This window comes from Hypomesus transpacificus, chromosome 23, assembly GCF_021917145.1.
Source record: "Hypomesus transpacificus isolate Combined female chromosome 23, fHypTra1, whole genome shotgun sequence".
NCBI classification, from domain to species: domain Eukaryota; kingdom Metazoa; phylum Chordata; class Actinopteri; order Osmeriformes; family Osmeridae; genus Hypomesus; species Hypomesus transpacificus.
The window spans coordinates 863,314-1,005,296 of record NC_061082.1 but is presented as its reverse complement, the minus strand read 5'-3'; the positions used below and the strand labels follow the sequence as shown (position 1 = coordinate 1,005,296).

Here is a 141,983-nt window from a genome sequence, read left to right as displayed (position 1 = left end):
CCCCACTCTCTATCTCTATTCCTCTCTCTATCTCTATTCCTCTCTCTTTCTCTCTCTTTCTCAGAGCCCATACCTGTTTTAACCGTCTGGACCTCCCTCCGTATCCCTCTTTCTCCATGCTCTATGAGAAGATGCTCACTGCCGTGGAGGAAACAAGCACCTTCGGATTGGAATAACCTCCCCAAAATGTCTGCCCACCCTCCCCAAAAAGGCTGACCACCCTGGGTTGGCCTCATTGCAAAAAGAGAAAATGCAACATCTTAGACAGTGACAGTATACAAACTGTCTGCACTTTCATCACACATCAAACAGCACGGCTTCATTCTCTCTCTCTTTCTCTCTCTCTCTCTCTCTCTCTCTCTCTCTCTCTCTCTCTCTCTCTCTCTCTCTCTCTCTCTCTCCCCTCTCTCGCTCTCTCTGTCTCTCTCTCTAAAGATCAATGGACAGTCTTGAGATCCCCTCTAACTTTTAGATCCACAAATAGCCTTTAGGTCCGAGGTGCATGTCTGTTTTATATATTGAGTGGTGTAAAATCGGAATCAAGCAACTAGACTGTATCCTTCCCCACACACGACACCCTCTCATCCAGCAACTAGACTGTATCCTTCCCCACACACGACACCCTCTCATCCAGCAACTAGACTGTATCCTTTCCCACACACGACACCCTCTCATCCAGCCACATGTGTGCTTTACCTCTTCAGTTATGATGGCCTTCGCTCCTGGTGCCCCCTCCCTCTCTCCGGGTGCTCAGTGCGCCCCTCTGCCCCAGAGACCAGCCCTTCTAACTCCCCTGGGCTCCTCCCTCCCTCCCTCTTTTCTCTGGACCTCTGAACTGTGTCATTTTTACTGTGGGGCTGCAGCATATATACAGACTATTGCCTTGGCTTTCGAACACAAGACTGAACCCATTTTTACCTGGCACTTCAGCAGACACACTGGGTTGACACAAACACACACACACACAAACTAATGATAGTAATATAGTAGCAGTATTATGATGGAAATACATCACCGGTCCTCCTTCAGTGTAGACAGAGAAGAGTCCATGGAGGATTGTTTGGTGTTAGTATCTTGTCGTTATGTGGACGGGAAGAGATCTTAATGTTTAAGACTGTTATCTTTGTATGGATTTGAAAATGATACATTAGAACCTTTAAGGACTGTCAGAAACCTTGTCACATCCCTAAACACAGTATTCTCTTTCTAGGGCAACTACACACTTCACAACACACACACACACAGATAAATACAAAGTAAGGATACTCACACAAAACATTAGCTCACCAACGATGCACTTTCTCTCGCCCTGAAAGCGGGAACACTGCGTAGACTCAGTCTGAGGGGAACTCATCATCCTTCAAATGACCACATTTTCACACACACCACAGACAGAATATGCTGATCAATTAGCTCAATCTCACTCTCACTGACATTCTCGCCTCTTCTACAGTAAACTGATGAATGTATCAAATCAATGACTGAATGTATGACCTCTTCAGAATTGCCAGCTTTCCTGGTGGATGATTGAAAAGCCTTTTTGGTCCTTTGGCTGAAGAGGAAATGGAATTATCATCAGGAAGTGGGGAATTAAAAATAAACTACAAACATGGCGGCTGAACAAGAGATAGGGAGGAGTAGACTCATTGTGGCACCGGCCTCGTGCCTTGATGTGAGAGGATATAACTTACATCCCTCCATGGGTCACAACAATAAACCAAGTTTGATAGGTCAGGAAAAAAACATGAATGGCTTTAGATGTGTTGCAATGCAAAAACTAAAAACTATGAAAACGAACCACTGCTGCAGCTCTGTCTGAAGACAGTTCTATGATATTTCCACACGAGGGCAGTGCAGGATAAAGTGGGGGTAGTCAGGTACCCAGGAAGGAGGACTGGTGTTGGTTGGTTGGTTTCTGACCTTCTGACCTGAAGTTTCCTTGGTTACACAGAGATCAGGAACAAATCAAGTTCTTACCTATGTATATTGTGCACGACAACAATGTCCTTTCAGCTTTGGGTATACAAGCCCATGTAGAAGAAGTAATTAATGTCTTGAAAGCATGTGTTTAAACTGGTCTTTTTAGTGCATTTCCCCCTTACCCAAAGGCTCATTCACACTCTCACCCACACACATACAGTACATTTTCTATGGGTTGCATGTACGATTACAATTAATGTACAGAGTCTTGTTTGAGCTGGACAACCCAGAACCTAAATAGTCCTAGACACTCCACAGCTATGGTGTTGTGGAGGCAGCTCTAGTCCCTCTCCCAGTCCCACCCCATCCTGCATGCAGGGGTTCCTAGTCCCTCTCCCAGTCCCACCCCATCCTGCATGCAGGGGTTCCTAGTCCCTCTCCCAGTCCCACCCCATCCTGCATGCAGGGGTCCATCAGGCAGCTCTGTGAGCAGTACTGAAGGCCACCCCTAGATGGCGTTGTGTTATAGCTCGATATTGCATGTTGAAATAGTGCAACACTCTGTCCTTTCTAGCTTTTTTGCATGAGGATATTGCTATCGATTTGAAGAGTGGGGTGGGGGAGCTGGATACTTTTATGTCACTTTGGTTAGCACTTTACTTGAAGGGTGAGGATGTAGGTTTTTCACCACGCTGTTCCAGCGGTATAGTTACGAAGAGGTGACTAGGCAAAGGCAGTTAGATGTACTTGTGTGTGTTGTAACATGGCTTGGTAAGTTGCGAGAAGCAAAAAGTGCATCTCCATGGCGGTATTATGAAAAGTGTCATGGCCGCATGCTTCAAGTGAAGTGTTACTGTTACTTTCACACCTGTCCACCTGTCTCAGAGATAGGTTGGAGGTCAAGGGGTCATTGAGAACCTGGATACACAGGGAATCAATAGTGCTGTGTTGATCATGTGAAAGCGAGAGCACCTGTTTGTGTATCATGTGTGTGGCCCTGTATGTCTCTCTCTTTATGTAATTGTACATGTATGTCCTGTTCTGTGTACAAATATATATATTTTGCACCGAATGTACCAAAGGTTTGGGGCTTGCATAGACAACCATTTCTCTCTATTTCAGTCAAACAACATATCCTCAACCTCTGTCACATCCGTGGATCTTTCACCTCAAGTTTAGAGGGCAGCTTTGTGGCATGAGCACCGACTCTTCGCGTCAGGGTAAAAATGATTCGGCTTTTCGGCCAATTTGACATTTTCCATTCTGAGGCTTTTACTCAAACTGCTACCAAGACTTGTCCAGTAATACGGAGATCCACAGGCCCCTTTGTGAGGTCACAGCTCATTACTTCTACTCCCACTTCACTAGTTGCAGGACGTGGGCATACCCATATCAGAATCTCCACTCTATGCAAAGCTCCTGTATGTATGTCTCCATTTCACCCCAATGATTGTATTAAAAAGACATCAACAAACAGCAAGTTTTAATTGATGAAACATGACTGTATACTTTTTTTGACACATATCAAAGACTGTTCTGTTACATTTTGGTTTCCGGTGGATCACGGTTTTGAAGCCATTTGAATGTTTAGATTATCTCGTTTGTGATTTCAGATCTCCAGAAATGGGAAGTGTACTACTCACGCATTTCACGTGTACTTTCTCACGCTCTTTCTCACGCTCTCACGCAAATATTTTTCAAATATTTTTGGAAAAAAGTTTGGGAAATGTGTAGGAAGTTTTTTTTTCAAGTTTAGAAAGGTTGAACAAATGTTTTCTCAAAAAGGTTTTGAACAAATATTTTCCCCAAAAAGTTTTGGAAAGAAAAAATGTCCATCATTGATGAGTAGTTGATGAGAACTCTGCTTTTATACTCTACTTAAAGTTTTGAAAGGTTGAAACAATATTTTCGAGAAAAAAAATTGAAATGTCGATAAAACATTTTATTTTTTACTCGAAAGGTGTGTATACGTTTGCCATCTCTGCAGATCTCTAAATCAAAGGACTTTGGCACTAGAATGATAAGCGTACTGAGATCGACAAACATTATTTGCTGGAAAACCACTGCACATGCGCACTGACTGTTGGCATTGTATGCTGTCAGTTCAAACTGTGCTGCTCTGGTCGGCGGAGCTGCTGTTGGCTAGCTAAAGAACTTGTGAAGGTTTGGTCATGTTGGTTCACTCGCAGCACATATGAGATTTGGATGTTACAGCTGCTTTATTCCAGATTCTAACTCTAAACAGGATTCTTTTCGACAACCTCGTCTACAATTTCCATGATTTCGTCTAACGCGCTAGCTAATTAGCTCGTGCTAATTTAGCTAGCTAGCTACGTGTGTAGTTGTTAACTAGACCGACGTCACCGGATGCTTAACTTCCGCGAATGGTAAAAGTATCAGACTGAAATTTATCGAGTAAATTTAAATCGTACTACAATAATGTCTCGGAGGCGGCTTGACAGTCGAAGTGGATCCACAGGACTGTTGGGGGAAACGCAAACCCCGATCAGTACGGAGCCTTTGGAGGGTGTCTACGAAATAACCGGCGAGTTGGGGAGGTGAGTCAACTAAACAACAGTTCTTATCTGGCTGGAGCTAGCTCCAGTACGGTTCCATGTGTCCTACAATAGTACAGTACAAGTACGTTCGGCATATATCAAACGTCTAGATGTGCTAGTCTATTTTGAAACATACTTTAAACTTTTTCCAAAGTCAAGGGAACGATTTATACGTTGTTGAGACATTGTCAGTAGGAATCATTGTTAACAAGGAGTTAGTGCTCTTATTAAGAATAGTTTGGTTCCATGTTTGTTGAGTGGCGACATCTGTGGTCACATAGTTGCTTATTACAGACAGCAACCCCTGGTTTGCTAGTGTTGTGCTGGAGGGAGGAAGGAAGGAGGATTTGCAAACAGCTCAGCTACTGAGAATAAGGAAACAGCACTGTGTTTAGAGCATATTGGTCACTGTGAATAGTCAAAATCACTTGAGACATTGGCTAAGTTTACGATTGCTAAAACAGGATGTTGCAAAGTGTTTTAAGGATGCCATGGTGACAAGATACATTTAGGAAGTGGACTGTTAACACGTTTTCAGTCAATATTTTCTATAAACGGAGAATAGACTGTCAGCTGCCAAGTGTGACGTTTGCTGCCAGTGTACCGCTCAGACAAGTCAATGTGTATAGACATGTATTCTGTTGGAGATTGTGTAAACATGTTAAATAAGGGTGTGTTTGCTCACCAGCTTATGCATTTAATTATCAAGTAATTTACTTGCAGTAAACCTTCCATCAACTGTTAACTCTTTAAATATAGTCAATTTGGAGTCTGGTTTGAATAGGATATTCAACTCTTAGTTTGACATTTTCAGTGCATCTGTCCCTTTCTACCACCAAGTATCATCAGACAGCATCTGACTAGCATCAGCTGGGTTGAGGAGACCAGACTTACTTATTCTATGCTGTGTCGGATCCGAAATGGGGGGGGGGGGGGGGGGGGGGGGGGGGGGGGCGGGGGGGGGGGAGAATTCAGGTGGAACTGGCTGTGGAGCAACTCAGCCTTTCCGTCCGCTGACAGCCCGTCCCGTGTGTCCTGTCTCAGGGGGAAGTTTGCGGTGGTGAAGCGCTGCGTGGAGAAGGCCACGGGGAAGGTGTTTGCGGCCAAGTTCCTGCGGAAGCGGCGGAGGGGGCGTGACTGCCGGGCGGAGGTGGTGCACGAGATGGCTGTGCTGGAGGCAGCTCGCCACAACCCCCGAGTGGTCAACCTCCACGCTGCCTACGAGATGGACCACGACATCGTGCTACTGCTGGAGTAGTGAGTCATCTGGGGGGGGGGGGGGGGGGGGGGATGGGGATCACTTCTGCTGCATGAATACATCATCAGCCTGTTTGTTGTGACCAGTTCAACGTCAAAGAAACCTCCAGTCTAGCAGTCATAACTGTCCATCCAGCATCTGGTCCTTGGTTGACTCCATAGCCCATACCTGCAGCTCTGCCTGTAATCAGCTCCTTATCTGAGAGGAATCCTTATCGAATTATCTGTTACTATATAACTATATTATGATCTTTCCGCTAAAGCCTCACCTATTCCATTTTCGTAGTTGAAAGTAGCCCCCACGACAGTCATTTTTCTGTGAAGTTGAATTATGTAATGCGGTTGTCTGACCTGTTTCAGAGTTGAATCTTAAGTATGGCAAACAGCTTGTATTGTTGACCTGAAGAATTCAGTTTCTCTGGAACTTAATTGTGTTGATCTTAACAGAACTGAAACCAAACAAACAATGCTGATCTCAGAGTCATCCTGAAACACACATTTGGTTCTCAAAGTTACACTGTTGTTTTGCAACCCCACCCCTAGCACACTTGTGTATTCAGAGAGCCAGCGCTCTAAAGAAATATTGACACCCTCCCTGTCTTTGTCTATTGAGTTTTCAGGATGGCATAATCCCTCCCTGGAAGCTTAGAGTCTTGGCTTTGAAAGAGCTGGTATTGATCTAGATATGCTACGCTACATGATGTCATGAGGAACTGATTCATATAATCTCACTGCGCTGAGAAGAAATGAAAATATGTTATGCATGCCCTGAGGTATGAGAGCTGAGGGAGAATACTAATATTGTTGCAATAATGACGTGTGGGATGTGTGTGTGTTCCCAGCGCGGCGGGGGGAGAGATATTTGACCACTGTGTGTCTGATGAGCTGCTCCCAGAGGGACAGATCACCCGGCTCATCAGACAGACCCTGGAGGGTGTCCACCACCTGCACCAGAGGAGCCTAGTGCACCTGGACCTCAAGGTCTGCTAACACACACACACACAGACGCATACACATACACACAGGTATGTGCACCCACAAAAGATTGCTTAATTGTTCAACTTTATGTTCATTGATTGACCACATTTAGCTCAATGATGAAAGCACAAACGCCACTCACGTTAAATTATTGTATGGCAGAGCCACAGCATAAATAGGCACCATATCACACCACCGGGCTAAGATAGCTGCTAACTGTGGAAGCAGCGGTTACCTAACCCTTACTTAGCTCAGGGCTATAGTTGAACAATGCCAGAAAACCTGTTTACCGCACAATGTGCATGAGACCCTTTCTGACCTAGTTTCACCCCAGAGACGGGCACATGAGTTTGTAAGCTTTTTGGGGGGTACTTTTTTTATTAAAACATTTGTCAACCTTTTGAAAAGGAAAAACATTGTAAACACAGCAAAACTTTTTTACTCAACTTTATTTTTCGAAAACATTGTTTCAACCTTTTAAAACTTTTATTAGAGTAAGTTGGTAGAGTCCTCATCAAGTACTCATCAATGATGGCTCCTTTTTTTCCCCTTTTTTTTTTCCTTTTTTCAACCATTCAAAACTTGTGGACGACTGTGACTCATATCTGAAGGTTGTACGTTCTCTGCTCTCCCTCGTTCACCCTCTCCTCCTCTGGTGTGTGTCTCCCAGCCCCAGAACATCCTGCTGACCAGCCTGTCTCCTCTGGGGGATATCAAGATTGTGGACTTCGGCCTGGCTCGCAGGCTGGGCATGGTAGGAGAACTCAGAGAGATCCTGGGCACGCCTGAATACGTGGGTAAGACATGGCAACAAACACTTCCTGTTTCTTATACAGTGCAGTGCTTTAATAAGACTTGTTACAGGAAGTTGAGAACTTCCTGAGGCAGGTGATGTTATGATAACCGGTCTCTTCCTCTCTCGGATCTGTCGCCATAGCACCAGAGATCCTGAATTATGAACCCATCACCACGGCAACGGATCTATGGTAAGTCCTCCGTTGTATCAGATAACGGCATCATTTTCACACTGCCTGATATGTTACAACCCATTAATGTTCTATAAAAGGGAATAGAATAGCATAGGTTTAACAGAATAAATAGGAGGGTTTAGGCACAGTTGTTTCGGAGTACATGAAGCCCTCGGTTATGCTGCTTGTTAAAAGGGCCGTACAAATATGATGTGAATGTGAGATGAGTGTGTGTTTCCAGGAGTGTGGGGGTTATCGCTGAGATGAGTGTGGGGGTTATCGCTGAGATGAGTGTGTGTTTCCAGGAGTGTGGGGGTTATCGCTGAGATGAGTGTGTGTTTCCAGGAGTGTGGGGGTTATCGCTGAAATGAGTGTGTGTTTCCAGGAGTGTGGGGGTTATCGCTGAGATGAGTCTGTGTTTCCAGGAGTGTGGGGGTTATCGCTGAGATGAGTCTGTGTTTCCAGGAGTGTGGGGGTTATCGCTGAGATGAGTCTGTGTTTCCAGGAGTGTGGGGGTTATCGCTGAGATGAGTCTGTGTTTCCAGGAGTGTGAGGGTTATCGCTGAGATGAGTCTGTGTTTCCATGAGTGTGGGGGTTATTGCTGAGATGAGTCTGTGTTTCCAGGAGTGTGGGGGTTATCGCTGAGATGAGTCTGTGTTTCCAGGAGTGTGGGGGTTATCGCTGAGATGAGTCTGTGTTTCCAGGAGTGTGGGGGTTATCGCCTTCATGCTGGTGACGGGCGAGTCACCGTTTGCGGGGGACGACAAGCAGGAGACGTATCTCAACGTGTCCCAGGTCAACGTAGACTACAGCAAGGACAGCTTCTCCAGGGTGTCGGAGCTGGCTGTGGACTTCATACGGCAGCTGCTGGTTAAGACCCCCGAGTGAGTCTGGAAACACACACACACATACACACACACACACACACACTCTCCCAGCTCAGATCTCACTGGTAGGGCATTGGTTTGGTCGTGGGTTCAAACCCGCCCCATGTACGTCTCTTTGGATGAAAGCGTCCAGTGTGACTGTGGTGGTGTTGCTGACGGGTGTCTCCTCCAGGGACCGTCCCAGCGCGGCAGACTGCATGGCCCACCCCTGGCTGTGGCAGCAGCAGTACATGGGCCCTGAGCTTCCTGTCACGCCCAGAGCATTCCGCGAGCGCAGCTCCGGGGTCAAGTGGGCAGCCCCGCCTGAGGACCGCGAGGACAAGGAGAACTTCCTGGACTCGCCGTTCGCACACGCCAAGAAGTTCCGCTTCGACGAGGAAACGTCCGCCGCAGGCGGGGAAGGGGATTTCTGAGAGAGGGGGGGATGGGGGGGGGGGGGGGGGGGGAGAGGGGACGTGGGAGGGTGCCTCGTTCTACCCTTCACACTTTTAATGGTTTTACGTCCACAGAAACCAGTTGGCCACAGCTTACCCACCCAACAGCACTTCAGGCCTGTTCTCAACCCTACCCTCAATTGTCCAGAAGGAGAGAGAGAGAGAGAGAAAAAGTGCCCAGCCAAACCAAAGATAACCAGCTAAAACTGAGATCTAACATTGATCTAACACTGCTTAAGTGTTTCTGGTATTTATGTTTTCAAATAATGCTGTGTTTAAGATAAGTAAGCGTGTATTTTTAGTGTCTTTCTATTTCCAGTGCATTGTTTTCCCTGCTTTGTGGGATTTTCTTTTGTCCCTCTAAAAATGACAGATATTTATATAACTCAAGGGAAATCTATGCAATACCACTCTTCCACTGAAAGGCATTTTAAAGTAAACTTAAAAAACTAAGAAACAGATTTTACCCTTCACCTATTGGTTAGTGAAATGTCACAGTATGTGTTCCTTAGTCCCAGAATAGTGTTAAGGGCTTAACTTGCAATAAGCTCAACAGAATTTTAGGAGAAATAGAAATAAAAATGTAGCTGAGTCATTTTAAGGATGTGAAAGTATGTCCTCATAGTATTTAATTAATGTTTGTGTTTCCAGTGCTGGGCTTTCTACTAAAGCACATTTCAGGCTTGAGGCAAAGCCAACACAAAGCCTATTACATTCCGTCCATGGTGTTTTCTTCCACAGATCTCACACCACAATTTGAAAGTGAAATTACATCATGAATATTTCTGATGGCTTTACATAAGTAAACTGCCTAGATATACTGGTATATATTACATTCCTTGTTTACCAAACACTCCTCTGGTTTAGGGTTCCATAGCTGTAAACCAGGGATCATAAGAGCTGTTCAAATGACTCACCTTGCCATGCACACACACCCAAACCATTCTTACGCAAAAGGACATGTTTGGTCCTCCCCCTAAATGTTGGTTCACTTCCTCTCCCTCAGTTGCAGGGAGGGCTGTGACTTCAGCACCTAACTATTTACTTTACCCTCCATGTCTTTCACTGATCTTCTAGTGGGATCTTTGGGGGTTTTAGATTACATCTGCTACCAAGTCTCTGGGGTAGTACACATGATTATCTTTTTCTGTCATTCACCAAAGCCATGTGATTAGGGTTCTGTCAAACGGCATTAAGACCTACTGTATCGCTCCAAGGGGCCAGTGGTCGTTGAGATATGTGGAAGTTTTGTGGTATAATTTGGGAATATAGTGTTTCTGTGGTTCAGCTGTGCAACCTTTTCCCTTCACTGTTTTCAACTCAGGGCAAATTGTCTCACTCTAGTCTTTATGTGCCTCTTTCTATTTACTTTTTACATATTTTGTATTCTAATATGATTCTCAATATATTTATATAATGGAATGATTTTTGTTTATATTGATGTAAACAATGTGTGTATGTTTGTGTATAACAGGTTTAAGTAATGGGTAGGTTATGATCACCTCAACAGAGTTAAGCCCTGTTCACAACTAAATCTTATTTAAATGTTGGTATTGAGATGCAAGGAAATGTATGGTGAGGAATAATCACAAAATGGTTTTTGGAAAGTGTTTAATGGTGAGTTTAGGAGCGAAGAGATGTTTTGGATGTTGATATGAAGATGTTTGAAGTTGGTATTGAGTTTGAACAGGTTTTATTATGGAGGTGAAATGTGTTAGTGAGGACATGAAATGTGGAAGTGTTATGGAGATGGATCTGAACAGAACCAACATAAGGTTCGGTTAGTTGTTTTGAGATAAATACTGGTGGTCTTAGTGACGAACAAGCACAAACGTTTAAATAGAGGTGCTCTTAGTAACACCCTTTTTTGAGTATGAGAGAATGAAATCCCACTCTTAAAAAAAGAAAAAGAAAGAAAAGCCTTGGAAAACATTTAGAACCAAACTAGAAGGCTCTTCGCCGGCATGGAGCCCAACATCCTTTAGTTCAGAGGTGCCAAAACCAAAGACCACATTGTTCCTGTTAGTTGTGGTCATCTTCAAGGTTCCCCAGAGATGTCACCGCCTGGCACAAACAACGGCCTTTGTCTCAGAGCCGGGCGTCCCTGGTCACGACCAGAATCTCCACCATGCCGTCACTCTGAGGGCATCAGGAGCAGCGATGCGTCGACCCAGAAGGGACGCTTCACCCCTCTGTTGACAGACGCACTGTTCTCCAGTCCGTGCCACACGTGAGCGTCGCCGGAGCGAGTGCTGGGACTCTACTTGAACAACGCTTCATTATGCTGGAGGTGTTTGAGCTGCAGGGTGGGCAGCGGACCAACCCACTGAAAGGGCCTCTAGTGGGTTCGTTTTTTTGTGAGGTGCTGGGATTTGCACTCTTACGTTCCTGTAGTGAGGAGGCTGAAGGATAACGCTTGAGGTTAACTTATACCAGGCAGAAGCACAAGCAGATAACTGTTAGAAAGAGATGTTTATTTCCTGTTTTTTGTTTGTTTTTTAGACCCTTTTAATGTATATATGGTTTGATTTGCATTTGAAAAGATTTCATGATTTATTGAAAAAAAAAAAAAAAAAAAAATTCTTGTATTCTGATCAACTACAAGCTAATATTTAGGAGTCCTTTACAGAAAACTGGAACGCTCATTAAAGATTATAGAACACATGTTTTTTGAGTTGTGTGGTCATTGCGATTCAGCATTATGTACTGGTATTCATTTTTGGGTCTAATTTTTATAACCATAATTTGTGCAGTTCTTCCCAGGCACAGAACAGCACCCCCTGGTGTCCAGAGGAGACCCTCCATAACTCACCTTGCTTGGGTAAGCTAGATTCCCTGCAATCCATTCTCAGTATGCTTTTGATGGCAACACAGTAATGAGCTGTAGTATTTACAACTCATCAGTCATGTTAGGCATTTATTGTCAAATTCTTGAAACTTTGTTATAATTGCGTCAAGTCGACTGTTGACTAAACACAACAGCAGACTCACATAAACAGTTGATCACGCACAAGCAAATGCTTTTAATGTTGTGCTACCGTAGACAAACAACTGTTGAAACAGCAGAAGTTTCTTTTAATCAAAACGTACACAATATGGAGTGGATATGAAGTCAGAAGCAGCTACATTCATTGGAATGCTTATCCTCATTGTAGTGCAACAGCCGCCCTGGAAGCCTGGCTGAGCAGGAATGCACACATCTCTAGCCTGCATGTGTGCCAACTCTTGTTAACCAAAGCCAATAGGGATGTAATTACATGAACATGAATATACATTCAAAAGCAAAAGCAGAAGGACCTGAGTTTTGTACTCCTAACAAAAGCATGAAGCATCCCTTCTAAGAAATGAATCATGGATATTATGAGATGTTAGGCTCATGAGAAAATGGAACATGTGACCTCAGAAGAGTAAAGTGGAACCACCACCGTTCCTGGGACCGGCCCCTTCAGGCCTCTGGGACAACAGCTATGTATTTACCATGCACATTCCCACCATGTAGACTGTTGACAAAGCCGGATCTGGGTCAAACTACATATGAGCCTTGTGAATGCCCACAAGCATTTTATAGTGCAAGTCTACAGGCCCTTTTGCAACATTACAGCCATCAAACCCAATGCATCCAATTATTTTCCTTCTGAATGTACACATTGAAACCTACTGTCTGAGATCGAAGGACGAAAAACATTCAGCAACTTTAAATACTGTAGGCCTCAAGCACGCTCCAGCCAGACCCTGCCCCTGGGCAGTATCTAGGTCTGATATGATCTGAGGGCTGGTGTTGATATTACCCCAAATAATACACACTGAGGTAAAACATTTGAATATCATAACAATGTGCAAGTAATATTCAGCATTGCCATTAGTAAGGACAGATTGCAAAAGGTGCATATCTAAAAGACTTGGACGAAGGAAGTTCTTGACTAAAAGATAAACTCCACATGAAACATCAATAACCCTTCCTCACGCTCCTGCCTATACAGTTACTCTTATAAAGTCAGATCAACAAAAATCAGTCATGGGAGGCAGCAGAAGCACAAGCTTTCGATATGCAAAACATTTTTTGATTTGTGAAGATCTAACTAGGATTAGGATTAAAGATGAGTGTTCCATGACTTGGAGTTTCCTGGCAGTCCGTCTCAGAGGGAAGTGTCTCTAGAACTAAGTGCTACAAGAAAGCCAGTCCTGTGACAGCATTTCTCCACATCCTGCATCTTTGAGCCCTTAGCGAAAAATGAGGTAAGATAATATCTTATGGATACGAGCGATAGAGTTGCACTATTCTGCGCCGAGATCGATTTCCTCTTCATCCTTCGATAGGTGAAATTGGAGAGGCAGGCGCGACAGGTTGAACGATCCACGAGCTGAAGCCCTGACAAGTGCTGCGTTGGCATCCAGAATCCCCCCTCGCTGACCACGCCCACGATACCCTCTCCAGCCAACCAGCAGCGTCCGTTCAGAACTCCTGGATGACCCGGAAGTGGTTCTCGATGGAGGGGGGCTCGTCCTCAAAGTGCAGCTTCTGCTCAAGCCGTGCTCCCAGTTCCTCCAGGGTCCTGATGAACCTGAGGTGCTCGCGGCCCACCCAGGCCCTCATGGGGTCCCTCACCTCGTAGGGCGTCACGTGGGCGTGGACGGCCACTCCGCTGGCCGCCAGCTCCCTCAGTGCCCGCTGCTCCGTCACCCAGGTCTCGCTGCCCCCGGGGTGCCCCCCGTCCAGCCAGTACATGTCGGAGATGCGCTCCACGAACGCAGCCAGCCCCGGCTGGGCGCGGGCCCCCGCCAGCTCGTACAGCAGCTGGTTGAGCACCACGCAGCCTTTGCTGAAGCCCACCAGCTCCAGGTGGAAACCCTGGGGCACGGGGCCCCCTAGAGGGGGGAGCGGGTTAGGCAGGCCAGCCTGCTCCATGCCGTGGCCCAGCAGTGCCCTGTCATTAGCCCACGGACAACGCCATGTAAGTAAAGTACAAGCAAGATACAAGCACATACCTGAATCATATAAAGGATGAACGGTGATCTATTTCTACTAACTATGTTTATTGTTATGGATGAAACCTACCAAAGCGAATTCCGTGTGTGTGTAATCTTGGTTTACTTGGCTATTCTGATTCTGATCGAGTGTTCAGTGTACGTCTTGGGTCTCCTGGACACACCTGAGGTGCTGGAAGGCTCCGTAGTCTGAGGAGTGCTCCGGCGCTCCGAACAGGTTGCTCTCCACAAAGTTGGGGTAGCTGCTGAACTTGTGCAGGTACATGCGCGAAGCCCGGACCACCCAGACGTAGCGGTTGGGGAAGCGGCGCCCCAGAGTGAGGGCCACCCGCTCCAGGCTCCAGCTCTGCCACGGAGCAGCCTCCGCCTGGAGGAGCATCTCCTGGTGGAAGTCCTGGACGAGAGAGAGAGACACAGACACAGACACAGAGAGAGAGACAGAGAGAGAGAGAGAGAGAGAGAGAGAGAGAGGGGGGGGGGCAGAGGCGGAAAGGGTAGAAATATCTTACTAAAGATGTTATGTTTTTTGATTATTGGGGCTGTTGAGGGATGGGGGTCTAGCCTAGCTTCTGCAGAGTGTGTTACTAAGTATGGGTTGTACCTGTGCCAGCCAACATGCAGCTTAGCCAAACACTGATAATGGACAAAATCTGACTAAAAATAGGCCTTTGGAAGGATGGCCTACTTAATTCGTTTCACCAGCATCAGTACCCTCTTATCGCCACTTAATACAGTCAGGTGACGGGGGGCGCCCGAAAGGAGCTGGGGATGAAGACAAGGACTCCATTCATTTACAACGTAAATGTCACGCTGAGACGATCTCAAGCATTCTAACAGGCCCTGGGAAATACTAAGACACCATGGGAATATTAACGCTTCCTTGCAAAGTAGACTGTTGGGATGGAAATTGAAAGATGTGATCTATTTTGGAAAACTTGTGGGGGGGACTTTATAGTAACAACACTTGAGGCCCATGTCAATGGCCTCATTTTACGGCTTAATAAACACCGTGTTTTGAATTAGGCTCGGTTGGATGTTTGCCACCAGGATTACATCATCTTGTTTTAGCGACCTTCAGTCCAAAGTAACATGCTTGTGACATGGTGTTTGAAGAAAGTTTCAAAACACTGCCAAGAGATTGTACAGTACGGGTGTAATAACTCACCTGTATATCCCCATGGAAAAACACAACATGTGAATTTCCATCCTCGTAGGCCTCTGCGTCAGCGCTACACGCCGCCAGTCCCTCTAGAGGCCTGAGGAGGAGAAGGTCGTTGACTCTGTCCGGTTTGTGCCCGGGCACATCAGCCAGGCGCCGGAGTTGGGGCGGGCTCCCTGGATGAGCATCCAGGGATCCGTTTAGCCACATCCCCGCTGGCTCTGAAGATGAGGATCCAGCCACGGAGCTCATTGTATTGGCCACAGCTAACAGAGAAAGACCCGCTGCAACTCTACGGACAGCTATCATGGGTATTAAACGCGGATTAGCTCGTCTAGACGCTGAATTACATTTCCGCAACACACCATCATCGCGGAGGAAATTAAAATACACAAAAACCAACCGATCTCTTGTTCCTTATCGTTCTCCTCCTTACTCGGCGTTTCAGTATAAATCTTAGCATTAGCTAATTTCACACGCTTGCTGTCAGCTCCCCTGTAAGGTGCGCTGTGTTGTGACTGTGACATTTTAATCCGCCAGGTGGCGCTCTTCATCCAGGAACAGTGCAGTCAGCTGACAGCCGCACTGCGCATGTCCTGTTACATACCCAGGTCTACAGTAGCAGATCTTAACAAGTTCTTCTGTTCTTCAGAGCGTCACTACAATAGTTATTGAAGTAAATCTGACTGATATTGGTTAAACACACATTGCACTGCGTTGACGTGCTCTGACTTTTCTTGCAGTTTTTGTGCAACATGAGCAAGTGAATACGGGACCCGAGGGCTCACTTATCAAGTTGTTTCATTTATTGTTCGATTACTTGCTACAAGGCAAGTATTGTATATTCATGGCACACACTTTCTAACAAGAAATGTGATGTGAAATCCTCGTCAAAATATATGTGTCATTGACATTAATCGAGAAGTTAACTTACTGCTACAGTGTGTTTACATCAGCCCTTAACCGAGTTTGAACTTTGGACTTAGCTAATTGTACGTTTGCATAATGGCTTATTCAGCCTGACAAATGTCACATAAAATAGAAGTACACTAGAGTCATTAAAACAGATTGTAATTTTGATAACAGCTGATGACATTTGACTGTCAGCTGTCCAGAATGTCCACATGTAGCCTACTAGTGGTCGAGCAAGCATGACGGCATATGCATTAGTGGCTGTATGCATTAAAACAGTTGTGTAACAATCACTTATCCTATATTAGGCATGGGAACAGCAACGGCATGGTAGCATCCAAACCCTGCTGAAATGATGCAAAACAATTCATATGTGCGTCATACAATAGCACCCTTTTCGTTGTAATCTACTTTGTGTCTAAAATATACACCCAACCAGCCCCTACCAGTCCGGTGGGAAACCTCTTCCCACCACAGGCCTGGCCGGCAAGCTGTCCAGACTTCAGTGTAAAAACACGTCATTTAAACCAAATATGGTCACTCCTGAGTGAGTGAAAAGCCCTCTGATCCTCCTTCTCCAGCCCATGTCCGGTTTCTTGCTTGTCTGTCGCAGGGCTATGGCTCCCAGTGCCTTAGGGAAACATCTGGTCGCATGTCTTCTCAACGTGTCCGAGGCACGCAGGAAAGACTTGGTCGAAACCGTCGCCCGGGCGGCCATCTTTGATTGCCAGGGTGAGGGGATGACATTACCATGACAACAGCTTTAATAACGGGGGTTCACGCCACTAACTTGATGTTGGTCACTTGATATGTTCTACAAACCCAGTTTGGCAGTTAAGTTTTGATATACGTTTTAGAAATCACCTATTGCTAAACCGATGTTATAAGTCATTTTTGTTATTAAGATACTCAGTTATGTTTATTAAGATGAGTGTGTTTAATGCACTGTAGGGTCATGAATATCTTCATGTGTTTGTGTCATGTTAGGTGTGAGGAGAGAGGGAACCACCGTCTTAAACATCTTCAACGATCACGACTATAACCGATCTGTCATCACTATCGTGGCCACCATCGACACCATCAGTGAGTCTGAGTCCTCTGTTTGCAGGGAAGGAAACTCAATAATGACTTTGATTTCAATCAGGCTTTTCTTAAGACCATACCTTTGTTTGGACCCTTACCTGTGAAACGCTGCATGCGGTCGTTTATTATCCTCAGATGGATATTCACTCGTGAGTGACCTTATTTAGTTTAAATTAAGTGGTTTTACACTGACTAATGCAGATAGTAAACAGAACAACATGCGCGCCATACATTTCCCATGTCCAGTGATGCTATAGTGTAGACTTGTAGGTTTGAAACGTGACTTGTTGTGACGTGACGTGTGTGTGAGCCTCAGGAGAGTCGGTCCTGTCAGCGTGCGAGCGAGCATGCGGCCTGATCGACGTGAGCGCCCACATCGGCTCACACCCGTGCATGGGGGCCGTGGACCTGGTGCCCCTCTACCCCCTGGGAGAGGACGTGGGGCTGGAGCGCTGTGCCAAGGAGGCAAGAGGTGTGTGAGTGTGTGTGTGTGTGTGTGTGTGTGTGTGTGTGTGTGCACGCGTACTAATGCCGTGTTTTCTGTCTGCATGTGTTTGTATTAAACTGGAGGATCAAGTGAAGATTAACTCACATGTTTTGTACATGTGCACAAAAACATCTGGCAGATGTTTGTGAACGTTTGAGAATGCTCCAATCTGCCTAATTAATGCCAGTACGGAACACGTGCTGTTGGAGGTGTATTCCTGCTCTCCCCTGCCAGGGATTCACTCTTGTACTAACCAGCATACACACTGTATACATGGGGCTCTGGTGTGTGGGATTCAAATGGGAAATATCTCAGAGGTAGAGCATTTGACAGCAGATCAAGAAGTCGCAGGTTCAAATCTCCCCCTGTGTGTGTGTGTGTGAAGATACACTCTTAACCCTCCTTCTCTGATTGGTCGTCTGACCAGCGGTGGCTGAGAGTCTGACGATGCGGGTCACAGGGACCAGTGTGTTCCTGTTTGGCTGGGCCGACGCGCCCCAGAACCGGGGCCTGGCCCAGAGGCGCAGGGAGATGGGCTGGTTCAAGAGGAGCGCTGACACGGCTGCTGTCAGACCGGACCTGGGACCCAGCCCTCAGACACGCTACGGAATCACAGGTCAGCATGCAGGCTCGACGCTGCAGCACTCAGCCCAGAGTACTGGTCCTTACTGGAAATGAGAACAAAGTTTGAGGACTTTTTGTTAGTTTTCTGGTTTATGTGGCTACCCTGGTTTGGTTTGACTATTCTTGTTGTGGGAGCCACATTCTGAAAACGCTAAATTCCTGTTAGAGACCTTCTTTATTTACGTGACCTTTGACCTCGCTACTGCCCTCCAGGGGTCGGCAGCAGCCCGTACGTCATGAACTGCAACGTCACCATCGACACCCAGGACCTGGCTCTGGGGCGCGCCGTCGCCGCGGCGATAAGGGAGTCCACCCCTGGTGGGATCCCCGGGGTGCAGGTCCTGGCCCTGCCTCACGAGGGCGCCGTGGAGATCGCCTGCAACGTGGAGAGTGTCCGGGGCAGCCCTCCCTGCCCCAGCGGAGCCCAGGGTGACCCCTGGCCCTCCTTCTGCCTGGGGGGCCAGCCGTACTGCCACGCCCCGGCCTCGCTCATCACCTCCAGGGTGGCAGAGCTGGCTGGCCAGCGTGGGGTGGGCACCAGGGGCACGGCCCTGGTGGGGTTCACCCCCCGAGAGTGCAGGGACCTGGCTGAGACGGCTCTGGCACTGGGTGTCGCTGAATTCTGGAAAGAACCGCACAGGATACGCATGTAACGGTTTGGAAAATACTTGAAATGGTTCAGTGTTATTCCAGCTTGTGGTATTGGGGTTTGGAGGATAGACGTTTTGGGCGGAGTTTGTTCTCCTGCTGGTGTGCATGGTGTGATTGCCAAAGCTAATCTTCATCATTCAGCTTTATTAGATAAGTGGGATGTGGATTTTATGATTGAGAGTCTCTAGACCGTTAAATGGAATAATGCAGCTGACTTCATCGACAAGTTAGCATGAAGAATGTACAGTAGTTAGAATTACTTTTCAAAGTAAATGAAAATATAGAAAAAAAGATGTAACAGTAATTGTTTACAGTGCCATGAAGGAGTCTACCTTCAGTATTAGCAGGAGCCTCCTCTTTAGAATGAACTGATATTAATGATATTTAGATTTTTTTAATTTCTGTATACTTACATTCGTAATAACAATAAATGTATTAAAACACACAAATTCAATTCTCTAACTGGGTGAACCGTTGTGTTCACACAGTGGTGCAATTTATTCCTCTGACCACATTAAGCTGTTCTCAAACTCAACTCAGTCATGACCCCAAACTCCTTTTTACTGGAGAGGATTTCCATGTCACTTCAGTAAAGAAACAGGCTTAAACAGATCATCACTAATGGCAAAGATTACGCATTACGCAAAGATTACATGGTATTCAAACAACAAAAAATAATTCCCTCTTTATTTCCATTCTATCAGCAGCAGACTAATGAAAGGTACGATAAGAGGAGATAAGGTATGATCTCCTCTTTGGAGATGAAAGGGCCGAGTTTAAATGACTCATAGGACACGCAAACGTCCACACAGTGAGATTTTATGTAAAGATTTTTCCAGACATTTCCTGTTGGAGGGTAAATTGGTCAGTGTTTAGAGATTGCTTCTCTGTAATTTCCCATCAACATCCTTACACAGTCTGTAGTCTGTCACCATCTGAAAGTCCTCATCTAATTTTTGTTTCTCGGGATGCAGATGTCATCATATCTAGATAATGTGTGTTTTCATATTGGAAACCTTTAGGAGAAGATGGGTCCGTGCCCAATTATGTTTTAACTTGATATTCGAAGTATAACCCATCACATCTCTGCGGTTCATCATCACGAGACAGATGGCTGAAGCACACAAAACCTAAAGCCTACCTACTTAATTTCAGACAGCTGTTTTTTGTAATTTTTTTGTGTGTTTATTTTCTCTGCTCTCTGAGCTAAAACGGTCAACAGCACAGCATCGTGACACGACGTTGCCATGGCGCTTGACTCATTACGTCTCCGCATCTCATCCTGTTTTAATGAAAGCGTTTTGTTCGAGTCCTTTCCGTAACACAGGGGACTGTCTGGAGTGAACGCCGTCCTGCCCAGGTCTGACTCACAGGCTTAACCATTTGATGGCATGCCAGGGAATTTGGCCAGAGGACAACAAATGCAACTGGGACGAGATGATTCCACTCATTGGTTACATAAGGGCTGTATAATAACCGCATAAAGGAACACATATTGTAAGGATGACTCACTTAAGAGGCAATGCTGTTTGTTAGTTTAAACCGATGTATACGCAGGGGAGAGGAGGATGGCTGAGTGGGCCCGATAAGGAATTAGGCATGGTTTACTAGGTTTGGTTACTTAAAGGGAATATTGACCACACAGCCAAAAAGCACTCTCCCTTCCTGCCTCATCTCATTACAATCTGCAGCCCCTCTACAAGTTACTAGTCAGCATCACTCTCCTGGATGCCTTGTCCCCCAGCTCTCTTGAGCCAAAGGCATATTGGCAGCATCTATTCATTGTCCCAATCTTATTTCTTTCCATGCTACAAACCAAAAACACATCGTCTCACTAAACGCAATGCGACGTTATTTGTGTATTGTGTGATTGAATAGGTCCACCGAAATAGGATCCCATATCAGCATAATCCGTGCTAGTTAGTCTGGATTCTGCTTTTACCACAGCTTTCATGAAGTCATCTCCTGTTCTGGTTCTGGAGTGTTTGCTCCATCAGTCTGTGTGTGTGTGTGTGTGTGTGTGTGTGTGTGTGCTCTCCTGCCGTGAACACGGTCATCTCCTCTGGTCCTGCTGAAGCTCTCAGTCAGACAGATAAGGCACCCATGCAGCTTCATCACATCAGCTCTGCCCTCTCACTTCCCTCCACACATGCTCTCTCTCTTTCTCTCTCTCTATCTCTCCCTCTCTCTCCCTTTTGCTCTGTGTCCCTCACTTTCTCTCTCTTTTTTCCGTCTTTCTACCTCTCTCTCACAGTTTTTTTCTCTCACAATCTCTTTTTCTATCTATGTCTCTCTCCCTCCCTCTCTCTTTCTCTCTGTCTCTCCCTCTTTGTCTCTTGCTTTGCTCTATATAATTTTTTCGTCTCTTTTTGTCTTTCTTTCAAACAAACACATACACACACACAGACACACACACACACACACACATAGCCTGCCGGGCTGGGGAGCATCAGGGCCTAATCTAGGTCACGGCCCAGGGGTGTCCTGGTCCCAGTACTGACACACACCCACGCACACACACACACCCACGCACACACACACACACACACACACACTCGTACACACACACAGGGCACCTACAGTCCATATCATATGCACAGATATAAATCCATCGCATGTAACTCATATCATTTTCTTCAGCCAATCTGGCCATCCTTAAAGGAGGTGATATGGTTGGTGTCTTCAAGTATGTCCTCAATACTGTAGCTTTAGATTCCTGTCATTCCCCTTACTACATGTTACCATCTCTTCCTCCCTCTCTCCCTTTCTCTCCCCCTCATTTTCCCATCCACCTCTTCTCCCAGCATCCCTCCCTCTCAATTTACCTCAAGTGACCAGTCACAGCCGATAGCCAATCAGGAGTGCCATTATCTGAAATGTGTCACCAAGTCTCTCCTGAAAGGATTTATAGGAAGGGCCTTTTGTTTCTCCTGTGTTCTCTAGATTGGCTACGTTTTAGAAGAATTTAATTATCGTTCAGTGTCTTATTGTCTGCATTATTTCTTTTCACGCACACAAAACAAGATCTATTTTGTTGAGATGGAAGATCAAAAGAGGGTCTGATCTTCCCTTGAATAAACACGTTTTTTTTTCTGCGCCAGTGGCATATTTTAGGGATTTTTCACATCCAACAATAATAGAAGCGACACAGGATCCTTTTGATTTGACTATGGCTGACAGCGAATCATCTGAGAGGAGTCATGTGACATGGCACGGAAATAGCAGAGCTTATTTCTTTACATCAGTCTCTAAGCGTCTATAAATATCTTCTGAGATATTGCTCCCAGTGTCAAACGCGTAGATAAATGCGTCAGCACATCTTCTATTAAATCACAGTCCTTCACTGTGATGATGGAAAAATGCATTCTCTAGTAAGGTAAAATGTGTATCTTTAGCATACTTAGGCGCTTCATCAGAGCTACTTATCAGCACACTTTAAGTGACGTGTTCTTAATGTATATTTCTGCCGTGGGCTATTGAGGTCTATAGAGGTGATGGGAAGTCCTGTCAGATTGTTCCATGTGCCACCGTTATTTTTATTCCTCTCTCCTTTCGTGTTTCCTAATAATAACCCCACTGTCCTTTAATTACGCGTCACTTTAATTACGCTCACTCGTCTCTAACAGGAAATCTGATTGCCAAGTCGCTGTCTGATGCGCGCCACTTAAGTGATTGCTGATCTTACGATCTGCATTTAAAGTAGCTGGGGAATGTCGGTTCTCATCTTCGGTCTTTAAAATACAAGCTCCTCGTTCCGCGGGCGTACAGGAACGCAGTGTGCCACCTATGCAGTCAGCGGTCCCCCACCCCCCACCCTGAACACATGTTCAACATCCCCTGGGCATGGGCCAAGCACAACACCGAGGCACAGCTGAGAACAAGGGAGAGAGGGAGGGAGAGAGAGAGAGGGCACTGATGTGGAAGTATGAGTGAGCATCAGAGAGAAAGACAGAAATAGAGCGATAAAGCAGTGAATTACTGTGTTACAGTGCAGAGAGAGAGAGAGATAGTTGGTGGTGGTGGGGATGGTGCACACAGGCTTGGATGTTATAGGGACTGGAAATATCTCTAGTTATTTTGGGATGTATCACTACAAACCCCATGGATTAATTCTGGATTAATGGATGAATTAATTCTGATTCCCAAGGGAATTCTCCAGATCTGCAAGTGGATACTCTACTGCTGCTGAAGACCAAACCATGCCTTGTCCTGGTTCCTGATCCCTAGTGGGCCCGTGAGAGCAGTCCTTAGACTGGCTACGCTTCCGACAGCGATGGCTTCAGCTTTCAGTCCCGCAGAGGAGAAGTCCGTGTGTGTCAAGATCTGAGGAAAGTTCTGAGGTTAAAGAGCACTTCATCCATGTGTCAACTCTACTGGCATCACTCAGTCTCCTGGACGCGCTGACGAAGGTGAGATCACATGATGGCTGCTTTTACTAGTTCAACACTCTGAACACTGTGTGTAGGTGTAATTACTTATATTGATATACTGTAATATAGCAATTATCCTCTTTTCATTCAATTCATGTAGTATGCATGTTATGCCTCAGAGGATACATGGATAACATATTTAGTTTGTGTAACTGATGGCATGAGAATTGTCAAGATTGACAAGCAACATTTCAGACATATTGATGACTTTCAAACTGGGCTGGACACAGAGGAATATAGAAGCTGTGTAGGTTAACAGTAGATCTATGTTCTTTAGGTTAACAGTAGATCTATGCTGTTAAGGTTAACAGTGGATCAATGCTGTTAAGGTTAACAGTGAATTGATGGACTCACTATGTAGCTAGCAGTTTAACAGTTCATGATGTGTGACGGCAAGTTATGAAAGTGAGGATGTAATAAGCTTGGTGCCAGTTGTCAGTTTTACTTTTGTCTGGCTCTCCTCTCTTCCTCCTCTCCTCTCCGCTCCTCTCCTCTCCTCTCCTCTCCTCTCCTCTCCTCTCCTCTCCTCTCCTCTCCTCTCCTCTCCTCTCCTCTCCTCTCCTCTCCTCTCCTCTCCTCTCCTCTCCTCTCCTCTCCCCTCCCCTCCCCTCCCCTCCTCTCCTCTCCTCTCTTCTTCCTCTCTTCTCCTCTCTTCTTCCTCTCCTCTCCTCTCTCTCTTCCTGACTCGAACTGTGTTTTGTACCTTGTACACCTGCTCCTCCACATCTCCATTTGCCTGGTGAAGCTTCCTCATCCAGTCAGAAAACAGAACGCATGGTAGCAGCATGGCTAGCCCCGTCTCCATTACAGAGACCTCTCTAGAGGTGCAAACACATGGAACCGGGAGGCCACAGCACTACAGAGAGTCAGAGGTCATTTGATTTGGTATGAATACGATCACACGAGGAGAACGTGAGGGTGCTGCTGTTAAGGATATGACGTCATAGATTTACCTAGGATGGTTTACAGAATGGCGTCAAATGCAGTGGCAGTGGTTAGAACTGACAGTTTCAACATCCCCTGATGACGGTGTGTGGCTCAGGGTGGCGGTCTTGCCGCCTGATGGACAGTGTATGTGTTAATGTGTTAGGAATGTTCCTGCAAGCATTAGGACGGTTGTCCGTACGCTGACTATTTGGAATGACACGAATTCCATTAAGGAGTAGAGTGCCAATAAAGGTCTCAGCTTTGAAATCAAACTGCTTTGGCCATTTTCCAAACAAGACTTTTAAAGTTTCAATTATCCGGCTATTTGTGGTGACAGGATGTGATTTGCTGGAGAAGTATGTATCCAGGCCCGTGGGGCCTGTCCAAGGCCTTGTCCTTATTCATTCCATCAACACGGCCAAAGGCAGAGCTTCCCTAATTATACCAATTTGCCCCCCACCCAAAAGGAAGACGTTTAATCACTGTTTACTTTACCATGCAACATCTTTCTACTGACAAACACAAACCGCTCCTGTAGGGCTGTGCAGCAAAGATACAGTTTTACTTTAGTCCCTGTGCGTCCTGTTTGTCAACCTTATAAATGAAATGTAAGAAGGCAATTTCTATTACATTCTATTTTTGTATTAATATGAGATTGAAGCCTCTGTGATCGTATTCAGAAGGTCCTGTGTTTAGCTGATAGATCATGGGTCATCTGATGTTGATTTGTCATTTGAAATGGCTTTGTAATACCATTGACTTGTATCATGTTATAGGAGAATGAACAGTCTGGCTTGGTCGTTTAATTAAGTGCGGACCAAATCACAGCCCTGTAATGTGATCGTGTGACAGCCCTATTTAGGTCACTTGTGCTGAATCGCAGAGATTCACACTAAATTCAGCGAACCCACAAATTGATTACATATCCTCTCTTCTGTGAGGTCAAATTAACTTGCTGGAAGCAAAGCTTTTAACAGGACCCTCATGTACAGTGCCCTCCAAAAGTATTGGAACAGTGAGGCGAATTCCTTTATTTTTGCTGTAGACTGAAAACATTTGGGCTTGACATCAAATAATGAACGTGAGACCAGAGATCAACGTTTCAGCTTTTATTTCCAGGTATTTACATCAGGATCTGATGCACAACTAAGAAAATATCACATTTTGTTTGAATCCACCCATTTGTCATGTGAGCAAAAGTATTGGAACAGATATACTTAAAACATATTTAAGTGAATAAGACTTAATATTTAGTTGCAAATCCTTTGCTTTCAATAACTGCAGCAAGTCTGTGACCCATTGACGTCACCAAACTTTTGCATTCTTCCTTTTTGATGCTTTCCCAGGCTTTCACTGCAGCCTCTTTCAGTTGTTGTTTGTTTTGTGGGGTTCCTCCCTTCAGTCTCCTCTTAAGCAGGTAAAATGCATGCTCTATAGGGTTTAAGTCTGGAGATTGACTTGGCCAGTCTAATACCTTCCATTTCTTGCCCCTGATGAACTCCTTTGTTGTTTTGGCAGTGTGTTTTGGGTCGTTATCTTGCTGCATGATGAAGGCTCTGCCAATCAGTTTGGTTGCATCTTTCCTTAAATTGGCAGACAAAATGTTTCTGTAGACTTCCGAGGTCATTTTGCTGCTGCCATCATGTGTTACATCCTCAATGAAGATTAATGAGCCCGTCCCAGAAGAAGCCATGCAAGCCCAAGCCATGACATTACCTCCACCGTGTTTCACAGATGAGCTTGTGTGTTTGGGATCATGAGCAGTTCCTTTCTTTCTCCAAACTTTAGCCTTTCCATCACTTTGGTAAAAGTTAATCTTTGTCTCATCAGTCCATAAAACTTTGTCCCAGAATTTTTGAGGTTCATCTCTGTACTTTTTGGCAATTTCCAGCCTGGCCTTCCTATTCTTCTTGCTAATGAGTGGTTTGCATCTTCTGGTGTAGCCCTTGTACTTTTGTTCATGAAGTCTTCTGCGAACAGTAGATAGTGATACCTTCACTCCTGCCATCTGGAGGTTGTTGCTGATCTCACTAACAGTTGTTTTAGGGTCTTTCTTTACAGCTCTCACAATGTTTCTGTCATCAACTGCTGATGTTTTCCTTGGTCTACCTGTTCGACGTCTGTTACTTAGTACACCAGTAGTTTTCTTCTTCTTCAGGACATTCCAAATGGTTGTACTGGCTATGGCCAATGTTTCTGCAATGGCTCTGATTGATTTTCCATCTTCTCTAAGACTCACAATTGCTTGTTTTTCACCCAAAGACAGCGCTCTGGTTTTCATGTTGTTTTCACCTCTGAATACAGTCTGCATAGACAAAACCTATCTAACCCAATCTGAACCTGAGTGTAGACATTCAGTGGTATTTATTGATTGAATAATGTATGTAATAGGACACACCTGGGCAACAAAACACACCTGTCAGTCACATGTTCCAATACTTTTGCTCACGTGACAAATGGGTGGGTTCGAACAAAAAGGTGATATTTTCTAATTTGTGCATCAGATCCTGATGTAAATACCTGGAAATAAAAGCTGAAACGTTGATCTCTGGTTTCACATTCATCGTTTGATGTCAAGCCCAAATGTTTTCAGTCTACAGCAAAAATAAAGGAATTGGCCTCACTGTTCCAACACTTTTGGAGGGCACTGTATATACAGGATGGACGATGTATGTGATGTGTCTTTTCACCATGGTTCGTTTAAGCTCAGAATAAATAATATTTAGAGTATTTCTGTTTCCTGCTAGATATACCGCATCGTTTCACCTCTCGCATTCGAACGTTTCACATTTCTCTGTCTACCTATATGTTGTTTCAAACCATATATTCCCAGTAACCCAAGAATTCACAAGTCATTGCTAAGATAACGTATCCATGATATAGAGGATGATTAGACAATGATTCATAAACTACTTGGATGTGCTGTGTGCTGCATAATAAGAGCCATGCGCTCCAACGCTCAGTGCGCCACCTGCAGGACATGTGAGTCATATCCTAGGTTACACTGCCCAATGTGTTCCTAACGGGCAAGGAGACGCCAGGACATGATTACGTTTGAGTTCGATGTTGTCTGTAGGTGAATGTAGAGAATGCTTTATTTGTAGTCTATTGGCTGGGAGTGATTGTAAATTAGTGATTGTGTAGGTGTGTTTGTGGATATGGCTGTGTTGATGTGATTGATCTGTAGGCCGATAGTTATACAACATCGTTTATTACCAAATCATTCAAGCAATGGTGCTGCTATCAGACACATTTATTGGCCCAGCCAAACTACCCACAACCAGAGCCATAGAAAAAGAGAGTTGCGACACGCTTTGATCTCGCCGACACGTGATCACGTGGTTCAAGTAGCTCGCTGTAGTTCCAAAAAGCCCCACTGCTGTCAACTTTTTTGAATGGTTTTCAATGGAGCTGGCCAACGGAAGTCGCTTTCTCAGGCAAATTACGAATGAAACAGGCTCAGTTGAAGAAATCCGATATTCTGGCTATCTTCAGCTGACTCTTATCTACATTAGGTAGTCCTCGCTGACGTTTTTGGTGAACAATGGAGTGAACTACAACATGTGTGAACACTCACTGCCAGTGAAACGCAGGAAAAAAGCTAGAGCTTTTTTGTCACGTGGTTCCGGTAGCTCGCTGTAGTTAAATGAAAACCCACTGCTGTCAACGTGTTTGAATGGTTTTCGGCGGGACCGACAGCAGCACCATCTCGATTCACGGATATTTTCGGTATATTAACACAATATCAATTGGTTACTGGTGTGTTGTATCATGTATGTATGCTACTTTATTAACATGTATGTATAACATTAACTTATAATGCATAACGCAATATTGTGAAGCTGAGCTGGAAATGGCTATGCTAGCCTACATTGTTCCACTTAACGTTTAACCTTCGACTGTTGAAGTAAATGGGATTTGTTCAACTTTTTTTTTCTTCATCAGCCCACTTACAATTTACCACATTAACAACACGTTTGTACTTGATGCAAGTTGAATCTAACCATGATCACCGGCAACTGTTCAATAGAAAAAAATTGAACAGAATATACAAGGCAACCAACTGCAATTCAATAAAACATTTTATTGTACAATATGTCCAGTGTTCTTCCACTCCTTTGTTTTGTAGTGAGCAGGTGATCTTAATGTCTGCTTTTCACAAAACTTAGACCGCAGTAGTAGATGCATCTAGTTGAGCTAACTAACTAGCTAGCTATTGAGTGGACCTGAAATTCCTGCCGAGCGTTGCTGGACGATAGGGGACCCAAGGCTTTAATCTGCAATTCATTGTTGCTAGCTATAATCAGATGTACTATAGGCTAATAAGAGCAGATTCTGTAAACTGTGTATGCCAAAGAACACCAATAACTTGAACTAATTTGACAGACTATAAACCAACGAACTTCTGGTTGATACACATGCTCTTTAGCTAGCTACAGTAAAAGTGTTGCATAGCTCTACTATAGTCTAGCGCAAACTGCATTTAGAATCTAACAAACTATAATCTAACAAGCCATAATCTTACAATACATTTTCTCTACAGCTGGCTATATGAAATACTACTAATAACAATTGATATGTGGTGGTTGAAATATGAAAAAATGCAGGATTTTCATCAATTTACCAGCTCACTTGCTTCGGACCCCATAAGCCATATATGGCTCTAACAGCTCTAACTGCATTTAGAATCTAACAAGCTATAATCTTACGAAAATGTTTATCTTAAATTGGCCATATGAAATACTACTCATAACAATTGATATGTGGTGGTTGAAATATAAAAAAATGCATGATTTTCATCAATTTACCAGCTAACTTACTTCGTAGACACTGAAAATGAATGGGGTTCAACGGTGGAAAATACAATGTTTGGAACTATAGGTTGCATGAGACACGCTTAACTTCCGCATTCCTCGATAACAATGGGAGTCTATGGAAGTGTCGCAACTCTCTTTTTCTATGGCTCTGCCCACAACCTTTCGACTTAATAGTGATGGATTTGTTATCAATAGCACAAGCCTGCCACTAGATGGGGGTAGGCTACTTCCTCAGGGAAGATCCAGCAGTCACCGTTTTCACCCATATCTAGGGTGTTCCAGCATCTTTCACATGGCTCTAAAATACATAAACAAATGCATGAAAGGTGTAATTGGCAGGTGTTGTGCAGGAGTATGCTAGTTAAGTAGACACATCTTTGAGAGCCCTAATCTACCCAAGATGGTAAGATTGACCTCTGAGAGGTTTATGATCCTTGTTAAGATTGATGACATACTCCATTATTACTACGAGCAATAACGGCGGTCACTTTTCAGCCTTGCACACTCACCAGCAGAATGACAACAACCTTACCTTGTAGCCTGCTGAAGGCTACTGTAGTTACTGAGCTGAAGGACTGAAGCACCACTGTTTTACGGAGAAAACGTCTGTAATAAGAATGAACTATGACATACGGCGCATGTAATTACTGTGTGTCTCCAGTGATGTATATTTGCTAATATGACATTGTTACAGGTTAGCCTTGTAGCTATATAATTGCATGTGTTACACATATCACAAACAATGTAATACCCATCTTATAATGTAAGAATTGTATTATGAACTGCTGCAGAGGCAGTACAATTGCACACTGCCCCATTATGTTTGAAAACAGTGATATATGTTTTTTCATGAATTCATCCCTGTTTAGACTGGATTTACCCGGACATTGTTGTTCATTGCTTCATGACCACTAGCACACAGAACTGACATTGTGAGGAACACAGAATCACAATATGACTCTCTTGTTTTGTCAACAGCCTAACTGGAAAGTGTGAGTGAAAGCTTCTAGTTCTTATTCCAGTTCTGATGACTGAGTCCAGACCTCCCCTGTATTCTTTCCATCTCTAAGCAGAGATCCTGGATATTATGAAAATGTGGATATAGATGTAACTCTATAGAGAGCAGAACCTGCATGTGTTAAATATCTAAATACTTTTTTCTAATTCTTAGTTTCTTTATGATGGTTACTGCCTTCTGACTGGGTCATTCAGCTGCCTTGCACAATTAAACAAAATGTCATGACAGTTGTTAATTGAATGACCTTTCTTAATTACAATGCAGCCTATTCTGGCAGCAGGTCTAATTGAAGAAGGGATGGCAAAGGGTCTGCTGTTCATCCAAACTGCTTGTGCTGTGGCTAGTGTTATTGAATATTAGGATGAATAGAAGCACACAAGCTAAATAAAGTAAATAAGCTGAATAGTGGAGTAGAAAGAACCTTCCGAAATCATTCAAGACCACAATGCAAAAATTATATTTGTCAAGAGATGTTTTTGTATTAGTGTTTATTTAGCTTTGAATGTTGTGTTGACATGGTTTAGTGTTCTTTAGAATAGTCAAGAGGAGCTAACGAAAATATATTTAAAGGCTCTATTCACTGGTGAAACCAGACACAAATCACAACTTTCAAGGTATTGAAAGAGGTTAATTGAAAGTTTCAAGCATTCAATCTAGAATGAAAACTTCTTTTCAGTGATCAAATTAAATAAAGTTGAAAAGACTAGTTTATCTTTAGTTAGCAAGTGACAATCCCTGTATGTAGGAGCCTTGCCTCAGACCATAGCTCATACTTATCCTTCGATGCATGAACACCTGAGGACAAGCCCTGGGCTGTAACTCAGGCCACGGGCAGGGAGGAAACACAGCCAGACTCATCTCACTTGTACAACTCTGATTCCAGGCCAAATACGGATAGAAACCTTCTGATTGCCCCCCGAGGCGTTTCATCAAATGTCATGACATGGAAGTTAGACAGGCCGACCTGTCAAACGTAAGGGTCCGCCCCAGCCCCAGCACGATGTGAGAGTGTGTGTGTGTTTGAGTGAATAAGTGAGTGTGTGTGTGTGTGTGCATGCATGTGTCCACAGATGCTAACAGTAGACAGATGCATTGTTGCATTCATTTACCAGGATTATGATGCTAGACAGAAATGTGAAGTTTGTCTGCTGTTCCAGCAGCCTGGGAGAGCGAGTGGTGAAGTCCAGCCAGAGAACAGCAGGCTGGGAGAGCGAGTGGTGAAGTCCAGCCAGAGAACAGCAGGCTGGGAGAGCGAGTGGTGAAGCCCAGCCAGAGAGCAGCAGGCTGGGAGAGCGAGTGGTGAAGCCCAGCCAGAGAGCAGCAACATCTGGGGGTGGAGAGAAGGGAGCGAGGTGCCTCAGTCGGGTCATTGGCAGATGGTGTCACTGCAGCACAACTTCTCCAGGTACCCACCACACAACACTTCAACACCATTGGTGGACGAGGACGGGACACACACACACTGCAACACCCCCTCCTACTCACAACAACCCGCTTAGTGTGAAGGCAACTCACAGCATGCTAACTACCACGCCATATGTTCGGTGACTTTTCAGATGGAGTAATGAATGTGAACTCGGCTCTATGTGTACACTGTTGCGCAAATGTGTGCAAAGCAGGTGCTCTGATTATCTGTTCATGATTAGCCCACACTTAGTCTAGGCAACCTTCACTGTCATATGACAACACGGTCATTTGAAATTTGAAACACCGCAGACATTAACTACTTGGCTTTTGCTGCTACAGTGCAGCCTTGGTACCATAACCATACATAGGTTAGCTGTACTGTATGTGTGTACAATACAGTCATGATATAAAATGTACATTAGCATATAATGTGTAATACAAACACGGTAGATTCTCTACATACATATTATATATATATATATATATATAGGGAGAAAGAGAGAGGGACAGCGTGAGAGGGACAGAGAGAGAAAGAGAGGGAGAGAGAGAGAGAGGGAGAAAGAGAGAGAGGGAGAGAGAGAAAGAGAGAGAGGGAGAGAGAGAGAGGGAGAGAGAATAAAGAGAAGAATGGATAGAAATACAGTATGTAGATATGGATCTGACTGCGAGTGAATACTTCCTTCTGAACTTCTTCAGAAAAGAATCCCTGAACCCCACAGTATTTAGCTGGTATTGATCACCCTCTCCTGGAGATAAGGGCGACCGAGGAGGGGTGATTATTCGCTGGCAGCTGCAAGCCCCGTGATAGCCACTCAAGTCAGACAGCGATCCCATCTGCATGTGCTCAGCGAGGTGTGAGATTAGGCCCAAATGATTTGTGTCTGTGAGTCAACTCTGCCCTGCAGTGCTGGAGATATTAAACAGGGCGTTTTGAGAGATCCGGCTGAACAAACCAAAAGGAATTAGGGAGCACTCTCCTCGTTACTTCTCCCTACATATGTTGAGGATGAGAGTGTTAGTGCTCGAGTGTTTGCTCAATGGTGGCTGACTTATCTCTCAGACATTATGGAGATTTGAAAGCCTGCCGTTTTTCAAGAACACGCTTCAACAGTCTGCAACATACTCTAAACATAATTATATGTTTTGGACATGTCAAAGATGTGCCAGTGGTGCTTCGAACATGCTACATATGTTGATGTGTGACAAACATTTACTGGATGCTAAGTTATTGTGATGTGTGTGTTCAAAGAGATTTGTGTCTCTTATCTTAAATCTTTATACATAACTACTTTAGTTTGGGGATTTGATAGAACAGGGTAAAAAAATGAATATTATTTAAAGTGATTTGATGTTGTGTTTTTATGAGCTTGGGGCCATATGTTGGTTGTCAAACAGAAAGTGAGATTCAGAAGCTGTGAACAGGGGAGGAGAGTCTGTGCTTTAGAGATACCTACTCCAGAACATTCTAATTAAGCAGCGGCGCTGTGATAGTCATTTCTGTCACTTCTGTTCTTCCTGTCACACTCTGACACGGGCTCCCTAGCACTCATGTGTACTTTGAATCGAACAGAAGTTGACAATCTCCATTATCTCCTTCATCTCCTTTGTAAGTTAACTTTATTTGCGACTTGAATCCTTTTTCTGTTACCCGCATCTAACCCAGATGAATGAAGACTGTGGGAAATGAGTGTCATGTGTGAGAGCCTGTAGATACAGACTGCACTATGTCAAACAGACAGGACATGGACCACATGGACGACAGAACACATTTGTTGCTTTACATGCTGAACAACATTTCTGTTCTCGAATCCCATACAATTAACCACCAGGACGCTTTCTCTGTGACCATGAGGAGATTTACACAAGGCTACTTATTATTAACCACAGTAATGCCTGCCACAGAATACTCCACCACAGCCCCCATTAGCAGGAGGTGCCCCATGCCTCCTCCTATTGACTGTGGCTGAGCTTCACTCGGGAATGAGCGCTGCAACACTTGTCTGCGAGTCTTTGCGTGGAGACACACCTCGATGCATTAGCAAGCTGTTGCTGCACAGTAATGAAAGCCCAGGAGAGGCTGGGGCGGGTTTGTGGAGCGAGGGGCTCGGAGGTGCTCTCTGTCTGGGATTAACTGGGCTAGTTAGGCTCGGCCTCTGGAGCGGGGGAAGGGGTCAGGATGCAGGCTGAGGGTAAAACTAGGCCATCCTTTGACGTCCTGGCGCTCTGAGAGCAGGGCGGGAGGGAGAAGCGTGGCCCGTGGCAGAGAGCAGAAACCCTCTGGTGATGTGGAGCCTGTGTCCCTGGCTCCAGTGAAGCAAAGGTGGACACACACACACACACAACAGAGTAGTATCCATGCATGGGTGTTTACACTGACAGACAGGCACACACATGCAGACATACACACATACACATACAAGCATACACCCACCCACACACACACACACACACATACACACACACACACTAAGTGACTAGCCATTGACTGTGTTTAATCCTCGAGCAAAGTAGTAAAGTCCTACATACCTAAAATCCCTTCCAGAGGCAACATGTCTGCTTGTTCTCTGTGTGTGCATGCAACTCGCTGTCAATTTAAATGGAACACCAGCGTTCCACTTGCTTCCTTTTGACTTTTAATAGGGGTAGAAAAGCAGCATATCAACAGCACTAAAGCATGAAGTAGTCTCTTGGGTGTTGTCTGTGTGTCAGTGGAGGACTGTGATGGCTGGTCCTTATTTTCAGTTGTGTCTCCATTTGAGTGGAAATTCTGACCTCACAGGACATGTCTTGAGAGATTAATTATCTTGTCTTGGTTATTTCTCTGGAGTGTGACGGCTTTGTTCCTCTCACGGAGACGTTATAGATAAGCTGCATAATGACAATCTACACAGGCCATGCATGTCTGACATCAGGGTCGTCGGTTATGTTCAACATTTACTGAACTTGCGGTGGAATACGATCCGCTTCCACGTGCTTCCAGCATGAGGAGCAGAAGATCAGTTGGTGGCATTTCCTCCATTCCTCTTCAGAGGAGTTTCCCATCATGCCCCTGTGTCCCGTCTTGTGATGTCTCTACGGGCCAATGGGAAAGATCAAGCGGCAGATGACAGAGTTCAGCAGAAGGGCTCATGCTCAGACTGCTGAGTCATCAGACCTGGTTTTGGATCCTGAAGATAAGAGGTCAGAGGTCATCCATGTTATGACAGAACCATGATGTCTCTATCGTTTTTTTTCCATCTGAATGTTGAAGCTGTTGGAAAGGCGATAGTTTACCTATAATAGTTTTTTGTTCCATGTTTTGAAAAACGTTGTAAAGCATGATGCTCCCATCACATGTGGCATCACCAGTTCTCCCAGTACAATAGGAACTGGCTCTGAAGGTTGTGTGCAATCGCATTTTCTTCCCACAAGAATGACCAGGGCTGTTTCTAAACAACATAATAGCCAAAAGTCTACAAGGCTTCAGAAAAAAAGCAACACATTATAATATCAGTTTGAGACATTTGTGTTTTTTATTCACATTTCTTTTTTGTGTGCAAGTTTTCTCTTTCCCAGAGGAAAGCATGTACATTGTTGCGATACACAGAGGAGCTGTTATATATCCACTGCCTGCGGGCCAACAGCTCTAATAATCTACGTCTCAGTGTGTGGTAAGTTAAATGCCCCTGTATAATCATTAAAAGCATTTAAAGGGAACAATAGCATCTTTATGCTAAAACTCCAAATTCCATCCACACTGCCACACTGAGCCAAGTGCTATTACTGATTAACCAATTAAGAGCAGAGACGGCCAACGCAGCTCTAAGCCTGGAATGTGGCGGTACTCAGAGAGAGAGAGAGAGGCCAGAAGGACGAGGCCTGCTCTCCCAACCTTTATCCCCCCAGTCCGGAGTCATGGGATGGGATCGCCTCAGAGACAGGGCCCTCCTTGTTAGGGAATAGCTGGCCGGAGCGTGGAACATGTCCCTTGTTCGATCCTGGGAGCATTCAGGCTCACATTATTTCTCTGTGGCCTACATACAGACCGCCAGACCCACTTCCCCCCGATGTCCACTTAAACACACGGAATGACCGACTCCACGCGATGGACCTGAGGAGAATGTGCACCATGTTAGTAGCCTTGTTTAAGGGGAATGACTGCTCAGATTTTGGATGGAAAAAAAGCATGGGGTGAGTTGTTGATTTTTGTGTGGGAGAAAGAGAATCAACACTTTTGATGAGATGATAATTGTGTTCATCGTCGTGTTGTTACGCATGCGTTTCGAAACAGGAACGCGTCTAAACTGATTAAAGTGCGGTGAATTAGAGGTTGTTGGTATGCTAGGATATAATGGGATGTGATATTCATAGTTGTTGCAGAAAGTGAAATGTAACATTAAGTTTTACAAATTTGTACAATCCCTACGTCGTTTTTCGGGGGGATTTATTAAAGTAGTGAAAACAATATCTTTTATAAATGTTCTAGCAAAGTGTGTAGACCCTGACGAAGCGTCCTGTTCATTTGCTGAGTCTGTTTTCGGGTCGTTGCCAGTGGTTCCCTCAGAATGCCGATGGCGTGGTCACAGTCAACTGGCTTGTGCTAATGGCCCTGCCTCACGCGTCGGGCAGAGGAAATCTGATTTGGAAACGGCGGGGCAAAATGTCACTGGGTCTGGCATAATGAGGACCATGGTCAGTGTTTCTCAAGCATGCATCGCTCAAAGCAAAGACGATTACCAAACAGCCAACATGGATGCGTCCGTTAAATGAGGACTATGAGCACAAATGTCAGCTGGCATGACTGCTGTTTGGAAAGGTTACTGACAGGAATATTATCAAAATGTGGGAAATAATGGACAAGCAAAGGACCAAGGATCAGACTTTTGATTTAATTCGTGATTTAGTAAACTGAGTCTTCCTCAGCGAGGATTTGTGATGGTTGTGTGCGATAATGCCACGTTTGTGTATCTTAGATCCAATCTTGAAATAGTTTTTTTTTTCAGAGCGACAAGTGTTCCTGATTGAAGTGCTGTATTCGGAAAAAAACTACAACATAATAACAATTCGATAGAAAGAGAACTGTAGATATAACAGGTTCACTTTAACTTTATGATTGCTATTAGAACACAATGTATTGTTAATAACTACCTTTCTAAGGTTGTGAAAGGCAGTATGTATTGACTGTGTTGTGACCTGTCCTGTCATGTGCAGCATGGAGGAGACTGTGAGAATCCTGCTGCAGAACCAGGACCCCCTTGAGGGCGCGGTGGTGGACCCTCTGGACCTCATGAAGGCCTACAAGGTACCGGAACTGAACTACCTGAAGCCCCCTGTCTATGGGCCTGTATCCATCACTGCCTGTAGCTATCACTGCCTGTATCTATCACTGCCTGTAGCTGTCACTGCTTGTATCTATCACTGCCTGTATCCATCACTGCCTGTAGCTATCACTGCCTGTATCCATAACTGCCTGTAGCTATCACTGCCTGTATCCATCACTGCCTGTATCTATCACTGTCTGTACCTATCACTGCCTGTATCTATCACTGCCTGTATCTATCACTGCCTGTAGCTGTCACTGACTGTATCTATCACTGCCTGTAGCTGTATCTATTACACCTTGGACTAGACCTTTCCTACACTACAAAATATTTTGAAGGGTAAATTTGCAATCATAGATTTCCAGTTGACCTTGGTGTTCAATTCAGGACTACAGTACATGAAAGAATGTCTGGGAAATTCATTGTTTTTGTTGAGCCTACAGGCAAGTTTATGGAAACCAATTTCTTCTAGTAAAAGATCAAAATAAGATGAAAACTTAACCTTGATAGTAAACATATCCCCATGCATAGTGAGTGATTATTATCAGGTAAAAAAGTATTAAGATACACACAAGTGCAAAGATAACATCTCAACGACCAGGCATAGTTCAAATGGCAGTACAGTGGAACAAAAAACGCTTCCTCTTTTAAGTGCAGCATCTTCAACAGTTATGTGTGTGCAGGCTTTTATGAGACTGTGCCACTGGTCAAAAACATCTGAAAAACAACAGTTTCAATTAGCGCTAACTGCAGTGTGGCAGCGTTGTCTTTGAGAGCTCTTAGGCCGGCCAGTATAGAGCCCAGTTGGAGCTTGAAGACTCCTGTTAGAAGAGGGTTACCAGTGTTTACTGGTTGGAATTGTTTTGTTGTTCAATTATTGTTCAGTATTTCCTCATAAGGGAAGCCACTTTCCCTGCCTGTTTCCCGTTGTTTCTGCTGAGAGGTTGTTGGGTTGTTAGAAAAGCAGCTGCACATTGATCTATCTGTGCCCCCATCTCCACCACTGACTTGTTCACTCAATAACACTCTCACTCCTTCTCCCTCCCTCTCTGTGTCTCTCTGTTTCTCCCTCTCTTTCCCTCTGTCTCTCTGTGTTGTTCTCTCTCTCTTTCTCTCCGTGTCTGTCTCTCTTCTTCACTTAAACACACACACACGCGTGCCCGCACAAGCGCACACACGGGCCCCCGCACGCACGCACACACGGGCCACACACATACGCACTTGGGCTCAGGACTTATGAAGTGCAGTTAATGCTTTGCCCTGTGTGGGCAAAGTGCTCAATGTAAAAGCTAATGAACCTTATAACTGATGCAAATAGGCCTCATTATTAACAATGTGCTTTTAATTAGTAGGGATTTTATGCAAATTTCAAACAATCTCATGGGTCTGTCTGCATAAGAGGCTTGTAAATGCTGGATGTTTTGTAACATCCGAAATTGAATTATACTATGAGAAAAGAAAAGTAATGAATACTTGTTTACAACTAAATGGGTGTATAGCAAGGCAAGGTCTAAAAAACGTGTAGAACCAGAAGGATTCTAAAAAGTGGGTAATTGATTAATTGATCATGGTGGTCTGTTTGTGTGGCTGATTGTTTTTGGTTGTAAATGAGGGTTTGAAGTTTCTGTGGTTGGGAATTTTGTCTTGTCATGTTTAATTAGTGTTCCCACCGGTTGCTTTGGTTTATAGGGCAAGACATGTTGTTTAAATGTGTTTAAAATTGTTATATTGTACGTGAAGTCATTCAAAAGCGAGCAGGTTAACATCCAAGTTAATCTTGATTGTATCTTGATGAAAATGCCCTCATTACAATGTTTGGATAAACAAGTCAAGGTGGTGTCTGATTTCAGCCTAACTGTATGCTGTCTGAAGCGTTGATGTGATCTGCATTTATAGCATCAGCTCTCAAAACGGTTTGGGATCTACTTAATACACTTTAGTGGTAATCTGTATTCTGTCATTACCATTTATTTTGAACTCGGTTCCAGATGACAAGATTGGATATCATCAAATCCGATATTTAATATTTTTAGGGGTGTTGGAATCAATTGATTTACGGTGGAACCATTCAAATCTGTGTCGTACAAATCTCATAATCACATAACCAGACTGCGCTCATCTGGTGCTGTGGGCAGCCTCACACGCACACTGCAGAGAATCATATTATTGTGGACCGGTCGCTCGGTCCAGGAGTGTGCAGCTGGTGACCATTGACCCCGCTGTGCTGCAGGACAAGCTCCTGGAGGAGATGTGGAAGCAACAGGACAGTCTGGAGGGTCCGCCCCTGCCCCCCCTGGCCCCCCTGGCCCCCGGCCGGCTCAGGCCCCCCGGCGCCGGCAGCAGGCCCAAGGACGAGGCGGACGACCACAGCCCCCTCCTGGAGCGACTCAGAGCCCTGGAGGTCAGTCTGCCTCACACCCCCTGCCTCACCCCCCCTGCTCACCCCCCCTGCCTCACCCCACCTGCTCATGCTCCCAGCCTCACCCCCCCAGCCTCACCCCCCCAGCCTCACCCCCCCAGCCTCACCCCCCCAGCCTCACCCCCCCCCAGCCTCACCCCCCCAGCCTCACACCACAGGAAGGGTCAAGCCAGGGGATTTATGCTGCATCCACAGCTTGTGTATCTGTTTGGTGTTATTACTAATGTCGACTGCATGTGGGCTGGGTTGATCTTGTTCTAGGTTGTGGTTCGTCTGTGTTTGTGTACAGGAGGGATCATCCTACTTCTTATTCTAGTGGTTTTCCAAGTGTTGGGATTCTATTAGCTTTGGTGTCTCAAGTTCAGTTGAAAACAACTGAGAAAAGCCCGTCAGAAACTGACAAATAACCCCCAGTCAGTCGCTGGATATAGCTCCATCCCTTCAATATAGTAATTAATCCAGTAATCAATATAGTAAATTAATCCAGTTATCAATATAGTTTCCAATGTGGACAGCTAGTGTGTTCAGTCTCCCACCAGAAACGTCATGAAAAGATTAGAACGGTGACAATTTCCGGACAGTTTTATGAATGTCTGATACTGTATTTACAGTATTTAACAAAACTGAAGGCAGATAGGGACAACAAATAGTTAATAGAGTTTGACTTCTCATCAAGCACTTTACTGTGGGTGATAATTAAAATGATGACAGGGTAGTCAACATTTTGGATCAGTGTTCCAGTGAATTTATTCCAAATGTCCACCTTGCATGCAGAAAGCTAAATGAGTTACCATCTGTCAACAGAGCTGGCATTATTGATCAGATCATTACCTTGACTTAATTACATACCAGAGAACTAGTCATCCACGAAGAGAGCCTAAATCAGTTTTTAATTTTAAGTTCTGAATCATGGATTTCATTATTTTACTTTTATTAAGCCATTCTTGAGCCGTCTTTAATAAACAACCTGCCTGGAAAGGCAAAACAAAGTAGAAATTAAAATAGAAGAGACTGTTTGACTCTCTAGTTTAACTATCTGGACAACATGCAGGACTGTCCAGGAAATATGGGCTGACCCACCAGCCGCCCTCCAGATACAACGAAGTGAGATACTCCGAGGGAATGGATGATATCGATTTGCATGTTTCGATGTTATTATCAGGCTTAGTGAGAACCTTTTTGCTTTTCATGTAATTGTGGAAGCGACAGCTGAGTGCCCCATATGGAGTGGGATTGTATTTAAGGTGGCACGCATGGACAACCAGATACATCCTCGTTAGCGATAACGCCATTAGATGAACTACTGCAATTAAATTAATTGATTACGTTGTCTAACGCTATAGATCACGTGCTGAATGGATATTCACGTATTTAAGTGTTTCGGATATCCCGGTGCTTACCATTTATATATGACGACTGCCATTTCTTTAAATTACACTTGTGATTAAACTTTCCATCGGAAACAAGAAAACCTTATGACATTTCCATTTTAGCTTTTCCGGTCATAAGACAGGCTCAGGAGGGTTCGTCGTAATCCTCCATGAACAATTTGCTTGGAGTTGTGAATGAAAAAATGAAAGGGGGGGCATAAATAAACACCCCCCCACATCACACTGTGCCCACTGGGGGAGCCGCTCATCTGATTCTCTAAACCTCCTCAACTGAAAAGCCATTTGTTTCTCATTTGCTGGGGAGTCAGGCAAGTGAGACAGAGACTCACGTTGATACCGTGCGCTCCGCATGTCAATCAAACCATCTGGAAAATGGGGGCGATCTGGGAAAACGAAGTTGGTGCTGATAACTGGCAAAAGTGTTCCGCTTGTAAATCAATACTCCTCATTTGTAAAGGTGAAGTAATATCACATCGATAGTGGATGAAGGCCCACCTAGGCCATCTTTTATAAGGCCTGATTGCTTAAAGTTCAGGCTCGTAACTTTGATTTCCCTGACCTTTAAAATGGATAGTCTTAATGGCGGTATACCTTCAGGGTGACTCCTGGCCTTTTAAACTGTTAGTGTCCTGTGGACTTCCTGTGCTCGGAGAATCTCAAAGTCTTGAGAAAAGGTATTTTGCACTGAAGTGAAGTCACAGTGTATAGAAGACCTCTTATAGGCCACATACCTACAAGGTATTGCAGGTTACTTTGACTCAAGGAATTTCGAAAATGTTTCTGTATTATATCAATAACAGTTGCGGTGTTGTTTATTTAATTTTTTAATGGAAGCACAATACATACTGTAGATGTTTTAACAGACTGCTGTATGAATGGACTAATGCACTAATGGACTAATTAAGGGGCATCTCTGGCCTAAAATGTGTCTCACCTACTGGTGAACCAGGCAATGTTGCTGTGGCAAAGCGCTGCACGCCTCAAATTGACAGTGAAAGTGTGACACAAACAGTAAGCACAGTACAGAAATACTCACTCCTATTTTTGTATCTGCCACCCATTTGTGATTCAGATGGAGCTCCTTTTTGTCTGCAGGACTTAGATGTAGTTTATTGAACACATCCTGTATGGGATTCACCCTCCTTCTCTTAGTGTTTCTGTAAGCTTTCAACTCAAGCTGAGCTGGTGGGCTGTCCACTCACACCCAAAGGAGATGATGTCTGTCGTGAACTCTGCCGCTCCACATTCTCACTGCTCCCTTCCTGTCCTCGAGCAACTCTTTTGTACCCTCTCCTAAGATGTTTTGGCAAACATGTACTCATCATCATTAGTTATGAGTCTTCTGGCTAGTATTTCTGTTGGATGACCTTTGATAGATTAACAGAATCAATCATCTGGATGGGAAGTCCCCTCGGTGCTCCAGGAGTGAAACAGTTCTGGATTGGTACAGTCTGGATTGGTACAGACTGGATTGGTACAGTCTGGATTGGTGCAGACTCGATTGGTAAAGTATCGATCTTAAATTGAATTCCACCTGGAATATCGTGCTGCTAAACAACAAACACCAGAATGGCCACGAGGCTCTTTAAGAAATTATTTGGACACTTTGGAGATTTTCATTGTGATCCGTGTTCTCAGGCAATAGACACTGAGAAAATATTGATGCATATAGTAAGGGTAAGACACCTTGAAATTGATCAAATGAAATAGGGACAAACCTTTGGCGGTTTCTAAACTGTGTTGAAAGTCGCAAACTTGAACTGTATAACACTTGGAATCCATGTTTTAGGAAGCATGTCATGCATCACTGAACTTGAAGCTACATTTCACATTCATCTCTGAAGCTGTCGCAGTGTATTGATTATCATTAATGTAATTCATGGTCTGGTATGTCATTACCTAAGAGATACAGAGAGACAAGAGATGACCTGTCATTTGCCAACAAAACCCTTGATTTTCATATTAACTTATACGTAAATCTGCTGCTGGCAGGTATTTCCACAGAAGTTCAAGTCTGGGACATGTTTCTCATCACGGAATGATGTTAGCTCCTTCATGTAACGCATCCCCACACAGCGGTAATGAGATCAGGGCTAAACCAGTATGGGAGAATCAGAATCTCATGGTGCTGTTGTCAACATGACCACCGTGAGAAGTGCTCCAGAGGGGAGTCCTGTGTCTGCTGGTGTGGGCAAGCCGCTCCTCCACCCTGCACTCACACACGGATGGAGAACTTCTGCTCTTTGTGCGGTAATTACACGCGGTTTAGCTGTTGGTGTTTTGCCGTGACAGGAGGAAAACTCGGCCCTGTCCATGGAGAACGACAACCAGAGGAGGCAGTATGAACGCTGTCTGGATGAAGTGAGTGAGATTCCTTTTTTACTCCCTTTTCTTTCTCCTCTCTTGCTCGCTCACAGAAAAGCACACAAACACACACACACACCTACATGCCAATTGGTCGCCATGTCGTGAGTGACTTGACAGCTTGTCACCAAGCTGATCGTGGATCTTGCTCTGTCAGAGTTGTGTCAGGTTTCAGATAGCAGTCTGACACACAAACTCACACGCTCCTGAGCCCAGGGAACTCAAAGCAGACATTTTGAGTGTAGCCCGTGGAAGAAATTATGAGGACTAATTAAAGCGGTCTCATCAAATCCTGATTATTAATCCTTGGATTGTCACCAGGGCTTTAGCAGGAACAGTGGTCCCGGTGCCCAGGGTAAGTGCCCGGGGTTAGGGTTAGCCCGGGGGAGTCAGATGGCTGAGCGGTGAGGGAGTCGGGCTAGTAATCAGAAGGTTGCCGGATCGATTCCCCACTGTGCCAAATGACGTTGTGTCCTTGGGCAAGGCACTTCACCCTACTTGCCTCGGGGGAGAATGTCCCTGTACTTACTGTAAGTCGCTCGGGATAAGAGCGTCTGCTAAATGACTAAATGTAGGTGTGGAGAGTGTGAGTTGAATGAAGTATTTTCGGTCCTCCCTCACAACAGTCTCTCCATTCTGCTGTGAGCCCGCTATCCTCTAACTGAGAATGCTTCCATAATGAGGCTGTTACCATGGAGATAACTGCCTTCTCGAATTTGAAGTGTTCAGGTAGAAAGCTCAACTTTTTAAGCAACCAACGCCAAATTAATATTCCTGGCTGGCTTTGAGACGTAGTTTGAGCATTTATTTTGTACTCGCTGAACTCTCAACACGCACTTTGTCGTGACTTGTGTCATCTACGGCGAGTCTTCACATTTTTGTGACAAGAAAGTTACATGGAAGATGAATCAACAGAATGGAGATGAGTTGTTCAGACTGTCAGTCACTTACAATAGCCTGTCTCTCACACACATTTCCATATCCAAGGCTCAATCTCAATTCTCTCGAGTGCCTCTCTCTCCTCTCGTTCTCATCAGCAGCCAGCCACGCACTGTGAGATGGATGAAAGCCTTAGCTCACCACACACAGTTGAGCGACAAGATGAAGAACAAGTCGTGCTGAGCTGCTCTTGCCCAAGTGCAGCGTTGTGTCCAGCCTACTACGGACTTGATTTAATTTCAGACAGTACACCCAGTACTTAAGAACATCAGATCCGTTGATCAAAGTCGGTTGAGGTCATTACAGTTAAACCATGTGACGCTTGGGACCTGTGGACTGTGATGTAACTCTTGGCTGCTTCAACTGAAAACCTTCAGCTCCCCTCCAAGCAGATTAGTAGGATGTGATTCCTCAAGATCGTCAGCCTGAATTTACCCTCAGCCAAACCAGCATTTGACAGCAAATTAAGAGGGCACAGGTTCAAATTTCCCCCTGTATGTTGCTTTGGATAAAAGCTACTTCTAAATTAATACAGTATTATTATAATTGACCTATAATATAGCAGGGTCATGCCCTACAGTTACTATATTACAATCCTGATATTTTGCTCTACCAGCTCAAGTATGATTATTGATATCTAACTTTGCTTTCTTCTGTAAACTGTAACAAGTAAGCATGGAAATACAATATGCTAAAGACTGTTGGCCTGACAAGTGATCTCTGTGTTAATCTCTCTCTCTTTCTCTTTCTCTTTCTCTTTCTCTTTCTCTTTCTCTTTCTCTTTCTCTTTCTCTTTCTCTTTCTCTTTCTCTTTCTCTTTCTCTTTCTCTTTCTCTTTCTCTTTCTCTTTCTCTTTCTCTTTCTCTTTCTCTTTTCATTCTCCCTCTCTCTCTCTCTCTCTCTCTCTCTCTCTCTCTCTCTCTCTCTCTCTCTCTCTCTCTCTCTCTCACTCTCTCATTTTGTCTCTCTCGTTCTCTATCTTTTTATCATTCTCTCTCATACCACTCTCTGTTTTTCTTTTTTTATTCCCAAGGTGGCTAATCAGGTGGTCCAAGCACTCCTTACTCAAAAGGTTTGTGTTGTTTGATTGAAGCATCATTAGCTGATACAATCATGTCTGAAAGAGGCCATCAGTGATGTAATGACCTGCTGTCAGAATGGTGAATAGCCTTGTCCTCATCACGTATGAAGAAGCTATGAGAGGATCATGTCTGCGAGGAGCCATCTGCAATCACAAGTCTTTTTTTCATGAATAGTTAAATGCTGACCATGTGTTTGATGGTTAACAATGCCAGTCATCTATCTGTACACAATGCATTATGAATGCTTTTAGGAAGAATATGTTTTTATAAAAGGCCGTTGATTGGAGCTGTGATCTGTCTACCTGCGTAATGCCCTTTATATTATCTCCTGGCCAATAGAAGGCTGTCATTTGATTTTGTGAAGGATATGATGTGAGTTTGTAATAGTGTGTTTCCTGTTGGCTTCCAGGACCTGAGGGAGGAGTGTGTGAAGCTGCGGACGAGGGTGTTTGACCTGGAGCAGCACAACCGAATACTCAACGTGCTCTTCCAGCAGCGCGTCAAAACCTCCTCCAGTCCTGTCGCACAGGTAGGCTGACACAGACCTGTCACCTGTCACCAGGTAGACTAGCCCAGACCTGTCACCAGGTAGGCTAGCCCAGACCTGTCACCTGTCACCAGGTAGACTAGCCCAGACCTGTCACCTGTCGCACAGGTAGACTAGCCCAGACCTGTCACCTGTCGCACAGGTAGACTAGCCCAGACCTGTCACCTGTCGCACAGGTAGACTAGCCCAGACCTGTCACCAGGTAGACTAGCCCAGACCTGTCACCAGGTAGACTAGCCCAGACCTGTCACCTGTCGCACAGGTAGACTAGCCCAGACCTGTCACCTGTCGCACAGGTAGACTAGCCCAGACCTGTCACCTGTCGCACAGGTAGGCTCAATGGCTTGAGTTTAATGTTAACAGGTAATTAGTGAAGAAGACTAATTACATAATTGAATGAAGTCTATAAGGCATACAGTAGGAGACTATTCTTTAGTATTTGTATTTTACGAGGGCAAAAATGGCATTTAGCTCTCAGACTAATCGTAATATGACTGCTTTTAATGCAAATTTACTGTGAGAAAAATATCATGAATTAACATAGCCACAAATAGTCTGCTAATGATCTCATTTGTCATTTATTATGGCCCGATTTTCAACAGTCAAAGCCATAAAGTTCGTTCACTGTCAGCCCCCTTCATTGGTTCTCTGAGACTGTCAAAACAGATCCATGGGTAGATTGTGAATTATTTTTAAAGTGCACTGGGAAGATCATTTTATATTTTATATTTATGTATATTTGATGTCCCTGACTAGTGGAGGCACCAAACCCAGCAGGATAGATGAATCCTCATGGTTTGGTTGAGGAGTTATTATCCAAGAGCAAAGCTTTTGTCTTTCCACCAAAAACAAACATGCTCATCCACACACACATGTTTAATATTAGATCACAATTAGTCAGCCCCAAATATCAAAAAATGTGTAGGAACATTGAGGGTACATACAGTAGAGTTATTGCATGACATTACGAGAGTATAACACGTCTTCAAAAAAACTTTTTACAAACGTTTGCGATGCATGAATCCCCCACTAGTTCATTAAGGCTAAGGTGGGCATTGGCAGGTTTTCCCCTCATAGCTAACCTTTACTGTAAAGGTCAAGTCCAGAGACTAGCTGAGGGAGCATCTGTGGTTATTACTGTGAAAGATCAGCATCTGCAGGGATTTAAAGTTATAATGGAACTGACAAACCCATTCTTCTGTTACCATAGTAAGAGGAAAGTAGTAGAAAGTCACAAAGGCTAGAGAATAGAGTATTATGTGTCATTGTCTTAGTGTTTGTTTTATCGTGAGGAAGAATAAATTCACTGTCCCTCTTCAATCATGCATGATCACTCTGCCAGTCTTCATGGTTTCCCATTTGACTGAAAAAGGCCTTTGGTGTTGTGTACAATCACCACATTACACAGCACACAGGAGCCTCTGTTCGGGCTTGAAAATGTGAATCTGGATAACAATGAATGGAAATAATTACAGTGTAGTTATGCAGAGGGTGCTGGCCATAAAGTATTTATCTGCCAAATGAAAAGACTGCAACCTCGAGCCAGATTTCAGGCTCCTAAGCAATTAAATCCAGAGATGCCTTTCTTGGCATCGTGTGTGATAGTGATAAGCCAAAGTGATGCTGGTAGCATTGGAAATGAAGAAGCATTAGCGTGTCAGGCACTGGAGGAGAACCGTGCGTCGTCCAGAACATTAGTGCAATGCACCATTAGTGTTGTCATTACTTAATGATCAGTAATTACTATCTTTAATGAAACAAAGCTAAGTCAATATCTAACATTTGATATACATATATATTATTATCTTTTACATGAAATGATGGTGTATTCTCACTTCTGTCCTGTTGGTGGGTGCTGGTCTGGCACAGTGGTTCGTTGTCTTTGAGTTTATTCTACCCATAAAAGAAGATGACTTCTTGAAGATCTTTATTGTTGTTGTTATACGTTTCTGCCTGTTAGGCAAAAACAGATGAGGTGTCACTGCGTCGTGCCACTTCAGTTAACAACACAGCAGTGCTTCAGCTGTGAGAACCTTCCGGAAGGCTGAGGAGGGACGTGTGAGTCACTGTAGCCGACTGAGATGTTAGCATATTATTTAGCCTGGAGCTGTTTTGATGCAACACTGCAGACAGATAGGGAGATGTGACAGGAGCAGAACATGATGATGTGGCAGATATCGTTCAGCGGCATGCCCTATCTACACTTCCTGGAGACACTCAGGAGAGACGCGGGTCTCTTACATTTACATTTAGTCATTTAGCAGACGCTCATATCCAGAGCGACTTACAGTAAGTACAGGGACATTCCCCACGAGGCAAGTAGGGTGAAGTGCCTTGCCCAAGGACACGTCATTTGGCACGGCGGGAAATTGATCCGGCAATGTTCTGATTACTAGCCGGACTCCCTCACCGCTCAGCCATCTGACTCCTCTTGCAGGATGACTGGCAAACCTCCTTCTCTGGGTATATCAAGACTAGCATGGGTGGTGTGTTAGGTGTAAGAGCTATTTAATATACCTTTGGTGGGAACCTTTGGATGAATTTGAATAATGACAGGAGATTTTTAAGTAAATAACAATAAATGTGGCGTTTCTGATGCCAGCGGGAGTGTTCCACTTTGGTTTGTAATAAACGTGGGTTCAGGGGTAGCTGGTTTGAGACCAAGTTTGAAGGCAAAATAAAACCGTTTGAAGTCGATTTAAAAGTTAAAAGCAAAAAGAGGAAGCAAAAATGAGAAAAAAGGCAGGAAAAAAAGGTGACGCAAACAGAATCCAATCATCGATTATGTATTATTTTCCAAAGATTGTCCCACAAATCAAAAGTCCCTCATATCTTAAGTTGTCCCTAACAAACACATATACAATATGCTTCATCCAAAAAGCACCTGCTCATACGGCCGTCCATGATGGCTCTTCTGCTCGGGCCTCACTTCAATACCAAATGCACCTGGCCGTGCCTGGATAATGAACGTGGTATTGCAGCCTGAGACCTAGTGAAGAAGGTGTTTATCAAGACGAGCCTGCTTGGAGTGGATAACTGCTGGAGACTGCTTCTCAGACTCCATGTCCTGGACTCCATTAAGGCTCTTGAGATTTCTTTTCTGCCAGCTGCAGAGAGCCTTCTGAACTGAAACACAGGTCACCTTATTACTCCCATCACTGGCGGTGAAGCCCTCGGGGGGTGGGGGGGGGGAGGAGCCGGGGGGGACGGAGCAGATGCTAGCCGCCGGGTGGACTGACGGGAGGGCAGATGGAGCTTCTTTCAAAATTGCGAGGCAACATGGAGCCAATGATGTATGAATTATTGAAATTGAGTTTTTGTTTTTCAACTTGAGGGAGAGGCTGCGGCTTGTGAGCGTCGAGGTTCCGCTCGAGAACGCTGCGGAACACACTTTGATTCTCGGAGGTTGTTAGTGAAGTCAGGTGCATCACGTGTCACACAGGCTCCTCTGGCTGGGTGTGTGCAGCATGATGCCTCGCCCAAAACAGAAATAATAGGACCTTTTAATTGTCGGTCTTTTCAAGTGAAAGACCTACATAGAATGTAGTCGATACTTTCATGTTCATCGTAAATATTTAATACCTGGCTACACAAGACATTTCACATCAATACCATACCAGTTTATATCAGACATGTAACCTGTAGAACTTACATATTTTACCTAAATATTAATTGCATTACAAATACAAATTATTGTGTATTCAGTGAGCAACAAAAGTGAAAGAGTAAAAACTGTTACAAATCTCAAAAGGCAATATTTGTCAACATAGGATGCAGGGTCTGAACAGGTACTGTGTAGCCTCAATAAACAGTTAGATGAGGAGGGGGGGTTGGAGAGGCTGGGGGTTGTATGAGAACAAGTAAGAATCTCATCTTGACCAGCATGGAAGTGAGCATGTGCAGGCAGCGAGTGCTAGCTTCAGCCCAGCTGAGGCCCAGTCCCCCGGGGAGGAGGTAGACCGAGCCAGGCTCCAGCTTGATCTGCTGGCTGCACAGGCCAGCGGGCCCTGGCACTCCCCTCATCTCTGCCTGGTGCGAAAATAGAAAGTGAACAGCACCGCAGCCTAATTACCGCCCGGGCGAGCGACAGCACAGAGCCACAGAGGGAAAGAGAGAGGGAAAAAGGGAGTGAAAGAGAGAGAGATGGAGAGAGGGAGGAGGATAGAGGGAGAGGGAGGGAGAGAAAGACACAAAGAGAGATGGATAAAGAAAGAGGGAGGGAGAGAGAGATGGAGAGAGCGAGGAGGATAGAGGGAGAGGGAGGTAGAGAGACAAAGACAGAGATGGATAAAAAGAGAGGGAGGTAGGGAGAGATGGAGAGAGGGAAAGAGGGATAAAGGAGGAGAGTAGATGAGAGAGGGTAGTAGCTGAGTGTTGGCGGATGCAGGTGAAGGGTGGAAAGGGAGTATGGATGAACACATGGCTGAGCACCGCAGCCTCGGGGGAAACAGAGGTAAATGACAGCGGAGAGAGTCATTAGACCCACCAGAGAGGACAAAACTGGAGTGGAGGACACCATAGGAAGGTCAGCTTCCTAGGGTGACAAGAAATATTTTTTGATACATCATGGTGGATAAAGTGTCTTACTGTAACATGTTCTCTATTTGAAACACTTCGGGGATAATTAAGGGTTTTTTATTGAACTTAGTAGGGTTCAATAATCAAATGATGATATGCAGTACATACCAGTCTATCATGTCATAATACTGGCCAATTAGAAATTGTCAATCATACATGTTCCAAGAATGGAAGATGTAACCTCTGTTCCCTCAGAGAGCTTCACAAGATTTATACAGGAGAATACATTATTTCACATATGTTCTAATAGGTTTCTTATAATACATTTTTCATAAAAGATTTCTTTGCTCCATAACACTTCAACTCTACATCAGATAATGATTGTAGTGGGTTGAACACAGTATTTATATGCAACAAAGATTCCTCCGCAACAAGATTCTAACAAACAGAAAGTTCCTCAATTTTTCACCCTGGGCTTACACCACCCACACCAACTGTTCACATTACTTAAACATGTAATTCAGTCTTAACAAGCCTTAGGGATCCTGCACACAAGTTTGTTGTCAGGTGGACACTTCTTGGTTTGGTCAGAGTTTTTGTTGCTTTTCACTTTATTGATGGACACAAAACAAACAAGGCACCAGACTGGATATTTGTTTGTGTTTTGTCCTCAAAGACTGAGTTCATGAGAAGGACCTGTCCTGTTCTATCAGTCTGACACCACCTGCAATACCTTTAAACACAGACTAGTCCACATCTTCTTTATTGGACTGAAATCTTTTCTATCTACTGTCTGTGCTGCTGTTTGACCCTGGTGATATAAAAGGTTATGTGTACTGTAACCTGTTCTGCGGTAGCACAGTGGAACTTCATTCATTACATAAGGTACAAAATAAAAGCATTTTTAAGGTCTGGGGTTGGATAAAGGGCACATGCTAAGTATTAAAGTGCTGTAAAGAATGAAAGCAGTTCTATATTGATTTTAGTCTAATGACGAATGCAATTATTTTAATGGATCAGACCTGTACTGTGTTTTTCTCAGGGTTTGCCTCCTCCAAATGTTTTGAGAATATAAAAGCTATGAAGACTTTGTACTTTTTAAATGAGTTGACCGTGAATCCTGCTCAAAGAAATCCGCTTTGGCATTGCAACACATTTAATATATTCTCTAGTCTCCCCACTCCAAATTCCACTTAAAGAAGTTGAGCTATGGGCAGAGGAGAAGAAAAAAAACGCATTCTCTACTTGCACTGACGTCGCCCTTGACTTACAGTGTCTTTCCAAAATAATGTTTTGTTAAGACTGTATCAGTTGTACATAATCTCTTTGAAACTCTTCAACTTCCTAACTGTAATTAGTTCCCAGATTAATCCACTGAAACGAGCTTTGGTTCAGCATTCTCCTGCAGTGCATGTGAAATGAAGAATGGAGCTGATCATCACATACTAGGTGAATATCAATGAATGGACCAAATTACTGAGGTCCCCAGATCCCTGATGCAATTATTGTCAATTCACATTAATTATTGCTAACAGATGACACTAATGACTTTGAGAGAAAAGATGGCAATGGCTCCTCTATAGCAGAGATCAATGCTATTTAGGAAAAGGTTCATAGCACACCTATCTTAAATTGGCACAGGACAGGATGCATACAGCATTTAAGCGTGCTGGCGCAACACCTTCGAATCATTTCACAATCCCCATTATAGAATTGGTTGTGAATTGTCTTTCAGATACACTCTATAGTACCAAAGATTCAGCTTTAAACGAGTGCTGCTTTTAAGACTACTCTGTTCCCCGGTGAGAGCTACAATTACTAATTCCACCTCTGCCATTCGGTTAGTGGCGTCTCTTTGCTGGAAATTGCCACACTAACAGTCCTTCTAAGAGGCTGTGCGGACATGGTCTCCATGGCAGTGATACTGAGATGATGCTGAGAGACACAGCATAGAAGCAGAGATAGATCGACTCTCACTGGAGCACATCTCCCTGGCTTCGTTCACTTATTGGAATTCCAATGGCAACAGCATGATTCACATTCCCTGAAAGGTTAGATAAAGAAGCCTTCTTTAAGGAAGCCAAGGTCTTGTGCTACCAGCCAGAGAGACAGAGGAGGAACGGACCTGAATCCCACAGTCCACAGTGAGAATACTGAACACATTTATAACGCTCAAACTTGTGAAATATCAGTGACCTCCTGAAACACAAAGAGGCAAATTACTCAGTGGGTTGCACCTCTTTTGACTGCGAAGATTGTGAGAAGATTTAAAATAAATATATTTCAGCTGACCTTGTAGATAATAATATGTAATAATAAGATACCCAGGCTTATCTGCCTCCACAGCGACAAGTGAATAACCACATTAAAGAGTGAGGTCTCTCTAGCCAGTGGAGCAGAAAATGTCATTCCTTTCCTCAATTAGCCTTTGGATGGAAAGAGACAGCGATGTATTCAGCATATTGATTATTTGTGCGCTGTGACAAATACAAATAGACCACCATAGGGAACTATCTCCACTTGTGTGCTGTGTTGTCCAGTAAAGAGAAAAGTGCCTATTGAATGAAATGGAAGACCTTTCATGAGTGAAAACACAAAGATTGGCTTGTGAAAGAAGAGATAGCTACATTCATTGGGGCATAGTTTTAGTGGACTTCCTCTTAATGGAGATTTTCCACCCGCTACTTTTTTTGTGTAATGTAATTGTTACATATACTGTCTGCATGTTGTATGTACACATATATATTGTATCCATATTAAACTGGAGATTATCTGCCTTGAAAAACATGCCGACAAACAGTATGTTACACAAGTGTTCTTTCTGGGCATCGATTTATCCCACCTGGGGGAGTCAGAGCAGGTTCTGTTAGACAGCAGGCAGGAGAGAGTGGGCCTCTTACTTGGGTTTTGCTTCACCCTGTGAGTATCACCATTCTGTGGGTCCTGCGAGTGGATTTACATTTTCAGTCCTTCTTCTATGTTTGTTTCTTCTATGCCGACGTGTGACAACAACCCTAAATTCACAACTCGGCTGATTTATTGTATCGTCCTTTATTTCTCTACCTCATCTCCACGTGCGACTCCTCAACCAATGAAAGTAAATAACATTAACATATGATGCTTTATTGATTCGATAAACAACAACAACAAAATCAGCACAGTTACATTAGCTTGTTGCTGGAGCCTGATAATCCTAATGACATCATTCAGCACGGTTACAACAGCTTGTTCCTCAACACTAATCCCGGTGATGGTGTGCTTCCAGGAGGCCCAGAGGAACGGGAAAGCAGGGGTTCCCTCTGGAAGATGGCCCAGCCTGCTGAGCCTCACCTGCCCTCGCAGCAGCTGCAGCAGCAGTGAGGCCTCCCTCTCCAGCGCAGGGAGTGAATACTCCAGCGGCTCACACACCTGGACCGACGGGCGAGGCTCATCCAAGCAGGTATCATACTAATGACAACCCGAATAATATGTTTTGTTTGTAATGCGCTTTTCTAGCGCTCAAAGAGCCGCTGCACATTATAATCACGGTCTGACATCATAATGTACAATAACAGTCAATTAACAATGAAAAACGTTTTTTAATTTAATGTCACTAATGTCATGTTACTCATTTTAGTTCAGAGGCTTTCTCTCTTTTTTCACACACTAAAACACGGCATGTATGGCTTGTGCTCTCACTTTCGACAGTGTGCCCTAAGTCGGGAGAAGAGGATGAGCGCCGGTTCTGTGTCCAGCAACCACTCCGCCGTCCCGTCAGAGCAGCCGGATCTAGGATGGAAGGAGGGACACATTCTCAAGGGCCTGAAGAGGCTGCAGATGCGGAGCCCCAAGGAGTCCTCCTTCCTGGTCCCCACGTCCCATTATAAAGACTGCATGACCTCCAACGAGGGAATATACTCTTTGGGGGTTAAATGTGGGCCACAGGGGATGGTTCCTAAACTGGCGGTGACGAAGGCGAAGACCTTCAAGCCAGGAGCAGAAGTCCCCACCTTACCCTCAGACTCAGACGACGCAGACGACGACCCACCTCAGTCTGGTGACACATTGTCGAAAGAGAGTCCTTCACCAGAGGACGCTGGTGGAGCCGGATCAGGAGCGTCGTACGGCCAAGCCCGTTCCCCGGACGGCTCATCCTCAGAGGAGCCGGTGAAACTCACAGTCGAAAGGAGCTTCCTGTCAACTGTCACAGAGAACGTCTTCCCCGAGGACCCCGCTCTCATACCTGGCGTCAGCCCAACCGAGAGCTCCGCCCACTCCTGCAAACCAGATAACTCAGACCAGGGAGAAACGAGCGAACGACCTGTCTTTAAAAAGTGGAAGGAGAGAGACGGAGGCCAAAGCAGGTCTGGTGAACGCAAGTCTAGGCTTGATCTGGTCAAGCAGCAGCAAAGCAGATTCGCAGACAAACAGCTCGAGGCCGGGGCTAGAGACATGAGTCTGCCGATTCAGCACACTGCGGCTCAGGTTTTGAGCTGGGCCAGTGAGGCCAGACAGCGCAGTGCCTCCATGGACATGCCTCACTACAGGGAGAAGGCCAACCATGTTCCAGCCGACACAAAGGACTATACCATCTTGGAGTCCCCTCAAAGGAAACCCAAGCCCGAGGCTTGTGATTCGGCAAGGAGGGCCTTCATTCTCAGGAGCAAGAGTGCAGATGGAGGCCCTGAACAGTCCAAGCAGCTGCATTCGCCCCTTCATCAAAAGCTGATTAAGGTTCATCACAGGCCCAAAGGCCGCTCAAACCCTCCTGTACACAACATTCCTAGTGCAAAGTCCAATTTCACCAAAGTCCAAAGCAGCTCTAAGGTATCTCAACAGATGGCCGAGAAAATTGCGAATACCGCTGGGCCTGGGGCAGCCATCTTGGGCTGTGTGGAGACTGCAGGAGAAGGATCCCTTTCCCCGGGGAAACAATCGAAAACATTCAAGGCTCCAGGTTTTACTGATGGTCCCAAGAGCCCTTCCAAGGCACTTCAGCCTGCCTCCAAGCTACCCTCGAGAAATGACTCTGCTCCAAAAGGCCCTACCTCAAACAATTTACCCAACTCTCCTCTCAAACAGAGGTGCCAAGACCAGCCCTCCACCACTCCCCATTCCGGCCTCAGATCCCCTTCCCCTCCCCTACCACCAGGCAGAACTACGTCCTTACTAGTCAGACCAGGATACGACTTCTTACCTCAAGCACACAAGCCTGCGGTTCAAACCGCAAACAGTGCGAAAGCAGCTACTAACGGCAGCAAACCTCAAGCAGTCCAGCAATCACCCGTTAAACACATGCAAACCCAAGTCCCCATCAAAACTCAAGACTCTCGCCACAAGGCCCCCAAAATGGGCGCCTCTCCTAAACGTGTTCCTTCAAAGGTTCACCATACGTTACCCGTTCAAGAATCCAACGAAGCCGACTCCACCCAGTTGTCCAAGAACAGGTTGACTTCACACGAGGAAAACTATGTTCAAAACATGGCGATTTGTCAGCAGGGAGCGGGTGATCCGCAGGCTCCTGAAGTCTCACCCCAGGGTTCCGCTGTCTGCCTTGGGATCGTCAATAACCCTCACCTCTCCATCTCCAGGGCTGTCCAGACAGCCCTTCCTGTTGGTGGTAAAGCTCCAGAGACGTCCCCGATGCAAGCCAACACCTTCCTTGTCCTGGGGAGGCGTGACCAAAACGACAGCAACAGTTCGCGCCGTTCAAAAGCGGTGCAGGCATTTAACCTCGAAGCACACTCCTGTCAAATGCTGCCCGGCGTGAACGCGGCCGTGGCCAAGGCTAAAGCAGAGCGGAAGATCGAAACGCGTTGCAGCTCGCTGGACTCTGAGCCTCCTGTAGCTCCGCTCGCGGTCGAGACCGGGACCATGCTGGATTGGGGGTTTGACGAGGAGGGTTGGCTGTTCAAGAGGTCTGTGTCAGTGTCCACCAGACCGCCTCTCAAACCAGTCATGGGCATGAACGGAGCCAAGGCTCGAAGCCAGAGCTTTGGAGCGCGCTACATGGACCGACCGAATGTTACCAGGTCCGGAAAGGTCCGCACCCAGATTAAGACTCACTCAGGAAGCTCGTTGAACTCTCTCGGCGATGTGTTCCAAGGAAGCATGAGCTGCTCCAGTAGCTACCATTGTCCAATGAACAGATCGCTGCTGAACAATTTTTTGATCGAAGAGGGCTTGCCAATTCCTTCTCATTTGGGAGCTTCCAATGATAGGTTTAGTTTGAAACACCAGAGAGAACAAGCCAACCGGGTTCAGATTGAACAGCAACTATCCACCGCCTTTGGAGAACCTGTTACTGGAGAATCTGAGAGACAAACCACCATCACCACGATCGAGGAGAAGGTGATGCTGGGAATAGAGGAGAACTTGCAGAAGTCACAAGAGCAGGACAGAACAACTGAAACAAAGCCGAAATCTGGGTCGTCGTTGGCCAACTGGTTCGGCTTCCGGAAGAGCAAGCTTCCTGCTGCGGGTGGTAAAAAGGGAGATCTTTCTAAGGTGAAAGAGGAAAAGAAGGAACACAAGATCGGATCTCTTTTGGGGGGAAAGCAGGCAAAGACAGACAAGAAGAAAGAGAGGAGAAAAAGCGATGGAAAAGAAAGGTAAGAATTCTTGAATATTTTGGGGGGCATTTTCATGATTTATTGTATAGTTTATAAGTGAAGTGTGACAAGAAAGGAAGGGGAGAGAGAGAGACAGCGAGAGAGAGAGAGAGAGAGAGAGAGAGGGGAAGACATGCAGCAAAAGTAAGTCCTCAGCCTACCTCAGCCCTCAGAGTCCTGTCACTCTGTTATGTCCTGCGCATCATTTCATTCTCTAGTTTGAGTCACACTTCACTTCTGTCCTGACCTGGTCAAACAGTTTGTTCGCTTTCATCCACGGAGTGATTGACCACCCCAGATAACCCAGGCCATTTATATGAAGAGCTCCCAGACATCACTCCTCTCAGACCTGAGACAGCTTTAAAGCATTGCACTGAGGGTGCAAAAGGAATTGTGTCATTTATCAGCTGGAACACCCAGGGCATGTTGAGTCAATATCGACTACTTAGATTATGGCAGGTGGATGAAGAGCAGTTTTCTTTCAGCTCTGTGGGGAGACGAGAGTCCCATGATGCAGTGCGCCAGTGTCTGTCCATGCCGGTCCCCGGAGCCCCGCTTCCCGTTGAGACGGACGGACGCACAGACATCTCTGGGGATGCAAAGGTAGAGCCAGTTAACGTAGAAGATCACATTATTATCAGTATACATACATCTTTTATCATTATAATAAAAAATATGTGTATTTTATGTATCATTCTTTTTACAGGTTTGACCTTGGAAAAAAGCTGAAAATACCAAAGAAAATGCTAATATCTGGCACATAGGATCATGTAATTTGTCATTTAGATTCTGTAATGAGGAGTGTAGTGTGGTGACCACATCACACTGGTCAGGATTGAGAGAAGAATGAATAAAGCTTATTCTTAAAGAAAGAATTTCCGTTTTTTGGATACTTTAAATTCAATTATTGTAATAAACATGGGGTAAACAAACATTGAACGGCCGTTGTTGTGATGTTATTGAAATTGAGATACCATTTGATCTGCTGCATCACCAGACTAGTCTAGACGACTGAAAATTCAAAGAATAATCTTTAATCGTCCTGAATCAAAATGAAGACTTTCAATATTTAATCATCTGCTGGAAAATGGGTCTGTACTGTTGACTGGTACACTCACCCATGTCCCCTTGGCAGTAAAACATACTGTAAACAAGTTTAAGTAAATTATTCAGTCACCTGTCCACACTCAGAATACTTTTTGATGTTTCACATTTACACCACAGAACCTGCTGCCCACACTCAGCCCCAAACCCAGTAATCCCACGAGACCACACCAGCAAGGTATGAGGTCATAATTGTTTCTTTTCTCCTCCTCCAGCAGATGAAGAAGCAGAGGGTTAATCTCAGACCCGAGGATGAACATGGAGCTGCTTTGAAGACCCCAAGCCAGGATCCGGTCATAAGTAAGACATTCAAAACATCCTTTAAATGTTTTAACTTAGAAACTTTCTTTGAAGTCACCAAATGACGACAGATGAAGGGCATTGTGTATCTCTTCTCTCTGTTTATTCTCAATGGATGTCAGTTAGTCTTAAAACATGAATTACAGAATGAGAGAGATGCAACGTTTCTCATACATTTGTAATAACTGTCAGTTTGCCTCCACTGCGTTGGAAACATCCAATGCATAGGAAGCCAGCAAGGCTTGCTGCCTGCTGTGTCATGTGACTCATAGTGCAGACATGTCCATGTCACATTCTCTATAAATTATAAATATAAATATTTTTAAGAAATAACAACAGTTGTTGGGACTGTTGTGTGTATGCAATACTTCAGGTGCAAATGTCTAGTTCAGATGACATTTCTGTCGTATGGTTTTTATAATATTACACATTATATTCCAACACACTGTATATTATTCATATTAGCCTATGTGTACAGCTTTTAACCCCATATATTGTGGGTACTCTACCCACCCTGGTGCCTAGGAAGAAATGTGTTATGTTACTTCTGCTTACGAGTTGTCAGAAGTGCCAAAAAGAAAATTCATAGTGTCTGTGTCTTTAAATCACCTCTGTGACATTTCAATAGGCTTCCAATTAAATGAATTTACGCACCCATAAAAATCTTAGCAGTGATCCCTTAACATTTCCAGCGCCCATTGCTTCTCCTTACAACCCAAAAGGCCTTTATACATTGTTGCTAGTTTTCAGCAATAAAACATCATTCACTTGACTCGGCCATTTAGAGAGCATGGCAAAATGGATTACTGTAGATAAATGGCTTGGGGTAGCATCAATTATTTAACACACAGGATTACAGTGACACTATATTTTTGTGTACAATATAACTTTTAGACAATTTTGGACAGTAGACTCTAAGGCAAACATACAAACTAAGCCTGATCATCAACTATTTTACGTTTCCTTTGAATCGGGTTGGAGAGAACTGTACAAGGCACTATGATACAATTTCTGTTTATAAAAACATGTATTCGTCCATCTGTCTGTGTGCATAATTATGATTTACAACACTGAAACCCGCTGCACAGACCTGAGGGGTTAGAACACTGGCTGCACAGACCTGTGGGGCTAGAACACTGGCTGCACAGACCAGTGGGGTTAGAACACTGGCTGCACAGGCCTGTGGGGTTAGAACACTGGCTGTACAGACCAGTGGGGTTAGAACACTGGCTTTACAGACCTGTGGGGTTAGAACACTGGCTGCACAGACCAGTGGGGTTAGAACACTGGCTGTACAGACCAGTGGGGTTAGAACACTGGCTTTACAGACCTGTGGGGTTAGAACACTGGCTGTACAGACCAGTGGGGTTAGAACACTGGCTTTACAGACCTGTGGGGTTAGAACACTGGCTGCACAGACCAGTGGGGTTAGAACACTGGCTGTACAGACCTGTGGGGTTAGAACACTGGCTGCACAGACCAGTGGGGTTAGAACACTGGCTGCACAGACCAGTGGGGTTAGAACACTGGCTGTTCAGACCTGTGGGGTTAGAACACTGGCTGTTGACTGTTCCATGAGTACCACGTTGTCATTGAGCTCTAGAGCATGTCTGTCTGTTTGTCAGCATTGAACTGTACAAGTGTTAGCATACCTCTCCAGGCAGTCTTCGATTCCTTTAGGCCCATTGATGTAGATCAGACCGAGCTGTCGTCCCCACAGCCAGAGCCAAGGCCTTGTCGAGGAGGATCGATGGCCAGCCTGGCTCGAGACATGTGGCTATGTCACAGAGGTCCTTGTTATACACCAGTTTAAGATCAGCCACTCGATAGCGCTAGTAATCTGCACCTTTCATTTGGCCCCTTAGTGTTCCTTTTTGTAGGTGGTAGGAAATGAAATGGCCTTTTCATTGTAATTTTACCAACGAACCAAAAAAGATTCTGTCCGGGATTTTTTTTTCTTCTACATTTTTTATGTTTTAGCTTTTCGAAATTGACCATTGAATGTGTTCAGTTCAAACAGTAGCAATTAATCTTTTTTAAACGAACAAAATCAAAACAACCAATTATCTGTGAAACTGTCAGCAGTGCATCCGTTTTGAGTAACTCCTTCATCCAGACCATTGAAGAAGCCTGTGTTTTGTTTTCCGTTAATACAAGTATGTTGATACTGTAAATATATAAATATATGAAGCACTTAACTGGAAAGGCTGTGTTAAAAATTGTTTACAAAGAAATAATAACAAGGGAAAAGCTTTGATGGTTTAAATGACAACTAAACCTTGTCTTTGCTGTCTTGGTCTGTGCCAGTCCACTGGAGGGATAATAGCTGTTATACGTCAACGTTTTTAGTTGTTGTTGTTGCTAAGAACGAGAAAAAGAATGTTGGTAGATTCAATCCAAGATTCTACACTGTGTCATTTGATAACGAATCAGGAGTTGGGATTCCTGAGAGAGGATGTGATTGTGAGAGCTAGAGAAGTAAGCAGGACTGACAGGGATTGAAATGTAATGGATGCTGAAGGGTAGAGTTAGATTCCTATGGGGGGTTGAGGTGGGGGATTAAGTAATGTGTAATTTAATGTTGTGGGTCTGTATCTTCTTCTGGAGAACAACAATAGTTATGAGGTATTTTAAGGTATCAAGATGATAAATTACACTACAGCATACCCTGCATATTACCTATTCAGTAGTTGGATGTGAGGTTAATGTGAATTTAATTAATCTGTAATAGTTTTGCTTCTCACAACATAACCAATACAGGAAATAATTGGATGTTTTTAATTACTCATGTTGTCACAAAAGTACATGTTTTAAATAAACAACAGTAGCATTAAGTGTCTGATTCCAGCAGTCTGCGAAGAGCGTTCGCTTCTCTGGGATCGTGTTAATTAGCGAGGAATCATTACTCTGCCTCACAGTCACTTGTAATTGGATTGTACAGAACTGCTATCCATCTGCTTAGTGTTCATGGAGAACCGTTTCCTAGTCTGAACGAGGCAACCTGACCATCTGTTGCATTAATGCTGTGAAACTCCCTGCACAAGCCGTTTGGTGTCGTGGTGTCAACACTGGGGGCTGCTTTAAAAATCCCTCATGCGGCTGACGGTAATGACAATGTTGGAGGACTGACGGGAGACATGCGGGAAAGAGACAATCAAATCTCGCCAGACAGAAAAAGTAAATTGGTAATGGTGCACTCTGATATTGCAGTTCATGTTGATGAGGCACGAAGTGCTATACTGTACATATTACAAGTGTCGCCGACATTTGTTCATTATTTGATTCATTTGTTTCGTTATCATTATTCATTGCCCATGAATAACAGATGGCATATTTTGTACATCAAGAAAAACAAAACATTTCTCACCAAGAATAATTTCAGTTGTAATATAACATCTCATGTATTAGTAATGCACTTCAGTTTCTCTTTTGTTGCTGCCTTCTTCAGAAATAACAGTGTATAAACACGCCATGTTATTTCCTTCCCTGTCTCCCACGGTTCCCCCTCCTCCCCAGACGCCATCATGTGTTCTCCTCTTGCCTCGGGCTTCGTCCGCGACACGCGAACGTTGGACAGCGGCATCGGCACCATCCCCCTCCCCGACTCCACCTCCTTCTTCTCCTCCATCCTGCACCTCCTTCCCAAGTCAGCATCCACCCCAGACCCGTCCCTCAGCCCTCCGAGTGCGCCTGCTTCCTCCAGCGGGGAGATCTCCCCCTCCCCTTTACCCCGATGGAGACTGCCATCCAAGGACCACTTCCTGGGGATGCCAAACTCCATGTCCGACACATCTGTTACCCTCGTCCAATCAGTGCCTTATCCCATTGTGACCTTCATCCAGCCTGTCCAATCCCTGTCTGAGCCTGTTGTGGCCTGTGCCAGTGTGTGTGAAACCCAGAGCAAGCTTCCAAGGCTGGCCTCAGGTAAAAGCCAGTTACCAGAGCTGTAGAAAGAATATGTTCAATGCATTGAAAGATGAATTGCCAATGCACAGTATTTTATCCGTGGGATTCAATATTGAAGGCACCGTCTGTTATATTCATGAGTCAAGCAGATAAGCCATACACTTGTACTCTGAGCACTGGGTGCCAATATAAATACATCACAATACAAATGCACAATAGGCTGTATAGAAACATACATTATTGATAAAATAATTTGAATGATTGATTTGTCTGTGTTCAGAGCACGTTGTTACGACACTACACAGTTTCTTGGATAACAGAGAGGGAGGGTCTTGAGCTGATAGTATGCTAATTGATCGCTCGGAAACTCCCAATTATTGACTGTCAAGAGGGCTGATGTGTTTCAGATAACAGGCAGTGTCACTATAACAGTGAAACAATTATAGTGTGATAATTTGGGAATCCCCAAAAGGATGAATACACAGATATCCATATCCTATGAAGTTATTCTTGGATCGCATACAGGAAAGCTGAACTGTGATGTATGAATGAGATGCTACTGACACCTGTCTCCTGTTAAACGTTAATTACTGTACAGTAATGAACTCTTAATTATAACGTAGAATAGAACTGTCCTTCCTTGTCTCTTCTTGGCTGTTCTCTCATCTTCAGCGGTGAGGAGGACTGAAGCTGACCGTAAAGTAATTGCAAGGACAACTACAGAAGATACAGCTGAACTGAGCCTATGTGTTTCCTTGTTTGTTTAGGTGGAGTGGAGCCGAAGAGGATGAGCCATATCAAAACAAAGACAAGGCCTACTCAGACCCAACTGCCAGAGAGGGCCCAACCCCAGCTCGCCAACTGTAAGAACCAAGCTTTTCCCTAATGATTTTCAGAAGCAATTCACGGGTCTCCACTTTTCACTGTCAACACAATAATTAGACATATTCCGTGCAAAATACAGTACTTATCCCGGCTTGTAGACGCACAAACAGGGCTGCACAATATGAGATCTTGTCAGACTACGTACCTTGTCCACTTTATGAAGTGCTCTTTCTGCAGCTGGATAGAACTAAAACTACAATCATGGAAAACAAACAAGAGCTAGCCACTAGGTATTTGTCTGAGGCTGGTAGTTAAAACCTACAATTGGCGATAGTATGCTAAAACTATGAAGCTATTTCACACAATAACATTTTGTTGTCAAATATTTGGTATACATGTCTTCACATACTGTACCAACTGTACTATTTGTTGACAATTTGATGTCTTGTAATGTGTGTAATGGGTATATTTCTGATTCAAGCTCCAGACACCTGAAGGACAAAAAGAAAGTTGTTTCCTTTTTAACATTGTAATGATAAGTTTTTCTTTCAATTGGTCTTTCTTTTACTGCTTTAGGGGTTCTGTAATTCACCAGCCTTGTAACTAATATGTAAATTCCAAATACGAAAATATGAAATTTGCTCAAAATCCATTAGCAGCTCATGCATAAAAGGCATTCTGAAGTGCATGAGTCATATGTGATAATTGAAGTGTCTGCTTTTTGCAAACAGATTTACTAATGAAACCGGATGTTAATTTAATGGATACGCACCAGGCTCAAGAGCTCTAGAATTTGGTTTGAATTTGAAAGTACGATTAAGCACCTTAAATGCAAAAAAGATTCCAATATTTTTGTATTTCAACATTGCATTGGGAATCCCAATTTTACCAATTATAATAATCATTTACACAAATACTTTTTCTGTACTGCATCTTGACTCATAAACGCCAAACTACAAGAAATCAGTGTTAATCTACCCCAATTGCGAATATCTATAAGTATTTGTAAATCTCTAAGGATAATTTAGTAGTAGATATAATCCATCCATTCATATCCAGTGTCTCCTTGTGCTGTAGGGAGAGAGTGGAACACAATACACAGTTCTACTCTATTGGAAGTAGAGCTCAATTATTCTCTGGTTGCACACTAATCAAAAATAAACTCCCTCTCCATGTTTAAAAAAAATATTCGAACAAAAGTGAAATATTACAAGTAATTCAACATTGTGCCCTGTAGAGATGACTATTATGGGTAAAAAAAAAACTGAGGCAGTCTCAGTTTTATGAGAGTATTGATTAAGCTCATCACAATGCAACCACGCCACTCTACGCTATTTGTCAAGGACAGCTTCCAATTTTCCCACTGGGTGTTCCCTGGAGGATTGGTAACAGACAGAAGAACATTGTAAATCACCTGAGAGCCAACCTGAGTGCTGAAGTAAGAGTCAGGGACATCAACAAGCGAGATTGCCCCATTATGATAAAACTGACTGCTTGTATTTTTTTGCCAATATGACTTCTATCTGAGACATTTAACGACCATATTGTCTGCTAGCAAAAGAAGGTGTACAGTAAATGTTGGTCTGTGTTAGGAAATCCAACTGTAGTGTGTTGAGGGGTTCATATCTCACATTATACATGACTGTGGCATAGTCAGGACACTGCTTTTAAAGCTTGCATGTCACATATGTTGTTCTACTGCTAGCCTACTCTATTGTTCTAATTCTACATATTAGTTTGCTAACTTGGGGGTTTCTTTTTACCCCACTTTCATTGCAAGCATAGTTAGTGATAACTGTTTGTCAGTGTGCTGCGGTTAGGGTCACATTATGCTGATCTATCTCTCTTTCCAAAGTAAGATAAGAGTTTTGAGTCCAGCTTCAGTTCCTTAAAGCCTCCAAGATGCCAGAACAACTAGTCACTAACGGGTTGATATTCTGACTACAAAACCATTTTATTTATTTATTATGGTTTCATTTGATTTTCCTATTACATTTGCACAACTTTTACTAAAATTGTTTTTCTTCACTCCTGATATAGTTGATAAGACTCCATTAGCATTTTCTATCATAGAGTTGTTCAGTTTTCCTTGTAGAACGAACTAATGATGCATTTAATTAAGCTTAAAAACGGTTGGCAATTTGAATAACTACCTTGGGGTCCTCATAAAAAACTTCCTTTACAGAAACATAGAATCATATTAATAAGAGGAATCGAAGCTTGTGAGTTTGACTTGATATGTACCAGATGCTGATCAGGAAGCTTAGGTACATTTCAGCTCCACAACAACATGTTGTGTGCTACTTATGTATCCCACTTGCAACTAAGCTACCATTTTCGATATGGCTAAAACATGCTGCTTTCTGCCCAAATTAACTTAAAATCAGTTACAAGATGAAACTGTATAGCCTACTTGTATAGGTGGATGTGGTTTAAGATATAGGTTAACTCAATAACCATGGTATTTATGACAAAGATGTATGCTTCTCTTAAACAAAATATGTCCATCCCCATCCCAGTGCCTTCCCATCTCATCATGTTATTGGTTTCCATTTCAGAAGTGATTATCGACTAACTGAGCTGCGAGCTGGAGAGAGGTACAGAGAGCAGGCAGCAGGAGACGCAGAAGTACTGGATCTCGCGGGTCGGACAAGAGCCTGTACATCCACAAGAAACAGTCTGAACATTATCCACAAGAAACAGTCTGAACATCATCCACATCATCCACAAGAAACAGTCTGAACATCATCCACAAGAAACAGTCTGAATATCATCCACATCATCCACAAGAAACAGTCTGAACATCATCCACATCATCCACAAGAAACAGCCTGTACATCATCCACATCATCCACAAGAAACAGCCTGTACATCATCCACATCATCCACAAGAAACAGCCTGAACATCATCCACATCATCCACAAGAAACAGCCTGTACATCATCCACATCATCCACACAAACAACCTCCGCTGAACACAGCATGCACATCTGAGTCACATTTTCCTGAAGTACTGGTGTCCACTAGCACACCCGAACAAACCTCTGAATGTCTTCAGTTTGTCAGGTGTTTAGCAGTAGAGCCAGGGTTCTCTCTGGAGGGTGCTGGACCCAGATGACATGCTTCATCATCGATTTAACATTCATGGTCAATAATCATCACAGTAGCTGCATGTCACTAGGCAATTAACACTGTGTTTTACTCTCATCATAATGTATGTATCATGCACTTTTTACTTCCTGTGACAGTAAAAATAGCAGGAAAACTCAGTGAACAGGTTCTACTCAGTCATATCATACAAGCACTGTCAGGACACTACTTTGTTTGATGAGCTCAGGGAATAGACCGTTGGTGTCGGAAGGTAAGACTAATATTTAATTTAAACTGTAAAGTGTAGATGTTGAATGGATAAGCAACAGTGTTCACCTGAACTACATATTTGTGTATAAAAGGAAGACCTTTCTTTGCTTCTTTATTGCTATATCCGTCTTTACATGCTTACGAAAAAAAGACATATCGCAGAAATACATCTCACTTTTACACCAACATGTATAATGTGTACTTTATACTGCCCTGTTTGGTGTTATGAATGCGTCCTGGCTTCTGCTGCTCAGAAATCTTCTTCACTCCCGTATGTAAATATGTATTTAATTAAAATAGCTTCTGTCCACATTTAAATTTTTGACCAAAAACTGCTTCAGGGCTTCACTAGCAAATTCTTTGTGTCAAAAATGTTCAAGACAACAGCGATTACCCTAGTTGCATACTAAATTGAACATCTTAAATAATTAGTGAAAATAAATTAAGCAGAGAAAATAATATACTTAATTTGCCTTCAAGATAAATTGATGCAACAGATCCAATGTTGTCCGAGGCACACAGTACATACCAACAGTACATGTCTGTCTTCTCCCTTGTATATATTAGCCGTAGTAGAACATACACTTACCTGTATACAAATTATCTGTAACTGTATACAAATTATCTGTAACTGTATACAAATAATCTGTAACTGTTTATGTTTTATGGAAAAAAAGAAAACTATAGCAATATTTGTGTATAAATTATACTAGCCTCATGACTAACTAAGGTATTCAAGCCATCTGGTACAGGCTGAAAGAGCATGGACTCTAATTCATATTTAAGGAGTCAGTTTCAAAGGAGTATTATATTTTTCTTTCATGTATTTGTCTTGTTCCTAAAATCTGTATGCTGTACAGACGTGTAGGATAACTTAAACCTAACTCTTTCTAAATCCTCCCACCTAAAATCACAATCCCACATTTTTGTAGAGATCAATGACAGTTATGGTCTTGTGTTCCTGTAATTTGTCTTATTTTAACAGTATGAATTCAGAATTTGTATTCTACATTACATATTATCTGTTCTATGCAAAGATATCAGGGTGAAATAAACTACCTTAGTTCTTAAGTTGACTTGTTATGTTGTATTCTGCCTGGCCTATCTCTCCATTGTCTAGACATTATTTATAGTTTCTGTTTCTTGTATGTGTTTATCGGACAGGTACAGGAAGATGGCTGATTTTGGAACTCCTCCCTGCCTCAGTTTTAGATTGTAGTCACCGGGCCAATAACGAAAAACACCGAAAAATAAAGGTTTCTTTAACCTTGAGCACCGAAAGCTGTCAGAGAAAATTACTCAGGCCCTGATTCTTAGTCACTGTGACATATGGCCTCTCTTTGATGAATAGGTCTTGATTCAGCAGAACATAAACACTCACCACGAGTCCCGTTTCCACCACAAAACAGCTTTTGTTTTTATCTAAGAAGAAGTACATTGCTGTTGTTTTTCTTTGCTGTCATCGATATATACTGTTCTATTCAGGCAGTGCAGCATCAGTTACTGTGCCCTCAAGAAAGCACAAAACTCATTCAAAATATCCTGCTGGTTTTCTATGGGTTTTATTCGGAAATCTATGCTGTGATATATCTCTGGAAAACCTTTGTGACCCAGCCTGCAGCCTCTGACATTAGTGCTTGTGTAGGACTTTCCACCCAGAGTAAATGCTTTGTGTAGGAGCAGCAAACGATGCCTGAACGTGTTGGTCTGCAGTCCTGGGGTCCTTGCTGAGTAGGGTTCACCTCAGATGACCTGTATCCTGATGGAACCTTCTCTGCCAATCAATTATGTGTTGCTGTGTTACGGAAGAATCGCCACCACAGTGCTGTCTCCTGTGTGGTCTCCCTGGATGATCTGCTGCATGAAAATCAGTGATCAGAGACAATAAATAAATCAACAGGGACTGAAGGTAAGCGCCATCCTAAAAACACCCACATGATTTTCAGTTCTGGTGTTTCAAGCATAACGAATATCAATAACAGCTCTTATGTCAAACACAAACCCTTTCACTTAGAAGAGAATGTTTTTCGTTACATATGCAGTTGAACTGAACTCTCAAGTCTTTTGATTTGTAGCCAACATAAAGTCATAAAGACTCAGGCAACTAGATATATTCACCAAAGCAACTCCTCAAACTATAGCCTCTGCTGGCGTGCTGCCAAACATCGTGACAGAAGTCTCTTCAACCTGTGAAATACTTCCTCTCTTGTTATGACTCACTGAGTAAGACAATTAACTGATTTTGAGCTCTGTCGAAGCAGGGGATTCATAACAATTAAAGTGTCTCTTGATGGGTGATTATCCAAGTATAAATAAAGCTAATTAACTCAGTAAGTCAGGAGTGGCTCACTGACAGCCCCTGATCCTGTCTCCTCTTTCAGGCTTGCTGGATTGCTCAGATCAAGTGGATGTCGCATGTATGTTTTAAGGGATATCTCATGATTAAAAGATGACATAGCTACTTTAATACAACATCTTTAAATTTAAAAAGCATCTACACTCAGGATCAGGGTCAGATCTTGTCAATTTTGAGTGGTGACCCTTTTCTTTTGTTGGTGGAATTTGATCATTTTGTTAGGTGGCTGTATGCCATACCATGGCTTCACGGTACATAGAACCTGCTGTCTACAGGCATGTTGTACAAATGAGCCTGGAGGCTGATAGTGATGTGGCTCTGAGGTGTGTTAGAGACAGGGTATTATGGTCTGTTTCAGAGGAAATTACAGCTCAGGTTGGAATCTCAAAGCCAGTGGAACGCCAGGCTTTAAGTCATGCTAGGATGAACCAGGACTGGAGTTTGAAGACTGGGCTCCGTGTCAGAGACACTTCCATGCTGACCAGATTGTGATAATGGCACGTCTGTGGATCGTTCCTGCATTAACACAGGGACCACGAGGGCATTTATCTGCTTCCACGTGTAGCCTACCTGCAACTCCTGAGAGCTTTTAATGAAGAAAACAAACCCGAGTTGGAATTTTGGGCGAAATTTGGCTACACGATATTTACATTCTTTGAGGAGAATACATTTGGCTACGATTAATATGTAAAAGACACACCCTAAAAAAGGTCGATTATGGAAAATTGTAAATCTTCGTAACATCACAGACATTGATTCTGCAAGTCATCAAGCCATTCACTCCACTGACTACATGGTCACTGTAATGTCAAACATGCTACTATTATTTGATTAAACAGGAGCGTCACATGGTACACAGCGTCGTCACCCCCACAATCCCACTTATCCCCCTCCACGCGCAGCCCGACTGCTGCTGAAGTAAAGGTGAGAGCGGCGCGGGACGGGAAGGCTGTGCCATGCGCGGGCGTCTGATCGTTCGAAGGATTCTATCTTCCTCGAAAAGCCAGGTCTATTGGTTATATCTCCAACGGTAACAAGTTGAGGATGTGGCTGTTTACTTTAACAACTTTGTTCTGGTTTATATTCAAGTCAGGTATGTTAATTAATATGTTTTGTTATTATGCAAATAGATGTCCGTGTGATAGTTTTAACGTAGGCTGTTAAGATGACATGTCGACAATATAAATAGGCTATATAGGCTATAGTGAAGAAGGCAACTTGTAGTTGACATTTAAGTGGACAGTGCCATCGGTAATATATGTTTTATTCTCAACTGGGTTGAAACCGGATTTACGCAGGGCCCGGTGAAATAGAACAGATCTTATTGTTTATTAGCAAATTATTCGATGACAGCAAGACCGTCTGTTTTACCTGATGCAGGCTAAGAAGAAGGCATCGCATTTTGAAGAGAACGGGTGCACCTGATTCATTTTCAAAATTTCTGAAATCTGAAACTTTTTCCTCATTCAACTAATTGGGATGGGTTCGTGGACACCTGTTATGATAGTGATATTAATGTAACGGGTCACTGGAAGCAGCGAGAAGCGTAGTGACAATATTAGAAATTAGGTAATAAAGGGTGAGGATGTGGTTTGTTAGACACACTTAACGTAACGGAGCTACCTCTATTATAAAGCAGCATTTACAGTTGAAGTGAACATCTTCACATAAATGTGAAGACATCGTTACTTAATGGTTTTATAAAGCTAGGCTACTCGTTGCCATGTTATGTTGACGTATGCAATTTTGAGAAGCCTTGGATTTTTGTCCTGTCAAATGTGTAATCGGCAAGTAGGCTAACAGTGGTTGGATTCAGGAATAAACCTATTACTCCACTGTCCTAAATCGCAGAAAGTGTAATTCCAGCATATTTGATTAATGTTAATAGGCTACAGTTTACCCCTCTTCTTTTAAAGACAGGTGAATAGTTTTGATTGTTTGGCCGATATTAAACCCCTTAAAGTGCATAGGCTACTTTTGTTCTTTACACAATCTTTGACGGCTTTATACTGACTTTTCACGTTTGTCAGGTAGGTTGCGGTGACGTGAGTTTGGCCAAGCATGCGTTATTAAGTTATCTTGAAAATATCTGCACTACAGTCCACATCCAGGTCAAACTCCCAACTTTTTAAAGGTCTGAAATATTAGTAAATTATTTAGCAACTGTCTTTTCATTTCAACTGCTGAAGAAGCAAGTTGCAGAGTTTTACATTTTAAAAAGCATCAGTTGGATTGGATCGTTTCTTTAATCTTTCTGAATTGTTGGTTGATTCAGTTTGATTCTTGCACGTACCACGAGCATACAAGAACGCGCTAGTGTTTTATTTTCTTGTATATCATATGTTGCTATACATGTTTGTTATTGTTCTACAACGTGCAGCTACTGCAGTGTGCAGTTGATCTCGCTGATGCCTCTCCTCTTGCTGACCCCAGGCATGGCTCTGCAGATCCAGTGTTACCAGTGCGAGGAGGTAACCCAGAACGAGTGCTCCACGCCAGAGTTCATCGTGAACTGCACAGTCAACGTGCAGAACATGTGCCAGATGGAGGTTCTAGTGAAGGAGGATGGTGAGACCTTTGTGTTGTGTGTCAATCATGCTGCTCTGCATTCAGGTGTGGTGCACAAACTCGCCCAGCTTGGTGAGAATCCTCCATTTATAGTGGGATAATTAAGCTCACTTCCTCCCTTTCATAACCTAGCTGCAAATCGGAGTAACTGTTTAATCTATCTTGCAATATGAATCGCATATTCAACCTCTACACTTTACAAAGGAAATATTGAATATAAATGAGCTTGAGTCAGTAAGGCCACGCTTTGTATATTAAGAATTAACATGTTTATGTTACAATTAACTAACATTTTGAGTGAGTGAACCTGCTGATGTGTCATCCCACAAACTGTCTTTTTTGGGCAAAAATAAAGTACATCAATGGATGTGAAAATGCTCTAGCCATGCAAAAACACCAGCATGCATAAATGCACATCAAAGAACGGATCTGTTTCCATGGACCATGAGCTTGCTGCCAGCTAAACTCCACTAGTAGTGTAGTTTCACTGATCAGATGCTGTTGGAGCATATATTGGCCCCTGGTCATCCCCTGGTTTTTAAAGACAGTTGTAAAGCCTGGAGGTCTTTATTAATCACAATTTCCAACCATTGGGAGGGCTGTGAATCTAAACCGTTTCCATAAATTTCTGCAAGCCAGCCTTTGTGTTTCATAAAAAAACTAAACTTTACAGATTTCAACAGAATAGCAGAAAAGGTCATAGTAAATGTCTTATTGTCTAGATGTCCGTGCAGCGTGTTTTTGGGTAGTTAAGCTGTGACACTGAGGAACAAATGTACTGTTTGTATTGAGGAATTATATCTCCATGTTGTGTAAGGCTGAATAAGCACTAGATATGCGTTCATCTCCATTGTTGTACAGTGTCTGAGTACCTAACCCCTCACATCCAAGCAGGCTTCAAGGAGTTATTTTTTGTATCCCATCAGAGGAGTTTTGTGGTTGGATCACAGCTCCGCCTGTGACCCCTGAGTGTTGTGGTTCAGATCTTCTCTCCAGCATCCTACTCATCCTTGTTTCTTTGTTTGATCCGTCTGTTTCCTGTGACTCATAACCGGTCACAACCTGTCATAACCGGTCATCCTCTGCTCTGCCCCTGGGCCGGCGTTCTTATCGTGCTCCTTGAAATTGGATAATTTTGTCAGAAGCCATTTTTGTTTTCCCCAGATGAACAAAAGTAATAAGCTGCTCTTTGAACGTACGACATGCGCTTCAGGAGCCAAAGACTAAGAACATTGCACCGCAGAGGGTTTCCGTTTTTAATACGAATATTTTCACACGAATGCCCATGAGTCTGGGCTTCTCCTCAGACTACATCATCAGGCTCCACTGGACATGCAGTACGTAGAGAGCGGGCAGTTCCTCTGGCCGGTTGCAATCTTACCTACGTTTGAAACGTAAGACGCACACTAGCCATTGTGTCAGGATCTCACCGGCTGGGACTACATTCATTAACAACCCTGTGGAAGTCTGTTTGATTTCTTCAGCTGCGCCTGCTCCGTGCTCGCTGCTCTAAGCCCATGATTGTACATGCCATTTCATGCCGAGATGTGATGAATATAAAGGAGTTGTGAAGTGTGTCGCCCTCTGTTTGAATACCTCCACTCAAGGATTAGGCATGTAGACCTCCCGCCAAGTGTTCCACATGTCACTTGCTGTTCACATTAATAACTGTGTCCAGCAGAGTGGATGGCAGAACATTGAAAAGGAAGGAGGAATGTGGTAGGAACCATCACCTGGCTTAGAATAACCGCATTCTGCATTTAAACGAGAGGTATTGTTCAGTCCACCTCGCTCCCGATGACGCCGGAGCCGGCTCCTCCTCCATCTCCTCCTCCCTCCATCATCATCACTGTCTCCCTTTGATTACATCTTGAGAAATGACAGGGGTGTGTGGCTTCACTCGGCGCCTTCAAGTGGGGCGCTTCATCCACAATCTCTCGGCAGGGGTGATTGCTGTGGACACCGTTCATCTGAATTGGTGGCTTTTTTTGGGTGAAGCGATCCACTCTAACAAGTGTGAGCTATTCAAGGGCTCTAGCTGAGGAATTGCCTCTCGGCCCCCATGTAGGCGGACTATCATTAAGAACATAGAGCTCTGCCATCCGTATTTGTGGAAGCCATTTCCCAGAGCCAGCAAATAGCCCGATGTAAACACCCAAGATATGTTTATCCAGCTGATGTTGATAAAAGGATTAATACGTCATTTACAACCTAAACGGCTCACATATAGAGACGCTCAATGCTTGCTGTTACAGATGTAGAGCTATCGGCTTGCTGTTACAGATGTAGAGCTATCGGCTTGCTGTTACAGATGTAGAGCTATCGGCTTGGGCCGGGTGTCTGAAACGCCTCCTTTGAAACGTTGAGTTCAATTAGGTCCGTGAATGAATATTGATCAGCTGAATCTAGACTCTCAAACCTGACATGACATGATTCGACATAACAGTTAGTTACGACAAGCATGTCAGAAAGCTCCCGTCATAGAGACTCAAAGAGAGCCACGCTTCTTCCATCTCATTATACTAAATGTCTTGTGACATGGAGATTAAAAGAAGCCTTTGCTCACAGCTCTTTCTTATCTGAGCCAGAACGCCTGTCATTACGAGGAGGTGACATCGCTCGTTAATGTTTAATCGGAAAGGCAGGGGCGTCAACTCTCTTGCGCGATGACAAGACAAATAAATGTAATGATTCTTTTCACAGGTGGAACGAGTAGGAGTGTTCTATAAATACCAGCCCGTCAGCGGATAGAAGATACAATGCTGCTGTTTGGAAAGATTGGTTTATATGTATACTAACTTATAGATTGTATATATAAGCTCTTTGTGCCCTTAAGTGTACAATAAGCAATACAAATATGTAAAAGAAGCATGTGGACATTAGGTTTACGGTATCATGGGCCTTCACGTATTCAAGGCCCAACTGTAGTCGGGTCCGTGGAGGTTGTTTGTGGACTGAACATCATGTTCAGAGGCACTAAGGTAGGAGGCTAACAAGCATCTTTAACAAGAAATGTTTCTTTCAAGTTGCATAACACTTTCCCTCTTGAGAGGGCCTGGTTGGGTTTCAAACTAGCAACCTCATCTCGTTACTCGTTACCTCATGTCGCCTTCAAAACTCCTTTCCTATTTGGTGTTTGACTACTCTTGTTGAAGTTGAGAGAACATTACACATCAGGCCAAAGCGTGGTCGGGCCTCAGCTAAATTGTTCCATTTTGCTGCTTATCTAAATGAGGCATTACTATTCATGAAAGTTAATTTACTGTATCAGCAAGGAGGAAATTATGATGTAGTTAGTCACAGTGGGTTACATTCACAGTCTATGTCTATCTTAAGACTTGAAATGATTTTCGAAGTCATCCCTGTGGTCATTTGGCTTCTCTGAGATTTGAAGTCCTGTGTCCTTGTGGAGGACTTTCATAATGGTTTTACTCTGCACATGTTTAAGCAAAAAAACATGTATTTTACGTTTGAGTTGAGTAGTCTTAATAGCAAAAAGAAATTCTTGTTTTATGTATGAAGTAAATTCCACTCAAGCATCTTGTCTACATTAATTACAAGTTATGGCAGTCATCTTTCCAATATGTGTCACTTTTGATCAACCACTACTTTAATTTAAGATGCACATTTCTTGGTATGAGCACATGGCATTTCCACTGAGGATTGTAAATCTACAGCACCATAAATATGTATGAAAGATAGATTAGTTATATCTAACTTTTTTTAGATGTTCCGTGTTGGGTGTTTGAAGTAAGTGTGCTGCTAAGTAAATTGAAGAAGTTCTATATTCTGCTATGTACAGGACCTGTCAAAAGTTTGGGAAAATGTGTCCAAACTTTTGACTAGTACTGTATAAAGAAGCTGATTATTTTCTCCGGGTCACAAATTAAATGAACGAATTGTATTAATATTTAATCGCAAACTATCTGATATTTTACGTATGAGACTTGTGATGAACATTCAAATATTCAGACTTGTATTCTGAATAGTTTGATAGGTACTATCTTATTCAGCACGTACAGTTCACCTGGTTGCAATCTCACCGGGGATAAACAGTTACCCACTCTGGTGATGGTGAACAGCTGTTCTCTGGTCCCTGGTGACAGGGGTTTGAAGGTGGAATTTGCTTCATCAGCCTGTGTTTGTGGATTAAGGATTGGAGCTAAAACTTGGAGATCCTATTGCTAAAACTCTTAGTAGAATTTGTTTATATTGGTGGTAGTATTTGGTTATACTGGTGGTAGTAATTGGTCATATTGGTGGTAGTATTTGGTCATATTGGTGGTAGTATTTGGTCATACTGGTGGTAGTATTTGGTCATACTGGTGGTAGTATTTGGTCATACTGGTGGTAGTATTTGGTCATACTCTTTGTTGTAGTATTTTGTGGTCTCAGATGTTGATTTGGTTTTACCTTATTATTTCTTATCACTGTAAAAAATGTCGTCGTCGTCGTCATCTGCCGCTTAAAAAATGTAAAAAATGTAAAAAATGTTCCCCAAATATTTTTCTCGAGCTGTATTCAGGAAATGAGTGATAGGGTTGACATGGGAGGTTTTTTATTAAAAGGCAGGGAGATCAGAATTTGTTTAGGCATTGGAATTATAAACAGGGCCTAGAGATAAGGGGGAAGATATCATTATCTCTGAACAGCGCTCTGTACTCTCCCACCTAAATACTAATATTTAAAAAATATCAAGTTGTTTCTCAGTCTCATGTCCATTCAGAGGCATTATTCAGCAGTAGCCAATCAGGGCATGTGTCTATCGGAGCTCCATGAGTTCCATGGTCTCTAGTTCATTATGAAACTGCCTTGTAACTGCTAATAGTTTATGGAAAATTCTGGACTGGGGTTTTACGACCGAAGTGGCATTCATGTGGATACCATTAAAAGGCTTTGTGAATGACATCTTTATGAACACTCGTAAAAATAATGTCATCTGGTTTTAGTGCTTTGGCAGGTTTTACATAAACGAAATTGTGAGCTTTTCAGAGTGAAAATATACGAGTTGCCTTAGTGAGAGTGTTTGTTTAGACTGACCACAGCGTGTGGTCCATCATCCACTTAAGGATATCTCCTCAAAGGCCCAGAGATGACTATAACTGCAGCTATGAAATATTGATTGTTTCTGTTCTGATATGCACTTTCTTCAAGTCACAGAGGAGCTTTGTCTGAATGGCTGGCTGGCTGGCTGATTGGTTGGCTGGCTGAGTGGATGGCTGATTGGCTGGCTGATTGGCTGGCTGATTGGCTGGCTGGCTGAAGGACTGAATGGCTGGCTCTCGATCTTGTAGTGTTTTAGGTACCTGTACTTTTCTCCAAGGACTTCTAGAAGTTTCTGCCTTTTCTGACTGCACTGCAGGCCCCTCATTTACAAGTGAAATCCCACCCACACACAAGGCTCCCAAGATGTTTGACCACACGGCTTTTTGTGCAGCCAACCATAGCCATTCTCATTACAGTCTTGGGAGGCGTGTGTGTTCACAGCCTCTGCACAATCATTTGAATTCCTTGCCTCTCTTTGCCCCTGTAAAATACCTGGACATGATCATTTCGACCAGATTGATGAATATTTGAAAGGAAAGCACGTTCTGCAGATGGTCTGAATGTTTGTTGTTCTTGTCACAGCATCCTGTCTTTCACTGTCTTACATTTGTTGCAATGATTTTGGCAGCTCAAAGCCCTGCCTATCATACAATACATTTGGAAGCGCAGCCGCATTAACGGAAGTATAGAATACAATCGGGATGAATTATACATAAACATGTTTATATGCTGTGCCTCGAATCGCGATGATAAGTAATGGTGCCTGTGGCGGTACATGCATATGAATGTGATGAATCCTATTATGAAATTAGCCAAATCTGTCATAAAGTATGGTTTTTAAACCTTGTAATTTTCGAGGCATCAATCCAATTCGACTGATAGGGCTCCGGTGTGATTTACTAAGTCGTTAAGATTTCAGAAAACAAACAGGATGACTTGACTCGTGTTTGCCTTGACTTTGTTGGAGGCTTTGCGCTCGGAGCGATTGTGTTACTCCTCTCAGAATGCCACTGCCATGACAAAGACAGGGACAAAGAGCTCTGATTGGACTGGCACATGTCAACACCTCAGCTCTCAGAGTTCCTCTGGAGAGCAGCTATGACAGTCAGAGGAAATGTTGTCTAAACAGGAAGTCTTTCCTGAACGCTGGAGGTGTGGAGAGGACAGGTGTGAGATGCAGGGGAAGGGCAAGTTTAGGAGTCTGTGTGTGGAACTGATTACAGACAGAATTTGTTTTGGATTAAAGACCCATTTACAGTAGGCTGCCAACCCTGAACTCTCAACCCTCATCTTAAACAAGTCAAGAATAGAATTAGCACAGTATATATTAGTTTGGCACACCCAAACACACAAAAAACCCAATTAAATTCAGGACATGACTTTAAACCAAAATAGTCCTGCATATGAAATGCTGAGAGCATCAACTAGGGTTTGAAGACCATCCAGGAGTCACAGAAGGCATGTGTCTTAGAGGGTTTTGAGGGTGGGTGCAGAGTAGCTGTCGATCCCAGAAGGCTGTGCGCTGAGCTGGGCTACTGCTGGGGTGATGAGGCCAGCGGAGCAACATCCAGAATGAGTTCTATGTTTAGTTGTTTTTCCTCTCATTGACCAGCAATACCCTTGCTTTTGTATACTGGTTCATTTGTACATGTAGGTAGCTTTCAGAGAAGTATTGTGTCAGAAATATTAATCTAGGTCAGATGGCTGAGCGGTTAGGGATTTGGGCTATGAATCAGAAGATTGTTGGTTTGATTCCCGGCCTTGCCAAATGACGTTGTGTCCTTAGCCAAGGCACTTCTCCCTACTTGCCTCAGGGGGAATGTCCCTGTACTTACTGTAAGTCGCTCTGGATAAGAGCGTCTGCTAAATGACTAAATGTAAATGTACAAGTTTGTCTGGTTCACAGGTCTTCAGGTAAGACCATTTATGAGTGAGAAGTCTCCTCCCTTGCTTATCAGCTGTCAATATGATCGATCCCAGAGACAGAGTGCGCGTGCACGTGGAAACTTACAGAGTTCTCTGACCCTAGGCTTGACCATATGATTCACTCAGCAGATAAGGTTAAACACATTTATTGCACATCTAGTAAGATAATGGTCATCCTTGGTCAGTTTGTTTACTTAAACCTAGTGTTACCCAGAGTTCATGTTGGGAGAGGGCTCTCTAATGACAAGGAATGCTGAACACAGAATAATTCTTATTGCAGGATAACAGTTACGTCTTTAACTTTTCTAACATATTGCACCAAAATCTGATTAAAATTCAGATTCAGATTCTGAAATGCAAATCTGTCTGACTCCTTAAAAGGATAATCTTATCATCTTATTTATATCAGTCAGTCACAACCCTGAATCTAGTTTCTAGATTGTCGATTACACTGTATCGTCAATACCAAACAACCAGTCTAAACCTGCATTTGAACACACAGGAACATACACAGTAATTGGCTTGTTTGCTCCTTCATGCCACAGACAGAAAGGTTCTCTCCTGCTTCCAGGGCCATCGGCCCCATGGAAGTCTGCAGCCGCTGCTTCTGTGGAGCGTTTAAACAGAACAGGAGTCAGGTTTGGACCATCTGCAGCCTTCGTGACAGGGCGGAGTTAGGCTGTCCTCTTCCTCTGCTTTACCTCTTTATACACAAACCAACAAAAAACAAGGAATTGTACGTCCGACGCTGCTGATTGTTTGAAAGCCCTGGAAGACAGTGTTAGAGAGGTGGTACAGAGGAAGAGGAACAAATGAAGATGTTCCCACTGTTAACTTGTTGTTGATCTGCTGGTTTGTCTGCAGCCTGTACTCACTCAGGGCCGTAATCATAATATTGGGGGGGGGACCCCCAATATATTTATATAAAAATATAAATAAAATATAAATGTGCTACGGTACGACAGGCAACCACGCACGCTGTCTGAAATTATCATAAAAAATGTAATCATATTCATAACTAAACGTAAAACGTTCTCAGGGGGGTCCCCTCAGACTCCCCAGCCTCACTCATAGTCAGCCTGTTAAAGTGCGCTTGGCTGAGTCGTTTCCTGTTCTTACTGTCCACTTACCACACGTCTACAGCAAATCTTTTCCTGCATGTTTTTTTCTTTCGCATTTTCATAAAATACAATTAATCTCAAGCAGAGGACATAATGAGCTTTTCAGCGATTAGGTAGCCTTCAGCACGTTCCCTCAGACTCTATGCTGAGCACTGTGCATTAGGACATTTGAGTTAGCTGCCAAGGAAAGAGGAAAAAACCATGGTGATGTGATTTGCTTGTTCATATTCCGTACTCCTTTCTATGAAATCTTTGCTTCTGCTCCACACTCTCTGAGATATGACTAATGTAACACAGTTGTAGAGGTCATTAGTGTTGTGCCTTTGATAAAAGAGTAGTCTCTGTGTGCAGCGTGTAATGTTCCAGTCTTCATCTCTGCTAATTGGGTTTCTTTGTAGAGAAGAGGACAGTTGGAAGCTAAAGGTTTGCAGCTAGGAGGATGACTTTGGAACAAGGTTCACTTTAACATCTGATTCAAATCACACACAAATCGTGTTTTTATACAACTGCAGTACCGTGGATTATTTAGGGTGCACCTTGGGAATGGCTCTCATGTGACTTTTTAGTCACAAGTGATTTTGACGCTGAAAATATTGTTATGGTAGTTCCTTGTACACAACCACGATGAGTCCCAGGTTCCGAGTTATTTACTGTCTCAAATGTTGATAACTTTTTTCAAACAAAACACTTAAGAAGATCAAAGAGTGGAAAAGAATAACACTTAACGAACAGTATGCTAAATTGTGATGTTGGAAGGACGGTACACCTCTTTGACTCTCCATCAGGGAAAATCAGGTTTCATCATCCAAAATCAAACTTAACAATGTTAGCAAACTGAGATGTTTAATGAATCTTGCTCCAACTCCACCCTCACAGTGAATAACTGATCCACTTTATTCTTGGCCTCTTTTTGGTGGCATAGTGCTGAGCCTGGGGGATCCGAAAGAGGTCAGATGTGACAGATTTGTAGTCCGATTTGTAGTCCGATTTGTAGTCTCTGTCGGATATGTGAGAGCATACTTTACTGTGGTCTACCAGCCCTCCTCAGGTCTGGTCTACCAGCCCTCCTCAGGTCTGGTCTACCAGCCCTCCTCAGGTCTGGTCTAACAGCCCTCCTCAGGTCTGGTCTACCAGCCCTCCTCAGGTCTGGTCTACCAGCCCTCCTCAGGTCTGGTCTAACAGCCCTCCTCAGGTCTGGTCTACCAGCCCTCCTCAGGTCTGGTCTACCAGCCCTCCTCAGGTCTGGTCTACCAGCCCTCCTCAGGTCTGGTCTAACAGCCCTCCTCAGGTCTGGTCTACCAGCCCTCCTCAGGTCTGGTCTAACAGCCCCTCTCTCTGTCCTCTCCCCAGGGGTGTACTACCGCAAGTCATGCGCGGCCTCCGCCGCCTGTCTCCTAGCCTCCTCCGGCTACCAGCAGTTCTGCACCGGGAAGCTCAACTCAGTGTGCATCAGCTGCTGCAGCGAGCACCTGTGTAACAAGCCCCGGCAGAAGAAACACCCGTCCCATTCGCACGCCCCGCCCCTGAGCCAGCCACCCCTGCTCCTCCCCCTGCTCCTCCCCCTGCTCCTCCTGCCTTCAGCGGACATGCTCTGCTGATGGCGTCGTGAGAGTCAGCTGGGTCTTTGCAAAAGAAGAAAGAAAGAAAAAGAAGGACAAGAAGAAAAGAAACGGTGTGCTTTTGAGCTGACGAGGTGGGCGTCCTGTTGTGCTGTCGTTGGTGGAGAGGTTGAAAGCTGTGGGTGGGAGGAGGAGGTACTTACGGATGGTGATGCGGCGTGTGTTGGGATGTTGACACCGTGGGCAGGGCGAGGGCACGGAGGGGAGAGGGACACGAGGGTCAATGTCACATGGTGGGACAATGACAACAATGTAACTGTTGTTAGATGGAGTTTGAGGTGTTCCTCCAGTCTACATAGAGTACCTGCCTACACTGTGTGAAGTATGTATTTATGTGTAAGTGAAAATCCACTGACAATGGAAAGATTAAGTCATTCATACGTTTTAATACCATTATGTGATGTTCAAAAGTGAGTTCCAGTAAGGGTTCACAAATCATGAAAACTGTTACATAGGTCATACTAGTGGAAGAAAAATGCAGCCAGGCTACCAGGCTACTGTAGTAAGAGAACACACCAAGTTTTTGCGATGGGGAATTGAGTCAAGTTTACATAAAAACAATAATCACCAGTTGACATATTTAGTTCATGTATTTGTGAATTGTTTTGCCAAAATGAAAGATAATCATTTAAGATAGCGTATTTTACAGACAATCCATGTGTCTACTTTCTGTGACATGGGGAAAAATGTGACTTCTTTTCACAGATATGTATTCAATGAAAGAGACAGCAAATATGACTGTAATAGGCACACTCAGAGAAGTCTGTAAATATTGATGTACAGTTGACAGGGTTCATGACTGTACCTTTTATTCTGCAGTGTTTTGCTTGCTAATGCTTTTTTCAGACATAACTTTGTCATCAACAGTTTTGTCACAATTGAAAATCTGGGCTTAGTAAGGTTTGGTCATATCTAATTGATTACTTTGATTAAGGTTATGTAGAAGAACTTTGGCTATCATGATGTATAATTTCAGTGGATTAAAGGTATTTCTATGACAAAGTAAGTGCTAGCGTGTTTTTTTTATTGTTTACATTTATGTTTGTTTAATGAAGAGATGAGTTGGCAACAAGTAGTTTGCAAGTTAACTACAGTTCTGTTGCCATGGGTATATTCCATTGATTCTGCAGCGTCTCCCACTGACCCCTTGAAATCTGAACTTCTGCATTGGAATGACGTTGTCAAAACTTGTACTGTCGGCTGACCCATGTCTTTATCCATCTGCATCTTTTCACTCACTGAAGTTCTCATGTCTAAACTTGGTATAAGGAATAAACTCATACAGTTATGAAATGTGTTGAATGAATGTCCAGTGGAACTTACTAAGGCATATTTATTTGCTCTCCACCAAAGTGTGGAATGTAAGTTTACAAAAGGACGATTTTTGTTTCAATGTGCAGAATAGTCCTTTTGCAGCAAATATGTAGGCTAAGGATTTAGAAAAACATCTTCCCAAATGGAGCCAATAAGCCTGTCTTGCATTTCAATAAATGTTAAAGTATTGCCAGTTAAATTTCAGTCTCCGAGGGCACGTTGTCTATCCGTGTAGAATAAGAAGATGACACGTCTGTCACGCACAGAGAATCCTCTGTGTATTTGGTGCTCGAGTCTGTCGGAACGAGGACAGTGTTTGGCGTTTCAGCCTTGAGCTGCTCCCGGCTCTGTGCGGAGCGCCTGGCCGCGCTGCGCCGCAAAGACATCAGAGGGCGCCGAGAGCGGGCCGAGAGCGTCTCCTGGGCCCGCACGGTGCGTTTGTTGACGTGCTCAATGGTGACGCGGCAGCGCAGCACCTGGAGGAATACATCTCGGAACTGGCGGGATGACAGGTTGTAGAGGAAGGGGTTGAGGACGGAGCTGAGGTAGAAGAAGGTGTCCGCCACGGGGTGCAGAGTCACGTAGCTGCGGAAGTAGGCCAGCGTCCATTGGGACTTGGGATACGCAGCCGCCATGAGGCGACGCACCTGGTTGGGCAACCAGGATATGGTCAGGGCCGCCACGATCAAACCTGAGAGACAGGAACGTAAGACAGGGTGGAGAGGTTGAGAGGTGGAAGAGAGAGATGAAGTGAAACAGGGAAAGAAACATTGAAAACAATTATGTGCTGCTGACAAAGTAATTTTTTGAGGGGAAAACAAAAAAACAGCGATCAGATATCTTGGCCAAGCCCCTGGATGGGGGGCACACGCATTAGCATGACGTGGGTTGTGTTTGTTCTATTGTCTTGACAACGCTCTTCTGATGTGAGTTGCTTCTGAGTATGTGGTGGGTTTAAGGACGAGGCCACCCCATCAGTCATCTGTAATGCTGCAGTCAGAGCCATTGTAACTACCCCTGCCTTAACATTTCCTATTTCATGTCATAAAACACAAAAACTGTTTTTACATTTCAAAAGGTTTAGTAATCCTCTTTCTAAACTGAGAGAGATAAAGGAGGTTAAAAGCCAGGAAACCAACCTTGACTAGCAGTTCCTCAGGGTCGAACTCAGTGATTGCAAATTATTTTCCAACCATTTACATTTATTTTGTATTCATATCTCTATCTACAATACGGTCCACTGATCTTTGAAAAGTGCAAAGTGAAACACTGGGATTCAAAGAGGAGAACCGAAATGAGTGTAGCGAGATTCTTCTTTTGTTCTTACCAACAGTGGAGCTGAGATGTACAAGAGGAGTAGTGAGAGTTGACAGCAGAAGTGGTCCATTAGAGGAACTCTCCAGAGGGTTATTATAACTGTTTCCACAGCACTGCTGCTCATTTTAGTGAATGTCAAAGGCAATGACAATGCTACTCCATGGTAAGAAGAGGTACAGGGCTGCATGTGTCTCCACAGTAGGCATCTCGCTGGTCTGTGCTGTAACTCTACAGTAGGCATCTCGCTGGTCTGTGCTGTAACTCTACAGTAGGCATCTCGCTGGTCTGTGCTGTAACTCTACAGTAGGCATCTCGCTGGTCTGTGCTGTGCCTCTACAGTAGGCATCTCGCTGGTCTGTGCTGTAACTCCACAGTAGGCATCTCGCTGGTCTGTGCTGTAACTCTACAGTAGGCATCTCGCTGGTCTGTGCTGTACCTCTACAGTAGGCATCTCGCTGGTCTGTGCTGCTTTATTAGTATTGGGTAGTATTGGGCTGGTTACCGTTTATGTGACTGGCATTTATAAATAAAAAACTTTCAAGAAAAACAAATACAGGTATGATGTATATATAAAGTTTTGGTTTTGGTTTGTTTTGTTTGTGAAGAAAGAAAACAGCCATACATTTGTTCAGGGCTGTAGACACGGTAGATGAAGATGTTAGGATGTTGACTGAGGACAGGACTCTATTAAACCCCAAACTAGCTCAAGGGAAGCAGCTGGTCAGTTTCTCCATTATGCTGTGTTTGGAGTCTATGTGGCTGAGAATAGGTTTTTAGGTGTCAGTTGAAGGACATTTTGTAACAAGAGATGACAAAGTACACACATCCTTCACTCAAGTAGATGTGTAACAAGAGATGACAAAGTACACAAATCCTTCACTCAAGTAGATGTGTAACAACAGTATAACAACAGGGTAATAACAGTATAATAAGTGTAATATAAGTTTAAAAACAACATAATAACTGTAGTAACAGTGTAACAGAGATAGGAAGTAAAACATTTACATACAGATTAAAACTAAAGTAACAAGTAGAAAAATACAGATATGTGTAAAAAATATAAGGAGTGAAAGTAAAGATAACATTTTCTAAAACTATCAAATATATACCATAAGAGGAGGATGAATGTATTTTGGGTTTACAACAATAACACTTTACTAATAACATTTAAGATACATTCAAGAAGTAGTCTGGGGTCCCCTGTTAATTTAGACCTTCAGATGCTAATTAGGAAAGTCTGGCTGTGCACCAGGTTCCTGGGGGAGTGGTCTCATGTGTGCCCCTGAAGCAGACAGACAAGGCGATATTCCAAGGACGTTAGCACCAGTACTAAAGAGTCATGCAGTTACGTAAATAAACAGTTCTTCCTCCAAAACTATACAATGATGTAATGTTTGCTGTGGGATTACATATACTATCAAGGGACAGTCAATAAAAATGTTGTGTTTCTGTTGCAATCCAGAGTTAAAGTCAGAAACTTTTAAGGATAAACAGTAATGTGGCACGAAGAATGGAAAAATTTACAAACTGATATCAGCTTGGTATTGTCTTTACAATTCATAAAGCTACAGTAGGCTATATCTAACATTTTATGTACACTTTTTTTTTGTGAATGCTGAAGAGTTGCACTAAACTCGGACAGAAATTATATTGATAAAGCCACCAAATACAGGTTTAAAATCAAGAAACAAACCAGGTTTGAAAATGTAAGAAGTAGAAAGTACAGATATTTGTGTCAAACACAGTGTAATAACAACATACTAACAGTGTAATAACAGTGTAACCACAGTGTAATCACTGTGTAATAACAACATACTAACAGTGTAATAATAGTGTAACAACAGTGCAGAGATGGCAAAGTACACCTCCTTCACTCACTGATACCAGAACAATCTACTTAAGTACAGTAATGAAGTATTCCATCATTTTAACTTTCTCATATCAGTTTGCATTGATTTCTCATTTGACTGCAGTCAAGGAAACGGAAACTGGAAGAAAGACACGCAGTCTCAAATCTGAAAACCCAAGATGCTGATGACTACACCACTACCCCCTCCAATATTTTATTCATCTCATACAGTACATGTCTCTAGACAATATACATGCCTAAAGGGGTAAACAGAAAAACAGACAGGGATAGAAGTCAAATGGAAACATCTCAACGAATATTCAACAGGAACACATGAATACCAAAGCTCTGAACGTTGTGTTCTGACTTCTCATCTGAGACAAGTTAGATGTTCTGTTTTCACTAACTAAAGCCATGAGGATTGGTGTCCGAATATCTGAAAATGTTAATTGAACACTGCGCCAAGCCTGTCAATAATCTCAATTATTCTTAGACACATTATTCTGATGACCATGTGTTTCTGGTTAATTGGCCGTCATGGATTGTTGGGATATTTGTGTTCCGTTATTATTTTTCACAAACTGTTGGCTTGAGTTCACAGCCTACTAAACCGTATCTTCCTAGTCCTCCCAAGTCTTTTTTATTCTCATTTAGGAGTCATGCTTATTATTATCCCAGTCTTGCAAAACATAGTTAAAACTGAAGGAAATGTAAGAGAAAAACGTAATTGCTTACGGAATCTTCTATCACTGACACATAAGGTTTATTTGTTCCCTGTGGAACAAAATACTTACTTTTATATTATTATATTTTTAGTCAAACTAACACAAACAGACAACACATACTTATGAAGTATAACCTGTACTATTTTCCTTCTTATCAATTAAGAAAGGGCTACAACTGAAATGCACCTTCCTGCCAAAGCAAATTCCTTGTCTGTGGTGAATGGCGAATAAATCCCTTTCTGATTCTGATGTGTGTAGGCCCTATGTGTGCAGCCTTTTAAGTATTTCAATAAATGTAGGTTACGTAACCTTAAGCCAAAATGACACGGGTCGCCCTGTTTTCCTTCTCCGTCAATGTTTTATGTCTCACCTCAACCGTGTTGCCACAAGCTGCCACAGTCACAGACCGTGCTTAGAAAGTGTCACATTAGCCAGTCTCTGGGCAGAGGCCAGTCCATTAGCCTAGCTGACGAGACAGTTAGCATTATCTGTATCAGAGGTCAACACATTACTGTGTTGATGGGGCGCAGCTACCTGCTAATCACTGATGGGGTCAGTGGCATTGGCAACATGGCTGGTCCCACTTTTACAATTTAATGTCATCGTTGTCGCGCCTGTCAAATGCTGACAAGGCTGCATTAACGTAGGAACCTACCCGAGGGTTAGACCTTGGTGGGGGAAAACCCCCCAAAACACAATCATTTTTTAAACATGACTCTGCTTTAAATATAAAAATGGCCCAAAGATGATGATTTACGTATGTCGTTGGACCTTTCTAAAACTCAGAACTCTGCTTATGGGCCTGAACACAAACCCACTGCAGTCCTTTTAAAACGTACACCACCAGCTGTACGTTAGGAGTTCAAAACTAGTTTCATCGATTCTCTTTTGACAGACGCTTCTATCCACATACTGTATTCTGAAACAACCCATACAAAAGAATGCGTGGGGATTTTATTCTTCCTCAACAAAGCTGGTTGTGAAGAGCGGAGAGAGGGTCCGTAGCAGCATGAATCCCGTAGCACTTTCCAGGTGTCGGCCGACAGCGCGGTCAAACCAGGCCTCGCGGTATAACACTGCTCAGAACACGACACCCCTTGCGACTAGCTGCGAGGGCGTTCCACGTGGGGCCTGGACGAGTTTTCAAAATACAAAGGTAGGAGGGCGGCCATAAAGAGGTGGCGAGAGGAGAGAAAAGGTAAAAAGAGAGTGGGGAAAAAGAAAGAGGTAGTACACAGAAGGAGGAGGGTCGGGAGAGAAACAGATACATACAAGAAGCAGAGCGGGAAGAACATAGATAATGGGAAGAGACAGCGGGGAAAGGAAAAGAGAGAGGCAAGGGTAAAAATAAGGAGGATGGGGAAAGAGGGATCAGCAAGAGAGAGAGAGAGAGAGAGAGAGAGAGAGTCCACAAAAATACTGTTTATTTTGAGGATGTCCTAGACATTATCTACAGGTCCACTAGGGGCTCTAGAGACAGAGCACAGGCTGTGAACACAGCCTCCATATCTCCCCAGGCGCACAGGCTGAGTGCCTGTGGTCTGCACAGGGGAAATCCCCTTCAGCTTCGTAGCACCATCAGCTCAACATGTTCCAGGGCTTCAATAAAAAAAATAACAGCGGGCAAAAAGAGCAAACAACAGGGGCTCGTTTGAACAGTTCAAATGCAGTGATGAATCTAAAGCAGATTCAGGACTATTAGGATTGTGCCTCATTTCAGGGTTCTTTAACTCATGTTTGTGTTCCCACAAACCAGACTGAGAGGATTTAGGGGTTTCTGCTACACCACATGGCAACAGAGGCTGCAAGCTAACTGTGGGCCTACATGTTAAAAACCTGTAATCCTTTTATGTCCAAAGGATTGTGCTTGTGGTTATCTTAAAGTAGATAGCTGATCCCTGAACATTTCTTCTCTCAACAGAACAGGATGCAATGACTGTGCCAGCTGTATACAGACAGTTCAACTTTGATAGACAGCATCCACACAGCATCTCCACAGCAAACAGTCAATCTAAATCAAAACCACATTAAGATGCAGCACTTTCCCTCTTCTGACAGTTTATTCTTGAAGATCGATGCCAATAACAGAGTCCAGTAAGCCTGCCAGATTGTCCTTAGTGCATGGGGCCTATCCCCTACACAACCTTAACTTGTACCCTTTGGTCAGGAAGCCGTGAAGATATTGCCAACTGTTTTTCTACTGGTCGGACGTTCCCAGAAGGACGATCGATCGCTGAGTTTGGTTCCGGCCGTCCTGTGATTTCCTTGCTCCCAGAGTGGCCAGCCATCTGGAAAATTGTCAGTGGCCCATCATGTATTGATGACTGTTATATATCTTTAGGAGTACAATAATGGAATCTAATATCAGCTCCCACTCTGTCAAAATGACATTGAGACCTGTCATGATCTTGTTGTGTTTTACTTTTAGATTTTTTGGGTGAAATGTTTGTCCAGATTTGCCACCAGAACAACAGCACAGCTGGTCTCTGCAATTCCGTGTGTGTACAGTCCACTGTGCTGTAGTATCACACACAAATACACACATGCACGACAATACACACACTGCTTGACAAGGACATTGAGTTTGTCTCCCTGTTTGTACATGTTCATGTTTGTGGGCTTCCGGGAGGGAGAAGAGTGGTGTTTGGGTTGCAAATGGAGCTGAAGCCATGCTGAAGGATTGTTTTACACTTTCCTTCACTTCACAGACTAACAATGTAGAGTTGGTGTGGGTACTAAAACATGGAAGAGGATATTGAGATCATTCTCAATGTGTTGTTCTATATTGTCTTCAATATTACTGGCCCTTATTCAGCTTTTTTCTGGTTAACTCTTCTGTCTCATTGCACATGAAATGACAGTCTGTCTGAATTGCCCGTGTTCCCATGCCTCACACTTCCAAGTACTATACATCCCACACATACACACTACAGAGTGAACTTAAATAATGACTTAATGAAAAAAAAATCAAGGTACTAATTAGAAAGCAATTAAACCTGATTATTCATCCAATTAATTCCCTGTGTTGGAGTCTCTCTGAAACTCTTCGATTTGTTCCATGAGGGCTATGAAAACAAGGACATTATGAGTTTGAAATGACTTTGGATTATGAATTTGGAAAGCAATTTGTAGTTTCTACCATGTCTAATAATTATATATTGGGCACAATATCTTAGAAGAAATCAGAAACGGACAAAACTTTCTTCCACAGTCTCAAACGCTGCAACATGTAAAGGCACTGTTGTGTGGAGCTTGTAAAGAAACACAAACATACAGGAAACTACAAATAATAGAAACTTTCTTGCAGATTTTCAAAAACCATGCACAAGTTTCTTTGACTTTCTGTAAAATGCCTTGAATAAAGCCTCAAGAAGGAATCAACACTTTCTCTGCAGAACTGTTAATAAATCTTAAGTTTATCTCAGTGTATATGGGCATTTAGAAAAATTATCACACTAAAAGACTGATTCCCCCACACAGCAAATGGAATTAGAAGCGACGATTCATAATGTGAAGATGCAATCCAACCAGTGTGAGTGCAAATTAATTTGCTCGCTATTAGAAATTCCTCCATCGTTAAACCACTCGAGCAACTTCATTCATTAAGAGGCACATATTATTCATTTCAGGCTAATGTATTCTCTCAAGCACTTTTCCCCTGAAAAAATAGTTGTTTATTTAGATATATCATGACTTGCCCCCAGTCCTGTGTCTTAGCTTACTCAGTAGTACTGAACAGGGTGACTGGGGCAGACAAACCACCAACATTTCTGATTTACAATGAATGAATAACAAATTAATGATGAATTAATCAATCAAGTTTTTTCTCTACAATTTAGACATCAAACGGTACTTTTGCAGACATGATGTACATATGACGGATGTCCCCAAAAAATACTAATGTAGAATCACTGCTCAATCACAGGAACGTAAGCGGTTACACTTTGATGAGCTGAAAGAAACGGAGATGTTCAGGGTCTTTTAATCCACCATTTTAGGTTGAACTGCTCCTTGTCCTCAAGGTCAGGTTGTAGATGATAATATTCCATAAATTCAGCAGCGCTGTGCAAAGTTCTGAGAGCTAACAGTAGCCTATCTATGTCATGGGCCACCAATCACGACCACTGACAGGACAGTGACACAAACTATAATAGCACACCTCCAAACAGAGTAGGCCAGGGCTCTCTATTAATCACACTAATGCCAAGAAAGGATTTCAGGCTATGTCTTCCATTGGTTTTAGCTTGATTAAAAAGGGAGGTCTATAACAATGCTTTATGGACAGAATGACTGGAACGCCATTGGCCAGAGCCAAACTCAGAATGCTTCCTTTGCTCCTGCTTCCTCCATTCATCTTCCCTGCATGACCCCCGTTGCTCCTTCAGGCTTTTTACAGCAGAGCAGCAATTAGAGAATGGACTGATTCCTATTTCCAGGTCATTTCCTGCCCTGAGGGCCCCTCGGTGGGCGAGCGAGGTGGAGAAAGAGAGTTAAGAAAAAAAGTTTTAGGAACACGGAGGTGGGTCAGTTTACCTTTAATCCTTCTCACTCCGTCGTTGTTGTGGTGGGGGGAGGTGGGACTTCAGTTGCCGTTGTAGGCTGAAGAAAATTATTTTGGGGGGGGGTCATAATCCTTGACTATCAATCAGTTACTATGTTATTCATTCTTGTACTGCAGTAACCTACTATTTGCACTGGACTGTCTGCTTGTGCAACAAAGTGTACACACTGACCTCTACTAAGAGCTTCATGTGTGCTCCTGCTTCATGATGCAGTTAATTAGTGGTTTACAAAGACGATGTTACTGCGTGCATGAGCGAACTCCACCATCTGCTCTCTACAATGATCGTGTTTCTGTGTACTGTAGCGAGGGACGCATCCATGTCCTTCCCTCTTTGGTACTGCAATGCTGTGGGTCGTTCTTTAAACTGGTCTGGAAGGACAAAGACTGTCTTATAAAGGCCTTCGGGTCAAAAGATCCTCTGTTTTGACCCACAGGGACACAAGGGAACATGCATTGGGAATGGCTCTGAATCGTCCTAGAGGAAAACAGTGATGAAAGGAAAATAAACTTTCAGAAGTCCTTCTGAAGAGAATATTCCTGTTCCCTTTAACCCCAAGAGCAATCCAAAGTCAGGAATCAAGAAAACAAAGTTCTTGTTTGTTTTTAATTGACTTACAACTCTTTGAAACACATTTATTTTCCAACCCAAGGGACTGTAAATAAGGTGGGCTAAATTAAGGGTATAAATGCACTGTTTGCATGTCACTAGGGCTAAAGATGTCTGCATGAGCTCAATTCAAAACCATCTCATTTTACTCTGAAGCTTTTGCCATGGCATTGTACTTTTTCAGTAATGATCCTCAAGATGGGGAAACAACTCATGAAGGATATTTGTTATATATAAGCCAGGAGAGTGTCTTCAAATATTAAACACATTTATAGAAATATGGATTTGTTTCCCTACTACCATAGTGACCATTGTAGAGACTCAAGGGACCCAAATGTCCGAGTACAAGTACAGCTGCTTCGATAGCTCAACACGGACTACAAGTTAGATCGTGCGTGGGGATATTGATTCCAATATTGATTGCAGCACACAATGGTTGCATTATTGTCTGGGGATTAGGAAGGCTTCAAATGTACCATACTGTACAAATGTAGTGAAGGTGACACCACCAGTGCAGCCTTGTCTGTCACTTCTCCCTCCTCCCCCTCATGACCATTCGCTGTATTGTCTCCTGTGTGACTAGGCAAGTGGAGCTGTCACTTGTGGTAAAGCTTGCCGATAGCAACGCTCAGAAAAGGCACAGCTCTCTGAAGCGCGTCGTTAAACTATGCAGCTGTCGTTCTCAGAGAGAGCGAGAAAGACAGAGAGCGAAAGGGAGAGAGACATAAAGACAGACAGAGGGAGAAAGGGATAGAGACAGAGAGAGAAAGGGAGAGATGGAACGAGGAAGGAGTGTGTCAAGGAGGGATGAGAGGAGAGGGGGTCTTAATCGACCTGCCCAGAGGGAGTCATACATCTCCAGTCACAAATCCTCCCTGAGGTTTATTTTACTCACCAGCCAGCAAGTAAAATGGTTTATAACGGCCAACCAACAGAGAGGGAAGGCAGAGTTTACGGTTGCACACAATAAATAAGCCATATCGATCCAAAGGACGGAGGTTTGAGAGCAGTGTCGCTGAATATAAGGTTGTCACCATGTTTGTGAGATATGCCAACCTCCTGGCTGACTGGATAAAGAAACCAGTGGAGAGGAACCGTTAAGGATTAGGGGCGCAGCGATTCGGATCTCTAAACAACCATTGATTAAGAATGGGTTTGAAGGATATAGGGTTTAAAGATGGATACACTCAATGGATCATATTTCACGAGGAGGTTGGCTGACGTGTGTTGAGCTGCACCATTGGGCTGATGAAAAGACAACATCGTAAAACATCTCGGGTCATACCATCTTTACAATGTCCAGTTGCAAGTGTTGACTGAAACTCTGGATCAACACTGGATCAAGAAAGGAAGACAAGAGTTAAGACACCATGGACTGTGATGTGACGACTTTACAAACTCAACTGTTTGGTGTTTTGTAGGCTACAGCACTGTGCTTTGATTCCATGAAAACAAGCAAGTTCGACGCCGGGCGCACTTTGCAGAATAACAGAAAGAGTACAGGCACAGTCCCAGATGACAAATGAAGGAAGCACATTTCTCATTCAATGTCAGTTCAGGGCCAACAGCGCTTACGGCTGAGTCATGGTGCGATAGATCGACTCAAAGTTTACTCGCTCGACTAGTGGGCGAAAAAAGGTGTGTCAAGTAAGAAGAAAATTCATATTCATTTTGCAAACGCTCGCCCTCCGTGACAGAGAAAAATATCTAAAGCAATTAACCTTCTCTGCCAGCACTGACGTGTGGATAACTCAACGAGTTAGTACACTGTTTTTAATTACTCGCCAAAGTCACAGAGTGCGCCAAGATTAAAAGTTCTTTCTAGGTGAACTGACACACTGATGGGGCAAGGATTCTTTATTCAGAAGAAGGCCTAATGACAGCGGTGATTAGCACAGAATAGGAGAGTGATCAAGCAAAGCTCTTGATACACTAATATAGACAACAATGAACTGCTTTCTAAAAACTATTTTATTAAACTCTTTGAAGGCTGGGCCAACAAATAAACACAAGGAAACTGTACCTCCATGAATAATCTAATCTGCCAATTTAAGAACACTTAAATCCTGGTTCCTTGTTAGGCCTATCTTTTGATGACTTGACCGGCCACTTCCTAATCCGCTGCGGCTGCAGTCTGCCACTCAGTGTTGAAGAAGTTATGAATTTTAGAGCAGCAGAAGCGGATATGATAATGTTATGATGCTTACAAGAGGACGACAGGTGAAGTGTATAGATTAAAAAAGAAAGAGGCAATACTTTTTTTCCTGCCATACAGCAGTTTGTTGTATTCCAAATTAAACATATTGCTTAGTCGGACATAATCTGCCAGTCGAAATGAGTGTCCTCATAAATTGTTAAACTCTAAACTCTAAGTATGAAAATAGTCAGTGATTGTTATGAGCGAGAGAGGGTATAAGGTTCAGGCGTCATGGAATGTGTCTTATTATATGCACATTAGATCATTTTACATATTGCATATGGAAAAATTTCTCATGAATGAAATATGTTTACAATATATACACAGTATAATAGCAAATACTGTAGAAACATGTCGCAAGACTACCAGTCAATCACACAGAGGATAATGTTGCCAGTGATACAGAATAATGGCATGTTAGAGTTCATTGCCACCTTCTGGTTAAAAACAAGACCTACTAATTTGCTAAGTTGTCAAAGAAAGTGAAACGAGTATCACTTCCCCAGTCAAAAATAAATTTGTGATAATAATAAAGGTTGTTAATGTGGCAAATGCAAAGCTAGTCCATTCCAATACAACTTTGGTCACACGGAACACGATTGAGGTTAAATTATCCTTCGAAATATATGCTCTAAATTTTGTTTATAGGATAGGTCATCCTTTGCATCAAACCCTTTCCTTACAGGGGCATTTGCATGTTGTAAATTACTAGCCTACATTTGTTAGTCAACCAAGTCTGTGATTTATTACCCTTTCTAAAATCTGGCAGGAGCCTGTCAACGGTTAGTGAATAGTAAACCCCATTGTCAATAGTACCCAGTTTAGACAATAGTGGTTCTTTGAAAAACCATGGTGATATTGATTAGCCTACCTGATCTTTTTGTTCTTATATTCAAACTTTTCTCTGATACTTTTGCAAATAAAGACTCTACTCTCAAGTCTTTAACTTTGCTTTTTGATGGCTGACATTGAATTTTGCATGATTGGAGACATTTGTTTAGGAGACTGAGGGTGGATTTGAGTGACGAGACTAACCCATAACAAGAGGTCACAGCCTGTGGACACAGCCGTTTCTCTCCCGACACCGAGCCAGGATGCAGGGGAAGAGTCGCTCCGTGGACCTCCTCGTTCTCCTTCTCTGTGGAGCAACATTAACGTCTGCTCTGGTCAGGGAGACATTCGAGATTGACACGACCATGAACTGTTCAGATGCTGAGAAATACTGCAGACAATACTTTGACGGCATGGCTTACGTTCACGAAATTCTGGATGACGGTTGGGGTTTGGCGTGGTTGGTTGGCTTTAGGTCAGACAACATGTTGACTTCCTGGACAATGTGTCACTCTGGACTGGTCTCTGGGAACTGTACTACCGTAGGGAATACAACCGTGTTGTGTGAAAGTCACCGGACCGTCTACTGCCATGAAAACATGCGAGAGATCATCCTGGTCGACTCTCCGATGACCTTTGATGAGGCCGTAGCTTATTGCAGGAACGAATACACCGACATGCTCAGCATTCGCTCCTTAAAAGAACATACCATTGCCCTCAGGAAGATGCGCGATGCCAAAGTGAAGAACGCGTGGATTGGACTGCGTTTCGTAGGGGAATGGTGGATGTGGCTGAACGGCGACCCTCTTGAATATGTGACGTGGAAGAATGAAGAGCTGTCCACATGTCCTGCTGAGAAAGACAACTGCGGGATCCTTTTGGAATCCGAAGTTTGGGACTCCAGTCCATGTGATCTCAATGAGAGTTTTCTCTGTTACAATGAGTGACCTGTGTAACGTGTCATAAACCTGCAAACTTTCAGCACATAAAAGTAGGCTCTATAGTGAGAGAGAATAATAGTTTGTGTTTGGGGTGATTTCTAATGTACATTTAGATCTGTGAACCTTTTGTATTGAATTCCATAAATGATTTGGCTGTAACCTATCAGGCTAATAATTGATGTTCTGATATAATAATTTAGCACATTAAATGTGGCCTAAATCAGTTCCCGCATCAACTGCTGACTTGATTAACTCTCGGTGACTGGTCATTAGTTCCGTTTATTTCAAGATCATTATTTCATGAGTAGAACCTGACTAGTATTCACATAGCCCCCTCCATCATCACCGACATCTTCCATCGACATTTTCTTCAACACCGGTCAACAGCATATGTAAATAACCCCATAGAAGGATTATTATTTTGGGTTGAAAGCCTGCTTTGCATTTGCCTTATTGATCTTTGATGTGTGCCTAATTTATAATGTATTGTTTGAAGAATTGAGGTTTTATGCCACCTTCTCGCTTACAGATAATTTGGACTTTTATTTTGACAAGGTAAAAGGTATCGCAGATTTGGTTAGCCTATGTATTTAATATGAATTTGTCAGGACGGCTAGATTGTGTTACGGACGGATGCACATGCATACATTTCTAAAGTTTAATGGTTTAATGGACCCGTATGAGGTTAAAGCTCTTACGGAGGTGATAGTTTGCCAGTTTATGCAATGTACTTCTATGCAATGGAAGAAAATAAAAGAGTAATTCACCAGCAGTAAGTTTCATGCCACTATACATATGGGGATCCGTTACAGCATAGGTAACAGCATCGAACGTGTTTTGATTCCCGCTGGCTGAGTTTATGACACGACAAAAGAGCCGTACATCACTTTCTCCTCACGCTGTGCTCTGCCCCTCTGTAACCAGTGGGGCACAATGACGAGGACTAATGGATGAAACCCCATTTCACGGCATCGCTGTTTTGCACCCTGTGTTCGCTCCCCGCTGTCCGCGCTCCTTGGTCGCAGACGGTGGGGGAGGTCGTCTGAGCACACACACTCAATCTGACACGCAGCACATCCAATTTTGAAGGCGTAATTATGAGACGGTTGAAGATGTATGGGGCGTGGTGTAATTGAATCAAGACCATGAACAAGCCGTCTTTCCTGCGATGGGATGAGCTCTGCTCGGGGGTAATAAGTTATGAGTTGAGGTGTATGTTGATGATTAACCAATGTTATTTTGTTTCAGATAGGCCTACAGTAACAGCTGCGAAGTCATATGTTTCGTTGTTCTGATTAATGCTGCATGTCCATCTGTCTGTTTGGTTATTCCACAATGCACATGCATTTACATTTATGCATTTAGCAGACGCTTTTATCCAAAGTGACTTCCAAGAGATAGCTTTACAAAAGAGCATAGGTCACTGATCATAAAAACGAGGTAGTCCCAAACATTGCAAGCAGCCAAAACATGAAGCATACATAGTGAAAAGTTAAACAAGTGCCAAAGGGAAGACCCATAAGTGCATGCAGTTATACAAGTTACAAATTAAAACAACAGGAACCCCAAAAAGTGAAAGACTGTACCTGTAGAAGAACAATCAACAGTAAAATATTTCACCGGGAGTATAAGAGTTCGACTTTATCATCAAAGCCACAGCATTTAGTTAAACCACGTTTCCCCATTTATTGCCTGCTGTGCAACAAATTGCCCCTCTGGGATAATAAAGATGACCTTGACCTTGATTCAAGCAACATTTAAGTTCTATTATTATACTCTCATATTAATAACGTATTAAGGTTTACATAACAGCAACTCAAGGTTGAGGACCTCCTGAACAACTGTAAACCAGTGCCTCTTTAGAGGCAGGCGACCATACGTTTAGGTACAGTATCCTTTGCTGTAAAACACTCCAGTTAGTTGGTCTTTCCCATTTACCATAAAAACATCAACTGTGAATGTTTTGTTGATGCATGTTTTGTTCTCTGTTCAATGTAGCCTATGTCACGTTGCCGCATCGACAAGACTAAGACTCAAATTGGCTTGATTCCCGTTGTCACTGCCTTGCTTACGAAAATTGAGCCTTTATCCTTTCTCCATTACACTACTAGGCATTAGGTAAATAACAGTGATTTGTTCAGGAGACAGAGAGGCAAGAGGAAACTGTAGGACAGGGTGTCGTTGTATCTGAACCTAGAAGCTGAGCTTGTTTATTCAGCGTGACCTAAATCACTTCACCGTCATGATGTCGCCCAACTGGAATCCCATCCTGCTGTTCATCATCACCCCATTGAAGCTCCCTGATGCTTCCAGCCGGTTGTTAAAGCAGTTCCTTAAAGCACTTTCCATTGAACTTAGGCAGGTGCATCACCCAAATCTTGGCATACATTTTAAAATCTTTAAACACTTTGCAACGAAGCAACTGAATGCATCTGCCGAGCACAGAAAACAAATGGGTATAATTACGTGGAATGGTTTGTGAAGTGCCCCCTGCCTCCCCTGTGAGTGGAAGCAGGCCGGGCGGGCGCTAGAATCAATACCTTGCAATCATTTCAAGCACTGCTCTCAGAGACCCCTTCCCTACGATGGATAAGGGGTCTTGGAACAGATACTAGGACACCTCCCAAAGAGATGATCATTATCTCAGAGACAGGGCTGGATCTGAACTGAGGGTGTGAAACCTTCAGATTTACCAAACAACAGGATGGAATATGAATCTGCGGAGGACTGTTACTGTATATTCTGTGTTGGATGACTCGTCGTGCTGTGCTTTGTGCGTCAGTTTAGACTGTCGTTGTCATGGCATCGTAGTTATGGTATGTTTGCTGTGTGGTGGCTAATCGGCAGATACAGTGTAGGCAGTCATCTAGGAGTAAACAAAAATATCAACACTTCAAAATGCAAAGCAGATGAGGGACGTTGCCCAGACTTCAAGCATTCATATTCTCATGCATAGTTCAGGTGGATATCCAATAAGAAGCTGACAGGAGTGATAAAGTGTCTCTCTGTATTATCCAGAGTTCAAAATGTGAGGAAATCTGCCCATTTGAATTTTGATAGCTTAGCAAATCCCTAGAGGGAGAGTGGAAATCTATCATACTTTTGGACTGTAAATTAAACCATATCCAAATGCATTTCTGTTTATCCTTCCATTTTTGGTTGCTGCTTGGGTAATTTATCAGTGCTGAAACTCTTCTGTTTTCCAGGAGAACAGCTATGTTTTGTGCATATTGATAGCGCACAGCAGAGTTATGAAAGACTTGCAGGACATTTTGACAAATGTCTGCTTTAAATATACTTTCTATTAAATAGCACAACTTCGAGCGGTATTAAACAGAAAACAAAGGATTTTTCCCTATGTACTGGTAATAGAACTGTAAGTCCTTCATACACAAAACTACTTCAGTTGAAAGGGGAAACTTCGGAACAGATTTATGAAATCTCTTCGGTTTCAAGTAGAACCATTTCATTGGACGAAAGTAAAAACGATTTTATCGATAAAAGGTGTGGTACTGGTGCTAAAGTCGAAACAAATACTTTTTAAGAGGTTCTTAGACGGACCCTAAAAAACCTGGAAACAGTTCTCCCCCAACTACACCCTGTAGAGTACCATGACAACCACACCCTGTAGAGTACCATGACAACCACACCCTGTAGAGTACCATGACAACCACACCCTGTAGAGTACCATGAAAACCACACCCTGTAGAGTACCATGACAACCACACCCTGTAGAGTACCATGACAACCACACCCTGTAGAGTACCATAAAAACCACACCCTGTAGAGTACCATGAGGCAATCCAGTGAGGAAAATAAATATGAGTGGCTGTCTTGTAAGTACTGTGGAGACATTCTATGAACACATGTTGAAGGGCACTTCATATAAACAGTGTGTGCATGTGTGTATCAAATCAATCACTTGGGTTGTTATAACATTTACAAAACAACTGTGACAACAAGTGTGACTTGTGTCTTGTGCAGCATTGCTGAGTACACAGGAGGAGACAGATGCTTCAACAAAATCACTGACAAAAAGCACTACACTATAACAGAACCTGTTGTGTAGCTTCCACACACACACACACATATACACACACAGACAAACACCCAGATTTGTTTTACTATTGAGGACTGATTCAAATTCAAAATTGTGTTATCCCTAACCCCTAACCGTAACCTTTAATGGAATTCTAAACCCAATCGAAAACCCCTGAGAAAAAGCACTTGAAATTGTAGGGCCCCAAAAAGGTTTTCTTTAGTTTACCATCCTCTCAAGGGTAGTTAAACCAGACCACACACACACTAACCAATGTCAACACCACCAGCCATATAAAACTCAAAAGGTGTGTGTGTCGGCTCGTGTGTTAAACAACACAACCCCTACTCCTATCAGTGAGTGCTAGTCAGTGGATAACGTACCTAGAAACAGGATGGTCTGCTTTCGAGCCATCTTGACCCTGGTGCTCTCCTGCTTGGACGAGCCCTCCTCTCCGTTGACCCCTGACGTGTTCATGGGCCTCCTGAGCACCAGGATCATGGCCCTGCACATGACCCCAACTCCCACCAGCACCACCACGTACACCAGGAACGCGGCGAAGATGCTGCCCCTGTACATCACCCACTGCTCCCTCAGGTTGGTGCAGAACGTCAGGTTTTGGACCGGCATCCTGGCCTGCGTGGGGATGTGGCCCTCCGTTCCCGTGGCGACCAGCAGCGGCAAGGCGACGATGACGGAGGTGACCCAGGCGAAGGCGATGAGGTACTGTGTCCTCCGGCCGGTCAGGGCCTTGAAGCGGAAGGGGTGGCACACGGCCACGTAGCGCTCGAAGCTCAGCGTGGCCACGTTCAAGATGGTGGCGTAGCTGCAGGCCTCAAACAGGAAGTTGTAGATTTTACATGAAGCGTCCCCCGAGGCGGAGCTGAAGGGGAACCAGATGGCGCTGTAGAGTTCCACAGGCATTCCGATGATGAGGACCAGCAGGTCGGAGCAGGCCAGGCTCACCATGTGGTCTGTCACGTTCTTCTGCAGGTAGCCGTTTCTCTGCAACACCTGTGTCACCCAGATGGTGACTCCATTTCCCACAATGCCCGTCACCAGGATGAAGCTGTAGAGGAAAGTGAGGAAGACTTTGACGGGATAGTTGGGCTCGAGTTCCGTCCAGTCTTTCTCTTCCACAATCTCGGTCTCTACATCCATAGTGAGGAGATTGTGTTCAAAAGTGTTTAAATTGATTTTCCCCTGCCTTATCAGTTCACCCGGGTGCAGACTTTGTTATTGAGCCAACATGAACTCCAAAGATCACAGAAGAGGCGTTTTTGTAATCAAATTACAAATTTCAGTAGTTCGCTCTACTCAAAATCCCAGATCCGTAGGCAGCTCAAGCCAGTTAAGAGCACCGACACTTCCTCCACACCCATCGGCCACACAGATAACCCACATCGAGAAGTAGATTAGGATCCAGTTTGCTGTGTGAGAACATTGGTTCTTGGTTTCAGCCTCCTCTCACAGACGTGTTGGTGTGGAGCGGCTGGAGGGACAGTAGGTTGGGCCGACTCTTCCTCTTGCAAATTTTGGGTTTAAGGTAAACTCACACTCACTGTGTGTCTGAGCCATGCGTCATGAACCTGACAGACTGCCCTGATTCCTCCTCCCATTAACAAGGAGAGGCCAGTTAAACATTAATCTTCAGAGCTGAGAGAGAGGGAGAGAAAGAGAGAGGTGGAAGATAGAGAGAGGAGAGATATGGAGAGAAAGAGAGAGGGGGAATAGAGTGAGGAGTGATAGGGAGAGATACAGAGAGAGCGAGAGACAGAGTTAGGGGGAGATCGAGAGAGAGGAGAGTAGAAGAACCAGTTTTGTCTGGTTTTACGTTAGTTCACACAGACGCATATCTTTGCAGAGCTTTATCAACAATCAGAGTGATAAGACCTTCTGGGAAGAAATTCTTGGAGAGGTTACTCAACTCAACATTACCTAGTCAAGTTCAAAACCAAAACCAAACATTTCATGGTACTAAGAAACAGATCTGAGCCTTAATTTTCTTGTTGGGGAATAATAAATACCACTGATCTGAACCAGTGTTTCACTTACTGGTCACCAGCATCAAGTACATCTAAATGTTCCAAATGATTGATTAAAAGCTTGAAATTAAGACCAGGACTAATTTCTAATCAAAACCTAAATGAAGCAGGACACAAACTCAATATCGTGATATCAAATGTAAAACCAAGATAAAACTGAACTGAGCAAAAGGGGGGAGGAAGTTGAAGAGTTCAAATGAAGGAAGTTGCTTTGAAATGATGTCTGTACTTTAAGCAGACGTCTCTGATAAGGCTGTATCACCCAGCCTGTGTCCTTTAACGCTAACAATGACTCGGACTGAGGAGGGAAATGGGATGAAACAGATCCCGCCATATTGATGTAAGTCAGGGACTGAACATTTGCACATTGCACAGAACACGGCATGCGACGAATAATGCCATCTATATCGCATCTGATTTCAATTTAATGAAGCTCATTAACGTTGAAATATTTACACTGAGAGAATAACACCATCAATATGTTTTGATCTGTGTAATTAGACCACTGATTGGTAGAAATGCATGCTGGCGGTCTGGCTGCTCTGAAAGGCTTGTTTGATAATCTACATGATGAAAAGTGCACAGGTGCCCACTCTGACATGGGATCTTAGTTAAATCAATTTTGTTTGTTTATCAAATTTATTCTAGTGCTCTTCTTTATCCCGTTACGTTATCAAGCTCTAATGATCTATCATTTTGTTCCGAATTCAATTATGTCGATACAACCGTCCCCTGAATGTGGCAATAACAAGATGCTAAGTAACTGAGGAAAAATCGGCATCCATTGTTAATTGGGTGTACTGTGGATACGTGTGTGCGGAAGTATGTATTAAAAAAGAGGCAATTTAGAAAACGGGGCATAGACATTAATCTTAAAATTGACAGACTTAATATATACAATTTTCAGTTAAATAAAGGGACAAGGTATTTACATGCTCAATCAATGGATTTGCACAATATGCCACCAACACTTAGGCAGCGTTTAGTAATGTACTGAGATTGGTTGGTGAGACAACCATTGGTTGCTTTATATGGGTAAGAGTAGGATTTTAACAGTGGAAGAACACTTTTATAATTTGGGGTTCAAGAGCTGTCTTAAAATCTACTTTAAAAGCACAAATTAAGTGGATTTGCAAGACATCTCCAAATTCTTTTTAATAGTGCAGTGTAAGAAAAAGAATCATGAATCATATATTCAGCCACATCAAATACTCTTCAAAGAGCTTGCGATGATTAAGTAAAACTACAAATGATCATGCTATTTTAAAATACACTACATTAGAGAAGGACGGATGATTCAAAACAAACTTGATTGGACAGATAGATAAAAGTAAACTTTTCACCAAGTACCTGAGAGAGAATGAAAAGAACAAAAATAATCTTCATTATGAAATAAACACACACGTTCATAAGCACCATCTTTCACCATCCCAAATCTTTTTGGAATTAAATCATGGCAAGTAAGAAATTAAGGTTTAAAGTAAACATTTACAAACATCAGAAATCTTAAGCAAACAATGAATTGTCAAAGCTAAAGTTTAAAAGGGCTCAACTTTTCCTGTTTACAAGAGGTTATTACCTCCGACAGTTAGTACAAATCATAGAACTGCTGCCGTCCACCACTCCCCCATAAAGATGTGTACACAGGCAGCCCAGCGCCAGGGTGGAAAAACATGGATAACCTGCAGGTCACAGTGTATACAGCTACCACGAGACACACTTGAGGAACGTGGCAAATAAACCAGTGAAAGAAGAAGTGTAAGTAATTATCAAGTGTAAATACAACCGTAAATGTGCTTTGAATACGTTTTAACAATTCTAACCAGGACATGTAGTCAAAATAGAATTCATCACATTGACACCAAACTGGTGCTTGTAAATGTCAGTTGAGAAGTGGTATAAATAATCTTGGTTGTACTTTGCTGTCAGTCAAGTTTTCAGGGTATCTATTTGGACACTGGCAAATTCAGTCTAGTTGTTCTAACCCTCTTTGAACAGCTTTAGTGTAAAGTCTATATAACAAACGGCATATCTAATCAAAACAAACAGTTTCTAAACAGATTTATATTTGCCTAGCGGTCAACTACAAATTCTAAGAACTAAAATCTCAATACTTTATTTGCATTTCATTGCATACAGTATGTACACCTGATGTGAGATGGAAACTATGTTCAGACAAACTTCTAACATTCACTTAGAAGAGTTGCTTTGTTAGCATGTTAGTGTTGGTTCACATTCAAAGTAAAAGCAAAAAATAAAGTTTGCCAGTTTGCCTTCTTGATCCAGGAGGGGAAGACGGGGGGGGCAGGAGAGGGGGAGACGGGGGGGCAGGAGAGGGGGAGACAGGGGGGCAGGAGAGGGGAAGACGGGTGGGGCAGGAGAGGGGGAGACAGGGGGGCAGGAGAGGGGGAGACGGGGGGGCAGGAGAGGGGGAGACGGGGGGGCAGGAGAGGGGAAGACGGGGGGGCAGGACAGGGGGAGACGGGGGGGCAGGAGAGGGGGAGACGGGGGGGCAGGAGAGGGGGAGACGGGGGGGCAGGAGAGGGGGAGACGGGGGGGCAGGAGAGGGGGAGACGGGGGGGCAGGAGAGGGGGAGACGGGGGGGCAGGAGAGGGGGAGACAGGGGGGCAGGAGAGGGGGAGACAGGGGGGCAGGAGAGGGGGAGACGGGGGGGCAGGAGAGGGGGAGACGGGGGGGCAGGAGAGGGGGAGACGGGGGGGCAGGAGAGGGGGAGACAGGGGGGCAGGAGAGGGGGAGGACAGGGGGGCAGGAGAGGGGGAGACGGGGGGGCAGGAGAGGGGGAGACGGGGGGGCAGGAGAGGGGGAGACAGGGGGGCAGGAGAGGGGGAGACGGGGGGGCAGGAGAGGGGGAGACAGGGGGGCAGGAGAGGGGGAGACGGGGGGGCAGGAGAGGGGGAGACAGGGGGGCAGGAGAGGGGGAGACAGGGAGGCAGGAGAGGGGGAGACGGGGGGGCAGGAGAGGGGGAGACAGGGGGGCAGGAGAGGGGGAGACGGGGGGGCAGGAGAGGGGGAGACAGGGGGGCAGGAGAGGGGGAGACAGGGGGGCAGGAGAGGGGGAGGACAGGGGGGCAGGAGAGGGGGAGACGGGGGGGCAGGAGAGGGGGAGACAGGGGGGCAGGAGAGGGGGAGACGGGGGGGCAGGAGAGGGGGAGACGGGGGGGCAGGAGAGGGGGAGACAGGGGGGCAGGAGAGGGGGAGACGGGGGGGCAGGAGAGGGGGAGACAGGGGGGCAGGAGAGGGGGAGGACAGGGGGGCAGGAGAGGGGGAGACGGGGGGGCAGGAGAGGGGGAGACGGGGGGGCAGGAGAGGGGGAGACAGGGGGGCAGGAGAGGGGGAGACGGGGGGGCAGGAGAGGGGGAGACAGGGGGGCAGGAGAGGGGGAGACGGGGGGGCAGGAGAGGGGGAGACAGGGGGGCAGGAGAGGGGGAGACAGGGAGGCAGGAGAGGGGGAGACGGGGGGGCAGGAGAGGGGGAGACAGGGGGGCAGGAGAGGGGGAGACGGGGGGGCAGGAGAGGGGGAGACAGGGGGGCAGGAGAGGGGGAGGACAGGGGGGCAGGAGAGGGGGAGACGGGGGGGCAGGAGAGGGGGAGACAGGGGGGCAGGAGAGGGGGAGACGGGGGGGCAGGAGAGGGGGAGACAGGGGGGCAGGAGAGGGGGAGACAGGGGGGCAGGAGAGGGGGAGACAGGGGGGCAGGAGAGGGGGAGACGGGGGGGCAGGAGAGGGGGAGGACAGGGGTTTATAAAAAGACGATGGTCCACAAGCTGTAGTTTGACTTCTCACACTTCACAGTAACTAGGAGCTGTGCTGCAGATTCCTAAAGCCTCTTAAAAGACTTCAAATTCAAAATAGAATAGACCCATCCATAATATATGAAGATGTGAGTCTAACAGTAAAATGTGATTTCCTTAAACGAGCCAACAGGATCAAGCTACAAGGCTTTGAAACACAATGATTGGAAATGCCTGTCGAGCCCAACCAAATCAAAGAATTCTCTCATCACAGCAGAGTCCACTCATTGTTTTAAAATCTCCATCAGGATTGAAAACAAACCTTTCAAGCCCGTCTAGTGTTACTGAAGTCTAATCCGGTTGCACAAACATGTACCGTTCCAAGTGGTCATGACCGGCCGTAACCACTGAAACAGTCCAGATGCCTCAGGCCAGGAGAGCTGTTCTCTTCACGTCAACATCCGGAGTGGGAAAGGAAACGCACGTTATCGTAGTCGACGGTGAACAAAGTCAACGCTGTACAAAATAAGAGTCATCTTGTAGAGATGGAGTAGTCATCTCCACATTGCAGAGAATAAATAGGTCGAGTTAAGAGGCACTGGGGTAGTCAAAGGTCTTTGTTTGATTGCTCCAAGATTGCCGCATCATGACGTCTGGTGTTCAGGTTTCCCCACCTACAGAGACACACGAACAGAGAGGTTAGGAAGCAGGCCTCCTGCTGGGAGCAATGGAACAAACTGCCACCGACCCCAAGCTGCCAATAACACACACCGAGAGAACAGGAGGAGGCACACCGAAATTGGCGCACATTGTTTTCCCAAGCTACCCTCCAAAAACAAAACGGCACAAAAAACAAGCTTTGACCTGCGCTCTCAAACAGCTCTACAACAAGGTACTGATCGTGTGTCGCTCTGCTGCTCTCAGAGCCGCCCAAACACAGGTGTGTCTTTCATGTGTGAGCAGTGCATCATGGGACAGTTTGTTCTTTCTACCAGACCTAAGCAGGTGGGGTGCTGCACTCAGAGGAAGCTGCATACAAAATATAATTTCAATATCAGAACACTAGCTAACTGCTTTATACTCTTAGAATAGGATTTGGTTATAGGACAAGGTTTACTCTTATCTACGGACTCAGGACAGCAATGTAGAATACTGCAATGCGCTGTACAGACTAATCAGGGTCGACCACATTTGTCTGTTGAAAGGTATTTCCTGGAGATAACAACCCAACGACCCAGAACTGCCACACTATAGTGAAGTACCTGAGGGCTTTGTAAGGGACAAACATGTGTTGATCTATTTATGATAGACATGTCAGTGAAATCACGTTGACCAGAGAAACTCTCTCCAAAGCCAAAGGTACTAGTCACCATGGTGAACTGTAGGGCTTGTAGACTGGACTCTCTCTAAATAGACCTAATATTTACCCTGTACAAATGTTTACTAAATGATCTTCCTCCCTTCCTAGTCATATCCTGTCTGTGTCCCACTCAGCGTCTACATCTAAACATTTGGGGAAGGAGATGAATGTCTGAAAGATGTTCAGAGAGAAACAAACAGGGCGGATGAGATGGATGACCTCAGGGTGAGTTGGCATGAGGAACGGCTCTGAAACGTGCTCGTCATCGAGGGGAGCAACAAAAGCTCGCTTTTGAATTCGAGAACATTCAAAAAGGTCAAGCTCCCTTTTTTATTTTTAAGACTGAAAATACAAAATAGGAAGTTGGTTTTCTAGCTACCTTTTCACAGGTGTGAGTCACGTGTGGTAAGCGTCGGCGTCGGATGAGACGTCGTGGAGAGCAATAAGGCTTTCACATTGCTCGCTGTCTTCAGGCAGCCTGGGGGCAGGAAAGGGAAGGTGTCAATCATCATCACCATCATCTTGATAACTATCATCAACATAATTTTCTCTGTCTTAATGGGAGCAAGCAGTCGGAAAAGAATTAGAGACATCCCAATGCTAATTACATTAAGGGAAGCTTGTTCACACAATTGCACACCATCCAAGCAAGCCTCTAGTTACCAGAGTAATATATTGTCCTTGATTCAAAGTCAGACACACCAAAATAATTTTTGAGCAGAGGAAATGTGTGTATGTGTGCGTGTACCTCTGGATGCGGTGTTTCCTGCAGATGAAGGCAAACACCCTCCTGAGGCCAACCATCACCGGGTCCCAGTTGTTGTAGTGGCAGAGCAGGGTGGCGATGAAGAACGCCAGGAAGACAGGGATGGCTCCTGCCAGGAACAGCCAGGAGAAACGCACCTGGGGGAGGAGGAGGAGGGGGGGAGGAGAGGAAGAGGAGGGAGTTAGAGGGGGTAGAGGGAGTTAGAGGGGGTAGAGGGGAGGAGGGAGTTAGAGGGGGTAGAGGGGATGAGGGAGTTAGAGGGGGTAGAGGGGAGGAGGGAGTTAGAGGGGGTAGAGGGGATAATGTGCTGATAATGCCACGCTCCGCCTCTTACCTTCTGCATGCAGATGTCTGCGATGATGGAGAGGGGGATGGTGAGGGTGAGCGCCAGGGTGCCAATTAGAGACGAGGTGAGGAAACACCCCCTGGAGAGAGCCAATGAGCTGTTAGAACAGACACATCCAGCACCCTCTACCTTAAAACAAACACATCGTAATAACGTATTCACTCAGCAGACACTTCTGCAGAGGAGGAAACGGGAAGCTACATGCTAGGAATTTTTGTGTCCCCAGTCAGGCACTGTAGGGCCTCACCACAGCCTCACCACAGCCTCACCACAGCCTCACCACAGCCTCACCACAGCCTCACCAGAGCCTCACCAGAGCCAGAGGAACTCGGACAGCACGGTGCCGACCAGACCGTTGATGAGGATGTAGGTCCACACCAGCTGGCTGGGCAGCTCAAACGCCTCAAAGCCGGTGTAGTGGAGCAGGAGGAAGCCAGGCCACAGCAGCAGCAGGTTGAACAGGCCCACAAAGCCTGGGACACAGACACACATGGGAGGAAGAACTTACAATCCTTGCCTAATGACCTATTTGTGGTTGAGGTGAAAGCTGAGGGAAATGAACGCTAAGCCTGTTAGTATTGATGTTTGGGAGAGACGTGCAACGCCACCAATTAGCAGACAAACCAAAGTGCTGTTTGTTCTGCGTAACTGGAGTTATATTTCAGTGCATTGCGCTATTCTGTGAGTAGTATTGAGCTTAAGCTTGATCTCCTCACCAAAGAACATGGGGATGTCCAGTTTGTCCTCGCGGTCCACCTTCCTCTTGATCATGACGATGTAGACAGCATACAGCACCGCCCCCGCCAGCGACCACAGAGAACCTTCACCCACAAACATCTCATCACTCTTCATGCAGCTTTCCAGAAACTACCCCCAGAAACCCTCCACTGCAGCTCACACAAGCACCCATGCTTATCCATCCACCCACCAGCCCCTCTGCACACACTCCTAAGTGGGTTAGTGAAACAAATGGCATAAATAAGCATAACGAAGGGCTCACCATAAATAACCTATGTATGATTATGGGATGTGTGAGGTGAGGTGGGGTCCATGGTTACCTATCACTCCATTGCCGTCTGGGCTGTCCATGCTGGAAAAGCTGACCATCGCAACTCCTCCCATACTGAGTAGGAGGCACACACAGCAGATCAAAACAAGTGCACACCAGGTCAACACCAGGTCACACACCCGCTACTTTGCCATTTCTAGGAGAGTCCACCATGGTGGTTCATCCAGAGGTGTGAGTGAGTAATCAGCTGTGAGTTACCCAGTTCCTGACACATGAGTTACCACAGGGCCAAACAGACCACACCACAGTGGTAAAGTTTGTCTTAGTCACTTCACCATGTGTGCCAAAACATATTCACTTCTTATTCAATTCAAAAAATTATATATCCCTGATGGGCGATTCCTGAAAGCAAAACCTGGAATAGTAGCTATAGTTATCTTGGTTATTAGTGCACCTCAGAGCCACCGCCAGCAGTTTGGACAGGGTGAAGCGATCGCTGCTGTTGCTGGGGAAGATGGCAGCCAGGATGAGGGTGAACAGACCTGTGAGCAGCCCAACAAGAACACAACACAGCACCTTAGCCACTCAGCAAACATCGCTATCCAAAACCACCTCCAAACCATGTCCTTCAAAAGGGGGAAGGGAAGAGCTGGAGCTATAACATTTAACAGCATTAAGAGCTGAAAAGAAAAAGGGACATCTGTAATAAAAGCCATTTTGACAGAGCGAAACTTTAAATACAGTTTATCACCAAGTTATTTACGTTGCTGTTAAAGGCTGTTACTATGGCTACGGATGAGGCAAAGTGTCATCTGAGGATGACGACTCACCTGAAGTAGAGGATAAAATGTTCACTATGGCAACCTGGGTGTCTGACAGGGCCTCTTGGTAGGACAGGTTAGCTAGGAACCACTGAGAGGAGCGACAGGGACATGAGTCAGTGTGACACACCTCTGATGAGCACTTCCTGTTCAGGATCATTGCTTTGGAGGTTACACAGGTTATTATATACAGGTGTTTACAGCTGAAAGTTAGCCTGAGAAAACGATCTCTGGTCACTGCATGCATAATGTACCTGATCTACACTATTCATAAAGGGCAAAGCTATTTGTCCACACTCTCAGGAGACACTGCCACAGGGCCAGGAGTAACACAACACTGACCATCTCACTTCTAAACCTCATGTGAACCTCGCAACTAATAACAAGTCGGGAGTCAGATGGCTGAGCAGTGAGGGAGTCGGGCTAGTAATCTGAAGGTTGCCAGTTCGATTCCCAACCTTGCCACATGATATTCTGTCTTTGGGCAAGGCACTTCACCCTACTTGCTTCGGGGGTAATGTCCCTGTACTTACTGGAAGTTGCTCTGGATAAGAGCGTCTGCTAAATGACTAATTGTAAGTCAACGATGAACAACACAACTGGCAGTGTGTAAATTGAGTTTGAACAAAATGACTCTGCAGACCCACACCTTCAGCGCACAGGCACAAAGAGGACCTGCCAACCCGAACACTCACCACGAAGCAGAAGAAGAAGCTGATCTTGGCCACGTCTGAGACGGTGAGCTTGGCCACGGAGCGGAGCATGGACTGATGGTCCCTGGTGGCAGGGTAGGACATGCGGGACAGCTTGGCCTCTAGAGCCTGGGTGGACGGCAGCTGACGAACCTCCATGATGTTGCTGAAGCGCACACGCTGCTTCCTGGAGGCTGGTGGCGGATAGAGGATGGAGGGATGGGTGGATGGGTGGATGAAGGGGTGGATGGGGAAAGAGAGGGAGAGACAGAAATGGAGGAACGGGGATGAGAAGGGGGTGGAGACGGATAATTTAAACTCAATAAATCAAATTCACTTTAATTACATGAACGAATGGAAACTGATAAACTGGCTTCATCATAATCTATCATCATCCCCCCTCCCGTAATGTACGACCCAGAAAGATAATAACAATATGATTTTTTTCCCCTCTTAGGGATCATAGATAAACAAGATGATTAAGGCGGAGGGCTAAAGAATGTTCAAGAAAGGCATTCAAGAGGGAATCCATCCAATCACAGCTCACCAGCACCCTCTGAAGCACAAATCATGAAATCCATTGCAGGGTTTTTTTCCTTTATGGAAATGTGTTCTGTATGACATTTTAAACTACGTATATATCTAAAGCAATAATTTGAACACACCCAATGCAAAACCAGTAGCATTAAAACACCATCATTTTCTTCTTCCTGGTGCATCAAATATCAGCTATATACCAATATACTTCTTTAAGGTCTCCTGTTTACATTTAGTCATTTTTTACATTTAGTCATTTAGCAGACGCTCTTATGTTTACATTTACATTTAGTCATTTTAACAGACGCTCTTATCCAGAGCGACTTACAGTAAGCACAGGGAAATTCTCCCGAGGCAAGTAGGGTGAAGTGCCTTGCCGAAGGACACGTCATTGAAACGATCGGGAATCGAACCGGCAACCTTCTGATTACTAGCCCAACTCCCTAACCGCTCAGCCATCTGACTCTCATTACTCCTGCAACGCTTAGATATTTCTGTACATCTAAAACCGTGTCACATTGTGCGAGTACCCACTGGAGTCACAGCCTCTGACGCCACAGCTGCTGTGCTCCGTAGGAACATCCGGAAACTTCACTGGAACATACAGAGGTTCACTCTACAGAGAAAAACACAAATCAGCCAATCAGCAAACGGTGCATGAAGTATCTGTAAACAGCAGCAGTATTTTGACTGACTGCTCACTAAGCCAATCCCTGACAAGATCTCATCTCAACACACCAATTAGAAACCAGACTTGAAACACTCGCATCACTTTTTACATAGTATGCTGCCTTGGCAAGGAGCAAACCAGAGTGAGTAGGATATATCTAAACAAGTGTATACTCACTAAAGAGTTGTTCAGACTGGGGTCAGTGGTGCAGGGGGCAAAGTACGCCTCAGCATCAGCAAACTGGGGAAACAACGATGAGGTCGTCAGCGCAAGCTTCAGAAACACACATCACGCTTCAGAAACACACATCACACTTCAGAAACATACATACGTGCATTCAAATACATCACAGACAAATCACATCTTGTCTGTTCAGCTGTTTTTACAAGCGCTGTTAACAAGGGCTTCAAGAGACAAGATCGCCCTCTTGTGGTTGGAGCGGGTAAGGGCCACGTACGAAGGCAGCGTGTGGTCCTCGCAGTGTCCCGGTGCACTGCTGCCTCCAGGGCCGCCACAGCAGGAAGCCCAGCAGGTACAGGACAAACATGGAGGTCTTGGTGAAGGTGCTGAAGAACGGCTTGTTGTACTCCTGCCTCTTGAATATGTACTGGAGAGGAGAGACACTGGGTCAGGGTTCGTTTTAAATGGGTTTGAAACGACTCCCTCTCTCTATTCTTACTGTGACGTATAAAAAATTAAAATAAAAACCCATGACACAGCACATATAACAGTTATATGAAGTGTCTTACGGAGGTGAGCTCTGAGGAGGCCACCCAGATGATGTCCACCAGCAGCAGGATCACCACCCCCAGAGCCATGCGCCTCCTCTGGGCCACGGAACTGCCCTGAGAGCCCATCCGGTTCATGATGAACACCCACACCATCTGGACTGCTGCTGGGGGCACAGGCTAACACACACACACACATATACACAAACAGGTTAACACACACGTGTACAACCACACAGGCGAACAGACACACAGGCACAGCAATAACAAATAAAACAAAATAGTGCGGGATATGTTCAACTTTAAACAGGACAAAGACAGCCACCTGGTAGCTGTTCCACAGATGTGTCTGTACCTGTGAATCCCTCTGAGGGCGTCTGGGGGAAACAGTAGCCTCCTCACTCCCTCAGCCTGAAACAGGGAGAGGAGATCAGGAACGTCTATGCAGCACACGGCTCCTCTCAGTTCAGCGTCCTCCACATGGCTGCGGAACTCCAAACACTGTGTCTGGGTTAAAAGGCAGAGGCCTTCCAGAGGCCCAGGTTCAAATCCAACCCAGGCCATTTCCTGCATGTCCTATCTCTCTCTCTCTCTCCTTACATTCACTGTCATTTGACACAATTTATAGTCCAATAAAGCAGAAATTCACACACAAAAAAAAAGAACAGACAGAATCTATAATGGCCTAGTATAAAAGAACCAACAATAACCCCATTCTAAACCCAAGAGCTGTAGAGTGTTTACCTGCTCGAAAAGGCCCGTTGGTGTTGTCTGTCCTCAGTTTGGTGACTCAGAGCAGACCGAGTCCAGAGGGACTAGTGAGGGTAGCTCCACGGCAGCTGCGGTAAACAGGTACGACAATGTAACAGCCAAGTGAAAACGCGGAGCCCGATTGACTCCCAGCGTTACCTGTTAGACCTCACCGCTAGGCGTTAGCTTACACCTGTGTGGCGAGTTTGTAAATTACTTGACTAAATAAAACGAAATGGGCTGTTTTGATGACAAGGTCCTGTTTAACTGCTGTGAATGTAACATACATAATTCATTCTTCTTTCCTTGAGAACATGTGATTTGATATATCTTACATTACAAAAGCTTAACTAACAAAACACCCCTCCTGTATGAAGGCCTACCTATGCGCTTGAGACAAGCCTCGTAATGCTACACAGTCTCGAGCCGACGTGCTGCTGTCCATGAAAGACCTCATTGTTCGGAGTGTTTGCACAGCCATCACATGCCCCTACAACTATGCATTGGGCCTTGGTAGGCTAACTCGTTTGGAAAGTGTGATTTCAATGCAATGATTAGTTACGTTATTGTTGGCGAATCTAGTGTTTATTATTTTGATTTCCTATTCCTCTTCTTGCCGGATGCAAAACCGCAATTTCCTATTGGGGATTAATAAAGCAGTTTGCCCACTACAACTATGCTGAGACATGTTCAATTAAGAAATGTTATACGTTTAAGAGATATATTTGGAACGTAAAATAAATATGCCAAACCCTATCAATGTGATACCAATGATGGTTTAAATCAAGAGGTGTTTTGGGTAAGATACTTGGCTGTGTATATCTAGTTTGTAGCAGGTTCTCTCATTTAGTGATAATAAGTGAAAATAAATACATTTGACTGTTAGTTGGCTTGAACTTTACTGCCTAATAGTAGCCTACTTAGTTGGCTAGTTTAATGTACAGTTATAACATTATTCAAAACATAACGTTTGTTCATTTGACTTTCCAAAAATGTATTCCGCAAAAAATGACTAGTTCAGAGTTGCTGATTAACGGACGTCGTGGTAGCTCCACATTAAAACGCAGCCAATGCATCAACACAGGTAAATGTATTCTATAATGTACAGTAGGCTAGTTTATCTGCAGGGAACTATAACATAGGTTGTCTTACAAAATAATCTAAATCCACACTAATAATAGTAATTATTGCAGATATTTCTATATTTTAGAAACGGTAAACAATTTACCAATAATAACACAATTGTTCTTTCGTTATTATTAGCTCTAGCTAGATGGCTAACGGCGTAGTTCAGCTAGCCATATCTTAGCATGTAAAAACTAGATACCTGGCAAGATCGATAAACAATTCGTATTTACCTATCTGCTGTGGGGTATCGATTAGTTTGCTAGGTACGAGAGTAGCAACCCACTTCGTCTCTGCAGATACAACGACACTTGTAATCGACAAACATGAGTGATGACAATATAAATTTAGCTGTTATACTGGTTGTAAACATTAGCATTCCTGCTTCTTCCTGCTCAGGTGACTTCACTTTAAGGCACTCAACGAGGCTTGGCCTTCTGGGAGATGTAGTCTTATTTCACAGTGGGATTTCCAATGTAATGAATTGGAAAACCTTGGGAAAACAAAACTGTTAAAAAGGTGAGCAAGTGGGACTTAAGCGGTCAATATAACCGAAATATTATTTACGATTTTGAACAGCAAAATAAGGTCTTCAACACGAAAATTATGCAGGGCGGTCAAGGGTTAGATTCATTCTTACACGAAATCCACCAAAGGTATTTCTGCAATACAAAACATTCCATATAATGAAATTATGTAAAAATCAAAAGTAAAAGCTTCGAATGTGTTGTTTACACAAAATCTCAGCGCAGTAAAGGTTTATGATCTGATGGAAATATGATAGTAGCCTTTGTGTAAACATTTGTTTTAGCTGATGGATTTTTAGTATCATATTAGTTATTGTCCAGCCCCTCTAACTATAAATTGTGTCTTTGACAGCAGCAATCTTTGGAATTTGTGTTTAGTGTGCTGGCTAACTGATAGGCTACATGCGTTGAGAATTAATTCGCAATTGTAAATTATACATGTGTTCAAACGTATGCTGTATATGTTTTGGGCCTCAAAATATATATCTTGCATCTGCAAATTATTCTGCTTCTTGCTATTCTCTCACAGGAAAGGGCACCGTGATTGACAGCTGCTGCGAGGAACTCTGCCTGCATCGCTCCCCGGCGTCAGCCATCTTGCCTCTCCCTGTTTGCCTGAAACCTAGTGCGGAAGTAGAAACTGCACTGTGCGGGTTTAGGGTTCCGCCTGTGGACGGCTTGCAAGATCATACACCCGACACAGACTGTTCTCCACCAAAGCAGTTTTCGGTGATTACCACAAGAGCAAGAGATGGCAGGACGGTTACCGGCGTGTGTTGTTGACTGCGGTACAGGGTAAGATATTCAAACTAGACCGCCTTGCAGAGAGAGCACGGAGATTTTGGGTGTCACCGAGCAGACGTTGACAGCAACTGGGTGTGTTTGCGAGCTAGCTTGCCTCATAGCATCGTTGTAGCCTTCCGTATCCATTCATTGCAAAAATCATGATTTTAAATCGTGTTGCTAAGTGTTCCATGCACGCCTGATCAATAGAAATCGGTGTAAGGTGTGATCATTTTCGATTAGCTTGCTACACTAAAAGCTGATATTTGCTATCATCATCAGAAATGGTTTTCTTCCTGTCGAAAGGATTTCATACTAGCAAGCATCCACCCATAGACATCTTTGTATCTGCTCTTTCGCCTCGGAGCCTCAATGTTATATAATCTATGCATGTCCTATGCGTATGGGTAGTGTATGCAGTAATGTATACAGTTATTGTCCATTTGACTTTGGAAAATGCAATTCATAGTTAGCTAAGTATTTTACAGCGGTAGCTCATAAGTCCCGGCTTTGAGCACGCGCACAACGACTTCCTACATTGTCGACACTTCCTCGTTCAAGCTTTTTAGTCCATATATGGTCGTTTTTCGGCATCCGAACATGTTTTTTTGATTAAGTTCTCTAATTTCTCCCCTTTACTCGACGTCTGCTTTTCTACTTAATCCATTTTATAATCCATTAAATATGATGTAATGCATTTTGTATTAGGGAAAATCATATTATACAGGCAGGGAAAATCATAAGAAGTAGGGTGACCTCACGATTCTAAAACAATGTTTGCATTGGTTGTACTAACTTCCGCTTCTCTGTCAATCACGTACCGTGTATTGACTTGATCACCGTTGTACTTTTGGTGACTTTTTGGATTTATCCATATACATCCAAGTTTATCTCAACCAACCGACTTCATGTACATTGAATTTACTCATTTTTAGGCCTCTAGCACCCTCCACCTTTTCGTGTATTCTTCAGTGACTAAACATGACTATATGAGTCGTAATATCTGTTTCAGATCCCCTTCCTTTCAAACACACTGTTCCGAATAACAAAATGGGCCGATACAGTTGTTAAGATATTAGCCTGGTATGCTAGACAGGGGATGGATACTTTTGTGGTGTGTTTGCATGTAGAGACCTGAACTCTTCACTCCCTGTCCTGCATACCTCTCCACATCCCCCCACCCTCTGGGTCATTAGCTAGTGCATCTGGTCTGAACGGCCCAGGAAGAGATCTCTGCTGTTCAGGAGGGAGAATCAGGCTACTGCTTCTGCAGAGCAGATGTGGTGAAATGCTGAGAAGGCTGAAAGGCTAGCTGCTTAGGTATGAGCCTGGCAGCTGAGCGCGGTCCACCTGAGTCATGCAAAAGAAAAGTGAGAAAACTCTCACTACTATTTTTAGAGCTTAATTGCATAGCGACAGTGCTAATTCTGATCTTCCTGCCTCAAAGTGAACCTATTTTATTTGCTACTGAGTGTTGCTTTTAAGAAAAGCAAGGCAAATAATTCTTGATTGGGAATCTCAAAGCAATGTTCAAAGAAAAGGAGCAATACTTCATTTTATAGTTGTGTAAATGCAGAGTTTTCAGGTTAAGCATCCACTGAAATGGGATAGAGCCAAGTTGTTTCTTAGCCAACATACATTTAAGATCAGCTCTTTAAACTTGGATTAAGCACTTGTCACACACATGACTTGCCTAGTTTGTAGCACTGTCCAGCAGTGTTGTCAGTGTTTGTTATATTATTTAACATCAGTGACTGAAGTATGTCCGCAGGTTGCCGTGGTGTAACTAGGCTTGTTTAGGCTGGTTGATGTTCAGACAAGCCTAGACTGTTCTGTGGAATGAACCTAAAATCCAAGTCTCTTTGTGTCCTCCACAATCTAAGGTTATTTGATGCTATACATGCAATTTTATATTAAATGGTCCTAGTATGTACAACCTTATCTAGAGAACCTCCCAGACTTAGTTCCAGTAAAATTCTTTGATCGTGTCCTTTTGAAGACAGCCAACACATCCTGTCCTTCTCCTATGAACTTCAGGTCAAAGAAGGCAGTGTTATGGCCAGGATGTACCCTAGCATGGCCACAGTGCTTTTGGCAGGCCTCAGTACTGTCTACCACCAGCCCTCCGCGGGAAGCTCGAGCATCGGCTACATCTGGATAGCACGTGCCCAGCAAAGACCCACTTCACTTCAGAGCTAGCTGAGGAGGGTTGAAAACATTGTCTTCGATGCTAAATGTTAAAAGCATTCTCCAAGGGTTTGTTTTGATGCAGGCAAAATTATTTAAATGGTTGAAACCTCTTTGGTCGATGGTGGTGTTGATCAGTCTACGACATGCTACATGGCTAGTGTTAAGGATAGTGTAAACTGGGTGTTGAGAGGAAGAATGATACACGGTTAAGCATCGGACCATGTTACTTATAGTTTAATTAGTAATGATGCAATCACAAGATACACAATGAAAACAACACACCAAGATGTCCGTAGTCTAGTACAATGAATCAGTCGATGATGCAAAAGCAGTCGTCCCACCAAAACAGAGTATAAGACTAGAACGAACGAAGGCCTTCGTTGAGAAAGTGGTCGTGACAGAATATCAGAGAAAGTTCTGCCCCTCCCAAGTTCTGTCTCCCCGCCCTTGGGAGACAGATCTTGTACTCCCCAGAGAGGGAGGTCTGGTGAGTGGCCATTGGTCAGGAGACCTTGGGGTGGCTATTGTTAACCAATTAAATGTCCAGGGCGTTCATGCTGGCGCAAGGTGGGCAGTCCACGGACCTGGTGATGTTAGGAGAGGGAGGGGGCAGAGAAGACCCACAGGTCTGGTGTTGTTCAGGGAGGGGGGTGGACAAGACCCACAGGTCTGATGCAATCCAAGGGGGGGGGGGGGGTTTGAGTTCTCCAGAGTTGAGAGCAGGTCATCTCGAGGTCCTGATGATATACGGGGTGGGGTCTTCAAGGGGAAGGGGAGAGGGTAAGACCACTCCTAGGTCAGATGATGTAAAGGGGCAGATGGGCTCCAAGGAGAAGGGGAGCATCCAGTGAGAAGGGGGGGGGGGCAGGGTCTCCAGGGGAAGGGGGCATATTATCCATAGTAAGAACTGTCCGGTCTGACTCGTCCTGAAGCAGAGAAGAGTTATGTTCCCAGCATCACCTTATCTCCCAAGTTGACACTTTTACTCCCATGAGCTGACTAGCTCATTGTGCTCACACCAGTCCCTGAGCGTCACGAACTCGCCTCCCAAGTCAGTTTGCCTGACATCTGCATTCTTGTCCACACACCAAAGTTACATTTCAATGTTTCTTATCTGTTACTTTATTAAATCAATTGATCACATTCAATATTTGTATCTTAGTTATTAGCATTACAAAACATGTGTGTTTACATATTCATATTAGATATTGATTGGTATAGCAGCATTGATCAGCAGTATAATGCTATCATTCCCTCACAGTAGTCACACCCTTTAGAGGGTGTGAAAGGAGGGATCCATGAAACTTTAAAATATCCAGTTTTAATGTTGACACCACATAGTGGTGTCAAAGGAGGGATTGTGAGGGAATGATAGCATTATACTGCTGATCAATGCTGCTATACCAATCAATATCTAATATGAATATGTAAACACACATGTTTTGTAATGCTAATAACTAAGATACAAATATTGAATGTGATCAATTGATTTAATAAAGTAACAGATAAGAAACATTGAAATGTAACTTTGGTGTGTGGACAAGAATGCAGATGTCAGGCAAACTGACTTGGGAGGCGAGTTCGTGACGCTCAGGGACTGGTGTGAGCACAATGAGCTAGTCAGCTCATGGGAGTAAAAGTGTCAACTTGGGAGATAAGGTGATGCTGGGAACATAACTCTTCTCTGCTTCAGGACGAGTCAGACCGGACAGTTCTTACTATGGATAATATGCCCCCTTCCCCTGGAGACCCTGCCCCCCCCCCCTTCTCACTGGATGCTCCCCTTCTCCTTGGAGCCCATCTGCCCCTTTACATCATCTGACCTAGGAGTGGTCTTACCCTCTCCCCTTCCCCTTGAAGACCCCACCCCGTATATCATCAGGACCTCGAGATGACCTGCTCTCAACTCTGGAGAACTCAAACCCCCCCCCCCCCCTTGGATTGCATCAGACCTGTGGGTCTTGTCCACCCCCCTCCCTGAACAACACCAGACCTGTGGGTCTTCTCTGCCCCCTCCCTCTCCTAACATCACCAGGTCCGTGGACTGCCCACCTTGCGCCAGCATGAACGCCCTGGACATTTAATTGGTTAACAATAGCCACCCCAAGGTCTCCTGACCAATGGCCACTCACCAGACCTCCCTCTCTGGGGAGTACAAGATCTGTCTCCCAAGGGCGGGGAGACAGAACTTGGGAGGGGCAGAACTTTCTCTGATATTCTGTCACGACCACTTTCTCAACGAAGGCCTTCGTTCGTTCTAGTCTTATACTCTGTTTTGGTGGGACGACTGCTTTTGCATCATCGACTGATTCATTGTACTAGACTACGGACATCTTGGTGTGTTGTTTTCATTGTGTATCTTGTGATTGCATCATTACTAATTAAACTATAAGTAACATGGTCCGATGCTTAACCGTGTATCATTCTTCCTCTCAACACCCAGTTTACACTATCCTTAACACTAGCACTCTTATAATCTCCTGTGCAGATTTCACAGAGATGTGCACCAACTAACTTTCAAAATATTGTTTTGTATTCTTAACGACATCAGTCTTTTTACATTTTAATGTCTCACACTTTCAATTTAACTACCGACTAGTCAAATACTATACAAATCCCTTTAATGCAACAACCATATTCAAGAAAGTGCATTTTAGCATAAGTAGTTCCTTCGAGTGTGACATGAATGGCCCTTTCACAGCTCTCTCTATAGAGCCATGAGAGCTGGCCCACTGCCAGCCTACCACATTCAGCAGGACAGTGATGGGATTGATCAAAAGATAAGTTTAGGAAAGATAGCCAAATATCTTTTCATAAAATAAACTCGCCTGTGTGCCAAGTGGGTGCAGAACACTGGTGGATTAAGGGTTTTAGCTACTGTAGGAGGTGGTGTGATTGATGATGGGTCGCTTTCTCTTGCAGATACACTAAACTGGGGTACGCTGGGAACACTGAGCCACAGTTCATCGTTCCATCATGTGAGTATGTCTGCTTGGTAGGTCCTCCTTACTGGGTAGGTCCTCCTTACTGGGTAGGTCCTCCTTACTGGGCAGGTCCTCCTTGGGTGCCCTGGTACCTCACTGGGTAGGGCACCTACCACACGGTGGCCTGGGTTCAAATCCGGTTTGGGCCATTTCTGTATGTCTTTTCGCTTCTCTCTTTCTCCTACATTTCCTGTCTACCCCCAACTGTCTCTGTCTAATAAAGTTAAAAAAAAGGTTCCTCCTTACATTAGGGAAGTGGGCTGAGAAAAGCATCTCTAGTCTCTGTGTCGACATACAAATAAGAAATGAGCTTGTCTTTTATTAAACCGTGTCTTGGACTAGGCACATAGATGTGCATACCTAGTCTGCTGTACATAGTCACCGGAATTAAATCAGCCTGATAATCATTTCTCTCCTCTCCCTCACCTTTTACTTCCTCATACCTCCTCTCCTCATTTCCGCTTTCCCTCTCTTTTCCCTCCCTCCCTGTCTCTCTCCCTGTCTCCCTCCCTCCCGTCTCAGGTATTGCAATCAAAGAGTCGGCCAAGGTAGGGGACCAGGCCCAGAGAAGGATGATGAAAGGGGTGGATGATCTGGACTTCTACATCGGTGACGAGGCAATAGACAAGCCCACGTATGCTACAAAGGTACCGTGCCTTTTTTTTTTTTTATATCCGTGAGACCACAAGACCTGAATATGAGCGCAGCAAGACCACAACAAGACAGCCGTATGCCCATATTAACAACATCCAAAATACGCCACAAGCAAATCAATATATACCTGTAAGAAAAATCCTCAAAGGTGTCACTATTTATTCCCCTCATTACAAATACAATGCTTATTCACGCACATCGTACCGTATCTTATATTTTATGCATATTCTGTTAACGACACCATGTAGTTTGACTAGCACAGTGCCAGTCAGAGAACGGTGTGTCACAGCCGCACCTGCGCTCTGCACCGCAGATGAGTCCACACCTCTGTGGACCTTCTGTGCTACTCCGTCTGTAATTAAAGGACTGTTAAAAAAACAACACAACAAAAACAGTGGACCCTGCTGGCTCCAGCCGAGCGTCTCAAAGTACGGACTCACACTAGGGACAAGCAGAGCGGCTCGTGTTGGGCTGGTTATAAACATGCAGCTGTACACTGCTGTGTGAATGCAAAAGGCCTTAAGGCAGTAGGTACAGAACTCCTGAGTGTCCCAAAATCAGAGTTTGTCAAGTGTTTTCTTGCTGATCTTGGCAATACTTTTTCGGCACTCTCCAATACTTTGCTTAAAGCATTGCTGGGTTTCAGTGTTGAAGGATTTCAGTACCCATGGAAACTAAATTAATTCCATTACAAAAGCCTGCATGCATGCAATTTCAATCACCTTTATCAACGCATATCCTTTACCTGATAAAGGAATGACCACCATATATCTTCCCCCTGGCTTATCAAGTCCTAATGGGATTTTACATGAGTGAATGACCTTTGATCTTTCCTTCCCAGTGGCCCATCCGTCACGGCATCGTGGAAGACTGGGACCTGATGGAGAGGTTCATGGAGCAAGTCATCTTCAAGTATCTGAGGGCGGAGCCAGAAGACCACTACTTCCTGCTGGTAAGAGACAAGCTTCTGGCCGCTTGAGGGTGTTCTGTGAGACATGCTAGTGGCTCGGGGCTTAGTACTGGAGTTACGTTAGTCCAGGCCCTGTACAAACATACATTCTTCCTGGAGCAGAGTAATGCATGTTTGATGGTCTCAATTTGTCATCTTTATCTGAATTAGCTGGTTCGTCATTTGCAAACTTCTGGTCTCGTTTGTTCTCCCCTTGCAGACAGAACCACCTCTGAACACACCGGAGAACCGAGAGTACACTGCCGAGATCATGTTCGAGTCCTTCAACGTCCCTGGACTCTACATCGCCGTGCAGGTAAGGGCGTTGGGGAGCCGTCTCTGTGCAGGTAGGGCCGTTAGGGAGCCGTCTCTGTGCAGGTAGGGCCGTTAGGGAGCCGTCTCTGTGCAGGTAGGGCCGTTAGGGAGCCGTCTCTGTGCAGGTAGGGCCGTTAGGGAGCCGTCTCTGTGCAGGTAGGGCCGTTAGGGAGCCGTCTCTGTGCAGGTAAGGCCGTTAGGGAGCCGTCTCTGTGCAGGTAGGGCCGTTAGGGAGCCGTCTCTGTGCAGGTAAGGCCGTTAGGGAGCCGTCTCTGTGCAGGTAGGGCCGTAGGGAGCCGTCTCTGCAGGTAGGGCCGTGCTCCAGAGAGGCGTCTCTGTGCAGGGCAGACCTTTTCTCACGCTTACTGTGGAGGAAGAGAGTGAAGTCTGAGGGGAAATTTCACAACATTCAAATGCTGACCTTCTCAGATACTGAGACACCTTTCCTTTTAAGGAACTCTTTTTTGTATTTCATTTTTATATATCCTCCAAAATATAATCCTTTTATCATAATTAGAAGCACCTTTTTAATCATTTCAGAGTTTTGCATAATTTCAAGATATTCTTTGTCCACGTTTCTCCAAATTAACATTTAAGATATTCCAGATGGCTTTAGCGTGTTTTTTTCCTTTTTAAAAAAAAACCTTTTTACATGCCCCAAAAAACATTTCATTGTAGAGCTGTGTGTAGGGTGATTCACTCAGCGTCTTCTTGCCCCACTCACGCAAAAAGTCGCCAGATTTGTCGCTAGTCACTACATATTACTTTTTTGGTATCTAGGTAAGGTGAAAAATTGCAAAATCTAGCTAGGGACGTTGATGCTAAATTGGCAACACTGTTGTGTGTGTGTTCCCCAGGCAGTACTGGCTCTGGCTGCATCCTGGACGTCCAGGCAGGTGGGGGAGAGGACCCTGACAGGCACGGTCATCGACAGCGGGGACGGAGTCACTCACGTCATCCCTGTGGTGAGTGACACAGGCTGGGTTTCTGACAGACAATACACACACTAAAGTGATCAAATCTAGATTTTTTTTTTTTTTTTTCACAAACCTCTCTTTTTGATTTCAATGCTCTCATCCTCCTGTCTGGTTGCTAGGCGGAGGGCTACGTAATTGGCAGCTGTATAAAGCACATCCCCATCGCCGGGCGGGACATCACCTACTTCACCCAGCAGCTTCTGAGGGAGCGGGAGGTGGGAATCCCCCCGGAGCAGTCCCTGGAGACGGCCAAGGCTGTCAAGGTGGGCCAACAACTACATTTCCCATCAAGCCCCACTGTCTACTTCCTGGATTTGATGAGGCTGGAACATTGTCCCTTGTTCTATATCCATGACTGTAACTTAAGGAAGTTTAAGGTTATATACTTGAAGGGTATATTAAGGAAATGTCTAATTGTGTAATTTGATCTCTGTTTCTATGGAAAGATACAGTTGTAGGTCTACAGCTACATTTTCTAATCCTGTCACATGTGAATTCATAATGGGTACGGGGGGGGGGGGGGGGGGGGGGGGGGGGGGTGATGGTGAAATAATTGTAAGAACAGTAGATGGCACCATTGCCTCTTCCCACAAATTTCACAACATATTTTTTGTCCCCTGCTTGCCGGAAGGTCTTGATTTGTAGCAGTCTTGAGTATTTGCTATTCATCGATTTTAAGAACCCGGGGGCCGAGAGAGATACTTGTGGTATTTGATTTGCCCAGATTATTATTCACAACTTGACTCCCCTGGTGTGGAGTGTGTGGTTACCATTAGGACTCCACTTGTAATTGCTCCTTTGATATCAGTCGAATCAATTGTGATTCACCACATCTCTCTTCTTGATTCTAAGACCCAAATGTTTCTAGAAAGGAAGGAATCAACATTCTGCTGGGTTCCTTCTGTTGAAGACGGTTCTTTGTTATTTCAAGACGTACACCCGGGCTTCCTGGCTAGTGAGCCTTGATTACAGCTATTGTTTCCTTGATTTTGAGGGTAATTGGAAAGCATTTGTATTTGCTGCCCATCGTGGTGTGTTTTATGGAGAACCTGTACATGTGATTCCACGGATGGAAATCACACTCGTGTTTTTTTTAACATTGGTAGTTAGGAAGAACACTTCTCAGGGACCTTGCTGCTTGAATGACTGTCAATGGGTCTTGATTGCTCATCAAGGACAAAAACACAGACAACACCAACAGGCGTTGTTTTGCACACGCCACAATTTAAAGAATAAAAAAAAAGGATCTAGTGTAGATTGGGATTTACAAGATCACCTGTACACCATGTTCTTTTTCTTTTTAAAGGTTTTATGTATATTTTTTTAATGTTTGTACTGTTTTTGGGGGGGTTTGTTGCTTATGATTCATGTGAGGCTAAGGTGTTTAGACGTTGAGGTGTGTTCACACCCCTCCCGTAACTCTACCCCCTCCCCCCCAGGAGCGGTACAGCTATGTGTGTCCGGACCTTGAATCAGTACAGGTTGTGTGTTAGGGTCGGTACAGGTGGTGATGTAGTTGTGGTCTCCAGGAGCGGTACAGCTACGTGTGTCTGGACTTTGAGTCAGTACAGGTTGTGTGTTAGGGTCGGTACAGGTGGTGATGTAGTTGTGGTGGTCTCCAGGAGCGGTACAGCTACGTGTGTCCGGACCTGGTGAAGGAGTTCAGCAAGTACGATACGGACGGCTCCAAGTGGATCAAGCAGTACACCGGCATCAACGCCATCAGCAAGAAGGAATTCACCATCGACGTGGGATACGAGCGCTTCCTGGGACCGGAGATCTTCTTCCACCCTGAGGTGAGTGAGCGCGGCGCTGGGTATGGGAGGAGGTGTGAGTGTGCGGGGGCCCAGCAGTGTGGTTGGCTTGCACAGGCCTGCTTGTTTACTGTGTTGTAACGTCAGCCGTATCGTGACAGAGCAAGAGGGTCTTTCATCAGATGTGGCTGTAATAAAAGCCATTTACACAGTTCTGCACGAACGTCTGCTACAGGACCATGGAAACCGGCCAAATGGTGTGAAATTCAGGTCATGTTTCTGGGCGTGTGTCTGTATGTGTAATTTGTGTGCGTGTGTCTGGATGTGTGTGTGTGTGTGTATTAGAAAGGCATGCCTTTCTAATGTCTACAGTTGACCGTGTCACCTGTCTCTCCCTCAGTTCGCCAACCCAGACTTCACCCAGCCCATCTCTGAAGTGGTGGACGAGGTGATCCAGAACTGCCCCATTGACGTCAGACGTCCCCTCTACAAGGTAACCCCCCTGCTGCCTCGAACAGACAGCCAGTACCGAGGGTACCTGTAGCCAACAGTGTCCTCAGTGAAATATACTAGCCAAATACTAATCTTTCCCTGACGCTGACAACTAAAACAGAACTGGTCACTTCTGATTATTGATTTTTCTGCTGTACTTTCTCAAAGCTCTTTGCGTCGGTAAGGATGGAAGCGTCTGCTTGGTGAATAAGACATGGACCTCCCCGGTAATGCTCTGCTCTGTTTCTCCAGAACATCGTTCTGTCTGGAGGCTCCACCATGTTCAGGGACTTTGGCCGGCGCATGCAGAGAGACCTGAAGAGGACGGTCGACGCCCGTCTGAAGATGAGTGAGGAGCTGAGCGGCGGGAAGCTCAAGGTGAGGGCACCAGCCTGGCCTCCGTCCCTCCCTCCATCTCTCCATCCATCCCTCTGGCTTTCCCTCAATCTCTCCCTCCCTCCCGCCATCTCTGGCTTAGCCTCTGTCCTTTCCTCCAACCCTCTGAACTGGCTTGAGCACAGGGATGCCATACATATTTGCCCGATATCAATAACTTGACATTTCAGTAACTTTCCTGCAGATAAACATTAGCACAATTCTCACTTTTTATTCATTTGTTGCAATCCTGTTTACCATACTCATGCAGTAACCCTTACATTCTTATATTATTGAATAGATGTCGTAATGCAATGTAACCTATTAATTGTTACCCTCATCCAGTCATTATATTTCATTACTGGTGATTGATTTGTCTTTCCAGCCCAAGCCAATCGATGTGCAAGTCATCACACATCATATGCAGAGATATGCCGTGTGGTTCGGAGGGTCCATGTTAGCGTCAACCGTAAGCATCACAGCCTACCTCGAATAACTTTGGTCAAAAGTGTTTTTGTAATTATTAACCGTATGGATGGGAGTGTGTCTCCATGGACTGTTGAAGGTTTTACCTCCTGAAGTCTGATTCAGATTGACAAAGATACATCCATCATGTGAAGGCAACTACTCTTTAGAATATAGCCTCTGCACTGGATTGGTAATTGATGTCTGCATGATTATAATCATCATTCCATTTTACATTCACATTTCTGAATGGCAGAGCAATTAAATTACCAAAAGTGATTTTCTATTGGAGAAAATACACAATTTAGAATTAGAATGCTTTGTGAAGAGTTCATTTACAAAGGGTGATTGTGATTGTTTTGACATTTTACTCTTGGATGTTACTCATCATGAGTCAACTGAGAGTAGATGTTGTCTGACACAATATTTTCATGTACTATGATTATTTAATTTTGGTTTGGAAAATGTAAAATGCTGCTTCAACAGCTAAATTACTTAAGTGAAATGAAATAATACACTTCAGCATTCATGTGCTTCCTGTTTACGCAGATTAGTTTAATTGCACTTTGTGAACTTTGTCCATCTTAATTATGGCCCAATTTTGTGGATGAAGTTAATTTGGAAGACAACATCATTACTCGTACAAATCTGACCCAATCAAACTGGATTGTACATATTCACAAACTCATGGTTCTATTACAAGCCTGCAAAAATAACAGGGTTTCACAACAGTACCAAATAGACATATCATATTAATGAAATTTTGTGTTATTTCACACAACATCAAAGTTCAGGAAGACCGATAGCATTGTGGTGTATTCTTAGTAAACCTGTTGTCAACGCAAGTGCCCTGTCTGTCCTCCAGCCTGAGTTCTACCAGGTCTGCCACACCAAGAAGGACTATGAGGAGATTGGACCCAGCATCTGTCGCCACAACCCTGTCTTCGGAGTCATGTCCTAACTGGGGTGGAGCTGTCATAACAGATTAGTACGGGGTGTGGTGGGGTGTGGTGGGGTGTGGGTGGGGTGGGTGGGGTGTGGGTGGGGGTGGGGGGGTAGTTGGTGAGGGGATTCAGGGATGGTGCTCTTTGATTGCTTGTTCACTCTGGATGTCCGGATCGAGAGGGAGATACAGAATCATTATAAAAAGAAAAGAGAGAGAGACCAGACCAAACCCAGTCCGGCTGGAGAAGAGTTATTGTCAATGTTCCTTTTCCTTTCTTTTCTTTTCTTTTTTTCTTCCTTTTTGTCTTCGCTTTCCAAAATGAGGGAAAAAATGGTTTAGGCCAACCAAACCGATTTAAGATCGATTCCAGATCTGTTGAGCAACATACAGAACGCTTAATTATGATGATGATGGTGACAACGACAAAAGTATTATTGGTGATACTAATAAACCCGAAGTCATAAACCATTATTTATGTTTATTGAGTCTGGGCAATATCTGAAGACTCTTGATATTTTGTTATCATGACAAGTTTAGAACATATTATTGTCTCTTTATTTCTGCTTCAAATGCACTCTGTGTATCACGGCAAGAGCTTGTTTATATTTCATACAAAGGTTTTTTATATGTAAAACTTGGGAAATCAGGGGAAAAGATTTAATGCATACCAGTATCAGCAAGTGACTGTTTTAACCCTTAATGCAGCTTTGATACGCAGTATTTTCTTAAGTTTGAAAAAGAAATTCCACCATTCGACTCCATCTTTGTCCTTGCTATATGCCCTTTAATTCCCAATACATTTATTATCTATGTTTGCTTTCACTTTCCACCCATGCTAGATACCCACCTCTCAAACGCAACGAAAGAAAAGAACTGCTCGTGAAATATTAATGGTAAAATCGAAAAAGAGCGACTGTTTGACCAGTATTGTTAGCCTAGAACTCTCTTTCTTTTTTTTATTATATACCAAATTATTAAAAGGACAGGATTTCTGTATTTAATGCCTTGCAACATTCCAATAAAGGCTCAAATTTGTTTCTAAGTACACGGTTCTCTTGTGTGACCTATTTATTTAGTTTTAATAGGATTGGATAATATGTTTTGAACAAAATGCTGGTCTATTCATCTTGAAATGGACTATTGCCATTACTCAGCCCCAGAGAACACCTTCCTGGGTCCCCATGGTTACTCAGCCCCAGAGAACACCTTCCTGGGTCCCCATGGTTACTCAGGCCCAGAGAACACCTTCCTGGGTCCCCATGGTTACTCAGCCCCAGACCAGGAGAAACTGGAACCCTCTCACCCCTGACTGGCTACCAGGACATCAGTTCTCTGGGAAGTCCAATGCCAGTGTCTCATTGGACCCCGATGCAGGTTCTCAGTGGTTGTTTTAACCACCACCTGTTGATGGAGGACACAAAGTCTGCTGTGCCACTTTAGGGCATGCCTTTCTTGTTTTTGTAAGATCACAGCTCATTTAAAAAAGTAATCATTCCCTGCTTTCGTGGCGATCAATCCTGCTGATAATGGATTCTCGCTGAAGACGATACCAGCACTGGGAAGAAGCCGTCTGAGATCCCCATTCAAGGGGTGTTGTTCCAGCAGAAAAATCAATTTGGGGCACTGGGACCTAAATGGTCTATTTTCTAATGGTATTGTTTGTGCAAAACAGGACAAAGAATCCTGTGAGGTGTAGCCTACATCTGCTGTGACAGAACAGGTGAATTATGTTGACAGAGCAGAAATTGCAGGTTGGCCTGAGAATTAGAATGTGTTGTAGAGGAAATGGGTTTATTCTTGTTTGGGGTTTTGCATTTAGTGAGAGCATTGTGTTGTTAATTGAGTTCAAGTTCAGTCCAATTGCAAATCATTGAAAACACTACCATCGACGATAAATGCAGGTTGAATCACATTTTACATAGACCTTTGATCTTGAAGCAATCTGCTCCACATGCCTGTGAATACTGAATGGTGAGCGCCTTCTGTGTATTGAAATGCTCCGATGTTTTGTTGTTGTTTGACAACAGAGTAACATCCCTGCGAAAACAACACATAACACAGATACAATCCATTCAGGCTGCATCAGAGAAACATCGTAATCTGACCATCAGGGGTCTCTGTAACCACACATCAGTTAGCCTACATCTGTTGAAGCTAGTCTACAATGTGAGTTGAATTCAATGGGTCTGGGAGCCTACTGTAGGTCTTAAGGGAAATTACAGAACCTCATTCAGTTGTGGAATTCCTTTCACTCACAGGGACACAGGGACACGGAAACACAAATTCTGTTCAATCATACACGGTGAATCCACAGTCATTATAGCTTGGTTGAAACACCTCTCGCCGTTAGTGTCTTCAGAGGGCATCACATCGGAGGTCTCCACACGCACATTCTCCTGAGATTGAGCCATGAACCCGCAGAGCAGCCATGTCTCACATAATGGTAAATCAGAATGTGGGACTTCTTTGTGGTTGAGTTAAATACCAGTGTGTCACCTAGAGCAGATCGATTCCACACCACTTTTCCTTCAGGGACTTGAATAGCCGTCCCCTTCACATCATACAGTACATCCAATATCCCGATTCATTTGACGGCTAATGGGAGCTAGACTCGGTTGATTGCGGGTCCTTGTCTGTTCATAACTGGAACACAAAAGCAATACAAGGTCTATCGTCTGCGAGGGGCCGGAAACCAGTCTGTTCCTGTCTTGAACGGGTGCCAATCATGAGGAGGGCAAAAATGCTTCCTGAAAGATGACTTCTGTAATAACAAACATCAAGATAGAAAAGATTGGCTGTCTCTCCTGTGTAGCGGCTCTGCAGTGTCCTGTCCCCATTCTGTTACCCAACAAATAGGCCCAGACCCATCCTGGATGTACATGTGTTGAATAAGGAAATTTACAAAAGTCCACCACATAATGGCAGGAAAGAGAGGGTTATTTTTCAACACTTTGGTGCTAATTGAGCTATTTTTCCAATTTCCTCCTGCCCAAAGGCAAAAAAAACCCCTCTTAGTTCTCCTCTGAAAAATATTCTGAAGGCAGTCTAACATTTAAAGGAATAATAGACTCCTTGATTAAAGTAATAAATGAATGTTATTTATTTATTATCATTACATGTTTCACTTAATGAAAGATATAACCTTATTTGGATGTTTCACAAATACAGAAGTCAACAGTCTGGCTAGTGTGAGTCATAAAATATATAGAAATGGAAATAAAAAATAAGTGTTGTCGTCACCAGACTGTAATACACAATACATTTGCATTTATGCATACTTCTGCAACAGGTTAAACTTCAGTTCAAATGTACATTCTTGCGTGTTGTTACCAATACCTGACATTAACTAAAACACTATCTGTGTAGCCTGCATTGTTACAAACACTGACCACTGAGGAAGCTTTTCACTATGTCCTCCGTAAAACATATAATCTAGCTCTTGAGCCATAACATGGCAAACAACCAAAATCCAAAAGAAGAATCTAAAGATGTGCTCTGACCAAATCCGACCAAGCCATGGACAGGAGCATGTGGACTTGGTTCCCAGGGGCCCCGATGTGGCCCGTGCTCCTGTAGCAGGAACACACCAGCAGGACAGAGTGGTGCTGCAGTAATGCTGCAGACAGCAGGTCTGATTCAGCACACTGGACTCTTGACAAAAGCCAAGCCTTTTAGATCCTGATATGTTCCCCTTGAAAACTCCCAGCTTCAACTGACCATCAAGCATTCATTGTACTGCTAAGAATTCTTCAGCCCTCACTCACTTGTAAATCCCATTCTGTTGCAGTTGTCCCGAGGTAGAAGTCCAATTTCAGAGCCCAGTAGAAGTTAGTATGATGGAAGGGGGGGGACGGGACGTCAAGGTTGTCGAATGGGTTTTTTATCAGGCAGATTCCGGACTCGGCAGAGTCAAGATAGATTGAAGGGCCAGGGGAGTAGAGGGAAGATAAAATAGGTTCAAGCCTGATGGTTGAATAGAAGTGGATGGGATCGAGTCCAGGAGGAGATATCACACAGACAGGCTGAGATGTTGGAGGTGATAGGAGTCAGAACGAGGGAGGACGAGCCCCACTCGTGTGCAGGGAGAGGAGAGAGAGCGAGCGCAGGAAGGAGGTTTGAAGCACAGCTAATGTTTACCTCATCTCACCTTCCTACGTTTATTTTCTCTCTTCAGCCTCTTCCTTTCAACTTACAGACGGTCGTACGGGGTCTTGATATGGTGTGCCACAGTCCCCCAAAAAATAGTATCCATAGTTTAATATTCTTATTTCATGTTATTTAAAAAATCCCATCTCACTTTCCACCGAGTGTAAGTGCTTTTGAATTGAGATATTAACTATTTCTAGATAAATCTTGTGGTAATTCATGATTTCCATATTCATGTTTGCAGGTCATTTCAAGCTGATTGTTTTTCATTAAACAGTACACTGTGTTCTGAATGCCTTGGGTAATCACCTTTTGGCACAGAAAGACTATTAGCATAAGGACATTTAGACTTTTGGCCGAGGACTGAGGGTCAGGGAGGAGTACAATTTGAATATCTGCAGGAAGTAGAGTAGAGCTTCGTTCAGTTGGCAAATGTACATAATTGGGACATAGGAGGGAAACAGATGGTTCAGATGACCTCAGTGTGGCATTCCAAAAAGCAAAAGCATTTTTTTAAATGTTTTTTTCCAACTGCTGAATAACCAAACACCATGATTGGTTCACTGAATCCCTAAATGTGATGTTTTCGTAGGTTATCCGCTATCAAGGTTTCTTGTTACAGTTTTAGGGATAACTTTATTAATGAAGAACCGAGGAAAAAGGGGCTTTCTGTCGACACTCTGTAGGAGCACAGTTTGGAAATGCCGTTTGTAATTTGATTTTTAAATTATAATTTTTTACAAATATTAAATAAAAAATGTGCTTAAAATCAACGTTTATACTGAAATACAATAACCATCTTTTCTCAGAAGTGAAAACGGACTTCAGCGTGATTACCCGAACGAGACAGCTCCGGTTGTTTCTACTTGACATTACTTTCGTCTGCCGTTTGGTGTTGCTCACCAGACCACATCTTTCACATCAAAGCTCAGATATGTGTTCTCCTATCCCCACCTGTCTGGTCACTCTGCCCCTCTGAACCCCGCCGACATTAGAACCCATCACCCTGCTGACACCACCAGCCTACGCGCTCCTTATGGCTGCCGCCAAATCTACCGTCACTCCCTCTGTCTCCCTGACAGCGGCGCGGTCCCATGCCTCACAGCCTATTACAAGCAGGCGGATTCTTCAGAGGAACGGGGAAGGTCACTGACAGGGTCGTTCACCACACCTGCCACCTGCCTCTCAGGGTTTGTTGTTGCTACAACTCTGATCTGGCAGACTCAGCGTCCAATCACGTCGTGTCTGACAGGTGTTCCTTTCATGTTGACAACAGAACTCTGTTTCTACTGTAGGCCTACGTCAGGTGGTTCCGTCCACATGATTGTGACAGTTAATTAAAACCGTTGATGAAATTGATTTTGGGGTTTTCAAGGGCATCCAGTTCATTTACTGTAAATGTATCTGATGTTAAACTGCATAGGTGAATCCTATGCAGGGGTTTATTTTACTTTTTAATCCATCCATCCATGCTCAGGTCGAAATGCGATCAATCAGAAAGAATGACCATTATTATTACTTCACTTTTTAACTCATAGTGTGACTTGTAAGAAATAGTACTTTCAGTGTTCAAATAATTAAACACGGACCAGAAATGACAGCGTCTACAAGTCAAAGCAACTTGATTGTGAACTTACTGATTTTCTGAATGTATGTTACATTAGGGCAGACCGGGGACATATGTAACATGGGGTTAGTTGGGGACATGTGTAACATGGGGTTAGTTGTAACATGGGGTTAGTTGGGGACATATGTAACATGGGGTTAGTTGTAACATGGGGTTAGTTGGGGACATGTGTAACATGGGGTTAGTTGTAACATGGGGTTAGTTGGGGACATATGTAACATGGGGTTAGTTGTAACATGGGGTTAGTTGGGGACATGTGTAACATGGGGTTAGTTGTAACATGGGGTTAGTTGGGGACATATGTAACATGGGGTTAGTTGTAACATGGGGTTAGTTGGGGACATATGTAACATGGGGTTAGTTGGGGACATGTGTAACATGGGGTTAGTTGTAACATGGGGTTAGTTGGGGACATATGTAACATGGGGTTAGTTGGGGACATGTGTAACATGGGGTTAGTTGTAACATGGGGTTAGTTGGGGACATATGTAACATGGGGTTAGTTGTAACATGGGGTTAGTTGGGGACATATGTAACATGGGGTTAGTTGGGGACATGTGTAACATGGGGTTAGTTGTAACATGGGGTTAGTTGGGGACATGTGTAACATGGGGTTAGTTGGGGACATATGTAACATGGGGTTAGTTGTAACATGGGGTTAGTTGGGGACATATGTAACATGGGGTTAGTTGGGGACATATGTAACATGGGGTTAGTTGGGGACATATGTAACATGGGGTTAGTTGGGGACATGTGTAACATGGGGTTAGTTGTAACATGGGGTTAGTTGGGGACATGTGTAACATGGGGTTAGTTGTAACATGGGGTTAGTTGGGGACATATGTAACATGGGGTTAGTTGTAACATGGGGTTAGTTGGGGACATATGTAACATGGGGTTAGTTGGGGACATATGTAACATGGGGTTAGTTGGGGACATATGTAACATGGGGTTAGTTGGGGACATGTGTAACATGGGGTTAGTTGGGGACATATGTAACATGGGGTTAGTTGTAACATGGGGTTAGTTGGGGACATATGTAACATGGGGTTAGTTGTAACATGGGGTTAGTTGGGGACATATGTAACATAGGGTTAGTTGTAACATGGGGTTAGTTGGGGACATATGTAACATGGGGTTAGTTGGGGACATGTGTAACATGGGGTTAGTTGGGGACATGTGTAACATGGGGTTAGTTGTAACATGGGGTTAGTTGGGGACATATGTAACATGGGGTTAGTTGGGGACATGTGTAACATGGGGTTAGTTGTAACATGGGGTTTGATGGGGACATATGTAACATGGGGTTAGTTGTAACATGGGGTTAGTTGGGGACAATGTAACATGGGGTTAGTTGGGGACATGTGTAACATGGGGTTAGTTGTAACATGGGGTTAGTTGGGGACATATGTAACATGGGGTTAGTTGGGGACATATGTAACATGGGGTTAGTTGTAACATGGGGTTAGTTGTACACCGTCAGTTTGATCAAAGAGCAACCCATCCCCGGGTTCCCCTACCTAATATATGAGTGACCCAGAATATTTTCATAAAGATATTTTTCAAAATCACTTTGTAGGAGCAAACTTCTTTTTTTTTATCTCAATAAAAAAAGTAATTGGTTAGAATATATTTGAAAGGAGCCAAAGACTTTTTATGAATCTTGTCAGTGCTTCTAGTTCTTTTTAACCATTATGAATGAAATGCTTAATGCTTTGGCTGAATGCATTTGAGAAATAGCATTAGCCTTAGCATTAGCATTAGCATTAGCATTAGCCTTGTGCCACCCCTGCACATTGACATCAAATCAAATGTATTTGTATAGCCCTTGTTACACGTAAGCATGTCACAGAGGGCTTCACATACGCCCATAGAACTGCCCCTCAACCAACCTAAACCCTCAAGGACGTCAGATAACACTATCTAGCTGTTAAGAACTGGGGGCCCTTTCTGAAACTTAAAAGTAAAAAACTAACATTCTGGAGGCATGAACTTGGTAAAAATGAACAAATCACTAAGTATATTTTCAAAAAAAGTTCCAACCTTGTTCTAATGCTGTTATCTCTGTATGCTACTTATCTTTCACATCTGGTTCTGAGATTCGAAAACATTCTAAGCAACCAGATCTGAGTTCTGTGTCAGTCGTGATTATTTCAATGTTCAATCTCCGTTATAAGGCAATATGTCTGCCTGCAGTTGCTCTGATATTCAATATTAAAAAAGGCAAACAGGATCGGTTTGCTTGTGGTTTCCTGGAAAAAACATACACATTTGGAACCGTCTAAAGACATGCAGGCACAGACACATGCGTTCGCACACACACATAGAAGAATGATATTCACTTCAATGGAACAGAACAGTTTGACAGATTTCGCCCTTATTGGTGCTGACCTGTTGCTTTGACACATTATGGGAAAGTATACATTGTGTTCTAGACTTGCTCCATCAAAATGGTTCAACCTGGCTTGACCTTCTCCCTTTCCACACCTTCTCCAATCTCGTCTTCGTCCACTTGCTTCACCTTCCGACTGTTCCGTCCACAGAGGGCAGGAGGAAGGGTATAAACCGAAGCTTTGCAGAGAACCAGGGATTTAAAACGTTTCATCTTGGTGTGTCGTAAGTGTCAGACTGAGATTAAAGTCAGATTTAATAACAGATTTTTAGGATGGTACAAAATAATATAAAAAGATTAGATATGCAGTGATTACAAAATGTATCTGTGACGCAGGGGCCCTGATGTTTTCAAAATCATCTGTCTAGACCAGCGATTGAAAAAGTATGAAAAATGAATAAATATAAATAAAAACATTTATATATAGGCCGCTATTGTTAAACTTGTTATTAAAATTCTTACACATTTTTTAATGACATTTTGCCTTTAATTCATCATGCCGAAAATATATGAGCTATGCAAGTGGGCAGCAAAGTGGAAAAGGTCGTCAATGTCTGGTCTAGACCAATCAGGGCAAATTGAATTGATTTCTTACTTGGAATCAGTATGTCCTAAATACGCTTGAATTTCTTAATCCGAATAAATTACCTCACAATTTAATTAAGTGCATGTGTAATATGAAAGTTTGTCTCACCTGGAGGAACTTAGAATCATCAGGTGTTAGGGGCCCCCTGGTGACTGGAGATAGCCATCCTTTCAAACTGCCCGTCACCTTCACAGCTTAGAGAGATGAGATCATTTGCAGAGGATGTAAAAGCATTTCCATGTGAGAAATCTTGTTTCAGATGAAGATAGTGCTACTTAAACCAATTACTGCATCTATAAATATCTTTGTTAGGATGACAAAACCAAAACATAGATTGATTATACTTTCTTTTAAGAAGCAAAAAAATTGTATGTGTGGTCACCATGGTTGGGATTCAAGGCAATTTATTTTTGCTACACATACTGTGTTTTAATTTGACAGAAAGTGTGGTTTATCTTGAAAGTAATGTATTGACAGTAATATATGCAATGCTGTATTAATTATTATAGAAAAATTCACCACTAGGATGAAACCATGGGCGTGGTACTGTAACGACGATAGGTGGTGCACGACTCAGAATGTTCACAAAAGGTCTTTTTACTGGATACAAAAGGCACAGACTGACATGAGGTACAAAGACAAACTAGCAAAGAGAGATTGAAAAACAGGGGCTAAATAAACTGGGGCTAGATTGAAAACAGGTGCTGTCAATCAGGGCTGGGGAGGTCAATCACAGGCAGGGTAGGAGACACTGAAATGAGAGGACAGGTGAGTACACAGAAAAAACAAAGACATGACCTAGGGAATAGGGTGGGATGTGACAGGTACCATTAGAAAGCAATGCATTAAAATTCACTTTGCCACATGTATTGTATATTCTGCATCCCTGTTTATGGATTCAAGTACTAATATCCTAATGCCGGATAAAATAACCTGCTCCTCCCTCCTACTTTTTGCCTCTGCAGATCTCTATCAATTTGAAGTGAATGAAGTGTTTTGGCCTGTGAGGAATGATTGGATCCCATCTTAATGTAGAGAAAGCAGAGCCCTGAGGTATTGGGATTTGAGAAAGAAGGTGGAAATCAATTGCAGCCACTTGCCGGAGATATGGGCTGTTTATTCAGGGAGAAGAGGGGGAAAAGTCTGAAGAGGTACAAAACACTCAGAGGTAATAAGATTTCACCCACAGTTCCTCATGCAAGGGCCTCTTGAAACGGGCCACTCTTGCAAGGTTGTGTAGCCAATTTGTTCTCAAAATATATGCACAGTGAGAAACTGATAGATTAAGCCCAGACCAAGTTGCATTTAAATGGATGGCAGTCATTCACCTCACAATCAATGAACTACTATCTGCTCCTTAGCACTTCATTAACAACCAAAAAATACATTATTCACAACTTCTTGCTAAGGTATTTGGAAACCTTACATTACAACACTTCCATTGGTTGTGATTCATTTTTGTGTGTGTGAGACTGAGATGTGAGCTGTTGTTAAGGGGAGGCTCTTGAGAGTTACAACTTCATCAATATTTTATTCTGAATGATACTCATGCAAAGCACTCCGATTTTCGTACACACAAACACCCACGTAAACACAAGCACACTCAACAAACTCACTCACTCTCTATATTTATTTACAGATATCTTTGTCATACCATCTCTGTCTCTCCCACAAACACAAAGACACATGAGGACACATTAGCATTCGCCGCTCTCTCCGCCTCAGGTAGATGTGTTTTCATTAGCATCGCTGTGAGGCGTCTGCAAAGAATTCCTCTCCTGCCTGAGTAATCATTCCTGCCTGAGCACATGTTTCCCAGTAATCGTGTCTGTGGGCTTGCTTCCCCTACCCAGAGCTAAATGTTCATTAGGAACAAACCTCCCTAAACAGACGCTGCTCACCCTGTCGGGATCGCCCCCCTCATCTCCAAACAATCATTTGGGAACACAGTTATGGTGGAGGAGATAGAAATCCATTTGGCGTCAAAACACCCTCCTACTTGAATCGTGGAGTAAGGGGAGCAATCACAACCGTCTGGACTAAAATGCACTCTTGGCTTTAAGGACTTTCTATAAGTCTCTTGTCTGTACGATTCATTTTCATTTACATGGAGATTGTTTCCCACTGGGTTGAATACATAAAATTCAATTGGTTGTCACACAGCCAGTGCCAGATAGGGGTTTGCACTTCAGCGTCTGTAAAGCAGGGTCCAGTGGTCCTCAACGTCTGAGGGTCCATCTGCCAGACAGCCATTGTATCCTTTTTGTAGAGAGCCAATAAGTTGTCCCTTAAGTGACTTGTAAATGAGTTGGGTAACTAGTTGGGTTCAGTCCCAGTTCTTCAGAGTTCTCTAACCCTTTGTTTGTCCTCTGAGTGTAGGGACTGAAGCATCATCCAAGAACCTCCTTACACTGGTTTGTTTGTTTGAGAGTGTATTCTTTTACATATACATATTCACGCCCATTTGACACTAAGTTTGGTGGTGCAGTTCAACTTGTTTTGCCTCAATTCAAATTTCCCTCTGGATCTTTTCTTTTTTCACCTGCTAGTGAGGTATCCTAGTGAGGTATCCTAGTGAGGTATCCTAGTGAGGTAACCTAGTGAGGTAACCTAGTGAGGTATCCTAGTGAGGTAACCTAGTGAGGTAACCTAGTGAGGTAACCTAGTGAGGTATCCTAGTGAGGTATCCTAGTGAGGTAACCTAGTGAGGTATCCTAGTGAGGTAACCTAAAACCCTTTTTTTCCATAGTTCTGCACAACTCTATGTAATACAACAGCTACGACATGTCCTCCCACATGCTTAATGTAGTTAATTTAACAAAAATAGCTGATCAAACGAGGGATGCATGATAGAATTAAAGGAACCATGTAATCTAAAAACAAACAGAAACATTTGAAAATGTGTACACAAATAATTAATTAATTGTGGAAATGACATTAAGTAATCGATGAGGCTATGAGATATTACAAAGTACAGACCAAATTAAGGCCATTATGTATTACGAGATTTGGTAGGTAAACAAGGATAGTCAACAAAATAGATATCTAACTTGATCTGAATGTCTGTCCAGACTACCAAAGTTCCTAGAAACTTTCAAGACTTTTTAGAACACCCTCTGAGACCCAAGCAGTGAACCGCATCCTTCCCTTTTTGAAATCTCATCACAAAGTGGGAGTGATTGTTTTATCAGCAATACAGGGCTTGCACGACAACGGAAACAATATTGAGAGTAGAATTCACCTTGTAGGACAACAGTCTTTATGTACTTAAATCCCTTTCCTTTCATACCTAAGATGAGCTGGAATTGGTGCCACACCTCAACCTTCCAATGGTGATTTTCTGTCGAGAAAAGACGGTGAGTGTGTGTGTGCATGTATTTGCATATTGTAACTTATTTGCATTCAAATGTCTAGTCTGCAGGTCAAAACTAATGGGAAACATCTAACACAAAAACCAAACAATGATCAATTAGTGGATATGATAATAGGATTTTGTTTGATGTCCAACTTGTCTGATTGTTGGAGAATGTGGCAGTCCTCATACAGGGGGACATCATGTGTCATGCCTGCTGAGTTTGGACTAATGACAATTGCGAATTAAGTACTTTTTCATTAGTATTATTTTTTTTTTTTACAAGCAACTGCTCATTATAGCTTTAATTTGACACTCCAGTGGTGTGAGTCGTGGCAAACTTCTCATTATAAAGTCATAATTAAATTGTTTTATTTTATTTATTTATAACTGAAAGACAGTGTCTAGTAACATCCACCAAAAGTTATATCCCTGCTACTAGTTAGAGGTTGTAGTTTATTTCCATTTGACTGAAACTACAAAACCTTGGGTTAAGCTACATGTGTAATATTTTTTGTGCTACTGTCTTTATGGTGCTTCGTGAAGTATTTTGAAACAATGAAGACTTGATTGATAACCTTTATGAGGGACATTAACATTTCTATTTTATTTTTGCTTTTTAAGGATTTGAATGAAAATAGGAAACTTAATTCTCTCAGGAACATATTGAGCAGAAATATTTATGAATACACTGCATGATTGTTTACGTAATATTGAATATCTAATTGGCTGCGAATATCCAAACATAATGTATCCCACACAAAACACTTTGTCCAGTGAATAAATGAATTAAGAATGTGCTGCTTCACACAACTCTCATTCCTCTGAAATTGAATAGTTTTGCCTGGCCGTCCACCAAGTCTCATAAACACCACAGTAATGAAGTCTGGAAAGTGCTGGAAAGTTTAGCTGTAAATTCTGTGGAATCACACGCCCCTTGCACTCACGTTTTGATTGGTCGTTTGAGAAGCGGTTGACGTTTCACGACAACAGCACCCAGTTGATTCATTCAAATGATAAAACAGCTGTGATTTATTTTATTATGTGCTTGTGTTTGTTTTCATTACGGGAAGTGTGTGGTTGTCTGTGTGTGTGTGTGTGTCTGTGTAAGCGTGTATGTGTGTGGCAGTGTATAGACTGGATCAGCAATGTAAGGACTGTATCTAACTGCTTAGGGAAGAGATTGCAACTAAACACAAACTCATCAAGTATATTAAAAGTTTACCTCCAAAGCACTCAAGTTGGAATTTAGCGCTTAGTCGTTTCCTGTGTGTCAGAATTGTGACATCATAGTGTCATATACAGGTGCAGGTATTGTGATGGGGGGCAGTTCCCCAGACCTCACCGTGATGGGCAGATTATCAGAGGAAACACTCTCCTCTCCTCTGTTCTAGTGGACAACAATGTCCTTGGACCAACCATTACCGTTCTTTCCTTCCCTCCCTCCGTCTCCTTCCTTCAGGTATTTTCTTTCGTTGCTGCCTAATGATACATGCTAATTGTTTTTAAATGGCTTTTCGCTGTCTGTGTGCTTTCTGCTCCTTCAATTCTATTATGTCTGTTGGACCGTGCCGAAGTGAAAACTCACAACCGAAATTGGTTAGAGGTGTAAATCAATAGACTCAAATACAACGGCCGGGTCACCTGACCCACATCACCTGCAGCGAGGGGGGGAGAGGGGGTGAGGGCACCAACACGAGACACCTGCAGGCCCTGCATGTTCATCCAGAAAAGTGAAATGGAGGAAAATAACTCGCCTCATTTCTTTTACATTGGCAGCAGCAATAGATGAACAGAGGCCAAGACAGACATGGTGCCTGGAAACACGGTTTGAAACAGGGGGAAGAAGGGGGGGGTGGGCGGCATTAGAAGGAGAGGGATCTCACTGCAGCTGTCTGAGGCGTTTTAATTTCACCAGAGATTACAGAGTGTGATGAGTCTGGCCGTTCACCCCCCACCCCCTCCCTCTGTGCGGCCTCAGAGAGCTGCTGGAGCTCTATGAATTCCCCTTATTATTATTTAATGGAGAAGGGAATCCAAACAAATGAGCCTCCGTTCTGCGCCTCGACACCACAGGCCCACATTAATCCAGATGCCGAGACGCTGATGGCACTAATTTCTCAGGGCGAGCGGGGCGAGCGGGGCGAGCGGGGGCCTCATCTCCTAGCCGTCATGGAGGGACCACAACAAAGCCGACCAATCAGATGCGAGGGTCCTCGGTGGGGGAAGGGGAGGGGGGGCGTCAGGTTCATATCTCACCCGCTCCAAAGATGTGTTGGGCTGTCGATACTCCTCCTCTCCCCCCTGCGGAGGGAGGGTCGTCCATCTTTGGGACAAAGAGACAGGGAGCTTCATCGTTGCTGATGTCGGCCCTCTAAGGGCATTTTCAATCGTGTTTTCGGGCAGGTAAAAGGCGGCCAATCTGTTTGAATTTGTGGAGTGTTTGAACAGTCAGGCAGACGTGCATTGCGGAGGGAAATGAATCTGCATCTTGGCTCTGAGCTACGAGAGTTCTCTGTGGCTCCTCCACATGCAGGACCAACTGGGCTCTGATGCAACGGCTAAACAGCACTTTAGGACCGCTTGGTTTCCACTGATCTCAGCTACAGCCCGGTGGCAGGGGTGGTAGGACACATGAAAACTCGGCATACTGTGGCTAGAAGGTGTTTAGGTGATTAGGCCCTGTTTTGTGATGAGGAG

General features: G+C 43.9%; 10 protein-coding genes across 25 annotated transcripts in view; 7 read left to right on the top strand and 3 right to left on the bottom strand.

The window, feature by feature from the left end:
- The window catches only part of hecw2a (HECT, C2 and WW domain containing E3 ubiquitin protein ligase 2a), a 24,183-nt gene extending 20,784 nt beyond the window's left edge, over positions 1-3,399 (top strand). Inside the window, exon 30 of the mRNA XM_047047482.1 lies at positions 65-3,399. Coding sequence (XP_046903438.1) covers positions 65-176 — 112 coding nt within the window. The 3' untranslated portion in view covers positions 177-3,399. The remainder of the gene's footprint in view (positions 1-64) is intronic.
- A 604-nt stretch (positions 3,400-4,003) lies between these two features.
- Positions 4,004-11,667, top strand: stk17b (serine/threonine kinase 17b (apoptosis-inducing)). Its single transcript, XM_047046400.1, has 7 exons — positions 4,004-4,478; positions 5,523-5,735; positions 6,578-6,716; positions 7,384-7,510; positions 7,651-7,699; positions 8,387-8,566; positions 8,742-11,667. The coding sequence occupies exons 1-7, from the start codon at positions 4,360-4,362 to the stop codon at positions 8,980-8,982; spliced, it is 1,068 nt and encodes a 355-aa protein (XP_046902356.1). The 5' UTR covers positions 4,004-4,359; the 3' UTR covers positions 8,983-11,667.
- A 390-nt stretch (positions 11,668-12,057) lies between these two features.
- Positions 12,058-15,662, bottom strand: c23h2orf69 (chromosome 23 C2orf69 homolog). The gene is made up of 3 exons (XM_047046401.1): positions 15,155-15,662; positions 14,154-14,383; positions 12,058-13,928 (listed from the first exon to the last, which is right to left on the bottom strand). The coding sequence occupies exons 1-3, from the start codon at positions 15,455-15,457 to the stop codon at positions 13,457-13,459; spliced, it is 1,005 nt and encodes a 334-aa protein (XP_046902357.1). The 5' UTR covers positions 15,458-15,662; the 3' UTR covers positions 12,058-13,456.
- A 26-nt stretch (positions 15,663-15,688) lies between these two features.
- ftcdnl1 (formiminotransferase cyclodeaminase N-terminal like 1) lies at positions 15,689-19,345 on the top strand. Its single transcript, XM_047046402.1, has 7 exons — positions 15,689-15,759; positions 15,892-15,978; positions 16,674-16,792; positions 17,048-17,143; positions 17,460-17,615; positions 18,058-18,246; positions 18,468-19,345. The coding sequence occupies exons 3-7, from the start codon at positions 16,678-16,680 to the stop codon at positions 18,905-18,907; spliced, it is 996 nt and encodes a 331-aa protein (XP_046902358.1). The 5' UTR covers positions 15,689-15,759; positions 15,892-15,978; positions 16,674-16,677; the 3' UTR covers positions 18,908-19,345.
- A 3,396-nt stretch (positions 19,346-22,741) lies between these two features.
- LOC124485067 (nck-associated protein 5-like) lies at positions 22,742-67,250 on the top strand. 8 transcript variants are annotated; one of them, XM_047046367.1, is made up of 15 exons: positions 24,383-24,870; positions 30,981-31,070; positions 31,258-31,502; positions 36,695-36,785; positions 39,035-39,205; positions 42,907-42,975; positions 44,951-44,989; positions 45,409-45,528; positions 53,330-53,503; positions 53,752-56,654; positions 57,140-57,257; positions 57,974-58,058; positions 61,575-61,982; positions 62,732-62,827; positions 65,348-67,248. In XM_047046367.1, coding segments are annotated over exons 3-15 (4,305 nt in total). In that variant the 5' UTR covers positions 24,383-24,870; positions 30,981-31,070; positions 31,258-31,473; the 3' UTR covers positions 65,350-67,248. The 8 variants fall into 8 exon arrangements, with proteins under 8 accessions (XP_046902327.1, XP_046902328.1, XP_046902321.1 ...); XM_047046368.1 differs by having other exon boundaries at positions 31,255-31,502; XM_047046371.1 differs by lacking the exons at positions 24,383-24,870; positions 30,981-31,070 and adding an exon at positions 22,742-23,314 and having other exon boundaries at positions 31,255-31,502; positions 57,977-58,058; positions 65,348-67,250.
- Positions 67,251-69,376: 2,126 nt separating this feature from the next.
- On the top strand, positions 69,377-80,839 carry LOC124484876 (ly6/PLAUR domain-containing protein 1-like). Its single transcript, XM_047045966.1, has 3 exons — positions 69,377-69,598; positions 70,939-71,073; positions 80,517-80,839. Exons 1-3 carry the CDS (start codon positions 69,550-69,552, stop codon positions 80,762-80,764), a joined length of 432 nt encoding a protein of 143 aa, XP_046901922.1. The 5' UTR covers positions 69,377-69,549; the 3' UTR covers positions 80,765-80,839.
- Positions 80,840-82,264: 1,425 nt separating this feature from the next.
- gpr39 (G protein-coupled receptor 39) lies at positions 82,265-100,750 on the bottom strand. The gene is made up of 2 exons (XM_047047058.1): positions 99,553-100,750; positions 82,265-82,790 (listed from the first exon to the last, which is right to left on the bottom strand). Exons 1-2 carry the CDS (start codon positions 100,328-100,330, stop codon positions 82,294-82,296), a joined length of 1,275 nt encoding a protein of 424 aa, XP_046903014.1. The 5' UTR covers positions 100,331-100,750; the 3' UTR covers positions 82,265-82,293.
- LOC124484875 (type-2 ice-structuring protein-like) lies at positions 94,392-96,334 on the top strand. The gene has a single exon (XM_047045965.1). The coding sequence runs from the start codon at positions 94,453-94,455 to the stop codon at positions 95,134-95,136; it is 684 nt and encodes a 227-aa protein (XP_046901921.1). The 5' UTR covers positions 94,392-94,452; the 3' UTR covers positions 95,137-96,334.
- A 4,155-nt stretch (positions 100,751-104,905) lies between the features above and the next one.
- Positions 104,906-114,276, bottom strand: LOC124485171 (solute carrier family 35 member F5-like). Of its 9 annotated transcripts, none has more exons than XM_047046558.1 (17): positions 114,003-114,276; positions 112,639-112,733; positions 112,250-112,421; positions 111,916-112,074; positions 111,624-111,773; positions 111,344-111,406; positions 111,031-111,112; positions 109,963-110,153; positions 109,277-109,358; positions 108,901-108,988; positions 108,496-108,560; positions 108,154-108,258; positions 107,751-107,910; positions 107,426-107,516; positions 107,074-107,228; positions 106,705-106,803; positions 104,906-105,639 (listed from the first exon to the last, which is right to left on the bottom strand). In XM_047046558.1, the coding sequence occupies exons 4-16, from the start codon at positions 112,048-112,050 to the stop codon at positions 106,722-106,724; spliced, it is 1,449 nt and encodes a 482-aa protein (XP_046902514.1). In that variant the 5' UTR covers positions 112,051-112,074; positions 112,250-112,421; positions 112,639-112,733; positions 114,003-114,276; the 3' UTR covers positions 104,906-105,639; positions 106,705-106,721. The 9 variants fall into 9 exon arrangements, with proteins under 9 accessions (XP_046902514.1, XP_046902516.1, XP_046902512.1 ...); XM_047046560.1 differs by having other exon boundaries at positions 111,916-112,061; XM_047046556.1 differs by having other exon boundaries at positions 111,916-112,058.
- Positions 114,277-114,890: 614 nt separating this feature from the next.
- Positions 114,891-128,225, top strand: actr3 (actin related protein 3). Its single transcript, XM_047046564.1, has 12 exons — positions 114,891-115,091; positions 120,192-120,247; positions 120,776-120,900; positions 121,749-121,859; positions 122,077-122,172; positions 123,029-123,136; positions 123,268-123,411; positions 124,771-124,944; positions 125,303-125,395; positions 125,647-125,772; positions 126,155-126,238; positions 127,100-128,225. Exons 1-12 carry the CDS (start codon positions 115,048-115,050, stop codon positions 127,193-127,195), a joined length of 1,257 nt encoding a protein of 418 aa, XP_046902520.1. The 5' UTR covers positions 114,891-115,047; the 3' UTR covers positions 127,196-128,225.
- Positions 128,226-141,983: the final 13,758 nt, after the last annotated feature.

What these genes read in the sequence shown, in the direction of transcription:
- stk17b (XM_047046400.1), top strand. Translation starts at nt 4,360, where the DNA reads ATGTCTCGGAGGCGGCTTGACAGTCGAAGTGGATCCACAGGACTGTTG. An exon ending in ATCGTGCTACTGCTGGAGTA is followed by an intron (nt 5,736 to 6,577) that starts GTGAGTCATCTG and finishes GTGTGTTCCCAG; the next exon opens with CGCGGCGGGGGGAGAGATAT. An exon ending in CTGCTGGTTAAGACCCCCGA is followed by an intron (nt 8,567 to 8,741) that starts GTGAGTCTGGAA and finishes TGTCTCCTCCAG; the next exon opens with GGACCGTCCCAGCGCGGCAG.
- ftcdnl1 (XM_047046402.1), top strand. Translation starts at nt 16,678, where the DNA reads ATGGCTCCCAGTGCCTTAGGGAAACATCTGGTCGCATGTCTTCTCAAC. An exon ending in GGCCACCATCGACACCATCA is followed by an intron (nt 17,144 to 17,459) that starts GTGAGTCTGAGT and finishes TGTGAGCCTCAG; the next exon opens with GAGAGTCGGTCCTGTCAGCG. An exon ending in GACACGCTACGGAATCACAG is followed by an intron (nt 18,247 to 18,467) that starts GTCAGCATGCAG and finishes ACTGCCCTCCAG; the next exon opens with GGGTCGGCAGCAGCCCGTAC.
- LOC124485067 (XM_047046365.1), top strand. Translation starts at nt 31,474, where the DNA reads ATGGTGTCACTGCAGCACAACTTCTCCAG. An exon ending in ACCTCATGAAGGCCTACAAG is followed by an intron (nt 36,786 to 39,034) that starts GTACCGGAACTG and finishes GCTGTGCTGCAG; the next exon opens with GACAAGCTCCTGGAGGAGAT. An exon ending in ATGAACGCTGTCTGGATGAA is followed by an intron (nt 42,976 to 44,950) that starts GTGAGTGAGATT and finishes TTTATTCCCAAG; the next exon opens with GTGGCTAATCAGGTGGTCCA.
- LOC124484876 (XM_047045966.1), top strand. Translation starts at nt 69,550, where the DNA reads ATGTGGCTGTTTACTTTAACAACTTTGTTCTGGTTTATATTCAAGTCA. An exon ending in CTGGTTTATATTCAAGTCAG is followed by an intron (nt 69,599 to 70,938) that starts GTATGTTAATTA and finishes TGCTGACCCCAG; the next exon opens with GCATGGCTCTGCAGATCCAG. An exon ending in GGTTCTAGTGAAGGAGGATG is followed by an intron (nt 71,074 to 80,516) that starts GTGAGACCTTTG and finishes TCCTCTCCCCAG; the next exon opens with GGGTGTACTACCGCAAGTCA.
- actr3 (XM_047046564.1), top strand. Translation starts at nt 115,048, where the DNA reads ATGGCAGGACGGTTACCGGCGTGTGTTGTTGACTGCGGTACAGG. An exon ending in AGCCCACGTATGCTACAAAG is followed by an intron (nt 120,901 to 121,748) that starts GTACCGTGCCTT and finishes TTTCCTTCCCAG; the next exon opens with TGGCCCATCCGTCACGGCAT. An exon ending in AAGACCACTACTTCCTGCTG is followed by an intron (nt 121,860 to 122,076) that starts GTAAGAGACAAG and finishes CTCCCCTTGCAG; the next exon opens with ACAGAACCACCTCTGAACAC.
- c23h2orf69 (XM_047046401.1), bottom strand. Translation starts at nt 15,457, where the DNA reads ATGATAGCTGTCCGTAGAGTTGCAGCGGGTCTTTCTCTGTTAGCTGTG. An exon ending in TTTTCCATGGGGATATACAG is followed by an intron (nt 14,384 to 15,154) that starts GTGAGTTATTAC and finishes TCTCTCGTCCAG; the next exon opens with GACTTCCACCAGGAGATGCT. An exon ending in GGAGCCTTCCAGCACCTCAG is followed by an intron (nt 13,929 to 14,153) that starts GTGTGTCCAGGA and finishes GGCTAATGACAG; the next exon opens with GGCACTGCTGGGCCACGGCA.
- LOC124485171 (XM_047046558.1), bottom strand. Translation starts at nt 112,050, where the DNA reads ATGGTGTGGGTGTTCATCATGAACCGGATGGGCTCTCAGGGCAGTTCC. An exon ending in GAGGACCACACGCTGCCTTC is followed by an intron (nt 111,407 to 111,623) that starts GTACGTGGCCCT and finishes TTGTTTCCCCAG; the next exon opens with TTTGCTGATGCTGAGGCGTA. An exon ending in GGACATCCCCATGTTCTTTG is followed by an intron (nt 107,911 to 108,153) that starts GTGAGGAGATCA and finishes TCTGTGTCCCAG; the next exon opens with GCTTTGTGGGCCTGTTCAAC.
- gpr39 (XM_047047058.1), bottom strand. Translation starts at nt 100,330, where the DNA reads ATGGATGTAGAGACCGAGATTGTGGAAGAGAAAGACTGGACGGAACTC. An exon ending in GCAGACCATCCTGTTTCTAG is followed by an intron (nt 82,791 to 99,552) that starts GTACGTTATCCA and finishes CCTGTCTCTCAG; the next exon opens with GTTTGATCGTGGCGGCCCTG.
- LOC124484875 (XM_047045965.1), top strand. Translation starts at nt 94,453, where the DNA reads ATGCAGGGGAAGAGTCGCTCCGTGGACCTCCTCGTTCTCCTTCTCTGT.